This window comes from Heptranchias perlo, chromosome 5, assembly GCF_035084215.1.
Source record: "Heptranchias perlo isolate sHepPer1 chromosome 5, sHepPer1.hap1, whole genome shotgun sequence".
In the NCBI taxonomy this organism is placed as follows: Eukaryota; Metazoa; Chordata; class Chondrichthyes; order Hexanchiformes; family Hexanchidae; genus Heptranchias; species Heptranchias perlo.
Window position 1 is genome coordinate 41,891,480 of NC_090329.1, and position 144,179 is coordinate 42,035,658.

At 42.9% G+C, this 144,179-nt stretch overlaps 1 protein-coding gene and 1 long non-coding RNA gene across 3 annotated transcripts; both read left to right on the forward strand.

The window, feature by feature from the left end:
• The first annotated feature begins 1,359 nt into the window (after nucleotides 1–1,359).
• On the forward strand, nucleotides 1,360–15,050 carry trib2 (tribbles pseudokinase 2). Of its 2 annotated transcripts, none has more exons than XM_067984287.1 (3): nucleotides 1,360–1,388; nucleotides 3,280–3,572; nucleotides 10,983–15,050. In XM_067984287.1, exons 2-3 carry the CDS (start codon nucleotides 3,418–3,420, stop codon nucleotides 11,455–11,457), a joined length of 630 nt encoding a protein of 209 aa, XP_067840388.1. In that variant the 5' UTR covers nucleotides 1,360–1,388; nucleotides 3,280–3,417; the 3' UTR covers nucleotides 11,458–15,050. The 2 variants fall into 2 exon arrangements, with proteins under 2 accessions (XP_067840388.1, XP_067840387.1); XM_067984286.1 differs by lacking the exon at nucleotides 1,360–1,388 and adding an exon at nucleotides 1,395–2,831.
• A 26,636-nt stretch (nucleotides 15,051–41,686) lies between these two features.
• On the forward strand, nucleotides 41,687–96,205 carry LOC137321362 (uncharacterized). Its single transcript, XR_010962792.1, has 3 exons — nucleotides 41,687–41,766; nucleotides 43,169–43,201; nucleotides 95,924–96,205. It is a non-coding gene; the product is annotated as an uncharacterized lncRNA (long non-coding RNA).
• Nucleotides 96,206–144,179: the final 47,974 nt, after the last annotated feature.

Here is a 144,179-nt window from a genome sequence, read left to right on the forward strand (position 1 = left end):
GCAATGGAACTGAGAACACCGATAGATGAAGAAGGACTAAGCATTGATGATCAAAAGCAAGAATTGGTAGCTGTTGCAAAATGTTAATTTTGCAAGTCATAAAGACATTGGGGGTAATTTTAACCTAACCCACCCAACCCAATTTTACTTTCCATTGACTTTAATGGAAAATAAAAACAGGCAGGGTGTAAAACAGGTGATTGATCCAATTTCCTGCCAAAATTACCCCCACCATGTGGGAGAATTGAAAGAAACACGTGGAAGATATCAACATGCAGTAATTCAGTCCTTGCACTGCAAGAGGACCAGAGGTTCTGAGTAGCGAGAACATGTAATGCGAAGTAAGTTAATGAACGTGGAGTGGAACCTTCTGCCAGGGTGGGCAAGGTTAAATGATGAGTGGACAATGTCATTGATATGAAGAAAAACCGAGGAGAGGACATAACCCAGAAAAACCCAAGTCAATAGAAAAAAAAGTCAAGGTGAACCATCAACTACAATAGATTAGAGGAAGCCAGATAGCCATGTCCAGGGGAGGCCATATGACAACACCTTTTTATTTTAGTACGTGCATGGTGCTAGATCCATTAAATATGATGATTTATCCTGGAAAACCATCTGAAGTTCAAATCTTAATTATTACACATTTTGTGGTTGCAATACATGAATAAACCTATGACACAAACATTTCCATCTATAAATTGTGGGGGCAAGAGATTTAAATATAAATATATACCTGTTGCTCCTAAACATACCGGGAATATGTTACATCTTTATTAGGGAGGGAAGGAAGGAGAGAAACACAACAGAAAGAATGCTGTTGCCTGTGGCTTGCTTCCTGCTGACTACATTCCTTGCTGTATTGCGCAACGCTCCCCTCAGCATTCACCTCCTCTATGAATAACTATGAATAAAGAGACGCAGCTGCTCGGGATCAGGTTGCGAGCCCACTCACCACCTCGCCGAACCATCCGCGCCCGCTGCCACTTCATTGAATACCAAAGTAACAAAAAAAGAGTGCGACGAATAAATCTTACGTTAGCCCCACAATGCAAAAAGGAAAAACGCAGCGACTCAACGCTTTTGGCACGGATACTCCTTCGGAGATCATTCGGAGTCCTACGGCTAAAATGTGCCAACATCTTCATAACATGGTGAGGTTAGAGCCGCACACATGATACGGAGGGATATCACCTACTTAACCAAGTGAGAAAGAGATCAGCCTAATACGATCACCAGAAGTGACGCACGGATTGATTGACACCGCTGTTATCCAATGAATCGTTCCTTTCTGGGTTATTGACAGATCGGTGGAACTAGGAGGCGGGCCATTTACTTATCAGGTTAGTGTGAGGCGCAGTGGACCGCAGTCAGCGATTGCATTGAATGTAAGTAAGTGTGAGTGCTGCTGACATTATTCAGATTGCAGCCACGTAAGTAATACACAGCGATTGAAAATGATGTCTTATGTCGGCTGTTGCTGAAAGGGATCGGCCTGGTCCTATCGGCCATCCCTTAATTCAGAGCAACTAAGCTGCAAATATTTATTTTTTTTTTGTTTCCTTTTTTTTCCGGATTTTTTTTTTGCCAAAAAAAAAATTGTGCATCCAAGATCGTCATCTCAACAATTGTGCAGTTGCAAAACCATCGGGAGTTTCTCAGTCATCGCTGTGTTTGGAGGAAATAGACTGTGCACGGTGGGAACACGATACGATTGATCTCTTTTGTCCTTGACTGTTACCTTTTTAAAAAAAAAATTTTTTTTATACATATATTGCTGCTCGCCTATATCGGAAAATACTCGCCAGCCAAAGACTTTCTCATGAGAGAGTGCGTGTGTGCAAAACAAATCCCCTTAAAGTTTTACTTGGTGGACGTTGCAAAGCAGATGACGAGAGGGTGAATGCCGTACTCTTGTTTTATGATAGTTTGAGGCTATTTGTTTCAGCTGCAAAAAAAGAGAAAGACGGCGAGAGAGGGGATTGGACGCCACCTAGAGTCGGAGGGCGACGAGTTGAGTAATTTTTCCCCTCTCCCTCCCCTCTCCTCTCCCTCCCCTCTTCCCCCCCCCCCCCCTCTCCCCATCCGTCGCCACCTGGCTGGCTTGTGTGCAAGCGCCTCGGCCAGTGGGGTTGTTTTTTTCCCCCTGCGGTGAATGCCCTCACGTAACCACAAGAACAAAAGCATTGTGAGCTGGCGTTCCACGTTCCGCTTCGAGAATATCAGGGTTTGATTCCATTTGATTGTTTGCTTTAACATTGCATTGTATGACACGTCCGAACATTCTATGCAAACAAAAAACTGTAGCAATAAACATACAACCTGCATTATTACTCCAAATGGTGCTTATTTTAAAATAAAGAAAACTCCTTTTACTCCTGCTGAGGACAAAACAAAACAACACCTGGATCTACAAGTCTAGACCAAAGTACGAAAAGAGAGGGGGAAATCATCTCCTACAGTAGTTTCTGGAGTAGAATCCTTCCTAAACTCTTGCTAATACAACGTGAACGCTTGTCAGTTAAGCTATTTTTAAGAGGACTACTATTTACAGCCCCATGAACATACAGAGATCCAGTCCAATCAGCATAGTAAGATATGGACGATCGAGGCATAAGACTCATCATGAATATGAAGAATTATCTTGTGTCAGAACTAGTGACTCCAGTCAGAGTTTCAGCCCGAACCTAGGCTCTCCCAGCCCACCTGAAACCCCTAACTCGTCTCATTGCATTTCTCAAATCGGACAATATCTATTGTTGGAGCCTTTAGAGGGTGACCACGTTCTTGGGGCTGTGCATTTGCATAGCGGCGAGGAGCTCGTATGTAAGGTAAAAAACCAATTAACGATATCTTGATCAGTGAAACGCCATTTGGTTCAAAATCAATTACATGTGCGCACAGAGTATAACGCATAATACACACGATGCAAATGTGTGAACGTACAGCCTCCTTGTTAACGTGAAGCTAGAGCCCAAAATCTTGAGCTGTTGAATCCTTGAAACTTAGTAAATTTCTGGAATTAAAGCAAATCGCGTGCTCTGTTTCATTCGATAATCGTGAGTTGCGTTTTTGGAAGGGGATATTTACTGAGACTTTAAGCTGCACAATAAGGATACGTAATTTATGGACCATTGTGTTTGATCTAGCTTTTAGTTATAGCAATTTGTTTTAATGTAGAACTACCTAATATGTTGGTTTACTTTACCCCATTTTTGCATTGCTTCCTGTTGGAGTGATAGGAAAGGATGCCAAATCTCATTTATTTTGTTTCCACAGGTATTCGATGTTGGTCGATATCAAGAAACATTAGCAGCCTATTTTTGTTTGTCCGCACACGAAAGCATCAACCAGATAACTGAAATTCTTCTAGGGGAGCAAAGATCATATGTTTTCTTTGAAAAGAGCCATGGGGATATGCATTCATTTGTTCGCACTTGCAAGAGGCTCAAAGAGGATGAAGCAGCAAGATTGTTCTACCAGATAACGTCTGCTGTAGCACACTGCCATGACAATGGCGTGGTACTGCGAGATCTCAAGTTAAGAAAATTTGTATTTAAAGACGAGGAACGGTAAGATTGGCGACCTATAATCATTTTAATCCATCAAATCTAACGCAAAGATTTTAATATAAACAGCGGCTCATCATTGCAGTAACCCCAACGAGTAGCAGTATAAAACAACGTTCTGCACTTTGTTTAAACTGTTACACTTCTCCAATGGTCTGTTTTGTCAATGACGTTTATATCAGTTGGTAAATATTTAAAGTTACTCATTATTACGTTGCTGGTTTTGTTTAGACGAAGATTTTGGAGACTGATTTAAGTCTCTATAATACAATCAAATAAATTACAAGCGTCACTTTTTTTAAAACTCGATTTTGTCCCCACGAGTTAGCATCAGAATTGCACGCTTAAGCTTTCTAGAGACCTAGTACTGTTATTCGATTAAACGTTGATCTTAAATGTATGTTGTTTACTGTATTAGTCACTGTTACTGTTTAGAACTGACTTTTTTTCAATTGAAAGGTACGTGGCGGCATTGGACTCTTCCCTCCTTTTGTTAGAGATCAGCACGCTGGCGCACTTTGCATAGCAACCTGAAATAATGCTGTAGTTTCAGCTCCCACTGTGCACTGGAGTTAGGCAAAGTATCAAACGGGGGCCATCACAACCACAGACATTGACACGGATGGGCACCTTGTTGCAAGATACTGTATATTCCTCCCACGCAACCTAGATCATAAACTCTTAGGTTACAGTAACGGAAGGAGTCGGCTTTGTAACTAACACATTTGGTGCAAAACTTAAGAGTTGACTGCGTTTATAAATGTTGCTGCTTTTTGTATTTGCAGTGTCACCCACGTGCCACTGCATTGTGCGACTGAATTTGATTCCGCATTTAACATGCACATTAACAATAAATACTTTGCCCGAGTGTATATAAATATCTACTCGCTTAGAAATAAGGTGGCTTAATTTAATACCTGTTCCTTATTGTCCATCTATATCCTTATCGGTTAATGCAACCAGGGCGATTTTAAATAGTCTGTAGCAATACCGTAATGTCATATTGTCTAATATTTAAATAGTGCAATGTCCACCCCTGCTCAAATTGCATAGTGAGAAACTTTATGATGCGTCTCCCCTTTATAACGTGTTATATGTAGATGCACTTGTGCACACGGGGACGATGTTTATTTCATTTAGGGAGATTTGGCAAGTGGTTCCTAGATTCCTAAAGAATATAGCTCCAAATGAATAAAAGTACAACCACGTCGGGTGCTGGTAGCTGGAATGCAGATATATATATATATATATATGGGAAGCGCAGTGCACCTTTAACTGATGGAAGAGGAGGGGGTTGAGGGTGCACTGTAAGTTTAAGAACGAGTGGAATGTTTGTCCAAAGTGTGCCGAGTCCCCGTGCAATGCGCACGCACCATTTCACCACGTGGGCACCAGTACATGTGTGTGGTGTGGACGGTGAGGCTTCTCTATAGCTCGCAGAAGAGTGGAAAGTAATTGGATTATAATTCCGCCCAGCAACCAACCCATGCACACCCGTGTAGAGACTCGTTAGTTTCAAGTGCAGAGTGTAAAATGCAATTGTATTTCTGACAGCGACATTTTTTTTTCCCAGTTGGCAAATTTTAAATTGACTTTTTTTTTTAAAACTCGCGATGGGGAGAATCGCGCCGAATTTTGACTTCTGTCTGTCTCATGCATTTTTTTAAAAAAAACAACTGTAGTTCATGAAAACAGCAGAAGCTGCCGCCTCTGTGTACGGTCCCTGACTGCAGCTCCCGCCCTGTTGTCCCACAGTAAAGTCGGCTGTCTAGAGCGACCTACCGAGGCGTGCAGCGGGGCTGTATCACTGTGAACCGATATGTGCAGGTTGGATCATTGCATTGAGGTCCTGAGATGGTGGTGTTAGTGAAGCGAGGCTACCCTGGTGGCAGGTTCCCCAAGTCTCTATGGCGACAGAAGCGCATTTCCGGCGTATTGCTCTGCGGTCTCATTCACACATCAATGGGAAGGCATTCGCAGACGTAGTTTCCTTTTTGCTACCTAGACAGCTGTTTTATTTTGCAATATTCTGAAGAGGTTTATTTTGCATGGTTTTTTTTGTAATTTAAAGTCACCATTAATTTTTTTTTGCGTCTACCTTCTCCATATGCTTCATTTAAAGCCCACCTCAGTAGCGACGGCAGGAGTAGTCAGACTATGTATGTGGAGGGGGGAGTTGTCTTTTTTTTTTGGTTAATATAACTGCTGTAATTAATAAGGGTTTAAAACTTCAGTTGAAAGCATGTCAGGCAACTTTTAAAGTCATTATGCTGTAAAACCAGGAACAGTAGAGGAAAAATTAGCTTTTAAAAATACAGTCTTGCTGGAACAAATCGCCAGCTGCTGTTTTTTTTTACTCGTGCCTTTCTTATTGGTAGTTACACCTTTTTGTCTTCAGTCTTGACCATTTGGTGGTCAGTTGAAATGTCTAGTTTAAAAACTTGTCACCCGAATGTCTAATATGCAATAAAATACACAGAATTTTCTTAAAAACCTACTGCAACTCCTGTTAAATAACTGGGCAGTCGAGAATGTATTGTCCACTGTAAGTAGCGGACACGTGGCTGGCTAATGTTACATTTTTTTACTGCCAGCAAATGACAGGATATGGTTCTTGCTTGGTCTTCAAAGGGTATTACAAATCTTGCCTTTTCTCATAGCTAAAATGTTTATACCCTGATTCTTCTCTCTTTTCCCTCCTTTCCCCCCCCCCCCCAACATTACCACCCTGAAGTAGAGATATGTTGGAATATAGTTCTAGTTTCAGCAGCCCACTCAAGTGATCCTTTGTGTGTGAGTTTATACATTGAATGTTAATACGTTATTCAGCTAAACAGATCTTGCAGCAGGAAGTCACTCAGTGGTGATGAAGACAAGAGAAATCTGGCTGATTATACCTAAGGACATAATGTCAACTTCAACACTCCCAAGTGCGATTAGCTAGCTCATCATAGATGAGTGATTGAACTTAGGAACATCCTGGCTCAGTATTGCGTATGTGGTTTACTACTCGTTGATCCTGCAAGGGGTTTGGTGAAAGGGGCTTACTGTATCCTGGTTAAGTTTTTGCTAGTCAAAAGGGATGTGCCTGTGTATGCAAGTAGCTTGCCTTGAGCTAGCGATTTGTTATTGTAGTGTCTGCAACATATGCATTTGACAGCACAAGTGACTTAACTAATCATTTGCTTGCATAACAGTAGTGATTTTTATTTCAAGTACTGCATTGTGTTAAGTCTCTTGAGACTTAACATAAATAGCTTATAGCATCTACTGGTAGAAATGGAATATACACAAGAACAAATTTGCTGCTTGTACAGACAATGCTTTTGGATGTGCAGAATTATTGTCAGACTCCCAAGAAATTCAAAGAGTGTAATACTTTTGAGATACAGGTAGCTCTTTTTCTGTACTATATTTTAAAAAAAAGTTATAACAGCAGCTCTGGGCAAAACTGTGTCCCCAGTGGTGAAAATATGTATTTGGTTACTTTGGCTTTCACAGTAGTTAAATGGCAAGAGCTTTTATTTGTGGTAAGTGTTTCTTGCTCCGGTCAGAGCACTGTCCTCACTTATTTAGACAATTCAGATTGGCAGGATAGTAGTATCTTGCTGGGAACTGTGGGCTGATGGGAGCTATGCTATTAATTCAAAGGCCTGTCCCATTGCATCAGTTTTTGTTACTTTTAAATGAGTGTCATTGGGGTAAGCTTTGCATAAGCTGACTGATTAAAAGTTTTCATAATTCTTTTCAGGAAGACAAGCCATGGCAACCTAAATGGCTAAAATGAGTATGGGCAGCTCCTAACCTGAGCAATAAGAAACAGTTGGGAAATATTCCCAATGGAAAGAAGACTGAAGCATTCCTTTCCAGGGCTTAGTGGACTATTCACCAAACTTGAGGAATGCCAGTGTGTAGATTGACATGCTATGAACCATCAATTTATTTGAAACATAGATAACTAATTTAAAAGTTTATCTTTTCTAGATTGGATGAGCAAAGTTTAGAATGAGTACAGCCACAATGTAATTTACTTCTGAATATTTTACTTTCACAGAATGTAATATGAGTTGAGAATGGAGTGTTCTTCAAGCTCTGAGAGTTGATTTGTGACCCATTTGAAATTTGCCAGTCTCTGGGAATGTAATGCATATATGGAGATTTGAGAGCACTGACTGCATTGATTCAAGGGGACCGGTTTTCCTGCATCTGGGGCTACTTTGATTATTTGATTTATCCTACATTGTGTCCCCTTGAAGCAACAAATATAGATGTTGCTGGATTTTCTGCCAGCTTAGGGTGGGTGGTTGCCTAAGATGCTTCCCTAGTGGCGCAGGTGCCCACCACTGATGGGGTGATCTCCCACTGTCTCTGCATAGTTCAGTGGGGTTTGGGGGTGGGGGGGCCAGTAGCAGAGGCCACCAAGCAGGCATAATGCTTGTGTAATTGCTCGCCTACAAGTTTGTTGGTGTTTGTAGTGGGTTTGGTGCAAGGGGAAGTTGTGTTCTAGAACTTAAATGTTGACCTTGGACTTAATAATAATGAAATTACAAGGATGAATGTTACAGGTTTTGAAACCATTTTCCAAATTTCTGTATCTAATCCTTCTGACCCCAGCATCAGCTCTACTTGAAAACAGTGATGGTTTCTGATGTGTCTATAAACTTCAGAGCATTTTTTGGGCTTTGTTGATTATACACATTTTCTTTTAAATTTTTTATGCCAGTAAATCCATTAGCTGGGGGGAAATAATGTTATCTAGGTCACAGAATTTTCCATTGCTGCCTTTAATGCTACTGTTTATTGACTAACTGATTTATACTGAGATTTCTCTGCTGATTCTCAGCCGATCCCCTTCGAGGGACAACATTGAAGATTAAGTTCTCTGTCTGCTGATTAAACTCTTGTGAGAATAGCCTTGTTTCACTGACAGCTGAGGCTGCATTTTGCACATTCAGGTGCCCCTGAATGAATTTTCCACCTCTTCGCTGCCATATAACTGGTTTTCTTCCCTATTTTCTCCCCTTCACCTTTGAACGTAGTGACTCGTGTTTAATTATGGTTCCATGGTTTCTGACTGCCTTTGGTTCCTTGCCCAAGTAGCTATTCTTTATATGTGAGTGTTGGTGGGCTATTCCATCATGAGGAGTATCATAGCCAACTCCAATTCTGACCACACAGATGCACTTTTCCCAACAGTGGCCACTGGATAATGATCAGAAGCTATGGCTGGTTTTCTCTTTCTTTATCTAGCTCAAGGCGCTGAGGTCAACTGTAGTTTCCCCAGCAGAGTTAATCTAACTTGTTGTAGACCAGAGACTGAACTTATGACTGCATGTGAACAACCTTCTTGTATGGACATGCAACAGTATTCCATATGTACAACATGATCTCTGAATGACTGGAGCTGTGATGACTAAATGCAAAAATGTATAATTTTATAAGCTGGCAAAATGTAATGGTTGAAAATTTTTAACCTGAGGCAGAATTCATTGAGCCTGACTCTCACTATTCCACTGCTGTGCAAATGCTGAATGTGCATTTAACCAGGGAGCTGTACAATCTGAGCTTTAATGCTTCCAAATAAAGTGTTGCAACAAGGAGGATACTGTTCAGTTATCAAAATAAATTGGCACATTCCTGTCCAAATTGTGCAATCGCTATTTTATATTTAGTTGCGTAGTGCTGTTGAGTTGTTTGATTGAAGAATGCTTTGTTTATTTGTAGCACTCTTTGTTCTTGCAGAGAACTGTCATTGATGTGGGAGTTTACCCCATTCAGAGCAGATTGCTGCTATAATTTGCTCCTAAACAGCATCTATTTTGTTTATATGCTCAGATTCAACAAGCAATTGCATTGTTAGAAAAGTTGTTGCCTGTATGAATGCTTTATTGTATTGATATGTTTACTCTTTAACCCTCTCTTTCAGTATTGTATGACTTATCAGCATTTGCAAACCTTGTTTCTAATGTAATCTTTTGCTTTAGATTTATATCCATGTAAAATATTTTTTTTGTTAATAGCATCCATTATTGGGCGCATCTTTTGACATGTGGGGTGACAACACAATATGTAGGCACAGTAATATAACCCTAGGAGTTGATGTAGCAAAGAGCTAATTCTGTGATGACAACAGTGTCTTTTGCACTTCATATATAATCTCATTTATGCATAATACCACTATGGGAATCGCTATGGAAACAAAGTAAGATGGGGAATCCTAAATGCAGGAAAGGTTATTTTGAATATTAAAAGTTGTTCTTATTTAGTGGTCTTCAACAAATTTGTGTTGGTTCAGGGTACACCATAGCAAAGGTCATGGAAATTGGGTTTGAAGATGAAATGGCAACACCTAATTTAAATAGGCAGGATTCTGTTCTAAATTTGTATGTAATGGGTGGATTGTCATTTAAAAAGAAATGATTGAAGACATACTGGGAGTCTCGCACAATTAAGTGGGTGGATTACAGGAGATGCAAGATTGGAAACTGAACCATCACTATTATTCCATGAGTGAGGAGGAAGCGTATTATTTGTGACTTAGTTATCTGGTTTTACTTATAGGGCAAAATTAACACCAGTCTCGTACATTTTGACTTTATAGGCTTGTATGGACTTGGGAGCTCCTGTAGTGTTCTCCTCTTCAGAGATGGTTGCCCATGATATTGAAAATATTTTTAATATAGGATTTATAGTGAAACATGTTTCAATATAGTTTGTGTTGTCTCTATGATTGCCACTTTTAAAACGTTCATTCAGAATCTGTTTGTATTTTCCTCTGAAATTTGGAGCTGGCTGTGCCGCTAACACTGTTCACTGTCTCTGAAGTACTTAGCTAAGATATTAGACAGTTGACCTGCTGCTGTGTTTGCCAGTATAACACTGCACCTCCCTGTGGCAGTTTGCAAGTAGCGAAAGACGTTTTGATCCACATCCTTCTGTCCCATTTCTGACCACGTTTATGGAGGTGTGTAACATAGTGGCATGATGTGCTTTAAAAGTGGTAGGAAGGGATTATAGTTCTAGTTACTATGGTCTGTGACCAGCAACAGAAGTTCCCTGCTCATGGCAGAGTAGTGTTAGTTTTTGATGGCATTTTTCACTGAAGGAAATCTTACTAAAACCTTTATATTAACATGTTATTTAATTTCCAGTTACATTTAACAGAGCAAGAGAATTAAAATGGGCAGACAGTAGTCATAGGCTGCTAATGTGAAATTAAGTCCGACATAGCAAGGGTCTATGTTTCCACCCATTCGTAGATAGTGAGCAAAAAAATCTAACCTGTTGATTAAAGTCTATCTCTAATTTGCACAACATGGTGTATATTGGACGGTTTATTCAAAATTCTAGCAACGTACTTTGCTTAGCAAAGTGTTATGTTACCATTGTGATCTGCTTTTCTTTCTGTCATAGGACACAAGTAAAGTTGGAAAGTTTGGAGGATGCTTATATCTTGAATGGTGAAGATGATGCTCTTTCAGACAAGCACGGATGTCCAGCATATGTGAGCCCCGAGATCCTTAACACCAATGGCAGCTACTCTGGTAAGGCAGCTGATGTTTGGAGTCTAGGTGTGATGCTGTACACGATGCTTGTTGGACGGTATCCCTTCCATGATGTGGAGCCAAGTTCACTCTTCAGCAAGATTCGGCGTGGCCAGTTTAGCATTCCAGAAACACTTTCCCCACGGGCGAAATGCCTTATCCGTAGCATCTTGCGTCGTGAGCCTTTGGAGAGGCTGACATCCCGGGAAATCTTGGACCATCCCTGGTTTGCCTCTGATTTCACAGCTTCTAGTTCCGGATATGGTGCTAATGAAAAAGAAGCAGTCGATCAGCTGGTGCCTGATGTGAATATGGATGCTGAGTTGGACCCGTTTTTCAACTGAGTTTACCCATAGGTTGGGTGTCACGAGAAGATATAACAGCTGGTACCCACCACATGAAGGAGTCCTTCCTGAACTGATTAACGGTACCTTGAATCGACCTAGCTTGGTAGCAAAAGTGGTGCAGATGTACTGTGACTTAAAATGACTAGCAGAGTGGGACTTCTAAGGGTTAACATGTAGCACAATTAATTAGGGGGTTCTGCTATCAAGATAGATTGATTTGGACGAAAAGGCAGTGTAAAATGTTGCAGCTTCTCATCTCATGGAGCCACGGAGAGCGCTGAATACTGCACATGTGCATAACTGTGCAGTTCGTCACTCCATTTTATAATGGTTGCAAATCACAATAAATAGAAACTTAATTAGCCTCGACACACAATGTAACACATTGGCATCGCACTGTTAGATTATTTTCCTTCTCATTCAGGGAATGTACAATCCTCCTGTAAGAGTCTCCTTAATTGTTTCTAATGTTTTAACATTTTACTCAATGTGATTCATAAAAAAATTTAGGTGCACATGAACCGACGTAAAATGCGGGTGCTAAAAGGAAAAGTTCTGCTTGTGTTTATATGTAGCTATTTTTCATTATCTTATGTAATTTTTTTCTGAGTGAACTAAATATTCTTGTCAGAAAATGGGTATTTTAATGCTCCGTTCCCTAAGAGGGAATAACTGTTATCTGTTGAGTGTACAATACTTCGATGCAGGCTGGCAGGAACTATTGAAATGAAATGTCATGTATGTAACTTCACTGGTAGTGAAGTCCTTATTGGCAAACATTCAGGGTTTGAAATACTTCTACTGGAACCGCTGTACTAGTGCAAATAAAATAGTGTCCTACCCTACAATGCAATTCTTGCAGGTTTGGTAGTGAGTGTATTTATTTTAGACTTTTTTAATGTAATGTACCGTGTTTTCTCCTACAACAGTATTAACATTTAGTTTGATGTTTTGTGATAATCCCCCCCCCCCCCCACCCCCAATCCTCATTATTCATTGTTCGTTCTGTCCTTTCTTCCATTACTGCTAGGTAATAACCACCTTGGACCGTGCAGAGGTATGGTCGTGAAATTAAGCAATCCTGTCCCAGACAAAAATTTTATCTTTCCCTCTGAGACCATTCAAATTTTGAGATGTTTTTTAAAAAAAAGTGAGTGCATACTTACTAAAACAGTAACATACATGTGCTGTCACAAAACAATACTATAGATTATGCAATCATGTATGCACCATACCTTGTTTTTGGGAGCTTAAGAGTAGACTTTTGAATGCATTTGGATACTTTGGCTCTGCCCTTTCAGTTGGTGAACAAGTAAGCTTTGTAATATCAGTGACCGTGTTTATTTAACCAACAGAAAGTGTTTGTCAGCTTTGCCCTGCTGCAAACATGGGGGTAGAGTTTCCGCTGGTTTACGGGAGTAATATCAGCGCAATCCGGGCAGAATCGGTCGAACCAGCGCAAAAGATCGGGGAATTTTAAACATAAGCGAGTTATGTTCAAAACCACTTGTGCTCCTGCTTTCCGCGATCTTCTATGCTGGTTTAAGATTCAATCCGCCCTGATCAGGCCCCGCCTACAAAACTGGCCACTTCCCCAGGTCGACATTGGGAGATTGTGCTGGTTAGGGAAAGCTCTTTAGATTGTGCTAATTTTCTTGGACACACAGGAACTAGTAGGGAAAAAAAAGTTTAAAAACGTGTCTCAAAAGATATTTAAATTACTAAGAAACCAACTAGTGTACACCAGTGAAAGTTGTAAATGGTTCATTATAGTTTTTTGAAGTCATTTTCAGTGATTTTAAATCTGGTTACTTGCAGGTAGAGGACTGGATTCTCATTAAAAATGCTTATTTTTTGTGATTAAACCCATTTTCAGCTGTACTAATAAAACTGCACAAGGTCACCACTCTTAATACATCAATGAATACTTTTTAATGGAAAGGAGAAAAAAAATGAATAAGTTCTATTACGATGCTCGATTGTGCTGGATCATGGAAGATTTTATGTTTGTGATTACGCAAATGATTGTTATCAGAAACTTGGACTGTAACCTAACCAGTACAATTTCGGGCACAATTTCCCGATTGCGCCCAAAGTGGAAACTCTATCCCAGGACATCTTACTTACGACAAAGACTTAAAAATTCTTGTGCAAGTGTTAAGCACTCATAATTGAGTACACACAATACAGGTGAGTTTAAGCTATCACACGAGTGAATGTGAGTAACTGTGGTTAGTCGTCTAATGTTCTGTTCCATGGCTTGGTGCTATACAGCTTAATGAATTCTGAAACTTAATCCTAGATTGGATATGCAGTCTACTCCTGACAATTCAGTTGTTCTTTGTGCAAAAAAATTTTTGAATTGAAATTAAGTAACTTTGAATTAACAGGACTGGATTGTAGTAGTTACTTAAATATTCATTAAGTAAGTAATAAAATTGTTCCTGTTCATAACACCTTTTTTAAAAAAAAAAAGAAATTCAATAAGGTTGTGCTTCCATGAAGCACCCTACCTGATGTCTGATGAAAAATATTTATGGTACCTGGGACTGACCGATCATGGATATCTGCCTTTGTTAGGAACCCACTTGTCAAGTAACCCTATCATGTTGAGTCCAGCGTGATACAGTTGTATGCATAAACACTAGTTGTTCATTTACAGAATTGCCTTTTTTAATTATGTGGTTGTGAAGGCATCACGTGCCTAGATGAAATTGTGTAAAGATGTACATACAGTTCCGCTAAAGAGTTGGACTATGATACTTTGACAGTTTGGTATTTTACTCATAGCCTTATTACCTATGGTCAAAATATTGTGAAAATAAAGTATAAATATGACATTTTTACAAAGCATTATATTCAATACAAGCACATTTATGGGCCTATATTGGTAAAACTATTGAGCACAGACAAAATCTGTGCGTACAGTATGTATTTCAAACCCTGAATAGGATGTAGATGTGTTTTTAATTTTAGCTTGTCAGATTGCTTTCCTTCTGCTTTCAAATTGCTATATATAGTATTAGGAATCTCTTGCCTTGCACACTTTTTTTTCCCCCTGTGTTGTCTCCAGTACCTCGGTTGTTTGATTACTGCCTGTACCAGTTCTGTGAAATGGTCATGTTCTTGGATAGGTATACGTGGACTCTGTAGTACGTATCTGTTAACTTGAATTTGTGCTTTTATAGTATGTTGCATGTACGTACAGCTACTTGACCTATTTGGCTTATGGATACTATTGCCTGCATTTCAGGAGAGCTTGTATATGCCAATTAAAAACACAGAAGAGGATGGTTAATTAAAGTTCTCAATGGGGGTGGGGGGGGGGAAGCTGCAGCTGACCTGCCAAGTGTTAATTTAAAATTTCAAAAAAAAAATCACAAGAAAAATGAGAGTGAATTCATATTCACTCTGTGGATGGTGCTATGTTGAGAAGGACTTTGTCTTTGTTTCAAACTAAAGTGGAAGGGAAACAGAGGAGACTGCATGGTGGGTTTTACTGCCTCTGGTGTTTTGATTGTATTGTATTTGGTTTGATGTTTTGTCCTAATCTTCTCCTTCAGTAAATAAATTGTGAATTGCACATTTAACTGAGTGCTGCTATTTCTTCTAGATCTATGTATACATTTTGTTTTTCTCTTTTGTTGTGGCCAAAATGTGCAAATCCTTCAAGGGATGGGTATGGTTCTACTTCTACTCTTGGGAGGGTGGGAGAGAGAGATTCAATAGGATATATATGGAGATTGGGTGGTAAGTATGTCTGTTTACACCTATGGTTTTCTCTTGTGATTAAATGACATATCTGGGCAGAGGCAATGTTCATATTACAATGGCTACCAAATTTGGTACATTATCTGTAGAGACTTCTGAATAAGTTTGGTTTAAGTTTTTAATCTGTTAATTTGTACCATTCATTGAACTTCTAAAATGTTCAAGGAGGCCAGGGTTTTGAATTGCATCACCCCTATACTAACTTGTCATTGTCCTCATTTTTTTTCTTTCCCTTTTGCCATTCTGCCATGCACATGTACACATGCAGAGCTATAGTGTGATCAGTTGTTTGTATTTGTTGGTCCTACTGAAGGTACTCTCAGGTTAGATGTATCTGACTGCAGTGGGTTGTAATACTGCCTCTTCATCTCTGGGACCTATATTTAAATGCACCGCAGATTGAAGGACTAACCACCGTCTTTCAGCACTCTTCGGCTATATATTATCCTATTATCCTCCTTGCATAGTAACTTTGAAATTGCTGATGTTTTGAGATCTAAAACTTAAACTCCAGATCAAGCCAACATCAGCTGTTTGCTGCCAGGAGATGAGTTACTTTCAGCTGATTAACAATGTTGGGATTGATTATCCGTAATCTTGCTCCACTGTTGTAATTTCGGTGGAGCAGGAATCACGTCCTATCGGTGAGCTGGGAGTCTGACCCTGCTGGAATTTCCAGAGTCAGGCCATTTGCATAAAATAGTCGGGTGCCAATACCAGTGTCGACACATCTTGCGTGCTTGTTGGAGAGGCTGCAAAATGCAATGCTTGCATGCCATATGAGGACACATCTGGTAGGACCAGCTTATACGAACTCTTAAGTTAGAATTCAGCCACCTTCATAGGTTGCCAAAATGAAGTTGGCTTTCTTTTCATCTAGTGTGTTCCAGCCCATGGCCCTGACCAGGAAAACCTTGAACTCCATTTATGTCATTCCAGTGAACTGGACACCAGAATCTTCCTGAGGCCCAGTTCGTTTGGAGCAGAGGAGGCGGGAGTAGTAGGAATTCCAGCTGATGTCATCCCACCAGCCTTGCCTCCTTTTTGAATGCCAGGCTTCCAGGATGGCAGATATAACTTCTGCCCTGCTCCTAGGGGAAACTCCAGCTGCCAGCTCTTCAGGGCAGGGTTAGGGTCCCTCTATATTTTCTGTCTGCACCACCATCGCCCACTGGACAAACAGGATACTCTACTGGCCCTGAGGAGGTTTGGGGTCTGTTGTCTAGTTCATTTAGGAAAATTCTGCCCTCACTCAAAGTTGGAAAGAAGAAATTTGAAGACTCGACCACACAACTTATTATTTTAAGTAAAGAAATACAGCGCCTCCCCTGCTCTTAACATAATAGCAATATTTAATGGATTATTTGAGTTTTTGTAACTTGTTTTGTTTAATATATAGTTTGGCTGAAATATCAATCTTTATAGCTTTCCATAGTGTTTTTCTATGCAAGACCTAATTTTAAAGTTGCATGGTCTTTTTTTAATGCATTTCTTAGTAAGCTTCAATCATGTGCCGGATGTGGACGGGTCTTTGTCCTTTTCCGGTGTCACAAGTTTTGGGTTTTTATGCTAGATATTTTGGGTTCGGCATCATCACTTGTGCCCATTAGGAGAGCTTGTGCATGACCCTGGAATCAAAGCTGTACTCCCTATACCAGCCACTGAAATATGCTGTCTGTTGCCAGGTGAATTTGCCTCTTTGTGAAAGATGGACGGAAATTGCACTTTACAGATGACATGCAGTCTCGTAGCAATGGTTGGTTGATTTGCATAAAATACATGAATAGTATACAGTTTACACAGTGAGAACATGTATTTCTCCACAATCTTTGATTATGAAAAACAGTAAAGACACAATTTGCTTACTAACCTATTCAAGCTTAGTTCTTTCTTTGAAGCTAAATAGTTCAGATTTATAAAAGTACAAACAGCTTTTCTTGCTGCTGGATGCCAAATTCATGGTCCACTCTGTGAATTGCCCCCCCCCCCCCCCGCCCCCCCCACCCAAGTTTGTGAAATGGGGGATCAGCCCACTAAACTGACAATCAAAGTTATTACCCTGAGGTGAGAACCTACTAACTCTTTGTGGGGCAGTAGGCTTCTCAGAACCTGCGAGACCTTTCACTGTGTGAGTAAAATGGAATAACGTGTTGGGCATCAATTGTTGCAACGAGTCATTCTCTCACTAGTATGAGATGTTTGAGATTGTAGATAATGGCCCCACTCGAGTATAACACTTTAAATCATTGTCATAGCCAGACTAGTTCCAGGCTGGCTTTTGGTCAGAGAAATGTGTGCAGGCTTGGGAGTTGACCCCATATATGCTGACTCAAGCATTATCGAAATATTTATAAGGTTTTTCTTTTAAATTCAACTCGTGCAACCCAGGCAAAAATCTAATTTGCCACACAGTTCCAACATTCAAATTGCCCTTTGCTGAATGTTGTGCTGTCTCAATTTTACAATGGTGTTCCATCTAGAAGTGGTTCATTGTTCAGTTTCTGGCAATCTCAACAGAATTTCTCAGCTGAATTGTAGTCCAACACCTATGCACTTTTTTAATGTGATGAACAAAGTGTAGTATTGTCTGTTATGAAAAATCAAAATTACACCAAGCAATAATGAGTAGGACACTTTTCAGTACTTGGTGAATTGTGCTCAGTTATTTGTTATGGGAACATATAAAACTGAAGTTTGATGCAGGTATTAAGAATATAAAAATCATATTTTTATATATATGATTCCATATATATGGTCCCTCTGGAACCTTAACTCTCCCATTATAACATCAAACTGCATCTTGAACAACCTCACTACTGCCCTGTCTGGTAAGTTCCAAACATTTATCAGAGTTAATGCATTCTTCCTATTGTCATTCTAAATTTATGTTTTGCTAATTTCCATTTGGGTGTTCTGTTCTAACTTTTAGCCTAAGTAGTAATCTGGGTTTAGTTTATTGATACCATTTTAATAATTTTATATTTTGCCTTTCTGGATTGTAAAGCACTTTTTTTTATTCGTTCATGGGATGTGGGCGTCGGTGGCGAGGCCGGCTTTATTGCCCACCCCTAATTGACCTTGAGAAGGTGGTGGTGAACCGCTGTAGTCCGTGTGGTGAAGATTCTCCCACAGTGCTGTTAGGAAGGGAGTTCCAGGATTTTGACCCAGCGATGATGAAGGAACGGTGATATATTTCCAAGTCGGGATGGTGTGTGACCTTGGAGGGGAACGTGCAGGTGGTGTTGTTCCCATGTGCCTGCTGCCCTTGTCCTTCTGGGTGGTAGAGGTCGCGGGTTTGGGAGGTGCTGTCGAAGAAGCCTTGGCGAGTTGCTGCAGTGCATCCTGTGGATGGTGCATACTGCAGCCACTGTGCGCCGGTGGTGAAGGGAGTGAATGTTTAGGGTGGATGGGGTGCCAATCAAGCGGGCTGCCTTATCTTGGATGGTGTCGAGCTTCTTGAGTGTTGGAGCTGCACTCATCCAAGCAAGCGGAGAGTTTTCCATCACACTCCTGACTTGTGCCTTGTAGATGGTGGAAAGGCTTTGGGGAGTCGGGAGGTGAGTCACTCGCCGCAGAATACCCAGCCTCTGACCTGCTCTTGTAGCCACAGTATTTATATGGCTGCTCCAGTTAAGATTCTGGTCAATGGTGACCCCCAGGATGTTGGTGGGGGATTCAGCGATGGTAATGCCGTTGAATGTCAAGGGGAGGTGATTAGACTCTCTCTTGTTGGAGATGGTCATTGCCTGGCACTTGTCTGGCGCGGATGTTACTTGCCACTTATGAGCCCAAGCCTGGATGTTGTCCAGGTCTTGCTGCATGTGGGCTCGGACTGCTTTGTTATTTGAGGGATTGCAAATGGAACTGAACACTGCAATCATCAGCGAACATCCCCATTTCTGACCTTATGATGGAGTGAAGGCCATTGATGAAGCAGCTGAAGATGGTTGGGCCTAGGACACTGCCCTGAGGAACTCCTGCAGCAATGTCCTGGGCCTGAGATGATTGGCCTCCAACAACCACTACCATCTTCCTTTGTGCTAGGTATGACTCCAGCCACTGGAGAGTTTTCCCCCTGATTCCCATTGACTTCAATTTTACTAGGGCTCCTTGGTGCCACACTAGGTCAAATGCTGCCTTGATGTCAAGGGCAGTCACTCTCACCTCACCTCTGGAATTCAGCTCTTTTGTCCATGTTTGGACCAAGGCTGTAATGAGGTCTGGAGCCGAGTGGTCCTGGCGGAACCCAAACTGAGCATCGGTGAGCAGGTTATTGGTGAGTAAGTGCCGCTTGATAGCACTGTCGACGACACCTTCCATCACTGTGCTGATGATTGAGAGTAGACTGATGGGGCGGTAATTGGCCGGATTGTATTTGTCCTGCTTTTTGTGGACAGGACATACCTGGGCAATTTTCTACATTGTCCGGTAGATGCCAGTGTTGTAGCTGTACTGGAACAGCTTGGCTAGAGGCGCAGCTAGTTCTGGAGCACAAGCCTTCAGCACTACAGCTGGGATGTGGTTGGGGCTCATAGTCTTTGCTGTATCCAGTGCACGCAGCCGTTTCTTGATATCACGTGGAGTGCATCAAATTGGCTGAAGACTGGCTTCTGTGAAGGTGGGGATATCGGGAGGAGGCCGAGATGGATCATCCACTCGGCACTTCTGGCGGAAGATGGTTGCAAACGCACCAGACTTGTCTTTTGCACTCACGTGCTGGACTCCGCCATCATTGAGGATGGGGATGTTTGCAGAGCCTCCTCCTCCCGTTAGTTGTTTAATTGTCCACCACCATTCACAATTGGATGTGGCAGGACTGCAGCGCTTTGATCTGATCCATTGCTTGTGGAATCGCTTAGCTCTGTCTATCGCATGTTGCTTCCGCTGTTTAGCATGCATGTAGTCCTGAGTTGTTGCTTCACCAGGTTGGCACCTCATTTTTAGGTACGCCTGGTGCTGCTCCTGGCATGCTCTTCTACACTCCTCATTGAACCAGGGTTGATCCCCTGGCTTGTTGGTAATGTCTCATCCACTGTATACTCGTTACTTTTTCCTATTTCCTTATTCAAATGCAAGTATACCCTTTTTAGTTTTGCTCAAAATTGAAAACATTCTAAGTGTGGTCTGGCCAGTTAATTGTTGAGCCTTAGCATAACTTTTGTAAATTGTTATATTCTATTTTCTGTTTCTTTCTGAGCCACCCTGTGCTAATTCAGTTCTATTTGCTGTATGCGTAGGATCCTTATTTTTTGATGTGCTGTACTTTGCTTTTGCCAAAGTTAATTTTTAAATCTTTTTCAAAAGTCAAAATATACCAGAGTGCCACTATCTACTTAATCTGTAAAGTCCACAAAAAAGTGTGGATATGTCATGCAGGATCTTTCCACTGAAGGAACAGCCAGTATAAACTTAAGATATTGCTACATATGTGGTCTTGCAGCCTTCAATGTTAGGTTCCATTATTTAGCCTAGCATTAATAACAGATAAATGGATCTATAAATTGCCTGGGCCAAATTTGTCATCCCTTTTTAAAAATAGGTGCTATGTATTCCTACTTCCAGCCCTGTAGAACTTTAACAGTGCCTAATGATTCCTCTGATCGGGTCCCCCATATTTCATCCATGACCCCCTTCAGTACCGTAAGAGAGAGAGAGATATGGCTTTTTTAATTCCTCTAATTTAACAAGCTAAATCTACCATATTGACTTCAAAATCTTTTAGGTTACAGAGTGTACAACATAAATCAGATAGCAAGTTAATATTATCATCTGCTGAATATTCCTGGAAAATAAACAACATTTAAACTATCTTTAATTTCACTGCACTTTTATCTGTTGAGTTCTATCCTTTTTAATGACTATTCTATCCTTTTAGTGACAATTGAGATCTATCTAGTATTGTTCTTACATCATTAGCAATACTCATCTCCAGGGGTTCTCTTCATCTTTAATGTTCCTTTTAACCTTGGGATTATATCTAAGATCATCTGAAAATGAGGAACGTCGGAGCAGGAGCAGGAGTAGGCCAGTCAGCCACTCAAGCCTGTTCTGCCATTCAATCAAATCAAGGCTGAGCTGTATCTTAACTCCATCTACCTGCTTTGGTTCCGTAACCCTTAAGATTTTTGTTAGGCAAGGGTATTATCAATCTCTGTTTTGAAACTTTTAATTGACCTAGCCTCAATAGCTTTTTGAGGGAGAGAGTTCCAGATTTCCACCACCTTTTGTGTGAAGTGCCTCTTGACATCACCCTGAATGGCCTTGGCTCTAATTCCAAGGTTATGCCTCCCTGTTCTGGACTCCACATGAAGGTCATTTGTTTGGACTAAGAATAGCAACAGTTGTTCCAAGTGAAAGAATTCAACTACTGGCACTGCAGTGTTCAGTGGTCCCAACTTGTGGAACTGCAGGCTTCAGTGGAAGGGGTCCATTTACTATTGAGCATTGCATTATTTCTGAGACAACGCCTACCTGTGTCAATCCAGATTGGTACTCTGGGTCTGCTGCAATAGAAAACTGGACGCTGCAAAAATTGTCAAATTTTGGACCCAATTGGACAACTTGTAGGGACTAATCTTTGCAGCATATGTATCATAACTAGTCATTTGGCTCTTTTGGAATGTAATATTGCACCAATAATATGTCAAAACTGATGGGTATCACTGCCAACTTGTCAAAACGAGCTTTTTGTTAGTCATTTGCATAGAATATTTTGATTTCACTGCAAACTGGTCAAACTGCTTTAACGTCATAAATGTAAAGATTTTGTAATTCTTTTACTTTTCCAAGTTGAGTAAGTTTTAACCTGGCTACAGCTTGCTTTTAGCAAAAGTGTGCGTCTTTCCAGACCAACACTGTCACAATGTGCTTATTATATTGAGGAAGTAGATGAAAAGCATAATTTGTTTTTAATGTAGGACAGTGCTATGTTTACATGGCTTGCTTTGGCTATTAATGTTTGGCAATATATGTTTGTTCTATGTACATTGTAAGTAAACAAATGCTGCCAGTGCTCTTATATCTTGTCCAATCTCGTCCTGCTTTTCTATTTTTGTATTTCATGTTTTTTGTTATACAAACAAGAACAGTTTCCACATTTCATGGTTTCACTTTTCCAGACTTATTAAAATTGTACATATTGTTTACTTTGTGTTTTTGACTTTTTCTCCTCCTTGACTTTTTCATTCACTTCCTGGGCAATTTTTTTGGTTTTTTTCCTTTTTTAAAATTCATTCATATGGACATCACTGACATTTATTGCCCATCTCTGGTTGCCCTTGAAAAGGTGATGGAGGTTAAGAACATAAGAAATAGGAGCAGGCCATACGGCCCCTTGAACCTGTTCTGCTATTCAATAAGATCACTGCTGATCTACCTCAACTCCACCTTCCTGCCCTATCCCCATATCCCTTGATTCCCTTCGTGTCTAAAAATCTATGGATCTTGGCGTTGAATATACTCAACGACTGAGCATGCACAGTCCTCTGGGGTAGAGAATTCCAAAGAACCACAACCCTCTGAGTGAAGAAATTTTTCCTCATCTCTGTCCTAAATGGCCGACCCCTTATCTTGAGACTATGAAACACTGCAGTTCCGATGGTGGAAGTACTACTACAATGTTAAGTAGGGAATTCCAGGATTTTGACCCAGCAACGCTGAAGGAACAGCAATATTTTTGTATATGCTTCTCTTGCTCTTTTTAATCATCTCATCTACTTGCCTGCTCCTTTGTCTTTGTCTACCTCCATAAATATCTGCTCAATTTTGCTGTTACAGTGCGAGTCAGGAAACATCATTAGTAGGTCGGCCTATCTCAACCTGCTCTGTGATGTGAAAGTGATGCATTCCTGTTGTAGGAAACTGCTATTCCATATTAGAGATTGGTTGGGATATCTTGAATTATAGTAGAAGAGAAAGCAGTACTGATTGACTGACTACTTCTGAAGGGATATTGTGCTCAAATGGCATGGGGTTGAGGGGGTGAGAAGTGAAGCAGGAAATGACAGAAAAGGAAGAGTGCGATAAGTAAAGCAGCTCAGAGTTGGCAAAGAAAGAACAATTGGAAAGATAAATAATGTCATGGTAAGATTTTATGCAGTTGCGTGTGGTCGGTCAAACACTGCTGTTGTGCGACTGGAGCATTGGACCATATCACGCACAATATATAATATGTCCTGTGGCATGCGTGACTATTGTGTGTCTGTAATCGAAGCGCAGCAATGATTCACCGGTCACCATGATGCAACACATCTACTAAAGCAATACATCCTATGATTGGCAAGGTAAAATATATACCTTTTTGAGACTAAAAGATCCAGGCCTCACAGAGGTAAGGGGTCGTTTTCAGACTTTGCACGCACAGCAGGCAACCTCGCCTGCCAGGGGCACATATTGGAAATTCTAGCACAATGCCACCCATTTTAAAATAATGATCTGAATTTCATGCACAGCACATGCCAGAATTTCAGATATGCATTCTCGGTGGGCAAGGGGCGAAAGTCAGAAAATTATTGCTGTAATACTAGTTGCCTACTGCTTTATTGAACTTGCAAGTAACTTTGTTCTTCTCTTGCAAAACTTTTTATTCCCAGTTATGTATATTTTCTTCTTTCTCCCATGGTGGATTTTCCTAGTATTTTTGTAAGATGCTAATGCTTTATTTGTTTGTTCTTCCCTCTTGCCTGTCCAAAACTTTCCTTTTTTTTTCTTGGGTATGTACTTGATTATGAAGGATATTTTTTACCAACTGCTTCCCACAATGGATTTATAGTTCATGATGAAACTGTAGTTGGCATAACATTACCCAGTGAAACCTTTCCAGTTGTTGAAGTCTCCACTGACCAGTACCCGAACAGATTGTAATTTGCCATGACCCGGATCTAGTTAGCTGACTGCAGCCATAATATTTGAGGTCTACATCAGACTTTCATAAATCTCTCCCTTTGGCTTAGGGACAGATATTTGCACCATCAGTGGTATTAAAAAATGCAATCCCATTCAACATTGTTCAGGATTTTATTTATTAAAATGCAGGAAAAAATGAAATATTCTCCATTTTCGGGCAGGGTATTAGTTATTCAGTAGTTTTCTGTCTAATTGTATTGTAGTTCCTCAGGAACAAAGTGGAAACTCCTAACTCTGCTGTGCTCTCATAGGATTTGTCAATAGTCGTTATAACTCCCCAGCCCTTTTCAACCTGGTTATCATGTGATTTGGGTTATTGGTGTACCTGTTGCAGTTTTCACCTGCCTCCGTGAAATTACAACTAATTTGTCCACAGCAACCAGATAAAATTTCCAACTTGGGGCTCCAGACAGAGGAGCAGGCTTACGTTGGCCAACTTCTTGCAGCCATTTCTAACATTAAAGGACCAATTTGATGGCTTTTTTTTTTAGCGAGTTTTTTTTCAGAATTGTGTATATTTTATGTGCTTGTTAATTTTTTTTTTTTAGCTGATTATACACTGATCTAAGTTTCAAAAGAAACTTGCATTTATATAGAACCTTTTCATATCCTCAGGACATCCCAAAGTGCTTCACAGCCAATGAATTACTTTTGAAGTATAGTCACTGTTGTACTGTAGACAAACATGGTAGGTGATTTGCATACAGCAAAGTTCCACAAACAGCAATGCAATAAGTGACCAGATAGTCTGTTTCAGTGATGTTTATTGAGTGATAAATATTAGCCAGGATACTGGGAGAACTTCCTTGCTCTCTAAATAGTGCAATGGGATTTTTACATCCACCTTGAACTGGCAGATGAGGCCTTGTTTTAACATCTTTTCTGAAAGACAGTACCTCTGACAGTACAGTACAGGATTTTTTATTTCAAAATATACTTTATAAAAAAAGTTTAAAGATACACCCACTTCAATGTAAATACACAATTACAATTCAAACAATACAGATCATACATACTCTGATCCCATCATATCTAATGCATTCTTTACAATACAAAGGCGGGATAGCCTTATACGGTGGCCTTTCCACATAGACCCTTTGCGTAGACCATGCCTCCCTTCAGTGCGTCCTGCAGCATGTACTCCTGGACCTTGGTGTGCCAGTTGGCAACACTCGGTTGTGGACAGCTCCTTCAGCTGGAAGATTAGCAGGTTTCAGGCAGACCAAAGGGCCTCCACCGAGTTGATGGTCTTCCAGCAGCAGTTGATATCTGTCCGGGGGAACAACCTGTAGCCCACAGCGTCCTGTGTTACTGAGCTGTTGGGGATGAACCAGGACAGGTACCAACGCATCTCTCTCCACACCATCTGCGCCTGGGGCAGTCCATCAGGAGGTGGGTGACGGTCTCGTTCCTGCTGCAACCTTGAGGGAATCTCGCGGTGGCGCTGAGATTCTGTGCGTGGAGGAAAGACGGCACTGGGAGGGCCCTTTTCGCTACCATCCAAGCTACATCCTGGTGTCTGTTGGTCAAGCCTCTGGAGTAGGACTTGAACCTATGACCTTCTGACTCCGAGTCGAAGAGTAGCTGCCACTGAGCCAAGGCTGACCCCCTGAAGGATTATGATGGTGGAAAACAACTTGAAATTATTTGGGGTTTTTTTTGCTTAGTTTTGTGGGTCATGAATGGTAGTTTTAGAAAAAAATTGGGGTACTTGATTTTGTTTTTTTGGTTATTTTTTCCTAAAAGGTACCTTTTTTTTTTGCTATATCAAGTTATTTGATAACATCTCATTTGAACCAGTCATGATTTTTGTACTACTTTTGAGGTCTGATACCCTGGTGTGACCTTCTGAAATCTGCTTCAGGTTCTCTGCCTCCTTACTCTCAGTAGATCAGAATGTTTCTCATGCATTCCTATCCTGTACTTCTGAATTGCATCCTGCTTTTTGTTGAAGGGTAGGCTGTGCAGTTAAATGGAACCAACATATACCATGTCACAGGTGGACACCTTGTTTAGTATGCAGATGAGGTAGTTCTCAAGACTCATTTGTCTGCCATTCAAAAAAATTGAATCTTGAATTTAATTTGTCTCAAGAAATTGTCATTTTAAAAATGTAGGCAATGATGGGGAGATGAAAGAGAGCAGTCTTGGTGACAGTTAGCATGTGGGGGAGGAAGCTGAACTCTGGGTCGAGCAATATGATGAGGTTCCGCATATCTGGGTTAAGCATAAGCTGACAGCCAGGGAGGGAGACGAAGTTGAGGTCAGATGGCCTCGGTTTTGCTGATATTTAGCTGGGGGACATTTTGGTTCTTCCAGTTCTTACAGACAGGTAATTGGTGACAATAGCAGCAGCTATACGATCATTTCAGTAGGTGATAAAGTAGAGATGGGTGCCATCAACATACGTGAGAAAATTGACCCATGATTCCAGATAACGTTGCCAAGAGGCAGTATGTAAATAATTAGGTGGAGGGAGGCTAAGGATGGAACCTTGGGGGACAGCAGAGGTGACCATACAGATCTCTCTGCTTCTACAATTCATCAACTGTATGTCATCTAGAATGCAATTACCTATTCCTTGCCTGCACAAAGCCCACATGTCCTCACCAAGTTACACTGGCTTCCTGTGTCCCAGAGAATCAAATTAAGATTCTTGTCCTCATCATCAAATCCCTCAATAACCTCGTCCCTCTGGTTTTCCAACACTAGCCTACTTCAAAAATGCCTGCTCCACAATTGGCAGCTGCTCCTTTCAACCAGACTGCCTTGCCCTGCCCTCTGGAACTACCTCCTTGCAATTCTACCTTATCACCTTCCTTTTCACCTTCAAAAATCTACTTCCGACCCTCTTTGTGCTTTTGTCCCTCCTTAACCATTTCCTTTCTCCTCCTCCCCCATCCCTCGCTTGGTGTCTGCTCAAAGTCCACGAAGTAAAATGTCTTGAAACATATTTGTACTTAATGAGCACTATACACATATAAGTTGTTCTATCAATTGCTGAATGTAAAGTTAATTTGATTTACTTCAATTTTATTAGGGCTCCTTGGTGCCACACTCAGTCAAATGCTGCCTTGATGCCAAGGGCAGTCACTCTCACCTCACCTCACCTCTGGGATTTAGCTCTTTTTTTTGTCCATGTTTGGGCCAAGGCTGTACTGAGGTCTGGAGCTGAGTGGTCCTGGCAGAACCCAAACTGAGTAAGTGCTGCTTGATAGTACTGTTGACAATGCCTTCCATCGCTTTGCTGATAATTGAGAGTAGACTGATGGGGTGGTAATTGGCCGGATTGGATTTGTCCTGCTTTTTGGGGACAGGACATATGTGGACCAGACAAGAGCCAGGCAATGACCATCTGCAACAAGAGAGAGTCTAACCACCTCCCCTTGACATTCAACGGCATTACCATCGCCGAATCCCCCACCATCAACATCCTGGGGGTCACCATTGACCAGAAACTTAACTGGACCAGCCACATAAATACTGTGGCTACAAGAGCAGGTCAGAGGCTGGGTATTCTGTGGCAAGTGACTCACCTCCTGACTCCTCAAAGCCTTTCCACCATCTACAAGGCACAAGTCAGGAGTGTGATGGAATACTCTCCATTTGCCTGGATGAGTGCAGCTCCAACAACACAAGAAGCTCGACACCATTCAGGACAAAGCAGCTCATTTGATTGGCACCCTAAACATTCACTTCCTTCACCACCGGCAACCTATGGCTGCCGTATGTTCCATCTACAGGATGCACTGCAGCAACTCGCCAAGGCTTCTTCGACAGCACCTCCCAATCCCGTGACTTCTACCACCTGGACATTCCCCTCCAAGTCACACACCATCCCGACTTGGAAATATTATGCCTTTCCTTCATCGTAGCTGGGTCAAAATCCTGGAACTCCCTACCTGACAGCACTGTGGGAGAACCTTCACCCCATGGACTGCAGCGGCTCACCACCACCTTCTCAAGGGCAATTAGGGATGGGCAATAAATGCTGGCCTTGCCAGTGATGCCTACATCCTATGAACAAATTTTAAAAAAAAAGAAAGACATGGTAGTCTAGACAGTTTCATTTGGAAACATGCTAAATAAACACATTGCTGAACAAAGATTAGCAAACTGGATGTTGGAGTCTATCTCCGTGTTATTTCCTGGCAGGGTGTGCCCACGAGCAAGTGTTAGTTTGCTGTACTAAAGCAATAGTCACTTAGACTTGCATTTGAAATACTTCTCTCAAAAGTTACCTCAAGTAGTCTTTATACCTTCACTTAACATTATTGCGTTGACCCAGTAGCTGTGGGCGATGGGTGCTTCAGTTGTGATTTGCTCTAAGAGAGCCAGAAGATGTGGGTCACCTGAGTTGCTCGTTTCTGTGCTACACATATACTCCTACGTATGGAGGTTGAATGAGTGAGAAACTCGTCCAGCACCACCACCACGTAAATTTCAGTTTCAAAGTACGAAACCCCTTGGGGTACCTCCTTGTTGTTTTCTTTCTGACCTAGCGTAGTTTAGAAGTTTTTATTTCCATACTGAACATGCTTAAATGATCCAGTTATAGAGCACATCATTGATGCATTTAAGGGGAAGCTAGATAAGTACAAGAGGGAGAAGGGAATAGGAGATTTTGCTGATAAGGTTAGATGAAGTAGGGTGTGAGAAGGCTTGTAAGAGCTGAATGGCATAGAACCATAGAAAAGATACAGCACAGAAGGGGGCTATTCAGCCCATCGTGTCTGTGCCGGCTCGAAGAACAACCAGGTGCCCATTCTAATCCCACCTTCCAGCACCTGGTCCGTAGCCCTGCAGCTTACAGCACTAGGTGCAGGTCCAGGTACTTTTTAAAAGAGTTGAGGGTCCTTGCCTCTACCACCAATTCAGGCAGCGAATTCCATACACCCACTACCCTCTGGGTAAAAACGTTTTTCCTCATGTCCCCTCTAATCCTTCCGCCAATCAGCTTAAATCTATGTCCTCTAGTTCTTGAACTCTCCGCTAGGGGAAACGGGTACTTCCTGTCTACTCTATCTGGGCCGGTCATAATTTTGTACACCTCAATCAAGTCACTCCTCTGCTCCAAGGAAAACAACCCCAGCCTATCCAACCTCTCCCCATAGCTGCAATTTTCAAGCTCTGGCAACATTCTTGTAAATCTCCTCTGCACTCTCTCCAGAGCAAATACGTCCTTCCTGTAATGTGGTGACGAGAACTGCACACAATACTCCAGCTGTGGCCTTACCAGCGTTTTATACAGTTCCATCATTACATCCCTGCTTTTGTATTCTATTCCTCAGCTAATAACGGAGAGCATTCCGTATGCCTTCTTCACAACCTTATCTATCTGTACTGCCACCTTCAGGGACCTGTGCACATACACTCCAAGGTCTCTCACTTCCTCTACCCCTCTCAATATATTCCCATTTACTGCGTATTCCCTTTTACTGTTTGCTCTCCCTAAGTGCATTACCTCACACTTCTCCGGGTTGAACTCCATTTGCCACTTTTCCGCCCACTCCACCAACCCATTGAAATCTTCTTGGAGTCTACAGCTATCCTCTTCACTATCAACTACACAACCAATTTTTGTGTCATCTGAAAATTTGCCAATCATGCCCCCTACATTCAAGTCCAAATCATTAACATATACCACAACCAGCAAGGGACCCAACACTGAGCCCTGTGGCACACCACTGGAAATGGATTTCCATTTGCAAAGACATCCATCAACTTTTACCCTTTGTTTCCTGTTACTGAGCCAATTTTGGATCCAATTCGCCACATTTCCCTGTATCCCATGGGCTTTTACCTTTCTGACCAGTCTGCCATGTGGGACCTTGTCAAATGCCTTACTATAATCCATGTAGACAACATCCACTGCACTACCCTCATCAATCCTCCTTGTCACTTCTTCAAAGAATTCAATCAGATTTGTAAGGCATGACCTTCCCTGAACAAATCTATGCTGACTATCCCTGATTAAACCATGCCTTTCCAAGTGACAGTTTATCCTATCTCTCAGTATTGATTCTAATAGTTTGTCCACCACCGAGGTAAGACTGACCGACCTATAATTGTTCGGCCTTTCCCTCGTACCCTTTTTAAACAATGGTACTATGTTTCCAGTCTACCAGTCCTCCAGTACTTCCCCTGTATCTAGTGAGGATTGGAAAATGATCCTCAGAGCATCCGCTATTTCCTCCCTGGCTTCCTTCAATAGCCGAGGAAACAATCCATCTGGCCCTGGTGACTTATCAACTTTCAAGGATTCCAGTCCCTCTAGTACTTCCTCTCTCGTTATGTTTACCTTATCCAATATTTCACACCTCTCTTTAACTGCTACATCCAGATCATCCCTTTCCTTTGTGAATATGGAGACAAAGTATTCATTTAAAACCCTACCCACATCATCTGCTTCTACACACAAGTTACCCTTATCATCCCTGATAGGTCCCACCTTTTCCTTAGCTATCCTCTTGTTCTAAATGTACAGATAGAACATCTTTGGGTTTTCTTTAATCCTACTAGCTAATATTTTTTCATGCCCTCTCTTTGCTTTCCTTATTTCCTTTTTTACATCATCCCTGTACTTTCTATACTCCTAGGCTTTCTGCAGTATTTAGTTTTCTGTGACGGTCATAAGCTTTCTTTATCTGCTTTATCTTGACCCGTATACTTATAGACAACCAGGCGGCTCTAAATTTGGCAATGCCACTCGTTTTCTTTGAGGGGACGTGTCTGCATTGTACCTGTAGAATTTCACTTTTTAGTGCCTCCCAATGGCTTGCCACTGATTTCTCCTCAAGTAGTTGTGTCCAGTCCACTTCTGCCAAATCACCTCTTAGTTCTGTAAAATTTGCCTTCCCCCCCCCCCCCCCAATTTAAAACGTTTACTCCTGATTTAACTCTGTCCTTTTCCATAATAATGCTAAAATTAACTGAATTGTGGTCACTCTCCCCAATATGGTCACACATTGTCACTTCACCCACTTGCCTATCTTCATTTCCCAGGACTAAATCTAGAATTGTATTCCGTCTTGTTGGGCTTGTCTCGTACTGGCCAAAAAAGTTCTCCTGGACACCGATCAAGAATTTTGCGCCCTCTGTGCCCCTCACACTGTTTGAATCCCAGTTGATGTTAGGGTAGTTGAAGTCCTCTTATTATTGCCCTCTTATTTTTGCACTCAGAAATTTGCCTACATATTTATTCTTCTATCTCCCTTTTGCTATTCGGGGGTCTATAGTACACTCCTAGTAGTGTGACTGCCCCTTTTTTATTTCTTAGCTCAACCCATATGGTCTCGATTGATGATCTATTTAGCGTATCATCCCTTCTCACAACTGTAATTGATTCTTTAACCAATAATGCCACCCCCCTTCCTTTTTTATCACCCACTCTATCCTGCCTGAAAACTCTATATCCAGGGATATTGAACTGCCAATTATCCCCCTCTTTAAGCCAGGTTTCCATTATAGCAATGATATCATGCTGCCATGTGTCTATCTGTGCCTTTAGCTCATCTGCTTTGTTTGTAATACTCTTTGCATTGAAGTATATACCCTTTAACCCCGTCAAATTCCTGTGCTGAACACTATTTATCCTTTGCTTCTTTTGCCTTTCTGAGTCGCTAACTACGTCACTAACTGCTTTTCTACTTCCCGTTTCCTGGTCTGAATTTGTCCTATCTGTACCTGCCCTTTGGTTCCCATCCCCCTGCCATACTAGTTTAAATCCTCCCCAACAGAACTAGCAAATGGCCCGCGAGGATATTGGTCCTGGTTCTGCTTGGATGCAACCCGTCCAGCTTGTACAAGTCCCGCCTTTCCCAGAATCGGTCCCAATGCCTCAGGAATTTAAACCCCTCCCTCCTACACCACCTCTGAACCCATGCATTCATCTGGTCTATTCTCCTATTTCTGCTCTCGCTAGCACGTGGCACTGGGAGTAATCCTGAGATTACTACCTTAGAGGTCCTGCTTTTTAATTTATTTCCTAACTCCCTATATTCTGCTTGCAGGACCACATCCCTTTTTTTACCGATGTACCGATATGGACCACGACCTCTGGCTGTTCAGCCTCCCCCTCCAGAATGTCCTGCAACCAATCCGTGACATCCTTGACCCCAGCACCAGGGAGGCAACATACCATCCTGGAGTCACGTCTGCGGCCGCAGAAACGCCTATCTGTTCCCCTTACGATGGAATCCCCTATCACTATTGCTCTCCCATTCTTTTTCCTCCCCTCCTGTGCAGCTGAGTCACTCGTGGTGTCTTGGTCTTGGCTCTTGCTGCATTCCCCTGATAAGCCATCCCCCCCAACAATATACAAAGCAGTATATCTGTTTGAGATGGAGATGGCCCCAGGGGACTCCTGCTCTACCTGCCTAGTCCTTTTACTCTGCCTGGCAGTCACCCATTTCCTTTCTGGCTGCGTAATCTTTACCTGCGGTGTGACCACCTCACTGAATGTGCTATCCATGATAATCTCAGCATTGCGGATGCTCCACAGTGAATCCACCCACAGCTCCAGCTCCGAAATGTGGTTAGCCAGTAGCTGCAGCTGGACACACTTCCTGCACACACGGTTGCCAGGGACACCGATAGTGTCCATGACTTCCCACCTAGTGCAGGAGGAGCATATCACGGGTGCGAGCTCTGCTGCCATAACTTGCCTTAGATTAAGCTCGTTAGTTACTCCCTTTAAGGAGTTTACTCCTTTAAATTACTCTTAATTTAGAGAATGTTAACTCCACTAGGGACCTTGATTCACTAAAAAAAACACTACTTGCTATCAGACCTGCAGACCTTGCCTTTCTTTTTACTTTAGTTACTGCACTGTAGAATAGTGGAAATACTCACCTGAACCTACTTACCAATCAGCTGCTTCCCCTGCGCCACCTCACTTTTTCACTGGTGATGTCATCTCTGGAACTCCATCGCTGGTCTCAGCCAGGGTCTCGGTGTAGGCCTCTCCACCGCTGGTCTCAGTCAGGGTCTCGGTGTAGGCCTCTCCACCGCTGGTCTCAGTCAGGGTCTCGGTGTAGGCCTCTCCACCGCTGGTCTCAGTCAGGGTCTCGGTGTAGGCCTCTCCACCGCTGGTCTCAGCGAGTGTCTCGGTGTAGGCCCCTCCACCGCTGGTCTCAGTCAGGGTCTCGGTGTAGGCCTCTCCACCGCTGGTCTCAGTCAGGGTCTCGGTGTAGGCCTCTCCACCGCTGGTCTCAGTCAGGGTCTCGGTGTAGGCCTCTCCACCGCTGGTCTCAGCGAGTGTCTCGGTGTAGGCCTCTCCATCGCTGGTCTCAGCCAGGGTCTCGGTGTAGGCCTCTCCATCGCTGGTCTCAGCCAGGGTCTCGGTGTAGGCCTCTCCATCGCTGGTCTCAGCCAGGGTCTCGGTGTAGGCCTCTCCACCGCTGGTCTCAGTCAGGGTCTCGGTGTAGGCCTCTCCACCGCTGGTCTCAGCGAGTGTCTCGGTGTAGGCCTCTCCATCGCTGGTCTCAGTCAGGGTCTCGGTGTAGGCCTCTCCATCGCTGGTCTCAGCCAGGGTCTCGGTGTAGGCCTCTCCACCGCTGGTCTCAGTCAGGGTCTCGGTGTAGGCCTCTCCACCGCTGGTCTCAGCCAGGGTCTCGGTGTAGGCCTCTCCACCGCTGTTCTCAGCCAGGGTCTCGGTGTAGGCCTCTCTACCGCTGGTCTCAGTCAGGGTCTCGGTGTAGGCCCCTCCACCGCTGGTCTCAGCCAGAGTCTCGGTGTAGGCCTCTCCACCGCTGTTCTCAGCCAGGGTCTCGGTGTAGGCCTCTCCACCGCTGTTCTCAGCCAGGGTCTCGGTGTAGGCCTCTCCACCGCTGTTCTCAGCCAGGGTCTCGGTGTAGGCCTCTCCACCGCTGGTCTCAGTCAGGGTCTCGGTGTAGGCCCCTCCACCGCTGGTCTCAGTCAGGGTCTCGGTGTAGGCCTCTCCATCGCTGGTCTCAGCCAGGGTCTCGGTGTAGGCCTCTCCACCGCTGGTCTCAGTCAGGGTCTCGGTGTAGGCCTCTCCACCGCTGGTCTCAGCGAGTGTCTCGGTGTAGGCCTCTCCATCGCTGGTCTCAGTCAGGGTCTCGGTGTAGGCCTCTCCATCGCTGGTCTCAGCCAGGGTCTCGGTGTAGGCCTCTCCACCGCTGGTCTCAGTCAGGGTCTCGGTGTAGGCCTCTCCACCGCTGGTCTCAGCCAGGGTCTCGGTGTAGGCCTCTCCACCGCTGTTCTCAGCCAGGGTCTCGGTGTAGGCCTCTCCACCGCTGGTCTCAGCCAGGGTCTCGGTGTAGGCCTCTCCACCGCTGTTCTCAGCCAGGGTCTCGGTGTAGGCCTCTCCACCGCTGTTCTCAGCCAGGGTCTCGGTGTAGGCCTCTCCACCGCTGGTCTCAGTCAGGGTCTCGGTGTAGGCCCCTCCACCGCTGGTCTCAGTCAGGGTCTCGGTGTAGGCCCCTCCACCGCTGGTCTCAGTCAGGGTCTCGGTGTAGGCCCCTCCATCGCTGGTCTCAGTCAGGGTCTCGGTGTAGGCCTCTCCACCGCTGGTCTCAGCCAGGGTCTCGGTGTAGGCCTCTCCACCGCTGTTCTCAGCCAGGGTCACGGTGTAGGCCTCTCCACCGCTGTTCTCAGCCAGGGTCACGGTGTAGGCCTCTCCACCGCTGTTCTCAGCCAGGGTCACGGTGTAGGCCTCTCCACCGCAGTTCTCAGCCAGGGTCTCGGTGTAGGCCTCTCCACCGCTGGTCTCAGCCAGGGTCTCGGTGTAGGCCTCTCCACCGCTGGTCTCAGCCAGGGTCTCGGTGTAGGCCTCTCCACCGCTGGTCTCAGCGAGTGTCTCGGTGTAGGCCTCTCCTCTGCCTCGCCGCTTTTAAACTCCCCGCCACTCTGGTGCTCTTCCCAGGTCTGCTCCCCGCCGGTTCTGGAGGCCTCACTGCTGCCCCGCCGCTTTTAAACTTCCTGCCGCTCTGGTGCTCCTCCCAGGTCCACTCCCCGCCTGTTTCTGTGCTGAAAATTCTATGTAATTCTAGTTACTTGGGTTCTCAATGTTGCCTTCTCTAGTCAAAGAATATCCAGGAAGCATTATAAAGTAGAAGGGAAGGGAAGAAAAGCAGTTCATGGTGCGAAGTTTTAAAATTGATATTGCCCTTAGATGAGCTGTCTCCGTGGAATGCTGAAAGTTCCCAATTGGCAACCATTGAACCAAAGTCCAAAAATTACCAGGAAATCAAGAGTGCAGCATTCTGATCTATGCACCTGATTTTCCAATCTGCACTCCTATTGAGAGAGACTTGGTATGATATGATTGCACTTTACAATAGGGATGAATCCTATGTAGGCCTGTCTTCCCCTTCCCCATCACAAAAACTGGTTAAGTATTACTGAGCCAGAGAGGGATTTGAGTGTAATTCTAATGGAATGTTAGCCTTTACATCTAGAAAGCTAGAATATAACGGGGAAGCAGTTTCCTACAGCTATACAAAGCCCTGTTTGTCCACATCTGGAGTACTGTGTACAGTTCTGGGCACTGCACCTTCGAGAGGATATATGGGCTTGGAAGGAGTGCAATGCAGATTCACCAGAATGTTACCAGGGCTCTAAGGATTAAACTATGAGGTGAGATTACATAAACTAGGCTTGTATTCCTTGGAATATAGAAGGTCAAGGGATTGAGGTTTTTAGGATTTTGAAAGGAAATGATAGGGTAGCTAGAGAGAAACTTCTTCTGCTGGTGGGGGAGTCCAGGACAAGGGGACATAATCTTAAAATCAGAACCAGGTCATTCAGGAGAGACGTTAGATAACACTTCTTCGCGATAAAGGTGGTAGAAGTGTGGAATTCTTTCCCACAAAAAGCAGTAGATGCTAACTCAATTAATCATTTTAAATCTGAGATCGATAGATTTTTGCCAGCCGAGGGTATTAAGGGATATGGAGTCAAGGCAGGTAAATGGAGTCGGGGTATAGATCAACCATCATCTCATTGAATGGTGGAACAGGCTGGAGGGGCTGAATGGCCTACTCCTGTTCCTATAACTGTTTAGCTTGGATCAAATGTGATTTAAAACGAAAAGTGAGGGGTGGGGGGGTGCGCGGGGAAGTAGGTGGCATAGTAGGTTAGACACACTGGCTTGTCATGCCTGGGACCTGAGTCCTCTGGCTGGAAGGGCCCTATGGGGAATGAGTTTTGGCAGTGTCAGTCCAGTTCTCAGTTGTCATAGGCCTGCAGCATAAAATTCCCCTAATTTGGCACATAGCAACAATCTCACTCAGAGGCGACATGATGGCTGGTGCGAGTAATTGAAAATAATAGTCTTCAGAGATTGGAATTGAGATGTGTTGAAGCAGAATAGAGCCTTTACCCCTGTATCAGGCTTGGGTATACCTGAACCAGCAGTTCTCAATGCTGATGCTAGGTTCCTGAAATAGAGTTTTATTTCTCAGCATAAAAATTTAAAAATGTTTTTTTTTAAGAGAAAGTCTAAGAATCAAAACCAAGCTGCCAAAATAATTGTAGTTTCTGTGTGCATAGTGGCAACAAAGGGTAATACAAAGTGGAGCAACGGCCAGTGCACTGCAACGTGAGCTGTCAAAGTACTGAGTAAATTTAGGCTTGAAAAAAAGCCTCTTAATGTTATAAAATTGCCAAGATTGCAGTATTTTTTTTAGATGATTGGAAGTTTTCACTGCTGAATGTGGAACCGTAAATAAATTTCCGTCCCACAGTTCCCCATTTCCATACAAGGGGTGGAACGGTGCCCACATTTTTTTTCCCATTTGATTCTGTTCCAGTTTGGATTGGGGAAGTCAACCTGGAACTCTGGCTCATCTAGACTTTGCAGCTGTCTGGCTTGCTCACCTCTCAGCCAATTAAGGAAATTGCAAAAATAAAAGGTTACTCGTAGTTTAAAAACATTCTGCTGCCAAAAACTTATTGTGAATTATATTCTGGGTGTAGTACGATAGTGATAATGATCACTTTACATAATATCTGACCTCTGACGCAATTGCCTTGGCTTTGCCTCATTGTTTATCTGCACCCTCGTGCAGTTTGTTACTTACTATGCCTGAGTTAAAGGATCAGCCAAAATAAAGATGTGTACCAGTAATGTTCACTTATAACAATTATTTGTGCTTGAAATGCTTCTACAGGGTATGGCCGTTTTGGATCCTGATAACTTTATTAGGGTTTTGCTGTATGGACATTGTTCTTGCACAACAAATGCAACACTTAATTAAAATTCAGAAAAACAAGGCCTGATTTTGTGAGGATGACAAAAATGGGGTTGTGATGGCCTAGGCACACCTGTACAGGGAGCTCAGGAGCAAGAACGTGCTGAATTTTCCTCCCTCCTAATTGGATTAGACAACTGGCACTTGCCGAGAGAGCTTGGCTGGAAAATGCAAAATCAGGTGTGAAGTAGCTCTTAATAGTATGCTAAAAAAGGGAAATGTCTGGTGGCAGAAAAATAGACTAATTGTTCCCAGTGGAGGCATGGGCAACACTGCTCTCTTTGATGCTGTAGAGTTGAAGGTCCTACCGTAGGAGGTGTACCAAGGGAGAGTGGCGCTATTTGGGGCTGAAAGCCACTCTCCAGTAAAAGCACGTCTACCAGCTGCAATGAAGTGGACCGCTGATCAAACGACTGCAGTCGCCCAAATATCTGACTACAAATGAAGACATTTGTTGGTAGCAGGAGCAAGGTGAAGGTAAGTGTGCTTGTTGTTTTTGTGCACATTTTTTATGCAGGCCATCAGCCATGGCACAAACCTAAGTTGGAAACTGCTGCACCCTCTGGGTTCTGCCAACATTGTGCATAGCTATTGTCCTTTTGCAGACATTGTGTGGCATTCTTGAAGGTGGAAGTGACAACTGCGGAACAGCCAACTGATGTTGGGGTGTTCAGGGTGGTGTGCTCCTCTGCTGTTGGGGGGTTTCTCAAACAGCCATCCACCATGTTGTTTGTTCAAATAATGTAGGCACCTTGAAATGCTGCATAGTGAAGGCATCGTCTCTGCTTCCTGGATAACAAGAACTGTGTAATAAATTGGATAGCCAGGTGGTGAAGGATAGAATACTGGAGCGTGATCTTCATTTGCTTCCAAACCTTTAGTCACAGAGATCCACATTACCCACTGAGCATCCCCTAGATAAGGTCTCATATATAAATGGACACAAGAGAGTCCCCATTTGATATGCACCACCTGAAAACAATTAACACACTGCTGTGCAATATAATGTTTCTGTGGTAAGATACCATCTGAACAATAATTGAGTCCAAACCCTTTCTATTAATGAAGGCTATGGGTTTGATATGAAGAGCCCTAATATGCAGATGGGAATCATGTGCGATGCTTTGCACATGAAGGAATCTTGTCGCCAACTGAAAGCTGTCCAGCATGCTCCTTTTCCACTGGAAAAGTGATGAAAGTATTGTGCTTTGTATGGGTATGGTAGTGTAGTGGTTATGTTACTAGACTAGTAATCCCGAGCCTTGGTCTAATAATTCAGAGAACGTGAGTTCAAATCCCACCATGGTAGTTTGAGAACTTAAATTCACATTTTTTTTAAAAAGCTGGTATTAGTAAAAGCTGTCGGATTGTTGTAAGAACCCAATTGGTTCACTACTGTCCTTTAGGGAGGGAAACCTGCCATCCTTACCTGGTCTGGCCTATATGTGACTGCAGTCCCACACCAACAGCGAGCCACTCAGTTGTATTAAAACCATTACACAGCAACAGTTCAAGAAGAGGTCCCACCGACACCTTCTCAGGGCAACTAGGGATGGGCAATAAATGCCAGCCTTGTCAGCAATGCTTGATGCAGCAAATGTTTCTTGGGTTGGCTGGAAGGATCAGTAGTATGAAAGCTTCATGCTGTCAGGGTGTTGGTCCTGGCTCAATGGTAGCACTCTTGCCCCACCCCAGAGACTTGAGCACATAATCTAGGCTGACATTTCAGTGAGGGATTGCTGCACTGTCGGAGGTGCCATCTTTTAGATGAGACATTAAACTAAGGCCCTGTCTGCCCCCTCGGATGGATGTGAAAGAAGAGTGGATGAGTTCTTTTGGTGCCCTGACCTACATTTATCACTCGACCAACATCACTAAAATGTTATTTGGTCATTTATCTCATTGCTGTTTGTGGAACTTTGCTGTACACATTGGTTGCTGTGTTTCTCTGTATTACAACAATGACTATATTTTAAAAGTATTTCATTGACTGTGAAGCTCTTTGGGACTTCCTGAGCTCATAGAATAAATGCGAATTCTTTCTTCCTTTAACCTTCACTTAAATGGGATTAGCTGTCTCTGATCAATATGTTGTCTATAGGTCTTTATGTAGTAGATGGCACAACTTTGATGCAGACTGTTTTGGGAAGCGGAGCAGAGGGCACAGGTTTCCTTTGACATGCCCCCTCTGAGCAGCAGAAGATGAGGAAAGGTGGAGGCAATCTGAGCCAGCTTAGTTTTCAAGAATTAGGGTCAGTTGGAAGTCAGAGTCCAGGTTCAATGGAGTGATCTGGAGTCAAACTAAGTGCAGAGATCCAGATGCATATTGGCCTTTATTTCTAGGGGGATGGAGTGTAATAGCAGAGAAGTCATGCTACAACTGCACAGGGTGCTGGTGAGACCACACCTGGAGTACTGTGTACAGTTCTGGTGCCCTTATTTAAGGAAGGACATTTTGCATTGGAGGCAGTTCAGAGAAGGTTCATTAGGTTGATTCTGGGTATGGAAGGGTTGTCTTATGAGGAAAGATTGAACAGGTTGGGTCTATACTCATTGAAGTTTAGAAGAATGAAAGGAGATCTTATTGAAACATACAAGATTCTGAGGGGACTCGATAGGGTAGATGCTGAGAGGATGTTATCCCTCATGGGGGAATCTAAAACTAGGGGGCATAGTCTCAGAACAAGGAGTTGCCTGTTTAAGACGGAAATGAGGAGGAATTTCTTCTCCCAGAGGGTTGTGAATCTTTGGAATTCTTTACCCCAAAAAGCTGTGGAGGCTGAGTCATTGAATACATTCACGGCTGAGTTAGACAAATTTTTGATCAGCAAGGGAGTCGAAGGATATGGGGAAAAGGCGGGAAAGTGGAATTGAGGTAAAAATCAGATCAGTCATGATCTCATTGAATGGCAGAGCAGGCTCGAGGGGCTGAATGGTGTACTCCTGCTCCTATCTCTTATGGTCTTATGGTCTTATGCAGGCTGGAGGGCCAGGAGTCAAGTTTGGTCCAGAAAATCATTAAGCACCAAGATTGGCGAGAAAGTTTGGAGGACATCTGAGGTCGTGAAGAAGACTAGAAAAGCATTATGTTGGCAAAGTGGTGTGGAGAAAGATATATTCTGCAAGGAGGTTGGAGAGGCTGTGGACAACCAGGATGCTAGATGCAATGAGAGGAGGCTGATGTGGGGATAATTGGCAGGAGATAGGACATAACTGGGCAATTTTCTATGTTATCAGGTAGAATCCACCGTCATAGTTGCACTGGAACAGCATGGCTAGGGGTGGGTGGGGGAGGCAGTTATTTCTGGTGTGCAGGTCCTCAGCAGTACAGTTGTGATGTCATAATTTTTGCTGTTTCCAGTGCACTCAGCTGCCTCGTGAAGTGAACCGAGTTGACTCAACACTGGCATCTATGATGGTGAGGACCTCGGGAAGAGGCTGAGTAGGATCATTCTTCCATGCTTCCTCATATTATTATGAAACAGGAGCCTTTGAATAAGGCCCAACCCAAGTTTTCACACATTGGCCCAAAATGGTCTACTATCTCCATTATCGTGACGTGTTCAGACACATCCTAGACCCTTCTAAATTAACAACTTTCTGCTGTGGCATAGCATTGAGCAGCTTATTTTAAATTATAAAAGATAAAATTGCCTAGGTTGTTTCTGCTTCTTGGATAGACCTTCCCTCCCTAAATGATTTGTTGAGAACCCTGTTTAAAAAAAAAAGTAGGCACTTTGAATGAAAAAATGTTTGTGATCTCTTTCCTAATATTTTTTCATTAAAAGTGTCTACCCCTACAAAGGACAGCGCACAATAATTATCCCAAACAAAACCCAATCATAATGACAAAATAATACACCATTGGGTTCAGTCTCAATTGTGACATTAAGAACAGTTATATGCAACAAAATTGCCATTAGAAACTTGCTCTTACAGATTAGTGTTTCCCTCAATACTGATTTATACAAAAACATCAGACTCCAAGGAATATCCACTGTTGCTATAATTGATGCATAAGGGGTGATGCCTATCCATCTTTATAGTGTGTCTATAGTTAATATAAAAATATAACAATCAATAACTAATTGATATAGCGGGAGATAATTTCTACAGTTGTAAAATGTCATTTTTAACCGCTTAATCTTAACTCTGCTATTAATCTAACTTAAGTTAAATGGTACCTTTATATGAGAAATGTAGTCATTTAATTAGTACTGTGTTCAACAAGTAGGCGTATGCAACAAAACAGTTATTAGCAATCAGAACTATTGTGCCTCCTCAAAATATAGCACTTCCTGGTTCAGGGTGTGGGGGAAGAATAATTCTCTCCCACTCTCTTTAAAATTAGATCTACAGGTTTGAAATTTCTCATTTGCAACTTTGAGATCCGAGGGAGGAGAGAATATTTTGAGTAAGCAAATTACCACTTCCTCTGGAAGATTTAAATTTTTGTAGCACGATGTGTAACCAAATTTCCTTTGCAGGAAGCTTAACTCCATTGTAAAACTGGAAAGGCTTTACCTGAATCGATACTGAATCTTTTTACTTCTGAAATTAAATTTTGGTATAATAATAAAGTTTTCTGAATGCTGTTAAGCAGTATTTGGGGAATAAATAACGGTTGTAATCAAATCAAGGGTTTTAAATGATACGGTAAGCTATGAGAAGGCAGCTGTTTTTGCTTTTACTTTGTTGCACTTAGCCAAATTTCAAGTTACTGAGCGCTTCTATTATTTATATACACTTCCTACATTTCAACAGTGACTACACTTCAAAAAAGTACTCAATTGGCTGTAAATTGCTTTGGGATGTCCTGAGGTCATGAAAGGCATTACATAAATGCAAGTCTTTCTTTCTTTCTGTCCTTCCAATCTTCATGTCTTCATGCATCATTCAGGCAACTCCAAAGTTACACTGCAGCCCTGCGTCTACTCACAGGCAATTGCTTTATAGATCTATATTTAAAAATGCAGAGTGCCCACAATGTTCTGAAGGTATTGTGCCTGTCAGTGATGCTGTGAGGGTCATGTTATGTGCCTCATTAATTAGAGCAGGTCCCAATTAATGTTATGTGACAGTCCTATTGTGCTGAACCTTTCACCACTGGCTAGCTACGCCGACTAATCATTGATGTATATTAGTTGTTGGGTATTCCCAATCTTTAATACCCATGTGAAAGAAACCTTCATTGAAATTAGTTTAAAAATATTGACTGGAACAAAATGAACCCCTTAGTATAAAAAAAAATGGCAGTAATTTAAAAAAAAACCCTCTGTGAGTCACCAGAGGCAACCTGGTGCCAGCAGTGCAGAGCTTATCTCTCCAATCGCTGAGTGCATCGTGATCTCCTTTAAAGTGGGAAAAATCCTAGGAATGATGACCAAATATGATGATCGTCGGGGGGTGGGGGGGAGAGGGGAAGATCGTCGGGGGGGAGAGGGGAAGATCGTCGGGGGGGGGGGGGAGAGGGGAAGATCGTCGGGGGGGGGGGAGAGGGGAAGATCGTCGGGGGGGGAGAGGGGAAGATCGTCGGGGGGGAGAGGGGAAGATCGTCGGGGGGGAGAGGGGAAGATCGTCGGGGGGGGGAGAGGGGGGAAGATCGGGAGGGGGAGGGGGGAAGGGAGAAGATCTGAGGGTGGAGAGGGGTGTGAAGAGAGGGACATCGGAGGGGTGAAGAGGGGGAGATCGGGGGGGGGGGGGTGGAGAGGGAGTTATCGGACATCAGAGCAGGGCGGAAAGATAGGTTCATCTAGTGTTTTAACATTGTGCAATGGTTTTTTTATGTAATTAATTTTGTTTCTTTGTTTCACCAGGCATGAATCAGAAGTCGTGGGAAAGCCGCCCAGGTAAGTTTAAAAATCGTTCTAAGTATGTAATCTGTCACAAGTAAAGTGCCTTAAGCACCTCAATGATGTACATTTGGCTCTTTAATTATCATCCCGCCGGCTTTAATTGGGAGTGTCCTTGGGGAACTCGGACATCGGCGGGTTGGAGTCGGTCTCCGAACCTGGACGGGATTTCTGCGATTTTCGGAGCCTCCCCGCCCCCAACGGACCTGCATTTTCCTGTGAAAATCGCGCCCTGGGTTTTGAAGAAATTAGGAACCTAAGTTCTGAAATTCTACCATGAAATATAAAATTATCAAAGTGTAATGTATTCCTCAGAAATTAATTTCTCCTATTTTAATAAAGGCACTAATCTATTTCTTTTAAATGGGTCAATGCGTCCATTAATATAGAGATGGCAATTACAGACAGATGCATTGAACAGTATATGTTGGTGTCCCACGGTGTAATTTGGTTTTGTTAGCTCTAGACTCGACTATTCCATTGCTCTCCCCGCCAGCCTCCCATCTTCCACCCTCCATAAACTTGAGCTCATCCAAAACTCTGTCGCTCATATCTTAAATCTCAACAATACCAGTTCACCTATCACCCCTGTGCTCGCTGACCTACATTGACTCTCGGTCCAGCATTGCCTCGAATTTAAAATTCTCAACCGTGTATCCAAATCCCTCCATGGCCTCACCCCTTCCAACCTCTGGAACCTCTAACCCGCCGAGATCTCTGTGCTCTTCCAATTCTGGACTTTGCGCATCCCCGATTTCCATCGCCCTTTCATAGGCGACCGTGCCTTGGATGCCTAGGCCCTAAGTTCTGGAATTCCCTCCTTAAACCTCTCTGCCTCTCAACCTCTCTCTCCTTTGAGATGCTCCTTAAAACCTACCTCTTTGATCAAGGTTTTGGTCACCTGTCCTAATATCTCGATGTCGTTTGGTGTCAAATTTTGTTTGATATTGCTTCTGTGAAGCGCCTTGGGATGTTTTACTACATTGAAGGCGCTATATAAATGCAAATTGTTGTTGTTTATAGTGGCTAAACCACACAGTAATTTTCATATTAATTGTGGAAAATGTTGATTTTAAAACACTATGTATTGCTCCCAGTAAAGCCTGGTCTGGTTAAACTGGCCAAGTTCAGGTATGTATATGCAAATGGTGTGAGCAGCATTCCAATTTATAATTAAGAATTATGGTTGTGACATTGGGGGAGCAAAGTTTAGCATTTATTCAAAACACATTTTAATATCCTAATGTGTAAATTTCAATTTATATGTCTGGAAAATCCATGGGCATTCAATATATCGCACATTTTGTAAGGAATTAACCGCATCACCACGATTGGTAAATAATGCAGGTAAGCCAATATAAATTAAATTTATGCCATTTAGATAACAGCCCTGGTAGTCCAAGTGTACTTATTCATGTAACAAGCTGAGATTTAAAACAATGGCTGTTTATTCATGCCATCGTTCCAGTAAGTTAATAAAACCAGCATACCTGCCTTATCAGTTTCATGTGCTTGTGCAATTTGAGTTTGGGAGTCCTTTCATTGTTTGGTCTGAAACCTGTACTTTGTACAGATTATTACTTAAGAGACCTAAGTTTTTGGATAATATTGTTTTAACAATATGCATACAGCTCACTCCACTTAAGGAGAGCTGACGTTTCACAATTTGTTTCTGGTGTAAACATTTAATTGTAGTTCAGTGCTGCAGTGCCATGGAACTTTGCCTGTGTATTATGTAAGAATGGTGTAAATTTGATCTAGATAGCAAAGTCCATCACTATATTTTTTCATGATGTGGAGATGCCGGTGATGGACTGGGGTTGACAATTGTAAACAATTTTACAACACCAAGTTATAGTCCAACAATTTTATTTTAAAATCCACAAGCTTTCGGAGGCTTCCTCCTTCCTCAGGTGAATGTGGAAATGAAATCCTCGAACCTATCGCATTTATAAATCACAGAACAATGCCTGGTGATTACAGATAGTCTTTTCAACTGCCCGTTGCCAAGGCAACCAAAGTGTTCAGACAGACAGGTGTTACCGAATATACAAACGGCCAGAACTAAAAAAACAGATGATTTTTTCGTCGTCCAGTACTTCCCCGGAGCGGAGAAACTACGCCATGTTCTCCACAGCCTTCAACATGTCATCAATGACGCCGAACACCTCGCTATGGCCATCCCCACACCTCCACTACTCGCCTTTAAACAGCCACCCAACCTCAAACAGACCATCGTTCGCAGCAAATTACCCAGCTTTCAGGAGAACAGCGTCCACGACACCACACAACCCTGCCACGGTAACCTCTGCAAGACATGCCAGATCATCGACACAGATACCACCATCACACGAGAGGACACCACCCACCAGGTGCATGGTTCATACTCCTGTGACTCGGCCAATGTTGTCTACCTCATACGTTGCAGGAAAGGATGCCCCAGAGCATGGTACATTGGCGAGACCATGCAAACGCTGCGACAACGGATGAACGGACACCGCGCAACAATCGCCAGACAGGAGGGTTCCCTCCCAGTCGGGGAACACTTTAGCAGTCAAGGACATTCAGCCACCGACCTTCGGGTAAGCGTACTCCAAGGCGGCCTTCGAGACACTCGACAACGCAAAATCGTCGAGCAGAAATTGATAGCCAAGTTCCGCACCCATGAGGACGGCCTCAACCGGGATCTTGGGTTCATGTCACACTACACGTTACCCCACCAGCGAACAAATGTTATCTGTTTTTAATATAACTGGTCAATTGCTGTCTTTTCCTTCCGGATGTTTCTATGTTTCTGCCTCTCTCGCTCTTTTTTTAATTGGCATCTCCACATCATCTGTTTTTTTAGTTCTGTTTGTATATTCGGTGGCCCTGTAGGTAACACCTGTCTGTCTGAACACTTTGGTTGCCTTGGCAACGGGCAGTTGAAAAGACTATCTGTAATCACCAGACATTGTTCTGTGATTTATAAATGCGATAGGTTCGAGGATTTCATTTCCACATTCACCTGAGGAAGGAGGAAGCCTCCGAAAGCTTGTGGATTTTAAAATAAAATTGTTGGACTATAACTTTATATTGTTTCATGCAGCCTAGTGGTGAAGTGGTCGGACATGTATGGTTGCAATGATTTTGTGTGTCTGTGTGTGCTACATTATTGAACCTGTGACTACTGCTGGTTCAGATGAATATAGGACCCTTAGCCTGTTAGTATATATTACCGTACCAGCCAACAAGTACACCCTGCAGTTGTATCATCAGCATATATGTTACATTCTCACTTCAGAACAAAACCACAACCATTGGGTTGAGAATCCTAATCCGAGTTTTTGGATTCCCAACAGTTGGAGAAGCAGTCACTATCGTAGAAGCCATGTGTGTATCCAAACAGGGGTTGAATATGGGCTGACTGGTCTTGGTAATGCAATCACACCAACAATCCATGTGTCAGGAAGATGTTGATGATCTGAGGAATAAATATGGACTGAAAAGTGATCAAATGTGCTGACAGCATCAAAGTTGGTGGAAAATAAGTTTAAAATAAAAGGCACACAATGATTATTTCAACTTGAAATAGAGAGGAATCACTACTGAAAATAACCAGAGGTGCATGCTCATTCAATTAACAACCAGCATGTAGATTTTAAATAACTTTATAATTTATTATCCTAGTAAAGTTTTAAAGTAAATCTGTTTAAAATCAAATTGTCATCAGATCACTAATGATCAAACTAAAATCTTAGTAATCTGCTTGTGAACTTAATGAAAAGTAATGGTGGTGATTTTCGTCTCACTGCTGTCCCGTTTTTCAGCATCAATGGGATGGTAGCAAGATGCAATTTGGGGGGAAAAAAAATAACTTACCACCCAATTTTCCGTTGCTATTTTTGATTTTAGGCTGCCAGTACTCCTGCCGCCAGGAGGTGGGAGGCTCGTGCATATTTAAAGTGGGGTCCAATTATCTGTTTCGGACCCCAAAGCAATTTTGGGCTTCACTGGGCCAAGCTCATGGCGCCCAAGCCCCGCCCAATGGAACTGAATGTGGATTGGCCATACTAATGGTTCTTATAGTATTTTTTGTTGGGCCATGAGGGAGCATTCATGGTACTGCTGAGAAGTCTTAACAGTTTTTTTAAGGCCTTCCATTTTCTTTTGCGTCTGTTCTCAGGTCCTGTGGTTATCATACACGGTGTTCCCTCTGGTTGGCACTACCCAGAAGGCATGCTGCATGACCGTCATCTGAAGAGGATTGTTAATTTTAAATCTGAGATTGATAGGTTTTTGTTAACCAAAGGTATTAAGGGAAATGGGGATAAGACGGGTATATGGAGTTAGGTCACAGATCAGCTGTGATCTAATTGAATGGCGGAACAGGTTTGAGGGGCTAAATGGCCTACTCCTGTTCCTATGTTCACTGAAGTGATCAACTTCCTCATGCTCACCATCTGCAGCAACTCCTCTACTTTGCCATCTATCAAATGGGGGTACAGGTCCCGTGCCACTCCAACACTTGCCCAGAGACATCATTTCTTGGATTCATATTGATGTTGCCATCCACTTACTTTTTCTATCTGGATTCTTTTGCTGTCCAAAAATGTCTTGCCATCTACATTCAGCCACTTATCTTTAAGGCTACTTCTCTTTAAGTGGCTGCTGCGGTCCTTTTGATAGCTGCAGCAATGCATGAAATTCCAACTTTGCAACAGGATTGGAAAATCTATCCCAATAGTATGTAGCACTGTGTGGTTAAAAAGAAAAAATCTCTGGCAAAAATCACGTTAGGTAGCAGGACCGTATGATTAGTCTCACTTGGGACCCCCAACACCCTACCGCTGGCTCTCTCTGTGGTGTTTTTAAATTGATTTTATTACAGCAATACAGAAAGTAATGTTTAGAATTCTTGGAGTAATTTTTGAGAAATGATGTGGAGTCTGCAAGCAATGACTGTTACATCATCAAGCCAATAGGGGCATTTCTTGCAAACTCGTGGGAGATACTAATTAACACAATCAACTTAATGTTTGGTTTTGGTGGCAAATGAAATGCGCTCTCAATAGTAGATGAAACTTGTGGATATCTCAGATCTTCAGTATTGAAGATGAGAGCAATTATTAAATTATTTACTTGGAACACAAATGATGAAGGACATCATTAACTGAACGTGTGAGGTTTCACTGCATGTTGTCAGCATGCAAATTAGAGCAAATTTTATAAAGTTACAATGACAATATGTATTTATCGTAAGTGAGATGCCAATTACTCTGTCAATTACTAGATTCCAGATTAGCCTCAGAGGAGGAGGAGGTAATATTGTCATCACCTCAGTTGGGCTATCTGGACAATGATTTTCCCTGGTGATGTCAAACAATTTTCTTGGTGACCTTTTATAGTCAGAAAGTATGGTTTTGATTTGTCATTTTCTAATTTACGCCTTGCAGAATGTTTAATGTCTCATGATAATCAGTGACATTTCTGGGTAACTTAGAGTAAAGATTCTTCTTAACAAAGTGATGTGGAATGCGTGGAGGCATTTTCTTGCCAGTAAAGATTTTTTTTTTCTATGTTCAGTAACCATTTGTAAAGTTCCAAAAGTGTCTCTTTTATCAGTCATTTTGTATGCATCCAACCTTCTACATTAGTAATTTCATCTGTACAAGTCAAATTGCTAATTTGCATGGAGTGAAGATATTGCACCATATTAGCTAACATCTTGTTGGACGGATTAAATTCCCGACAACACTAATAAAGCCTTTAGATCTCAAAGTAGGTAACTGAATAGAGTTGCATTGCAAAATTGCCCTTTGAAGGTGAAGTGAGAAAACACAATAAGATGAGGCTGGATACAAATTGTAAAGCAGTTTTATTTCACAATGGGTGAACATACAGAGCAACAGTTATGATCAGGCCCGCTTGGCTCAATTAATACAATTTGTTGTCATGTAATAAGACAAAATAAGGCACACTCTATGCTTCCCCACATCAGTGGGTCACCTTATTTAAAATAAGTCCTAACTCCTCTACTGCATATCTGAGCCTGGCCAAAGCCTGTTTTTGCAGCTTTCTATTTGAAGATTTAAATGACTTTGCAGCCTTTACTGGACCTGATTGCTAACTGACTTTCTGAATTTTTAATCACAATGGGGTTGATTTTGACTTTTGGGTGGCAGACTGGCAGAGAACATTGGATGGCTGCCTGCTCTGGTGGTGAAGAGGCTGCTGTGATTTTGAGGCTTCAATCTCATTTGAATTTGGCAGGTGAGCGGTGGTCGCCAAAAAGGTGTCCTGATGCAGCTCGGCATTCTTCGGCCTCAGGAATATCAGCCGGCTGGGAAACCGGCAGAGGCCCACAGGTAGGTGCTAAGAGGGGAGGGGGAGATGCAATGCCAAGGCGTGGCAAGACCGAGCTGGTAGCATCCCGCAATATTTTTGCCGAGCCAGGTGGAGCATCCTGCTTCTTCCGGTTCCACAAAAAAAATGTTTCTTTTAATTATTCTGGCCATTTCCTGATTGGAACGCTGCTACACATGGGCGGAGCACTCATGTCAAAAGCTCCGCCCATGTGTCACATAAAATTGCAATTGGGGTCCTAATGACATAGATGTGATTACACTCGAGAGAGTACAAAGGAGAATTACGAGGATGTTGCCAAAGCTGGAGAATTTTAGCTATGAGAAAAGATTGAATAGGCTGGGATTGTTTTCTTTGGAACAAATGAGGCTGAGGGGAGATTTAATTGAGTTATATGAAATTATGATGGGACCAGATAGAGTAGATAGGGAGGACCTATTTCCCGTGGCAGAGGGGTCAGTGACTAGGGGGCATAAATTTAAAGTAATTGATAGAAGGATTAGAGAGGAGCTGAGGAGAATTTTTTTCAGCCAAAGGGTGTTGGGGGTCTGGAACTCACTGACTGAAAGGGTGGTAGAGGCAGAAACCCTCAACTTGTTTAAAAAGTACTTGGATGTGCACTTGAAGTGCCGTAACCTACAGGGCTACGGACCAAGTGCTGGAAAGCGGGATTAAGCTGGATAGCTCTTTTTCGGCCAGCACGGACACAATGGGCCGAATGGACTCCTTCTGTGCCGTAAGTTTCTATGATTCTGTGATTTCCGTGAGAATTGGCCTACCACAGGCGCTTTGGCAGTAGGTTTCAGTGAAAGTTACAATGGGTCGGTCGTGGAGTTAACAGCGTGGTAAAGCTACCGACCCCATTGTACACAGCCAGAAAGGACCAGAGACTTCCCAACTGAGTGGGGTTGAGGTGTTTATCGAATGCTGAGACAGGTTAACAAATTACTTATTATTTACAGTTTGCAGGGAAACAGTATCAATGCTAAGTTCATTAACCACTTATCCATCTTGGGGGGGATAGGAAAATCGGGTGGGATATATAACATGTTTTGCACCCCTGCTGAAGTTGAATTTTGCCAACCCTCCCCCCCTCCCCCCACCCCCCCACCCCACCGTTTTTCCTTTCATCTTGTTTGAATTTACTTTCTTTAAAAATTCAACGTTTAAAAGTAACTCTTTTTCTTTCCAAATCCTTTCTGTGGAAAAATAGCTAAAACATCCCAAAATATGACATATTACTTTCCCTCAGGGGAGATATCTTCATGTCTGAATCCTGCAGCTCACTTGCGAAGAGCACGCTTTTCATTGAATGCTTCACCATGACTGTCGATTTCCCCCAGGAACCCACAAACTGCTTGAGTGATGTTTCTCCATTCGGGTACATTATGCCCCACCTTCAGTACCTCATCGTGTGACATCCTTGTGACCCTATGTGAATTCCTCTTCTCAACTATCTATCACCCCAAGGTAACCTATTTGGGTTGGTGAGTGCAAGTGATGGGATCATGACAGAATGGATCAATTTTGACTGGCAGTGCCAGATGTTGCAAGTTCTAGCAGTGGTTCCATCTCTGTCTTTCTCTCTCTCTGCAACATCTTTCTTGTTTCCAGCTTCTGTAGAGATAAGAAGAATGAGAACTGCAATGAGTTTCTTGCAGTCCAATTTTTCCTTCCTGTTAGACTCATGCAAGGGTCTCCTCCGAGTATGACCCTCAAAAAAGAGAAACCATTTCTCATCTTTGACCCTTAGCACTTAGTCAGCACAAACCATCTGCGAGTGCAGCCATGTTTCCATCTCTTACAGCAGTAGCTGAGTGAGTTCCCAGGTGTGGCTTTGCCTTCTCCTCCTGCTTGGCAACATAGTGAATAGTGAGCAGGATAGTAGCAGACTTCAGGAGGACGTAGACAGACTGGTGAAATGAACAGACACATGGCAGATGCAATTTTATGCTGATAAGTTTGAAGTGATGCACTTTGGGAGGAACAACATGGAGAGGCAGTATAATCTAAATGGTACTAGAGCAGAGGGAGCTGGGGGTTCATATTCACAAATCTTTGAAGGTAGCAGGGCAAGTTAATAAGGTGGTTAAGAAAGCTGATGGGATACTTGGCTTTGTAAATAGTGGCATTGAATACAAAAACAAAGAAGTCATGCTAAACCTTTACAAATCACCGGCTAGGCCACAGCTTGAGTATTGTGTACAATTCTGGGCATGACACTTTAGAAAGGATGTCAAGGCCTTGGAGAGGGTACAGAGGAGGTTTCCAGGATGAAACTAGGCATAAGGAACTTCAATTATGTGGAGAGATTGGAAAAGCTGGGATTATTCTTCTAAGAGCAGAGAAGGCTAAGGGGAGTCCTAATAGAGTTTTGATAGAGTAAGTAGGGAGAAACTCTTTCCTCTAGCTACTAGGTCAGTAACCAAAGGTCATAGATTTAAAATAATTGGCAAAAGATCTAGAGGGGAAATTAGGAGACATTTTTTCAGAGTTGTTAAAATCTGGAATGCACTACCTGAAAAGAATCCAATTCCATAGGAGCTTTCAAAAGGCAATTGGACATGTACTTAAAGAGGGCTAATTTTCAGAGTTATGAGGAAAAAGCTGTGTGGGACTAAATTGGACAGCTCTTTCCAAGAGCCGGCACAGGCACAATGGGCCGAATGGCCTCTTTCTGTGCTGTAAGATTGTATGGGCTATAAATTGGTCCACATAGCGCCCGTTTTGTAGGCGCTACGCGGCCTTCTAAGAATCCAAAATGGCATCCGGAATGCGCGCGCATGCTTCAAGTGTGACGTGGGCCGGATACCATCTTGATAAAGGTGTTTGCGCACGCATAGATAACAAATACCAGCAGCATGTAAAGAAAGGAGAATATGCGTTAGAGCAGTGTGCAATGCTGATTTAAAGGGACAGATGCGATTTTGGAACTCAACGGTCCAGCCAACATAAAGCTGAACACGTCGTAAACCGCATGGAGGACCCTCCACCAGTGGTATTTAAAGGGACCATGCAGGATTATTGCTTCTGGCTGCTGATGCATTTGTGCCTGTTTTTGGGGGTCTCCTATACTTGAATACTGGGACTAGGGGACATAGCCTAAAAATTAGAGCCAGGACTTGCAGGAGTGAAGTTAGGAAACGCTTCTACATGCAAAGGGTGGTAGAAGTTTGGAACACTCTTCGAACGGCAGTTGATGCTAGCTCAGTTGTTAATTTTAAATCTGAGATTGATAGATTTTTGTTAACCAGGGTATTAAGAGATATGGAGCTTAGGGGGGGTTTTGGGGAGTTCGGTCACAGATCAACTATGATCTCATTGAATGGTGGAATGGGCTCGAGGGTCTAAATGGCCGACTCCTGTTCCTATCTTCCATTTTTTTTATTCGTTCATGGGATGTGGCCGTCACTGGCGAGGCCAGCATTTATTGCCCATCCCTAATTGCGCTTAAGAAGGTGGTGGTGGTGAGCCGCCTTCTTGAACCATTGCAATCCGTGTGATGAAGGTTCTCCCACAGTGCTGTTAGGTAGGGAGTTCCAGGATTTTGACCCAGCGACGATGAAGGAACAGCGATATATTTCCAAGTCACTTGGAGGGGAATGTGCAGGTGGTGTTGTTCCCATGTGCCTGCTGCCCTTGTCCTTCTAGGTGGTAGAGGTCGCGGGTTTGGGAGGTGTTGTCGAAGAAGCCTGGACAAGTTGTTGCACTGTATCCTATGGATGGAACACACTGCAGCCACAGTGCGCCGGTGGTGAAGGGAGTGAATGTTTAGGGTGGTGGATGGGGTGCCAATCAAGCGGGCTGCTTTGTCCTGGATGGTGTCGAGCTTCTTGAGTGTTGTTGGAGCTGCATTCATCCAGGCAAGTGGAGAGTATTCCATCACACTCCTGACTTGTGCCTTGTAGATGGTGGAAAGGCTTTGGGGAGTCAGGAGGTGAGTCACTCACCACAGAATACCCAGCCTCTGACCTGCTCTTGTAGCCATAGTATTTATGTGGCTGGTCCAGTTAAGTTTCTGGTCAATGGTGATCCCCAGGATGTTGATGGTGGGGGATTTGGCGATGGTAATGCTGTTGAATGTCAAGGGGAGGTGGTTCGACTCTCTCTTTTGGAGATGGTCATTGCCTGGTACTTGTCTGGCGCGAATGTCACTTGCCACTTATGAGCCCAAGCCTGGATGTTGTCTAGGTCTTGCTGCATGCGGGAACAGATTGCTTCATTATCTGAGGGTTTGCGAATGGAACTGAACATTGTGCAATCATCAGCAAACATCCCCATTTCTGACCTTATGATGGAGGAAAGTTCATTGATGAAGCGGCTGAAGATGGTTGGGCCTAGGACACTGCCAAGAGGAACTCCTGCAGCAATGTCCTGGGGGTCACCATTGATTGGCCTCCAACAACCACTACCATCTTCCTTTGTGCTAGGTATGACTCCAGCCAATGGAGAGTTTTCCCCGATTACCATTGACTTCAATTTTACTATGGCTCCTTGGTGCCACACTAGGTCAAATGTTGCCTTGATGTCAAGGGCAGTCACTCTCACCTCACCTCTGGAATTCAGCTCTTTTGTCCATGTTTGGACCAAGGCTGTAATGAGGCCTGGAGCCGAATGGTCCTGGCGGAACCCAAACTGAGCATCGGTGAGCAGGTTATTGGTGAGTAAGTGCCGCTTGATAGCACTGTCGACGACACCTTCCATCACTTTGCTGATGATTGAGAGTAGACTGATGGGGCGGTAATTGGCTGGAATGGATTTGTCCTACTTTTAGTGGACAGAACATACCTGGGCAATTTTCCACATTGTCAGGTGGATGCCAGTGTTGTAGCTGTACTGGAACAGCTTGGCTAGAGGCGCAGCTAGTTCTGGAGCACAAGTCTTCAGCACTACAGCTGGGATGTTGTCGGGGCCCATAGCCTTTGCTGTATTCAGTGCACTGTTTCTTGATATCACGTGGAATGAATCGAATTTGCTGAAGACTGGCTTCTGTGATGGTGGGGATATCGGGAGGAGGCCGAGATGGATCATCCACTCGGCACTTCTGGCTGAAGATGGTTGCAAACGCTTCAGCCTTGTCTTTTGCATTCACGTGCTGGACTCTGCCGTCATTGTGGATGGGGATGTTTACAGAGCCTCCTCCTCCCGTTAGTTGTTTAATTGTCCACCACCATTCACGACTGGATGTGGCAGGACCGCAGAGCTTTGATCTGATCCGTTGGTTGTGGAATCGCTTAGCTCTGTCTATAGCATGTTGCTTCCGCTGTTTAGCATGCATGTAGTCCTGTGTTGTAGCTTCACCAGGATGGCACTTCATTTTTAGGTATGCCTGGTGCTGTTCCTGGCATGCTCTTCTACACTCCTCAATGAACCAGGGTTGATCCCCTTGCTTATTGGTAATGGTAGAGTGAGGAATATGCCGGGCCATGAGGTTACAGATTGTGCTGGAATACAATTCTGCTGCTGCTGATGGCCCACAATGCCTCATGGATGCCCCGTTTTGAGCTGCTAGATCTGTTCTGAATCTATCCCATTTAGCACGGTGGTCGTGCCACACAACACGTTGGATGGTGTCCTCAGTGCGAAGACTGGACTTTGTCTCCATGAGGACTGTGCGGTGGTCACTCCTACCAATACTGTCAATGCTTCCTATGTTCCTATAATAAAGTTTCAATACTCTACAGGGAGAGGGCTGGCTATCTGACAGGCAACAGCAAGGGCACTGGCAGAGTGACAGGGGTGGGACAGGAATGCTGTCACCCTGAGAGAGGACAGCAGGTTCATGTTCCATGGAGCCACTGCCACTTGCTGCCTTCTGTTATGCGCCACCTTCTCCTGCAGGAAAGTGGGACGTGTGTCGGTGAATGTCCTGCAGGATGTCTGGGTGATGTGCCTGTCATGGTTGAATAGCTGCCAGTATGTTTGATCTGTGTCGTCCCCTACTGCCTCCCACTGCCTCTTAAGCATATGTCTGGAGGGCCCCCTGTGGATATAGGATGCCACTGTTTCTGTCCACCTCTTGCATCAAGGCCTCTAATGGATCAGCAGAGAACCTTGGTGCAAGCTCTCTCTCAGGCCTGATACAAACTCAGATTGGCAGATTGGTGAAGTCAGGCGTGAAGGTTCGAGGATGTAGGATTTAGTAGTGCACAACCTTTATTCAATGTTTTAACATAACTCAACAGTTTGTAAACATAGGGACGGGACCTGAATCTGTGTTTTGCATGTGCGATGTCTGATCTCCGTTCAGACTCTGTGCGGACCTGTATCTTATATTTTGAAAATAAGAGGTGCAGGCTGCCTTTATGTGGTGCGAGGCACTCACGCGATATTGGGGCTCCACTGCTGGTGAGCAGCCACTCAACAGTGCAGCTAGGCCTGGCTGCTCGCAGATATCAGGTAAATGACCAGGCAGCACGAATCTCACTGATTCTATGATTATATTTACATCAGTCTATGAGAAGTTTCAGCCTGTCTTCCTCCTAATTCCTTTTTGATCCATGGTTTGAAACTGGTGCATACTGGCACCACTGGCATGACATGCACCTTTATCCTGCCCAGCAATATTTAAATTTGCTGACTCTGGGATTTCAGACAAGGTCAACGTTGGCACATACAGCGACAGATTGTGAGATTCCCAATTTTAGGGCTCTATTGTATTAAGTCAAATGCACAAAAATCTAATTGCAAAAGCAAAGAAAAACTTGTAACCACAGCTGTGGAACAATAACGTCCTTTTAAGAAAACCTACTTCAGCAATTGCGCCCATTTTTTATAGGTGAGGTGCATGCTGGGTTCGGAGTCTTGTTGAAAGTCATAAAATTTATGCCTGAGGTCTGAATTAAGATGCATTTACCTGCAGCACAGTCTCTTTCTGGCTTCAAAATCATGTGTAGCACAATGTAGTACACAGCAATTCAGATGCGTGACATTAAGTGACCAATTTATTAACCAATGCCCGACACAAGCGAGGCTCTGTGCCGCTGTTGGAGCCTATTAAATAAAATGAATTGTATACTGCATTCAAGCATTGAAATTCACCTTTGCGTGCAGTACTTTTTTCCCCTCCCTTTCACGGGCCCTCCGGTCTCCCTTTCACGGGCCCTCCGGTCTCCCTTTCACGGGCCCTCCGGTCTCCCTTTCACGGGCCCTCCGGTCTCCCTTTCACGGGCCCTCCGGTCTCCCTTTCACGGGCCCTCCGGTCTCTCTCCAGCTTTCCTTCTTCCTGTGGGAAGCTTCTGATCTCTAGAACTTGAAGACATGAGGAATTAATTCTGGTTTGTTTGACCATGTGGTCAAACTATGTGGTTCTGAGTTGTGCCGCTACATTAAATTATCATCTTTATGTTGAGCAGCTCATATGTTAACATCCAGTATGGAGGCCTGCCACTAAGGCCTGGAGAAGTTGCAATTTGTCATTGAGAGTGTAGTACAGTGATTTTATTGCTGACCTTTTAAATACTTATACTGAAAAGGAAATGCTACAATGAGGGATCAATGTGTTTGCCTGTATAGTACTAACATTTATTTCAGGTCATATACTCAAGATGTGGATGTACTAAAACCAGGCTACTAAATTATTTGTGAGCTAAATGTGAGGCTGCAATAGCACTGATGGTGTGTGCATGTCACATGTGAATTTGTGACATTTGAAATATGGAACTCTGTCAAGCCGTGTGATATTGATTGTCTTTACCTTTATGAAGCTTTCAGGAGAAAGTACGACCTCTGCTAAACGCTGCATAAATAATGTTCCGTTCTCTGCTGCCAGCTGAGCAGGTTTGCTTCTAGAATTTTCAATGTATATAATTCAAGAGTTTTCTTTCCATAATAACGGGAGATATTTCAAAAAGTTACTCACAAAACAGAATTATTTAAGTATTTACATTATTTTGCTTAAAATTCAAACCAATTTAAAAATGCTTCCTGTTACCTTTGAAAAGATTACAAGTGCTGTGAAGCCCATTTGGGGCTTTTAGAATATTGTTTGTCTGTGTTGGATTTACAACTCATGATCTAAATCACTGTGGCAAATGTGCTAAATGGACTAGCAATGAGATTCTGTTTATTTAAATAAAACTTGCTCATTTCATCCACTTTATAAATTATCACGTAGGATAACATTCACAATGATAAATTTATGTTTAATCACAAAGGACAAAGATCATTACTGGAAGCTATGCCTTTGTTGAATTAATAAACTGTATTTTTTTTTAGAGCATTTGGGAGTGATTTTACTTTGATTCCTTTTGAGAAACATCTACCATTTGATTGGTGTTTCCTTATATTAGCATGATAGAGATTGGTAACTGCATTGTTGACACTTTGTATGCCTCTTACAAACTTCCTTTTTTCTCTGGATACCTGTTTCACTTTTTGTCCCGTCTCTCACTCTCTCTCTTTTACCTCACCTGTCATGGGCGACTCATGGCTCCAAACTTCTGATACCTGGAGAAATGATCATGTCTCTCTCTCTCTCTCTCTCTCAGGGAGCAGGAGTTTGGTACATGTGATCCTATTTTCTTTGCATGAGGGTCTGGCAGGGGCTGAGTCTGGTGCTTTGGACCACTTGTAGTTTTTGGGAGTATTCTATTGATATATTGGGCTCAATTTTAACATTGCAAAATGGGTGGGTTGGGGATGGGGGAGGGCATTGAAAATTTGCCACCATTTCAGACCCGCCTCCAACCCGCCCATTTCCGGGGCGCGAAGAGGGGCGGGCGACCAACCAATCTGCTCCCAGGAGGCGGGTCGGGCATTAAAACCTTTCAAGGAGGCTTTGGGCCTCCATTTTTCTGGACTTCCTGATTTCAACCCCGGGAGGCCGGGATTCCCGGGCCTTCTGTTTTACGCCTCATGAAAGGAGGCAAGAAGGCCTGAGACGAACAGGTAGGTGCCTAGAAAGGCACACCTTGTTGGCCCGGAGGAGCAGGAGTGCTTCCCCCAGGCCCAACAAGCCTACCTGCACCGACCCTCCAACGATCGCGGACACCCGACCCCCAATTGCGGACCCCCCGATCGCGGACCTTCAATCCGCGAACCCGATCCTCCCACCCCCGATCCAAGATCCTCCCCCTCAACGATCACGGACCCCCGCGATGACCCCCGATCCCTACCCCCCATGACTCATGACCCCATGCCAACCTATGCCCACCCATGCTCCCGTGCCCACCCATGTCCCCCTGTGCCCCCCCACCCCCTATCCATACAAACAAAGACTTACCTGCAGACTTACCTGAAGACGTCCTCTCCCTGGCTGGTCTCCCGTCTTTCTGAGACCAGCCTGTCACTTGGGCCGGTCAGTCGGACAGGAAACCGACAAAAAAAATAAAAGATGTCCTTGCGTCAAAATCGTAAGGACGTCCGGGAAACCTGTACTATTGGCTTTCCCATCCTCAATTTGGCCCCCACGCCCCCCACCTTTCCCGGCTCGGTTTTAAAATCGAGCCCATTATTTTCCCCGTTCAGGTACAAAAGACAACTAGCCAAGAGAGTGACTAATGAGGTTTCTGAGCACTTTCTGACGTGTTGTTGTCGAAGTCAGACCTCTCTTGGATGAGCTGGTCTGTGACTAACTGGGGAGAGTGTATCAAGGGTCAGCAATGCTGATGAGGACCAGCAATGTGTATCCTGAAGTGCATAGGGAATTTGTTGAAGCGATTAGAAAGTTATGGTAAGTTTTTATTGGAGAATGTGATTCATTTCTTCTGAATTGTTTTTTTTTGTGTATTGATAAATTTTAGAAGACCAGTGTGAGCTGAATGAGGAACAGTCTTAGTTGCTGTATCTGAGAATTATTTTTAGCTGGAATGTTATTGGGTAGAATTTTTTTTGTTAGAATGTGTTTGAACATCAACATATTTGACAGTAACAACATGCCTTCTAATATAATAAAACAACTCAAAAAAAACTTTACAAGAGGTCAAATAAGACACTGAACAGTGATGGGAGAAGATTTAGGGGAGGTGACTAAAGGCAGAGTCAAACGTTTAAGGAGGCTTTTGAAGGAGGAGAAGAGAGGTTGTAAGGTGAAGAGGTTTAGGGAGAGTTTCCAGAGTATGGGGCCAAGACAACTGAAGGCTCTGCAACGAGTAGAGAGAAGGGGCGATGTAAAGGAGTCCAAAGAAGGAAGAGCAGAGGGCAGGCATTGTTGATAGAGGAAACTGCAGAACTAGGGAGCGATAAGGCCGTGGAGGGACTTATAGTTGAGGACAAGGACTTTGGATTTGATGCTTTAGGGAACAGAGTACCATTGGAGGTTGGTAAGGACAGGAGTGATAGGGGAGTGGAACTTATGGGACGGGATGCAGGTAGTGGTTGTGTGGATGAGTTATACTTCTTACAGGTCAGAACTTGGGATGTTGGTAAAGAGACCTTTAGCGTAATTGAACTTGGTAATGACCAAATATGGATGAAGCTTTCAGAGACAGTTGGGATGATGTAGGCACTGTTGCAGAGATAGATATAGGTAGTACTGGTGATTGCTATTGCTGATAGATATGGGATTTGAAGCTCAGCTTGGGATGTAATAGGACGTTGAGGTTGAGCGTTGTCTTATTCAGCCTGGCTGAGCAGCTGGGGAGGGGAGTGGAATTGAGGGCTAGTGTGGGGAGTTTTTTGTGATATCTAAGCAGGGTGGTTTTAGTCTTGTTGATAAGTTGGAGAAAATTCTTGCTTATCTATGACTGATAGCATTGGTCGTGGATTTGAGAGTGGTGACAGAGAAATGGAGCTGGGTGCCATCAACATATATATGGAAAACTGACCCCATGCCTACGGATGATCCCAAGGGTGGAATCTTGGGTAGACCTGATGTGACTTTAAGCAGAATATGTTCTGGCTGTATTGGAACAGATAGATGTGAACTTTCTGAAACAGGCGAGAACTTCATTACAATATAGAAATGAATTATAATTGTCTGCTAATGAGCAGACAAACAGTTTTGTGTGATTCTCATTAGGAACGCACTCTGCATTTGTTTTGCCAAAAGGCAAATGTTGCAGGGAGGGTCGTTCAGCACGGTCAGGAAGCCAGTATTTAAAGGGGCAGGCAGCAAATAAAATCTGCTATTTAAGTGAAGATTTTTGTTTTTGGCTTTCGGGCTGGTCTGTTTTTTTAAATGCAATTTTTGTATGTTTTAGGCCAAGAGTTTTTGCTTGGGTATTTATAGATGCTGCACTTATAATTTACAATAAAGGTTTTCTAAAGATAATCCATTATTTCTGTATTATTTGAAGGGAGGAAAAAGAGGAGGAAAGGAAGTATGTAGGGCAAGTGTGACTATATCTGAGACTGACTGCCCGCATCAGCTGTTACCCAAAGACTTGTATCTCTAAGCACAGACACAAATATCTTGTCATACCTGAAGAAAACTATCTTCATAGGCTATGCTTCACTTGAGAGTTATGCTGTTTCTTGGACACTGACCTCCAGACAACTTCCACCAAAGGGATAGTACTGCTGGTGGCTGTCAAGGTCACCACAGCTCTGAACTTTTATGTCTCAGGCTAGTTCCAAGCTGCCATAGGGGACATCAGTCAATCTGATGTTACAGATATATCAAGCAAGTGATTGATGTTATTACTTTCCCCATGGATAACTTGTAGCACAATGAGAAGCCCCCCCCACCCGCCAAAACGGACTGGCATCACCATCACCAAGGGCCCCACCATCAACATCCTGAGAATGTTACCATAAACCAGAATCTTAGCTGGAGCAGCCATATTAACACTGTAGCTACAAGAGCAGGGTAGAGGCTGCGTACTCAATGGCAAGTGGCTCATTTCCCGACCCCTCGAAGCAAGGGAACAGAGTTGGGGGATGAAGACAATGGGTTTTCAGTTTTCCCAATTGGATGAAATTGTGGCTCATCCAGGACTGGATGTCGGACAAGCAGTCTGACAAAATAGGCAGTGGAGGGGTTGAGAGAGGTGGTGGTGAGGTAGAGCTGGGTGTCATCAGCGTACATTTGGAACTTGATGTCATGTCTTAAGATGACATTGCTAAGGAGCATCACGTAGATGAGAAATAGGAGGGGCCCAAGGACAGATCTTTGGAGGGAGGTAACGGTGCAGGGGTGGGAAGGAAAGCCATTGTAGGAGATTCTCTGGCTACAACTGGATAGGTAAGAATGGAATCAGACGAGGGCAGTCCCACTCAGCTGGAGAGGTGTTGGGGGAGGATGGTGTGGTCAACCATGTCAAAGGCTGCAGACAGGTCAAGAAGGATGAGGAGGCAAGGTTTACCATGGTTGCAGTTACAGAGGATATCATTTGCAACTTTGATTAGGGCCGTTTCAGTACTGTGGCAGGGGCGGAAACCTGATTGGAGAGGTTCAAACATGGTTACGGAGTTACGGAAAAGATAGGCGGAGATTTGGGAGGTGACATCATGTTTAAAGACTTTATGGAGAGGAAAGGGAGGTTGGAGATGGGGTACCAATTTGCAACGACGGAGGGGTCAAGGGTGGAGGGGGGGGGTGATGATGACAGATCCAGATGTTAGAAATTGGCAGAGCACCCAGACAGCCAGCCCTGTGGCCAGTCAACATCCGTTCTTTTGTGAGTGCATTCCAATGCAACAATCCCTTCTGCTAGCCCACCAAGCCAAGGTTCCCCTTTGCCGTAGTCCTGAACTCGCATCTTTCTCCAGTTTTTTTTCCTTTCTCCCCTCATGCACTCTCCGAGTCATTACATAGAAACATAGAAAATATGTTCTTATGTTATGTTCTTATTTGAAAGGGAGGGGAACAGTACCTGAGGAGAGGGAACCATTTACAATATCAGCGAACATGTTCCAGGAAGGGAACTTGGGTGGTCAGCAGTTTAGTGGGAATAGGGTTGAAAGAGTAAGTAATACTGCAGTTATGCAGGGCCTTGGTGAGACCACACCTGGTGCATTGTGTGCAGTTTTGGTCTCCTTACCTAAGAAAGGATATACTTGCCATAGAGGGAGTGCAGTGAAGGTTCACCAGACTGATTCCTTGGATGGCAGGACTGTCTTATGAGGAGAGATTGGCTCGACTCAGCCTGTATTCACTCGAGTTTAGGAGAATGAGAGGGGATCTCATTGAAACGTATGAAATTCTGACACGGCTAGACAGACTGGATGCAGGGAGGATGTTTCCCCTGGCTGGGGGATCCAGAACGAGGGGTCACAGTCTCAGGATACGGGGTAGGACATTTAGGACTGAGATGAGGAGAAACTTCTTCACTTAGAGGGTGGTGAACCTATGGAATTCACTACCACAGAAGGCTGTGGAGGCCAAGTCACTGAATATATTTAAGAAGGAGCTAGATAGATTTCTAGACACAAAAGGCATCAAGGGGTATGGGGAGAGAGCGGGAATATGTATTGAGATAGAGGATCAGCCATAATCATGTTGAATGGTGGATCAGGCTCGAAGGGCCAAATGGCCTACTCCTGCTCCTATTTTCTATGTTTCCATGTAATGACTCGGAGAGTGCACGAGGGGAGATAGGAAAAAACTGGAGAAAGATGCGAGTTCAGGACTACGGCAAAGGGGAACCTTGGCTTGGTGGGCTAGCAAAAGGGATTGTTGCATTGGAATGCACTCACAAAAGAACGGATGTTGACTGGCCACAGGGCTGGATGTCTGGGTGCTCTGCCAATTTCTAACATCTGGATGTCTGTGTATGTTTTTAAGAAAAAGCTGCACAAAACCATTAGAAGCACAATAGTATTTCTGAGGGTCTTCCAAATTTAAAGGAGCTGTCCAGATTTGGGGAGAAGGCCCTCAGTATTTTTGGCCCATAGGCTGTGGAATGAGTAGGGGATGGACAGTTTAGAGGTGTGCTGCCATTGCCTAGCAAATATCCCCTCTCATAGAATCATACGCTGCACAACAGCAGCATAGCACAAAAATTATTGGCCTCTCACCCCTTTTAGAAGGCATTCCATCTTGCAACCCTTGTAAAACATCTTTCGTTTCTCTTTCTCCATGGTCTTCCCACGATGAGACAACATCATCTGATGGCAGTGTGGAACGTTTTACAGCAGGTCATGTCACACGCCACCTGGCGTGAGCACCGTCACTGGAGCACCCCAAGACAGGGGGCATTTAGATCAAGAGTTTTGACAAGGAACTGCAGGTGAAGCACTCATCGCAAGTGAGAGGAATAAGTGGAGTTGGCAACTAAGGAATGGCAAGCATCTTTACAGCGTCATCCTCTGCTGTAAGGGGTAGGAATTGGTAGCCTACAGTTCAGCCTTCAGAGGGAGTTGATTGACGAGCAAAAGGACAACATAATTTTTTTTGAGGCTGTGATGGACACCCTATAGGGTTTTATCAAAGAACGTTCAGCTGTACACCTCCAACTTCTCAACAGCAATGAATGAGGGATTATCTGCAGTCACATTATGGAATGCATGGTACCTTCACAGTCATCTGCAGAGGAGAGAGGAACCGAGCCCAGACACAGCTTCTATCAGAGACACTGTAACTAGGGTTATGGAGACCTAGGGCACCAACTTACAGCAGTCTGCCACTGTCAGATTTGACAGGCTAAGGAATTTTCTAGAGACAACCAGGACAGAGTGCTTTACATTCCTCAGTGGTGCCTTACAATTTGTTCTCAGACAGATGGCACCTGGGGCATGACAGGAGAAGGAACAGATGAGATGGCTTCATTTCATGGTCCTGTATCCAATGGGACAATGCCAGCTGCATCCCTTGAGGGCCATAATGTACAGCAGTAACCTAACCCACACTTTCTCCACCTACTGAGAAAGTACTTAGATGTCCTTCTATGGTTCTATAGTTGTAGATCAGATAGTCAAGCATTCACCTTGTAGGTCATCAAGGGAAAGTCCAGTGGCAGGCATAGAGGTGTGAAATTGTAATTCTCACCAGGAAAATTTTGAGTACTTTATATCTCGTTACTGCGGATAGTTTTTATTGGGAAGGACCACGTTAAAGTAACAACTAATAGTAAGTAGGGGTAAGATGGCAGTTAAGGTGCAGTATTTAGAAATGTACAGTATGTTATGGGACATTTTTCCATTTTAGTAATTCTGGGAAATTGTGCTACCCTAGCCTGTGATTTTCTGTCCATTAATTTTAAGTCATGGGCTGTAGATCCCAATGCCAAAGCAGAAAATCTCCCACATTGTTTCTGGGAACAATGATTGATGTTTCATTCATCTGCAATACTTTTGGAAGGGCTGTATCTGGAAATTACAGGAAGCAATTATCACTGAGTGTTGTTGCACCAATCTGCCTGGCTGCAGTTCCCACTTTCTCCATTTCCTCCTCCTCCTCCATTGCTACACTATGGACCTTCTCTTTGTCCTGCTGCATGGGTACCCCTCTTTGTACTGCAAAGATGTGCAGCCTGCAGCAACACTTGATAATTTTGGACACCTTCGCTGCGCTAGATAGAGCACCTTGCCTGAGTGGTGCAAACAGTGGAATCTTTGCTTTTACATCCCAAAGCTGGGCTCTACTGGTTGAGGCATGTGCCACATTGTATTTAAATTCTGCAACTGTTTTGGAAATTTCTCAGTTGGATCATCTTTCATTGCTGCAGAAACTAGCACTCATCTTCCAGCACCTGTCCATTCATTCTATGTGAGCCTTCAAATAATGCATGGAGTGCCACAAAATGGAGACATCATGGGTGCTGCCTGGATAACAGGCAAAGCAAATTAAAGCAGTGAAAAATTTGAATACTAAAACAATGGGTTTACAAATGAAAAGGTAAAATAGATACAAGGACGGCAATAACTACTTTTTACATAAAGTTGAATTTCATTTTGTTTTATACAAAAGAAAGTTTCCATTTTCAGCTTTTTTTTTGAAAGTTCAGTTGTGCTGGGAATAGGAGCAATTACAAAATATTTCTTTGAATAGACTAGATGAGCTTGCCTTGCTCTAAAGGTTCACTACATATGTGAGTATCTTTGTTTTCAGTGGGTGAATTCCAGCCTTCCAGCAGAAGCAGACTGCTTCCACTTAATGTAGTGTGGTGGGACTGAAACATTTCCCCAGGTATACTGAATGAACATTTCTCTTACTTCAGTGAAAAGTACCAGATGTCAGGTTCATTTGTTTTTTTTAAATTTAGAGAGCTGCATTCAGTCAAGCCAAAAACACATCAGGAAATAATAATATTCTGGTTTCAACTTTAATAGAAATTAAACTTTACGAAAGCCCGTGTATATTTTGTAGTCAGTATGATTGCAACAAAGAGGACAAGTAGAAAACTAAGCACAAAGGTACTATTTAAAGGGACAGTGTAAAGATTCTGTTGCACCAATTGTTTTAGGACTAATTGCTGATATTTATGATGTTTCACTTTCTTCCTCCCCCCCCCCCCCCCCCCCCAAATAAGTCTGGCACTGGCCTACAGCAAGGCCCATCTCTAAGGGGTCCATTCACTCTGTTTTGTCCTTCATTTTTCTCTGTTTAATGTAACCAAAAATTTCTTGATTGCCATTTTTTGTTGCTTGAGTCTCTTTATTTTTTCTCTCACTTTGTTTATCATTTAGAAAAAAACAAATTGTTCCTAACGTTCATGTCTTTCTCTCTGTTTAATCTTTTTATCACATTTTATTTTTCATTTCTAATTTTTCTATGTTTTTTAAAACCTGTATAGGGGCTTGGACCAGTGGATTTGCCCAAGCCAGGGGTGGAGCTGCTCATTGAGAATTTAAAAAATTTATTATTGGAATTTTTTTTCTGCCATTGCCTTACAGAGAAAGAAAAAGTTGCATTTATGTAGCACCTTTCCCAACCTCAGGACGTCCTAAAGTGCTTTACAGCCAATTAATTGCTTTCTGAAGTGTAGTCAAGTGTTGTAATGTAGGGAAACATGGCAGCCAATTTGCGCACAGCAAGGTCCCACAAACACCAATGAGATAATGACCAGATAATCTGTTTTCATGATGTTGGTTGAGGGATAAATATTGGCCAGGAAACCAGGAGAACTCCCCTGTTCTTCTTCAAATTGTGCCATGGGATTTTTTACATCCACCTGAGAGGCAGCACCTTCGACAGTGCAGCACTCCCTCAGTACTGCACTGAAGTGTATATATTACTGTTTTCGCTTGCTTTCTTCTTCCTTCTCTCACAATTTTATTGTAACCGTACTTTAAATTATATCTCCTAATCTTTACTTTTTACTGTTTTAATGTTTCTTCTTTGTTACCAAATTATCCCATTATCTCTCAGCCACTGTCTTTGTCACTATGCATTACAGTGCTCAAAGTCCTTAATAAGTCTCTCTTGCTGCCTGTCCCTACTTCTCCATCTCTCTCTGTCTTTCCCTCTCTCCCTTTTTAACTCTCATTTATTATTCTTGGCTTCCATTGTTATTAACTTTTGTCTGATAACGCTCCTGTGAAGCGCCTTGGGGTGTTTTATTATGTTAAAGGCCCCAAATAAATGCAAGTTGTTGATGTTGTTACTGTCTAGACAAGTCTTTCTCACTGACTTTTTCTAAATGTTTCTGTGTACTTCTATCCTCAGTGCTGCATAATCTCTCACTGTCTGTCTCTCGTTGCCACATACATGCCAACAATTTCACACTGACAGCATTATGGGGCCCAGTCAGCAAACCAATGATTGCTGGCAAAAAATCAACATAGACTGGGTCCCTCTCCCCTCAATTCCTGCCATTAATAGACCACCCAGACTAGACACCGCTCCCATCAACACTACTGATGGAAGGGATTCTGACTGCTGCTTACTGCAGATGGGAATTCTTGAGAACAGGAATTTCCACCTACAGTATAAAATGCCTGGAACTGCATTAATTAGTGGTAAGAGCATGTTGAGGGATTAGGGTCCGGTCCAATCCATTAGATATAGAGGGGGAAAAAAATTGGATAAGAACATAAGAACATAAGAAATAGGAGCAGGAGTAGGCCATCTGACCCCTCGAGCCTGGTCATGGCTGTTCTTCTACCTCAGTGCCATTTTCCTGCACTATCCCCAAATCCCTTGATGCCTTTAATTTCCAGAAATGTATCGATCTCTGTTTTGAATGTACTCAATGACTGAGCCTTCACAGCCCTCTGGGGTAGAGAATTCCAAAGAATCACCACCCTCTGAGTGAAGAAATTTCTCCTCATCTCAGTCCTAAATGGCCTACCCCTTATTCTGAGACTGTGACCCCCTGGTTCTAGACTCACCAGCCAGGGGAAACATCCTCCCTGCATCTACCCTGTCGAGCCCTGTAAGAATTTTGTATGTTTCAATGAGATCGTCTCTCATTCTTTTAAACCCTGGAGAATATAGGCCTAGTCTACTCAATCTGTCCTCATACGATAATCCCGCCATCCCAGGAATCAGTCTGGTGAACCTTCGTTGCACTCCCTCTATGGCAAGTATATCCTTTCTTAGGTAAGGAGACCAAAATTGTACACAATACTCCAGGTGTGGTCTCACCAAGGCCCTACATAATTGCAGTAAGACATCTTTACTCCTGTACTCAAATCCTCTTGTAATAAAGGCCAACATACCATTTGCCTTCCTAATTGCTTGCTTCACCTGCTCTTAGCTTTCAGTGACTCATGTTCAAGGATACCCAGATCCATTTGAACATCAACATTTCCCAATCTGTCACCATTTTAAAAATACTCTGCATTTCTGTTTTTCCTACCAAAGTGATAACTTCACATTTTTCCACATTATACTCCATCTGCCATGTTCTTGCCCACTCACTTAGCCTGTCTATATCCCCATGAAGCCTCTTTGCATCCTCCTCACAACTCACATTCCCACCTAGTTTTGTGTCATCAGCAAACTTGGAAATATTACATTTGGTTCCCTCATCCAATTCATTGACATATATTGTGAATAGCTGGGACCCAAACACCGATCCCTGCGGTACCCCACTAGTCACAGTCTAGCAACCTGAAAAAGACCCATTTCTTCCTACTCTCTATTTTCTGTCTGTTAACCAATTTTCAATCCATGCCAGTATATTACCGCCAATTCCATGTGCTCTAACTTTGTTCACCAACCTCCTGTGTGGGATCTTATCGAAAGCCTTCTGAAAATCCAAATACACCACATCCCCTGGTTCCCCCTTATCTATTCTACTAGTTACATCCTGAAAGAACTCCAATAGGTTTGTCAAGCATGATTTCCCTTTCATAAATCCATGTTGACTCTGCCAAATTTTATTATTATTTTCTAAGTGTCCTGTTATCACATCCTTTATAATAAATTCTAGCATTTTCCCTACTACTGATGTCAGGCTAACAGGTCTGTGGTCCCCTGTTTTCTCTCTCCCTCCTTTCTTATATAGTGGGGTTACGTTTGCTACCCTCCAATCTGCAGGAACTGTTCTAGAATCTATAACATTTTGGAAGATGACAATCAATGCATCCACTATCTCTATAGCCGCCTCTTTCAAAACCCTGGGATGTAGATCATCAGGTCCTTGCGATTTATTGACTTTCAATCCCATTAATTTCTCCAGTACTATTTTTTTTACTAATACTAATTTCTTTCAGTTCCTCATTTTCGCCAGACCCTTGGTTCTCTAGTATTTCTGGGAGGTTTTTTGTGTCTTATAAGAACATAAGAACATAAGAAATAGGAGCAGGAGTAGGCCAATCGGCCCCTCGAGCCTGCTCCGCCATTCAATAAGATCATGGCTGATCTGATCCTAATCTCAAATCTAAATTCATGTCCAATTTCCTGCCCGCTCCCCGTAACCCCTAATTCCCTTTACTTCTAGGAAACTGTCGATTTCTGTTTTAAATTTATTTAATGATGTAGCTTCCACAGCTTCCTGGGGCAGCAAATTCCACAGACCTACTACCCTCTGAGTGAAGAAGTTTCTCCTCATCTCAGTTTTGAAAGAGCAGCCCCTTATTCTAAGATTATGCCCCCTAGTTCTAGTTTCACCCATCCTTGGGAACATCCTTACCGCATCCACCCGATCAAGCCCCTTCACAATCTTATATGTTTCAATAAGATCGCCTCTCATTCTTCTGAATTCCAATGAGTAGAGTCCCAATCTACTCAACCTCTCCTCATATGTCCACCCTCTCATCCCCGGGATTAACCGAGTGAACCTTCTTTGTACTGCCTCGAGAGCAAGTATGTCTTTTCTTAAGTATGGAGACCAAAACTGTATGCAGTATTCCAGGTGCGGTCTCACCAATACCCTATATAACTGCAGCAATACCTCCCTGTTTTTATATTCTATTCCCCGAGCAATAAAAGCCAACATTCCGTTGGCCTTCTTGATCACCTGCTGCACCTGCATACTAACTTTTTGATTTTCTTGCACTAGGACCCCCAGATCCCCTTGTACTGCAGTACTTTCCAGTTTCTCACCTTTAAGATAATAAGTTGCTCTCTGATTTTTCCTGCCAAAGTGCATAACCTCACATTTTCCAATATTGTATTGCATCTGCCAAATCTCCGCCCACTCACCCAGCCTGTCTATATCCCCTGTAGGTTTTTTATGTCCTCCTCACTCTCCACTTTCCCTCCCATCTTTGTATCATCTGCAAACTTTGATACGTTACACTCGGTCCCCTCCTCTAAATCATTAATATAGATTGTAAAGCGTTGGGGACCCAGCACTGACCCCTGCGGAACACCACTGGCTACTGGTTGCCAGTCTGAGAATAAACCATTTATCCCAACTCTCTGCTTCCTGTTAGATAACCAATCCTCCACCCATGCCAGAATATTACCCCAATCCAGTGATTCTTTATCTTGAGCAATAATCTTTTATGTGGCACCTTGTCGAATGCCTTCTGGAAGTCTAAATACACTACGTCCACTGGTTCCCCTTTATACACCCTGTACGTTATGTCCTCAAAGAACTCCAGCAAATTTGTCAGACATGACTTCCCCTTCGTAAAGCCATGCTGACTTTGTCCTATTAAATTATGTTTATCCAAATGTTCCGCTACTGTCTCCTTAATAATAGATTCCAAAATTTTACCCACCACAGTTGTTAGGCTAACTGGTCTATAATTTCCAGCCTTCTGCCTACTACCCTTTTTAAATAAGGGTGTTACATTAGCAGTTTTCCAATCTGCCGGGACCTTTGCCGAGTCCAGAGAATTTTGGAAAATTATTACCAATTCTTCTTCTGTAAAGACAGACACAAAGTATTTGTTTAATTTCTCTGCCATTTCCTTATTCCCCATAATAAATTGTCCCGTCTCTGTCTGTAAGGGACCCACATTTGCCTTCGTCAGTCTTTTCCTTTTTACATACCCATAGAAGCTTTTACAGTCCGTTTTTATATTTCTTGCTAGTTTACTCTCATATTCTATTTTCCCTTTCTTTATCAATTTCTTGGTCCTCCTTTGCTGAATTCTAAAATGCTCCTAATCCTCAGGCTTATTGCTTTTTCTGGCAACTTTATATGCCTCTTTCTTTGATTTAATACTATTTTTAATTTCTCTTGTTAGCCACGTTTGGACCACTTTTCCTGGATAGGGCCTATTATTGAGTGGGGATAGCACGATTTGCTATTACCTCGTGCCCAGTGGCCCCTGCGGAGGCAGGACGAGACTTTCGTCAGGCCTGAAGACTTACCTTCAAGCAGCGTTCCAAATCAGCTTTGACACGAGGATTCGATGCAATTCACACTTTCCACCATCAGGGGGAGACCCAATCTCTTAAAGGCAGACTGTCTCTTAAAAATCTCTTAAAGGTAGCTGGTACCTGTTATTTGCTGAAAATAACAGCCTGCTGTCCGCATGGAGTCTGAATGGAGATCAGACATCGCACATGCAAAACACAGATGCAGCTCCCGTTTACAAACTGATGAGTTAGGTTAAAACATTGAATAAAGGTTGCACGCTACTAAATCCCACATCCTCCAATCTGCATGCCAGACCTCACCAATCTGCCGATCTAAGTTATTAGTGCAAGAGGCGGACAGAAAGAGGGCCATCCTATATCTGCAGTGGGAGGGGGGGGTGAAATGTGTGGGGGGGTAATAGGCCCTCCAGACATATACCCAAAAGGCAGTGGAAGGCAGCAGGGAATGAAGTCAATGCCAGGCACACAGCATCATGAACATGTATGCAGTGCAGGAAGAAGTTCAATGCTTTGACACGAGCGGGCAAGGTGAGTGAGGTCAACTGTCAAGTGGCGTCTCCTACCAACTGCACCACACACTACACCTCCATCACCCACCTACCAACAAACTCTTTCCATCAGTACGCAACTCTTCCAATCAGATGCTTCCTCTCACCCTTACACATTACCACTGTTTCAAGCCGCCCACCCACAACTCACAGGCCACACACACTGGCAGCTATTCAACCATGACAGGCACATCAGCCAGACACACATCCCGCTTTCTTGCAGGAGGAGGTGGCGCATATCAGGAGGCAGCAAGTGGCGGTGGCATTTAGCCCCTCGAGCCTGTTCCACCCTTCAATGAGATCACGGTGGACCCGTGACCTAACTCCATATACCTGCCTTAGCCCCATATCCCTTAATACCCTTGGTTCAAAGAAATATATCAATCTCAGATTTAGAATTCACAAGTGAGCTAGCATCAATTGCCGTTTGCAGAAGAGCGTTCCAAACTTCTCCCACTCTTTGCGTGTAGAAGCATTTCCTAACTTCACTCCTGCACGTCCTGGCTCTAAATGTTAGGCTTTGTCCCCGCGTCCTACTATTCAAGTATAGAAGACCTTCAAAAACAATCACAAATGCCTCGGCAGCCAGAAGCAATATTCCAGCCACTAAACTGTAAATCATGTCTGGTCCCTTTAAATAGCACTGGTGGGTGTCTTCCAGGTACTCTAAGACACATTCAGATGGTTGGGGTTAAGACTGTGTGTTGAGTTGAGCGTTAAGTCCCAAAATGTTGTCTATCACTTTAAATCAGCATTGCACACTGATTGTTTCCATTTTCTCCTTACTTTACATGCTTCCGGTGTTCGATATTTGCGCATTGCTAACTCATATACCAAGATGGCGTCCAGCATATGTCACGCTGGAAACGTGCGTGCGCAGCCAAGACGCCATCTTGGATGTTGGAGAGGCCGTGTAGCGCTGAAACAACGGGAGCTATACGGCCCATTTTAGCTCCCAGAGAATTAAGTGAGAGGGAAAGAGGGGGAAATGGATAGCAATGAAAGGGAGAAGAAAGGGACAAGAAGATGGGAGTGTTGAAAGTCCAAACAGCACTTTGTTTTTGTCTTTGGTTAAAAATCTGTCAGTAGTGAAGTATGAAAGTGCTTGCAATTAATTAAAATGCATTACTTGAGGTGTAAAAATTAAAACATTTTAGGGGATCATGCCTCCAACCCCCATAGAAATACACTGTTAATTTTGTGCCTTCAACCTTTTTTTTATCCTTCAGGCTTTCATGTACTTATATTTATTTCCACCAATGAAAGTGAAGGAATGTTGTCTCTACTTACAGTTTAAATTACGAAGCCCATGCAACTATCTGCTTTCACATGTCATAGGCTTATAATCAGGGCAGTTCATGAACTTTCCGCTGTTTGGTGGCTGTATCAGCTTTTCTGAAGTTGCTTGTCAGCTTTTGCTAGTTTTCGAGGTTAGCAAGTATATTGACTTCATCCCTCTTGCTGTCCTCATGGCTCTAAATGTTATTGCACACAACAGCCCCCAGTGCCATGCAAGTTACCACCAACAAAATTCCAGCCAATGTCAACCTCATGCACAAATCAAGCAACTGTAGGGGTGAAGTTCAACTTCAGTGGGGCGCTAAACGAGTGGTGGCGAATCGGCCGCTCCCTATACAACCTGCTCGATTTTCCTTTCAATCGGGCGGGTGTATGATGGGTGGTTGACCCGCTACAACTTATTTTGCCCCCCCTGCCAAAGTTGAATTTCAACCCTTGTATGTTTAATCTTAAAGAGCCAGTGTTGTCTCATTGGTACTTGGCTTTTGATAGGTTCAGTTCTTGCAACAGTAACAACTCCATTGTGTACTGTTGTCCTCCATGACGGATCTATCCTACAGCAGACACTGTATTTTCTGTAATGCTACTTTTTACAATGATAGGCTACCTTTGTTTACATTGGAACTAAGATGCCACTGGAATGAGTTGCTAACATCAATGTGCTCTGTGTATGAGATGGTGTCTCGCAAAACTCATTACCGTGACAAAATCAGCTGAATTCATGTGATTTAAAATCATGATCTAAAATGGCACATTTCTGAATGAAATTATGCTGCCATGGGGAACCCATTACTACACCAACAACAACATTATTGCAATAAATGCAATATTTTTTGAAAATGAACAATTGGGATGATTAACTTCATTGAGAATTCTGTATTTTATTGCAATATCATTGATGTGGGTTTTCATATTCTCTGAAAATTCTTTTAAGCAGTCTAACTTATTTAAAATATTGCTTTCGCTTTTGTTGTGAGGGCTGTTTCACCTGCTTTCCTTTCATTCCTTCTGTCCCTGGGTCATGCACCTGCTTTGACCAAGACAGCAGTTAGGCAGCCTGCTCCTAGGCCTCGCTGGAAAGAACGTATGAACAAAACAATTTTGGGGAGTGGAAGAAAAGTTATCGGGTTCTTTTCCAATGATCTCAATTCTACTTGCCCATCTTCTCATCATTTCCCTCAATCCTGTCCTCCAGAAATGCATCTCTCTGCCCCTTGAATCCCTTTATATTGTTTACTTCAGTGGCCTTCCTTGGGAACTTATTCCACAAATCTCTATTATCCTTTTGTGTAAAAGTGTTCCATCTGACTCATCTTTCTTGTAACTTTTTAATTTTTAACTTGTGTCCCTGGTATGTGAACCTTTCACAATGCTGAAAAATTTGTCTGGATCAACATTGCCAATTCCTTTCACAATCTTGAACAATTCAGTTACATCACTTTGAGGTGATATAAATTTACTGTCGAGAGAGCAAATTACATTGTTGTTCTAAAATTCGAAGACAATTTAAAAAAAAAATCCACAATGAGGCTGTGATGGTCTAACATTGGATCGCTTTAGTTTTGTTCTCTTCACCTTGTTGCTAGGGAGAGGAAAAGTGGTGGAGGTTCATTACGTTGGGATTCTGCTGCCTTGGCACCGGCCTAATGTTAGAATGTTAATTTTCCTCAGACTATGTCCAAAGATCATCCACTTCCAGTGGTGCCCCAGAGGAGGTCACTGCTGAGACCCTCTGATCCGTGGGGATCCCAGCGTATGGGCCAGCACTGAATTCCTCTGGGGCACCATTGGAAGTGGATGACCTTTGGACGTAGTCTGAGGAAAATTAACATTCTAACATTAGGCCGGTGCCAAGGCAGCATAAAGGGAGCAGGAACCCAACATAATGAATCTCCACCACTTTTCCTCTCTGTAGCACTTGGAAAATGAGTTCTTTCCAGGCAGTATAGAGAGGAATATCATGGGTAATGAGTCTTGACAAATCTTTAATGCATTTTTGGTTAAAGATAAGGTTTATCAATTTATGACTGGCCTCTTAATTGGAGCTGATGTTTCTGGCCCATTTCTGAAACTGTAGTGTTGAATGATATTGACAAACAATGGCTAGCTCCCAGCACCATCTGTTGTTAGTTTGACCAAGTGAGACAACCCCTTGGCTACTAAGATGTATTCGGACATACAAGCTTTTGAATATAAAATACCTTCTAGACTGTATAAATGGTATCAGTAACATAAAAAATAGTTATTAAAATGGATGTTATCCCAATTAGCTATTGTGACACTTTGGGGGTCATTTTGATTTGGGTGTTAGTGTAAAGCAGGTGACCACGATTCAGTCGCCTGCTATACATCTCTCCCGATTTTCATTTGCATTGAAGTCAATGTTTCTTCCTCCTGATTGGTGAAATCTGAATCAATTGTTTTGTATTTTTGGCTAGTGCTAGTTTTCCAATTTGATTCTTCTAAAATCAGAAACAAAGTGGGTTCTAAAAGTTTACGCTACTAAGGGGCACTGCCTTGCCTGCTGTCTGCTGCTGATCTGTGTATTCAATTTTTAAAAATATCTTGAAAACTTATCGGAGGAGTTCGTTGAAAATAACATATTTGGTGGAGGTTGTGTATGCCAGGACATGAGATTGGGTTGTGAGTTGGTGAGATAGATACACTATGGAAAAGTGATAATATCAGTATAATACCTAACATTCATACTATAAAATGAAAATGTATAAAGTATCAATATATTAAAAAAAATAGTGATAGGAAGTTGTATCAATTGTATTTATATTCTGGAAACCTCGTTAAGTTTCATATATTTTGAATTAGTCTTTCTAATGAGTCTATGGCCTAGGATTTGAGCCTAACAGTGCTTATTTTCGGGAGCTAAACGGTCCCCTAAGCCTCCGATATGGCAGCCAGATAAGGGCCAAAAAATTCGGTGTGAAGTGCCCATGCCTGAAACACATGTTAATCCCGTTGCATATGCAAATAAGGGGTCTATCACCTATTTGAGGCTCACGCTGTAAGATTGGTTTGCCCTGAGGCAGCCGATGAGGAAAACCAGGTCTAGGCCGCAACCAACAAGGTAAGGTTTTAAAATATACTTAGCTAAATGTGGAGCTGGGAGGAGCAGAAGTACTCCTCCTGACCTGGTCGCCCCCCTTCCTTATCGCCCCCCCCCCCCCACCCCACCTGGTCGCCCCCTTTCCCGGTCTTGTTTAATCATTTACCTGAGGGCTGCCGCTGGTGTCACACCAGCCCAATCTTCCATTCTACTCCACCGACGAGCTGCCTCTCAGTGTCCACCCACGCCTCGCCAACTCGATGGTATTGAGGCCTGAGGCCCAACATTGGGGTACACCTCAAGTTTTACCATTCAGGCACAGGGAGAGTTCTCTGCACCCCCCACCCCCCACCCCCCACCCCCCCGCAATTTCTAGACCTATATCTCCACTAAATGGAACTGTGGTTAAACAACACTATTTATCATTTGATGCTTGGCTCACTGGGCCTACATTGGACCAGCGCCAATGGTCATTTTCCTACAGTTTTCATTTTAGTTTTAAAAAGTCAGAAAGTTTGGTGTTAGCCGTGGTGTTCCATAGCTCTGGAATTCCGTGTGATTCCGAGACTCAGACTTTCTAGTTTTCATAGATTTTTGGCCCGTTGACTCTTTTATTAAAAAAAAAAGTTACTCATATAACTGGGTGGGTATGAAAGAGAAATTAAAATGTTCAAAGTTCATTAATAGGGAAATCCCTTCTGGGTTTCCCCTTGAACCAGTGAAAGTATTTAAATATGATAAGAATCCCAACTGTAGAACTGCAAGCTGAGGTATTGATGGAATTTATTAGTCTGATAATTACAACTTTAACTGCATGTACTTTAAATATGTCCTGAGCATAGGGGGGCTGTGAATTACTTCTAAAATTACTGTTCGGTGATATAATGTGTGGATATCTAGAAATAATACGTTAACTTGCCTAAAGTTTACACAATTTGCCTTACACAGTAACCAGATTTTTAGGAATAATTTCCCATGAGAAGATTTTTCTCCCTTTTTGGGATGTCTTGAATATATTTTTTGACATCCTGTATTACCCTCCCAATTTTCTCACCTTCTGTCCTCCTCTCCTGAAGCTGTGAGGCGATTAATACTTCAGCCAAAATGGTCATTTTTCATTTATGAGTTTTGACAGTGGTTGTCTATTCAACCATTTGTATACAGGCTATTCAAGCATGAGGGAGAGGCATCACAGCCAAGCCTGTCCTCACCCAACTTCCACACATGAACACTTTCCAACAGGGATCACTGGATAGTGATTCAGAGCAAGAGTCCTGGCTGATATTTTCATCTCCTTACTCCAGGCCCACTGAGAACAATTGAAACACCCCAATCAGCTAACTCAGAGTAGACCAGGGATCTATTTTGCCCACCCCCTGGTCCATATGTCTCAGTATTTCACTGATTTACTTACTCAGCCATCAGAGAAGCTGATATATCCTTGACCAATTTTCTGCTAGGAAACAATTCTTGTGATCTTATCTGGCTTGACTTAGTGACAGTTTGACCGTTACTGGTTAGAATTTCCAAGAATCAGCACTATTAATAGAACACTGTGAAAGTTACTTCATTGTAAACAATTTTACAACACCAAGTTATAGTCCAGCAATTTTATTTTAAATTCACAAGCTTTCGGAGACTTCCTCCTTCCTCAGGTAAATGTTTCAGGAGCTCCTTGAAGCCTACGCATTTATACAAGCGTAGGCTTCAAGGAGCTCCTGAAACATTTACCTGAGGAAGGAGGAAGTCTCCGAAAGCTTGTGAATTTAAAATAAAATTGCTGGACTATAACTTGGTGTTGTAAAATTGTTTACAATTGTCAACCCCAGTCCATCACCGGCATCTCCACATCAAAGTTACTTCAGGCAGAGATGCTTTCACATGACTTCAAAAAAAGAGTAATAAGCAAAACCTAAGACAGTTTTTGAAAGCCCCTAGGGAAACGGCCGAGACCCGGTTGTGAGAGTTTCATCTTTGCCGTGTAAGGGACAGAACTTCTATCCTCCCCTTACAAGGCAAAAGTTGACTAAGTTCAGAGTCAAGGGCTTGGGACTCCCAATGCCAGGAATTCTCGCTCCTGAGCATGGAAGGGGACATTACCCAGAAGGCCGATATAACCATAGCGTGGAAGGGGTTTCCAGCAGGAATGTGGCAGGTGATGTGCCCAAAGTAATTCTTTTTTTATTCGTTCACGGGATGTGGGCATCGCTGACGAGGCCGACATTTATTGCCCATCCCTAATTGCCCTTGAGAAGGTGGTGGTGAGCCGCCTTCTTGAACCGCTGCAGTCTGTGAGGTGTTGGTTCTCCCACAGTGCCGTTAGGAACGGAGTTCCAGGATTTTGACCAAGCGACGATGAAGGAACGGCGATATATTTCCAAGTCGGGATGGTGTGTGACTTGCAGGGGAACGTGCAGGTGGTGTTGTTCCCATGTGCCTGCTGCCCTTGTCCTTCTGGGTGGTAGAGGTCGCTGGTTTGGGAGGTGCTGTCGAAGAAGCCTGGACAAGTTGTTGCAGTGCATCCTGTAGATGGTACACACTGCAGCTACTGTGCGCCGGTGGTGAAGGGAGTAAATGTTTAGGGTGGTGGATGGGGTGCCAATCAAGTGGGCTGCTTTGTCCTGGATGGTGTCGAGCTTCTTGAGTGTTGTTGGAGCTGCACTCATCCAGGCAAGTGGAGAGTATTCCATCACACTCCTGACTTGTGCCTTGTAGATGGTGGAAAGGCTTTGGGGAGTCAGGAGGTGAGTCACTCACTGCAGAATACCCAGCCTCTGATCTGCTCTTGTAGCCAAAGTATTTATATGGCTGGTCCAGTTAAGTTTCTGGTCAATGGTGACCCCCAGGATGTTGATGGTGGGGGATTCGGCGATGGTAATGCCGTTGAATGTCAAGGGGAGGTGGTTAGACACTCTCTTGTTGGAGATGGTCATTGCCCGGCATTTGTCTGGCGCGAATGTTACTTGCCACTTATGAGCCCAAACCTGGATGTTGTCCAGGTCTTGCTGCATGCGGGCTCAGACTGCTTCATTATCTGAGGGGTTGCGAATGAAACTGAACACTGTGCAATCATCAGCGAACATCCCCATTTCTGACCTTATGATGGAGGGAAGGTCATTGATGAAGCAGCTGAAGATGGTGGGGCCTTGGACACTGCCTTGAGGAACTCCTGCAGCAACGTCCTGGGGCTGAGATGATTGGCCTCCAACAACCACTACCATCTTCCTTTGTGCTAGGTATGACTCCAGCCACTGGAGAGTTTTCCCCCTGATTCCCATTGACTTCAATTTTACTAGGGCTCCTTGGTGCCACACTTGGTCAAACGCTGCCTTGATGTCAAGGGCATTTACTCTCACCTCACCTCTGGAATTCAGCTCTTTTGTCCATGTTTGGACCAAGGCTGTAATGAGGTCTGGAGCCGAGTGGTCCTGGCGGAACCCAAACTGAGCATCGGTGAGCAGGTTATTGGTGAGTAAGTGCCGCTTGATAGCACTGTCGATGACACCTTCCATCACTTTGCTAATGATTGAGAGTAGACTGATGGGTCAGTAATTGGCCGGATTGGATTTGTCCTGCTTTTTGTGGACAGGACATACCTGGGCAATTTTCCACATTGTCGGGTAGATGCCAGTGTTGTAGCTGTACTGGAACAGCTTGGCTAGAGGCGCTGCTAGTTCTGGAGCACAAGTCTTCAGCACTATAGCCAGGATGTTGTTGGGGCCCATAGCCTTTGCTGTATCCAGTGCACTCAGCCATTTCTTGATATCACGTGGAGTGAATCGAATTGGCTGAAGACTGGCTTCTGTGATGGTGGGGATATCGGGAGTTGGCCGAGATGGATCATCCACTCGGCACTTCTGGCTGAAGATGGTTGCAAACGCTTCAGCCTTCTCCTTTGCACTCACGTGCTGGACTCCGCCATCGTTGAGGATGGGGATGTTTACAGAGCCTCCTCGTCCCGTCAGTTGTTTAATTGTCCACCACCATTCACGACTGGATGTGGCAGGACTGCAGAGCTTTGATCTGATCCGTTGGTTGTGGAATCGCTTAGTTCTGTCTATAGCATGTTGCTTCCGCTGTTTAGCATGTGTGTAGTCCTGAGTTGTAGCTTCACCAGGTTGGCACCTCATTTTTAGTTACGCCTGGTGCTGCTCCTGGCCTGCTCATCTACACTCCTCGTTGAACTAGGGTTGATCCCCTGGCTTGTTGGTAATGCTAGAGTGAGGAATATGCCGGGCCATGAGGTTACAGATTGTGCTGGAATACAATTCTGCTGCTGCTGATGGCCCACAGCGCCTCATGGATGCCCAGTTTTGAGCTGCTCGATCTGTTCTGAATCTATCCCATTTAGCACGGTGGTAGTGTCACACAACACGTTGGATGGTGTCCTCAGTGCGAAGACGGGACTTCATCTCCACGAGGACTGTGCAGTGGTCACTCCTACCAATAATGTCATGGACAGATGCATTTGCGACAGGTAGATTGGTGAGGACGAGGTCAAGTAAGTTTTTCCCTCGTGTTGGTTCGCTCACCACTTGCCGCAGGCCCAGTCTGGCAGCTATGTCCTTTAGGACTTGGCCAACTCGGTCAGTAGTGGTGCTACCGAGCCACTGTTGGTGATGGACATTGAAGTCCCCCACCAGAGTACATTCTGTGCCCTTGCTACCCTCAGTGCTTCCTCCAAGTGGTGTTCAACATGGAGGAGGACTGATTCATAAGCTGAGGGAGGGCGGTAGGTAGTAATCAGCAGGAGGTTTCCTTGCCCATGTTTGACCTGATGCCATGAGATTTCATGGGGTCCAGAGTCAATGTTGAGTACTCCCAGGGCCACTCCCTCCTGACTGTATATCACTGTACCGCCACCTCTGGTGGGTCTGTCCTGCCGGTGGGTCAGGACATACCCAGCGATAGTGATAGAAGATTCTGGGACATTGGCTGATAGGTATGATTCTGTGAGTATGGCTATGTCAGGCTGTTGCTTGACTAGTCTGTGGGACAGCTCTCCCAATTTTGGCACAAGTCCCCAGATGTTAGTGAGGAGGACTTTGCAGGGTCGACTGGGCTTGGTTTGCCATTGTCGTGTCCGGTGCCTAGTGGTCCGATGCCGGGTGGTCCGTCTGGTTTTATTCTTATTGTGACTTTTTTTAGTGAGATTTTACAACTGAGTGGCTTGCCAGGCCATTTCAGAGGGCAATTAAGAATCAACCACATTGCTGTGGGTCTGGAGTCACATGTAGGCCAGACTGGGTAAGCACAGCAGGTTTCCTTCCTTAAAGGACATCTGACCCATGAAATGAGGAGTCTTCCTAGCGATGTGGTGTGAAGTCATTAAGATCCTAAGGTCAGGATCGCAGCCATCAGTGCCCACCAGAGCTGACCCCGCAAACTCGCAAATTATGATATACAATGCATTTATCACAATCCTAACAATAAAACTCAGTTTCAAGAATTAGAAGCACAATTCTAACTGCAATCAACTTAATGACAGAATCGAAATTGAAATTATCATTTTGACAATGGAAGTAATGGCGTAATTTATGTGTCAACTGTACTTTTCAGTCAGTAACAAGTTAGAAAAAACTTCAGAGTTTCAAAATATATGTTCTTTAGTGATCAGCCAATTTCAACTAACTTCATGCAGCTGTTTATCATTACAAACATTTGGAGGTCAGAAGGAATCGTTTTTGCTTATTTCATCTTTCAGTTAAACCAATGCCCTGTCTGCTTGTTCAGGTGGATGTAAAAGATCCTATGGCACTATTCCTAGGCAAGCAGGGAGCTTTCATGAAGAGGAGCTTTCAACTTCGGGCAACTTGAAGTCAATGGAAACGAAAATTGTGTGATGTGTAAAACAAGCGGCTGATCCAATATGGCCCATTTTACGCCTCCATCAAAATGAAAGTTCCACCCCTAATGTCCTAGCCAAGATTCTTCCCTCAACGAACACTACCACAATGGATTATCTCGTCATTTATCTCTTTTACTGTTTGTGGGACTTTGCTGTTTGCAAATTTGTAGCAATATTTGCCTTCGTAACAGTGACTGCACTTCAAAAGTTACCCGTTATTTGTAAAGTGCTGTAGGACATCCTGAAGACATAACTATTTAACTGGGGCTACAAAGTTCTAACAATATCGAAACATGTCCCTCCTCAAAAGCATATGAACTATAAAATAAGAACACTTCAACAATGACGACCATCTCTAATATCATTTATAAAGTCAAACAGTTGCAGTATTGACCGTTCATAAAAATCACTGATGGATAAAATTGTTAGGTGGTTTTTGCACTACTTTAGCACTCAAGGGCTGATTTTCCTGTACTCCCTTTGCCTGGACAAAAGACAGAGGAAGATTGACCCCCCTCCCCCCACCTTTTGTTCGGGTAGTGGGGTTATTTCTCAAAGTGTTGGGATTCTTTTCCACCGGAGGTTGTGATTACTAAACTGGCTCACTGCTTTGTTGATTACCTACCACACACTTCTGTTGTCCTCTGCTGTTGTGGCTGTTGTTTGGTGTGGTTTGGCTGGGAAGTTCCAATTGTGGTTTGGAGAGTGTAACCGGACTCTCGGGTCCCTCCACAAATGATGGTTCTGTTTTCCTCGGGTGTCTCCAGTTTCTCCTAAATTGTGCAAACTGATGGGATTCCCTCAAGTTAAATGGTGATTATCTAATATAGTGTCATTTGGTATGTCATGGCAAACTAACCTTTTATCTTGGCTATGAGTTCTTTCCCTTTTTAATTATACAGTCTGTCTTTTTCAGTGAAATCAGAGTAATAAGATGTATGACATAATCTCTTTCATCCACTTCAAACAGATCACGCCCTATTTTCTGTCAGGGCCTTTGTGGCATTGGTTATTAATAAACAGTTCCTTTTGCTGTTTAGCTTGATATGCATGTCTCTGATCTTGTTTATTAGAGGCTAGGAAGTCATTTCTCTAGCTCTCCTAAGACAATCTTGAACTCTGCTGTGGCTGTAGTGTATTCTGTATTTCGTCTCATCTCACATGGAGTGGTATAATTACTCAATCTCCTAAGAATATCAGTCCACCTTGTATCCTGAGTTCATCTTTAATGTTGAAATACACAGATGGCACGTTCTGTCTTGTCAGGCTATCCTTTGCGTATTGTCATTCTCAACAATTCAGTTCTTCATCTACTCCAGTAGCTTGCTTAATCTTGGTTATTCCACCCTCAGATGGGATAAATACAGTGGCATTTTGATGGTTTTGATCTCTTTTTTGTATTTCCAAGTATGCATCAATTGACATGACTTCCTTGTTGTCAACCTTTCTGGTCTTACGGGTATGGTAACCCAGTGGTTCCGGTACTGGACGAGTCAGCCCAGAGTCCTGAAATAAAATCCCCCCCATGGCAAATTGTGAATTCAAAAAATCTGGTCATTTGTATGCTAGCACTAGAAAAAAAAAACCATAAAAGCTGCTGTTTTGTTGTTAAAAACCCAACTGATTCACTAATGTCATTCAGAAAAGGGAACCAGTCAACTCTACTCAGTCTGACTAACATGTGACTCCAATCCCATATTGGGAGTTGATTCTTAATGCCCCCTGGAAATATCACATGTGACCCTTGGGAGGTCCAGACCACAAACTAGGCCTGGACTCCCAGGTGGGCCCCACAACTGTCACTTTATTGGTTGCTATGCCTCACTGATCTGGACTTACAGGTGCCACTGCACCGCTAGGCAGATTGGCAGGTTGGGGGCGAGGAAGCTGTGGGCTTGGGAGTCCCCTTCCCCAGCCGCAGTCTTTATGATGGCCTTGTTTGGCTTGGGTGGAAGCTCCGCCCTTACAAGGTCACAAAAAAACTCTTGGGACTCTACATATCCAGGTCCTGAAGTGTGGGAAGGTCCGGGGATTTTTGGTTCCTTTGAAAAGTAAGCCACAGGTGGACCTCATAGCACGAGGTATGCTCACCGTCTTCTTTCTGACGAGTAGCACTGAAAATGACATTCCTATTGATATCAAAGTATTTTAGTGCTGGTGTTTGAAAGATAATCTTGTCAACTTTACCCAGACACTTCTTTTGGTAACAATCCTAAGTAAAGTTAACTTTTTCCTTAGGTTGCAAAGAGAAGCAGTTACATCAGATAACTTTAGAACAAACTGTTTCAGATGGTTTGTCATTCCAAGAATTCTCTGCATATCTTTTTTGTCAGTAGGAGAAGGTATCGTTAACAGTGATTCAACTTTAACAGGATCTGCTTTTAATCCATTTTATGAGAGCCTATGACCCACATATTTCAGTTCCCCTTCCTTGAACTGCATATTATCTTTGTTCCGTTAGATACATTGTTGTTAACGTTGCTTCAGCGGGGCTTCCAATTTCCAGTTATGGTCCTGTTCATCTGTACCACTGACATTTGCAATCTGCCACAACAGTGACTCCTTCCAGATTTTCCAGTGCCTCATGAAGTCTTCTGTGAAATTTCTTAGCTGAAAGATTCCAAAAGGCATACATAACTATAGCTATCTTCCAAATGGTGTTGAAAAGGTAGTCTGCACACTTGAGTATTCATCTACTGCAGTATGCCAGAATCCATTCCTTGAATCCATAACCATGAGCATTTCGCTTTCACTAGTTCAGACGGAACATCATCTGTGGTTCAAAGTGGTTAGTGATTACGTTTGAGGGCTTTTGTTAAGTGCCTTTGGATCAAAGCACAGGAACACTTTATCATTCCCCTTCACCACCATTGAAGAGAGCCAGTCATTTAGGATACCACATCAGTGAAATAACTTTTCAATCAACAGATTCATTAATGTGCTTCTTGAAAAGTCCCTTTTCACTTAGAGGTAGTTTCTTGGCTGGGAATTGTGTAGGTTTGACCTTGGAATCACTTTGTAGGTACAGACTACTTTCTAACATTGCCTTTCATTTGAAGATGCCCTGGTACAACTTTTTAGTGAGTTTTAATGAATCCTCCATCATCATAATGTCTCATGATTCACCATTGCAAAATTACATATGTTGAAAAACTCTAGCACCTCGATCCAACATCCACTTGGTGCTATTTGATCTCATTGCTACACTGCTTGTTGTTCTTGGGGGGTTTTGTAACAGTGACTACAATAGCTTCACTTCTGCTTTGTTTATCTTAGTAGCCTGAATTTCTCTGCCATTTAGATCAATAAACAGTCTCAGGTATACATTCTGAAGTAGAGCATTGACAGTAGCACAGCAGCTGAAATCTGACCAGCTTGTTGTTTCTAAGTATATTGACTTACAATTTGTTGGTCTATTGGTTTTCTATAGATCCATCAAAATTAAGTGAGAGAATCTGACCTTCGTCTGAGTCATGAGTAGCTTTACCTGCAGTATGCAGCTACTGTTTGCCTTTGTTATGTTTGGAACTTGGGAACTAAGCTGAGAAATGGTGGAATTCTCTGCATTTGTAACTCTAAGCAAGACTCCTTCTTTTAGACATGTCATTGTCCACAGCATTTACTGTTAATTTCAGGAGCTTTTCAAAATTTCCTGGGCTTCACAGCTGGAGTCACTTTCTTCTCTTTCCTTATAAAATTTTGCACTTCTTTCTGAATCCTTATTTTTTTCAGTTGCTTTGCTATCAATTCACTAGCTTTACATGTATCAGTGCAAGTTTTCCATGATATTTCTGGCTCTTGTAAAAGTCTCTTTCCAGTATCATTGTTCTGTATCCCAATAACAATTCTGAATATATTCTATTTAAGCTTTTTTCCAAAGCCCCATAGTTACATTTTCCAGGTAAGGTGCAGAGACTTCCTGTGTACTATTGTTTCAATGGAATGCTGGTTCCGATTATTGAATATATAATGTTCACATTTTTCATTAATTTTGCTAAAAACAACTTTTATATAAGTCTTGTCTTCATCTGTCTCAAAACGAAGACCATGAAGTATTTTCAGTCCTTCTCTACCCATACTGGTAATTAGTGTAGTGATTCTCACATCTTTTGACTGTTTAATGAGACATGTTGCAATCTTTTTTATCATTCCAAATTCGTTTAAAGCCTTTCCCATCACTGACTTGATTACCTGCCATCTCTAATTTTGCTGAGAATTGTACATTTTGAATAATAGCTTCACAGAACTCTGGAGTGGCTACATTTCCAGTACTTCACATTTGAAATAGCTTTTCAGCTGATTGAATCTCACAGAGTGGGATAGATGAGAGTAAAACAAAAGGAGATGTGTATTTGATCATTTTGGAGTACCTAGCTGAAAAGCAAATGGAGCTGTAGGAAGCTACCTTTCCTGAATTCAAATATTCTTATTTTCTTGTGTATCTCTTTTAAAAATGTTCTGATAGTATCAGAGTTACTTCCAATTCTGGCACCATGTAGTATTTGTTGGTAATTTCAGTCAGTAACAGAGCATAAAATCATGTGAGGGGAAATTTTCCTTTGTGTTGATCTTAGGGAATGCTCAGTTTCCAGCCACAGCAAAGAGCAAATGAGGACAGATGCCCACTACATCAGGCCTCCACCACCCCTACATGGCCCCAGGATTGGTGCAAGTTCCCAAAATCGTTGCAACAATGCTAGGGAGGCAGAAAAGGGTGTTCTTGCTCCACCCAACTTATTTTCCTATGACCATACCATTAGGTGTCCAAACAGTGGGGTGCTACAAAAAAGCCAATGGTAGAACATGCACCAGATCCCTCCACACACTAGAGGATCTGTGGGGTGCTAAGAGCACCCTGAAGAAACAGGAAGACGGAAAGTAATTTAAGTATTATCACCCTCCCGAGGAGGATCTTTGGGCCTCGGGGCCATCTGACTGCAGCTTTCCGATGCTGACACCCAGAAGCATGAGGCCTGCAGCTCTGTTTCATTCACCAAACCCAGCATGACCAGGAGTGGGCTTGTGCCAGGACTGTGCATGGCCTGGGCTATGAAATTTGAGTGTACTGATTCTGCATCAGGTACAGCACACCTCAGGTATGCTAAATCTGGTGGGTGCCAAGCAGAGGCCCTTGAACAGTGCGATGGAACAAAAAAGCGGAGAGGAGCGCTAGTGAGAACTGGGAGGAAGGGAGAAGAGTGCCAACGTGAACTCAGCAAAGGGAGAAATGTGCCAGCATGAACAGAGAGGGGGAGATGTGGCAGAAGAGTTCCTGCATCAACTGGGGAAAGGGGAGAAGAGTGACAGTGTGGATTGGAAGGGAAGGAGAGAAGAGGGTCAGTGTAAAATGGAGGGTAAGGGCTAAACTGAGATAATAGGACAGTGCTTGTCTGCCAGAATGTATCATTCTTAATTTAAACAAATCAACATTTTCTGGGGGAGTCTGCACCCAAGCTACTTCCCTAGAAATACCTGCAGTAATAGACAGGGACGGGGGCGGGAACAGGGACAGGGGCTTCATTATTTTGAAGGAGTGTGCACCGTTTTAAATTTGCTGCTGTCATATTTTGGGATTTCTGACTGTGCTTCCATGGGGATCTTTAGTGTAATATATGTTAAAAATGCTATGATTAGCTTTCAAGGGGTTAATGATATGGATTAGAATTCTGCTGGGGCATCTGGACCAGCATGTTGGTAACAACAGAAAATCCATTATTGTATTACAAGCTCACTAGTTTTGTGCCCTAGGGGATAAAAGTTATGTACAATGCCTTGATAACATGGTAATAGTCATTTACTTTCAGTATTAGTGCTGTAACTTGGATGACATCAATACAAACTGTTTGATCAATGGAGAGATTAACTGGTGTATAGAATCAGTTTAGTCTCTTTGGCACTAAAATTTCTGATTGCTAATTTTAATGAAAAGTAGATGTGAGTGAAAAGGGATGGGGTAGTCAACTTCTTTGCTTAAATTAGCAAAGACAGGAACTAAGCTCCCTGATTGAAGTATGTCTTTAGTTTCCATCTCCTCTGTGGTTCGTTTGCAGTCTTCCCTTTTTATTAATTCACTGGTAGTTCTGTTCTGGTGTTCTCCTTTTAGTTTCTGCATTTATGTATCAGTCTTCTCTTTCTTTTTTCGTTTACAGAGGAAATCTTGTCCCAATTTCATTTTTTTTGTACTAACTTTTAATGCATAGTGCACCAACTTGAATACCTTAACTTGTCAAGGTCTTGCTGCGATTATATAGGGCTCTGGTGAGACCACACCTGGAGTACTGTGTACAGTATTGGCCTCCTTACCTAAGGAGGGGGTGCAATGAAGTTTCACTAGATTGATTCCTGAGATGAGAGGGTTGTCCTATGAGGAGAGATTGAGTAGAATGGGCCTATATTCTCTGGAGTTTAGAAGAATGAGAAGGCTTGACAGGGTTGATGCTGGGAGGCTGTTTCCCCTGGCTGGAGAGTCTAGAACTAGGGGTTATAGTCTCAAGATAAGGGGTCGGCCATTTAGGACCAAGGTGAGGAAAAATTGAACGGCAGAGCAGACTCGAGAGGCTGTATGGCCTTCTCCTGCTCCTATTTCTTATGTTCTTATGTCACAACTAAATCTTTGCTCCAGGCAATCTGACCAATTGATCTCTCTTCTTTAAGCTTGGTATTCCAATAAAAACTAAACACTATGCTTAAACTGAAACTGTCTGGCTAACCTTTGTTTCTTCAAGATTCTCTACTTATATCGGTTAGCAGGTTACTCATTATTGTTGATGAAACCTGACTCAAGGTCTTAAATGCCCAATATTGCTGAATATGAGACTGGATAGAACTTGCCCCTGGGCTCATCAACATCCAGCCGGTGATGTGAACCAAGATTAGGCCACGTCGCATGTTTTGGAGGCCCTCCGGTAAGTGAAGAATGGGGGGGGAGGGGATGGGAGAGGAATTTGGGCTTCAGGAGGAAAGATCAGGCCTCGGATGGGGGAAGGGGTATAGATCATGGGCCTTTGGGGGGTGGAGAGATTGTGGGCCTCGGAGCAGATTGGTAGCAGCAGCAATTGGCGGGAGCTTAGCATCTGCCAGCAGTTGTCCATGTTCTTTCAATGTGGGGTCAGGAGGAGCACTCCCGCTCCTCCTGGCTCCACATTCAACTAAGTACTGGGGGCTTCCTGCCGGTTAGTGCCACATTGTGCTATGCTCCAGGCAATCTAACCAATTGATCGCTCTTCTTTAAGCTTGGTATTCCAATGAAAACTAAACACTATGCTTAAAGTGTAACTGTCCGGCTAACCTTTGTTAACCATTGGGGCATTTGAAAATCGGAAACAGGCCCTGCAAGACACACAGGACCCTAACTCTGGTGTGGCAGAATGGCTCACAAAAAGGACCGGACCTGGATACACTGGATTCCAACTACATTTCGGAACTCTCGCTTGGCCTTGTAAGGCTGTGCCTCTGCCCACCCTTTAAAAGGCCAACCATGTCAGAAGGGGTGAGGCTGGTGGCTTGGTCTCCTTATGCTAGAAGTTCCTGCTTCTCTTGCTCGTAAGGAACCTGCAATATCAGGCCAGTATGCTGAGTCAGATGAAGTATACCAGCTGGCAGAAGGGAGTTTTAGTTTTAGTTTCAGCCTCCTTAGAGAGAGGGCCAAAGGAGGCAGTTTGTTAGCAGTTGCCAGAGTTTCCGACAGCACGGAGCAGGTGGGCAACTGAGATGCACCTGTAGTGGCACGGGCACTCACCAGGCCCATCTAAATGAGCTACCATCCAAATTTCATTGGATGCAGACCTTTCAAAAATTCAGCTAGACCCAAAACCTTATGGTCAAGAGGCAGCCTTAACTGAAATCTCTGAAAGACAACCGCCTGCTGGCAAAATCATGCAATTATTGGCCGTGTTTGCACCCTAACTTTTCAAGAACAGCAAACTACTAAATTAAGGGTAGTTATGTGCTTTTTCATGTTCACTAAAGATAAAACAACAGAGGCAGTTTTACTTAAGCCCATGCAGTTTTGAGTCATTATAGCATGGATGTATTTGGGGAGCAGAAACTTGGTCTGCAACACAACTTATTTAAAAAGGAAATCTGAAAGGAATATAACCCAGCTACAGATGCCAAGCAATGTTGCAATATTATCTGAGAGGATTATGATGGTGACGTAACAGATGCAGAGAAATACAAAGTTTCCTATGGTTGCTGAAAACTGTCATAGCCTGTGCTGTGAGATCTCAAAAACAAATCTTGTCATAATTAAAAACAGCTTCGCACCAACAAAAATAGTTTTTTAAGAGATCTTTTCAATGGCTTTCAGCCCTTCACGTTATTTTCAATAATAAGAACCCATTCACTCAACAGCTGTTGACTTGCAATTATATAGCACCTTTAATGTAAAGAAATGTCCCAAGCTCCTTCACCAATAGGTGAAAGGAAATGAACACCAAGTCAGGAAGGGAGTGATTGGGAGGAGTGGCCATAGTCAAAAATGGGTTTTGTGGGAGTTATTAAAAGTGGAGTGGTTTAGGGTGGAAGTTCTCAAAAGTAGGATGAAGGTGGCTGAAGGTTCGGTCACCAATGGTGGGGTGAAGGAAGGGGGATGCACAGAAGGCCAGAAGGAGAGGAACAGAGTTTTCAGGTGGTGTTATGGGGCTGGAGAAGGTTGCAGAGGTAGGTTGGAGAGAACCAATTTAAAGATGAGGATGAAGATTTTAAAGTTAATGTGTTGGGGGAATGGGAGCCAATGCATGGCAGTGAGGACAAGGGCAATGGGTGTGTGGGACAAGATACTTGTGACAGAGTTTGGAATTGGAGTTTATAGAGGGTGGTTGATGGGAGACCACTATAGAAAACATTAGAGTACTTGAGTCTGGAGGTGACAAAGGCATGTGTAAGATTTTCAGTGAACCAGGGACTAAGGGAGGGGCAGTGATGGGAAATGTTGTGGAGGTGAAAGTAAGAGGTCTTGGTGATGGTGGAATATTGTGTTTAAAGCTTAGCTCAGGATTTTATAGAAACAAAGCTTTGAACAGGCTGGCTCATCCTAAGACAGTGGCCAGGATGGAGTTGGAGTCCTGAGGCAAGAAAGCAGAGTCTGTGGTGAGGGCTGAAGATGATGGATCTTCCTGATGTTGAGTTGGAGAAAGTTATGATTTATCTATGACTTAATGGTAGTCAAGGACTCTGACAGCACAGAGTCCATTGAGGAGTTAAGAGGGGTAATAGAAAGGTAGAGCTGAGTGTCATCAGCATCAATGTGAAAGCTGACCCTGTGCCTCCAGAAGATGTTACTGTGGGGCAATGTGTAAATAATGAAGAAGAGGGACTAAGGATAAATCCTTGGGGAAATCAAGTGAGCAGGATCTGGGTCCTGGGGATCAGATGAGCTTGGAGAGGGCATTGGGAGAGATAAGACCATAAGAGATAGGAGCGGAGTAGGCCATTCGGCCACTCGAGCCTGCTCCGCCATTTAATGAGATCATGGCTGATCTGATTTTTACCTCAACTCCACTTTCCCGCCCTTTCCCCATATCCTTTGACTCCCTTGCTGATCAAAAATTTGTCTAACTCAGCCTTGAATGATGGGGGGAGAAACTGCAGAAAAACGGGGATTCAGGGCTAGAGTGGGTGGGAAGATAATTAAAGAAAAGGCACCTTGACTATAGCAGTAAGAAACTATTGTAAGAAAGATGCCTTGACATTAGAACAATGATTTTTAATGTATCACTATTCTAATCTCCTGGCCTGGCACCACTGACCCACAACTCCAACATTTGGTTTAACAGTTGAAATTAGAAACCTGTTGCAATTGCATATTTTGGGTCTTTCTCTTGTTCCTTCGATATAAAGATCATTTGCATTTGGAAGTTTTTAAAATAATAATTTAGCTCTTAATTGCTAATGATACATTTTTTAACAACAGTGTAAATATCGTCACTGATGAACATGCAGTACACTCACTTTGATAAACACCAAACTTTGTTTAAAGTCAGTTTTTTAAATAAATCCAACTAAATGAAGAAGTTCATGGTAGAGATAATGGAACCTTACTTGGGTTTCTAGTGACACCAAAACAATATTCTCACACACATTAGGAGTGACTTACCCGGAGTACAGGCACACGCTGCAACAAACAGATTACTCCAGAGCTTTATTCTTCTAGGTGTGGAGCAAGAGCAGTGTAGTCATGATATTAAATCACTACACTAGTATTTCCTTCTGACTGGAGGTGTGTGTTGTAAGTCAGGGTTTCAACCCAGGACTATGGTCAAACGCTGTTAATACTGATAGCCTATGAAACCAAAACACAATGGGGGGAATTTTCACTTTCACTGCTTGGGTGGTAACCAGGTCGAGTGGATCACTATCCCATTGAAATCAATGGAAATGAAAACTGGGCTGGTTCTACAACAGGCAGGCGATCTGTTTCACCCTGCCAGGTTACTGCCCAGGCAGTAAAGTTGAAAATTACACTCCAATTAATTTTATGTTATCGTACAATTGCTTAATGTGTTCATATTAAATTCCTTTCTCTGCTTTTTCACCGGTACATTAGCCCATTTTAAATGAATAAGTCAATACTTCTGTTTTTTAAAAAAAAGAGAAGGAATTTGATAAAGCGTATTAAGCATTTGTATAATAACACCAATCATAGTCATTTTCAGGCTCATATCATTCATGTCTGTCAAACTGTATATTTGTGTCTGTATCAGATATTATATAGTTACTGGACTTGTGTGTATTCACATTAAAACTGTAGTATCAGTTCATACCGACAGCCCACACGATTGCCCAAGTGATGGATTATTTAACATTCCAATAACCTGCAACTCCATACAATATTTTCAAGAGCATTGCTTTTGAAAACCTTGCAAAGTTTAATCTTCATAGGGAAGTTTCAATATGAAGATCACGCTGTTTAAACTCTTCAAACAGCATTATTATAAAGCATGGCAGACGTTGGATGTTGTTGAGTGGTGACTTGTTTATATTGCAAATTTCAAATTTCTGCGTTGCAAGCCAGTCAGTTAAATACCAGCCAGTTAAATACGCCTTGCACAAATTAAATATTAATTAAATAAGCATATCCCCTGCTGAACATATTCATAGCACTACATCTGTATAGGTACAAATTAATTAGTTTGTGGAGTGAAATTGGTCATCAGTCAAGATATCTTAAATTCGGACTAATGATTTGCTCTGTTGTGTTTACATACCATGCTGTTTCCGCAACTTTACTACATCAGTATTAATGAGACTCTACTTTAATTGGTAACAAGTACTAAAGTTCTAGAAACAAAAATATATGCAATGGAATAATAGAGCCTAACCCAAGCAGAAGTGTGTTGCTTGGAAGCTATTGATGATGGATTGGTCTACAGACCACATAAATTAGGCATAAAACAGTAAGGCCCAGAATAGAACAGTAAATGTCATCAAACTAACCACAAGTACTTATTCAGAAATGGACAAGAGATTGAAATGATTTCACATTACGAATACGTCCACAGAAAGGTTAGTTTCTTGACCAGAAGTCTGCAGACAAAAGTTTAAGAAACAGACTATTTATAAGATGGAGCAACATCAACATGATTTAGAGAGGAATGCATGATCCTCACAATCCCAGAAGACAGTATCAAAAGTAAATGCACACAGGTTTGTGTCAAGTCTTATGCCAATATGACAGTAAGACTGGTTTTGAAGAATAAAAGTTAATTATGTTGCATGCCGACTTTCAAAGAAAAACAGAAATTGATGCTATTTCTGTTCTGTAGTTTGCATGAGACACAACCAGACATTACAGACATGTGATAAGAATTAGTTACAAAAGGAGTGGAGTGGGATGTGAATTTGTCATTACTTAAACTGTAGTTATACCCAATATGCCAACAGTTGTATTATTTAGGGTGGGGGAAAGCTAAAGTACAGAAAAGTACAAGTTTTGCAGTGGTGAATTTAGAAATGTTTGAAGGGGGGAGAAAAGTTCTGGTAGTGCAAGATCTATTTTCCAGGGGGAGCTGGAGGCATGCTCTTCCAGGAAATTTTGATTTTGACACTTCTTTGGTGCATGTTCCTGTAACTTTGAAGTGCTCTGCAATTCTTTTCCTTTCCTGCTTTATCTGTTCTGCAACACCCAAAACAAGCTGGAAAATCAACTTGAAATAATGTATATTTTTAAATGCAAACCCCACACAGAGATTGGTTGAGTATGTTTGCTCTTACTCGCATATCTCTCTCCATCTGCAGCAGGTGGTAGTGATGCCAGGTGAGGAGATCAGGTTCCTCATGAGAGAAGTTAATGCTGCTGAAGTCCTGTCCACCTCCCAGGTAAATCGTACTCCAGGAATATGCACAGCTCTCTCCTTGGCACGGCTGGAATTCCTAGTTGTAGCAGACCCCAGGATGCAGTGTAAGTGCATCCTGAGTATTGCTGAGATGGGCCAGTGGTACAGTTTGTGGAGTAGACTGAAAAATATTCACGTCTAATTGAATCAAAGAAAGTCAGTGATAATTTTTCCTTAAGGTGTTGTGTTTGTGTTTATATAGTTTGAGGCTTGTGCTGTGCAGCGAGCCCCGTTGCTATGGAGATAACAGTGAGGGGGGATAATAGTTGGTTATTCACACTGAAAGACTACACCTCTGGCTTCTTCATCAGCAGCGACAGTTTAGTGAGAATCTACGGCATGAACACTTTGCGAGGGCTTGACTCTCATTTACTTTCACTGAGCGACATATTTGGTGCAATATTATTATTAATTAGGGTGCAGTGATGTGTCACCCTTCTGTTTCTGCTTCTCTGAGAATGAGGGTCTATTTTGACTTTTGGACTGTGCTGGTCAGTCGGCCATACCTGTGACGAAGAGACAGCTGCGTTTTTGAGGCATTGGCCTCATTAACATTGACTCTGGGAGCTGCGGAGTGCCTAACAGACATCTCGATGCAGCAGGCCGGATTGACGCCTACAATGTTGGTCCGCCCCGGCCACCAGCAAGGTAAATGAGAGGGGAGGGGCTGTGATCGCGGAAGTGGGTGTCCCTGGGCGGCAGCAACCCACATTATTTTAATGGGGCCAGGAGAAATGCTTCTGCTGCTCTGGGCCCCAGAAAAATATTTCCAAACTTACCTTAGCTGGGCCTCTTTGGCTCCATCACTCATGGAACTGGTTGAAATGTGCATGGCACAGCTCTGACCAGTTCCAACCTAAAATGTCAAATAAGGTCCTAGGACCCTGATTTGCATATTAAGAGGGGCCTAGCACCTGAGGCAGGTGGGCGCCCAGAGGTAGGCCTCTTTCAGAATGTCGCCTGCCTCTTCATCGGCTTTTACGGGGCAGTAAGGCTACCGACCCTACTGTAAGGCCGTTACTGCCCCTTTAATGCCAGATGATAGAAGTGAAAATTGAGCCCCGAGTGCTTAAAGTTTTGGCGTTTAACAGCATAAGCTGTTACTGTTACTCCAGACAAAGAAGACTAGGTGCAGGATGTGTTTGGCCAGGTGCAGAGCCCTGATGAAGTGGGCTTTCTTTTTAGGGCTCCAACTGAGTACACTCCACCAAACCAGCAGCATGGCAGCCCACAAAAGGCATACCCAGCGGATAATGGCAGGGAGATTTTAAACTTTCAGAACAAGCAAACTTATTGGTCCTGGCTCAAGCAGTATGAAACTAAACCAAAAACACCGATCACGAGTATATGGCAACTAATGAAATGTTACTGCAACATGTAGGGGGAATTATTTATCTCCAGGGACTTTCTGAAATCTGCTTTTGTTTAAATCAGATGATTATTATCTATAAGTCCAATTGGTATGTGAGCAATTCTTCAATTCTTTGAGGGTGATGTTAACTAGTTCTCCTTTAAGATGCTTCAACACCATCAACAGCTGCATGTGTTTTTCACGTATATATTCTCATTTCTTGATGTTCTATTCATGGATGAAAAAGGGTTTTGCATCAAATTTACTATAAATATTTCAGTCCATTTGATCATTTTTTTCTAATGAGTAAAGAAAAATGCTCTCGTATTTGCTTCTTATCAAAAATGGAAAATTCTAATGTCTTTTTTATAATAAATGTTGTCCACAGAACACTGTTGCAGTCTGCAAGGGATTGTATTTATGAAACTGCTCAACCTACATATCTGTGTGGCTTTAAATTGAGTTAAATGGAGTGGAAAAGGCACACACATTCTCATCGTCCCACCATGGATACATCAGCTCAGAATTGATAGCAGCTGCTGTTGGGGACCAGGAATCTGCACAAGGTCTTCACTCTGCAATTACTGACTCACATTTGCCACATTTATATACAGCACTTGGTGATATATTCTGGCAGCAAGGACAGAGAATGTTTCATTCCAATTTCTATTTTCCCAGACAATTCCCTTTCTTATCCAGAGAGAGAAAGAAGAAATAAATAAATAAAGAAATTGCATTTTATAATACCTATTAATACCTCAAGATGTTCCAAAGTGCTTAACAGTCAATAAAATATTTTTGAAGTGTAGTCAATGTTGTAATGTACTAGCAAGCCACTCAGTTGTAAAATCTTGCTTAAAAAAAAGTCACAATAAGAATAAAACCGGCCGGACCACCCGGCATCAGACCACTAGGCACCGGACACGACAAAGGCAAACCAAGCCCAGTCGACCCTGCAAAGTCCTCCTCACTAACATCTGGGGACTTGTGCCAAAATTGGGAGAGCTGTCCCACAGACTAGTCAAGCAACAGCCTGACATAGCCATACTCTCAGAACCATACCTTTCAGCCAACGTCCCAGACTCTTCCATCACCATCCCTGGGTATGTCCTGTCCCAGGGGCAGGACAGACCAACCAGAGTTGGTGGCACAGTGTTATACAGTCAGGAGGGAGTGGCCCTGGGAGTCCTCAGCATTGACTCTGGACCCCATGAAATCTCATGGCATCAGGTCAAACATGGGCAAGGAAACCTCCTGCTGATTACCATCTACTGCCCTCCCTCAGCTGATGAATCAGTCCTCCTCCATGTTGAGCACCACTTGGAGGAAGCACAGAGGGTAGCAAGGGCACAAAATGTACTCTGGGTGGGGGACTTCAATGTCCATCACCAAGAGTGGCTCTGTAGCACCACTACTGACTGAGCTGGCCAAGTGGTGAAGGACATAGCTGCCAGATTGGGCCAACGGCAGGTGGTGAGTGAACCAACACGAGGGAAAAACTTGCTTGACCTCGTCCTCACCAATCTACCTGTCGCAAATGCATCTGTCCATGACAGTATTGGTAGGAGTGACCACCGCACAGTCCTCGTGGAGACAAAGTCCCGTCTTCGCACTGAGGACACCATCCAACGTGTTGTGTGGCACTACCACCGTGCTAAATGGGATAGATTCAGAACAGATCTAGCAGCTCAAAATTGGGCATCCATGAGGTGCTATGGGCCATCAGCAGCAGCAGAATTGTATTCCAGCACAATCTGTAACCTCATGGCCCGGCATATTCCTCACTCTACCATTACCAACAAGCCAGGGGATTAACCCTAGTTCAATGAGGAATGTAGAAGAGCATGCCAGGAGCAGCACCAGGCGTACCTAAAAATGAGGTGCCAACCTGGTGAAGCTACAACTCAGGACTACATGCATGCTGAACAGTGGAAGTAACATCCTATAGACAGAGCTAAGCGATTCCATAACCAACGGATCAGATCAAAGCTCTGCAGTCCTGCCACATCTAGTCGTGAATTTGTGGTGGACAATTAAACAACTAACGGGAGGAGGAGGCTCTGCAAACAGCCCCATCTTCAATGATGGCGGAGTCCAGCACTTGAGTACAAAGGACAAGGCTGAAGCGTTTGCAACCATCTTCAGCCAGAAGTGCCGAGTGGATGATCCATCTCGGCCTCCTGCCGATATCCCCACCTTCACAGAAGCCAGTCTTCAGCCAATTTGATTCACTCCACGTGATATCAAGAAACGGCTGAATGCACTGAATACAGCAAAGACTATGGGCCCCGACAACATCCCAGCTGTGGTGCTGAAGACTTGTGCTCCAGAGCTAGCTGCCCCTCTAGCCAAGCTGTTCCAGAACAGCTACAACACTGGCATCCACCCGACAATGTGGAAAATTGCCCAGGTATGTCCTATCCACAAAAAGCAGGACAAATCCAATCCGGCCAATTACCACCCCATCAGTCTACTCTCAATCATCAGCAAAGTGATGGAAGATGTCGTCGACAGTGCTATCAAGCGGCACTTACTCACCAATAACCTGCTCACCGATGCTCAGTTTGTGTTCCGCCAGGACCACTCGACTCCAGACCTCATTACAGCCTTGGTCCAAACATGGACAAAAAATCTGAATGCCAGAGGTGAGGTGAGAGTGACTGCCCTTGACATCAAGGCAGCATTTGACCGATTGTGGCAACAAGGAGCCCTAGTAAAATTGAAGTCAATGGGAATCAGGGGGAAAACTCTCCAGTGGCTGGAGTCATACCTAGCACAAAGGAAGATGGTAGTGGTTGTTGGAGGCCAAGCATCTCAGCCCCAGGGCATTGCTGCAGGAGTTCCTCAGGGCAGTGCCCTAGGCCCAACCATCTTCAGCTGCTTCATCAATGACCTTCCCTCCATCATAAGGTCAGAAATGCGGATGTTCACTGATGATTGCATAGTGTTCAGTTCCATTCGCAACCCCTCAAATAATGAAGCAGTCCGAACCCGCATGCAGCAAGACCTGGATAACATCCAGGCTTGGGCTCAGAAGTGGCAAGTAACATTTGCACCAGATAAGTGCCAGGCAATGACCATCTCCAACAAGAGAGAGTCTAACCACCTCCCCTTGACATTCAACGGCATTACCATCGCCGAATCCCCACCATCAACATCCTGGAGGTCACCATTGACCAGAAACTTAACTGAAGCAGCCATATAAATAAATGTGGCTACAAGAGCAGGTCAGAGGCTGGGTATTCTGTGGCGAGTGACTCACCTCCTGACTCCCCAAAGTCTTTCCACCATCTACAAGGCACAAGTCAGGAGTGTGATGGAATACTTTTCACTTGCCTGGATGAATGCAGCTCCAACAACACTCAAGAAGCTCGACACCATCCAGGAAAAAGCAGCCCGCTTGATTGGCACCCCATCCACCACCCTAAACATTCACTCCCTTCACCACTGGCGCACAGTGGCTGCAGTGTGTACCATCCACAGGATGCACTGCAGCAACTCGCCAAGGCTTCTTCGACAGCACCTCCCAAATCCACTACCTCTACCACCTAGAATGACAAGAGCAGCAGGCACTTGGGAACAACACCACCTGCACGTTCCCCTCCAAGTCACACATCATCCCGACTTGGAAATATATCGCCGTTCCTTCATCGTCGCTGGGTCAAATCCTGGAACTCCCTTCCTAACAGCACTGTGGGAGAACTTTCACCAAACGGACTGCAGCGGTTCAAGAAGGCGGCTCACCACCACCTTCTCAAGGGCAATTAGGAATGGGCAATAAATGCCGGCCTCGCCAGCGATGCCCACATCCCATGAACGAATAAAAAAATTGCAGCAGCCAGTTTGCGCTCTGTAAGGTACCACAAACAGCAATGAGATATGTAAAATGTTGCACATGTGCAGAAGGCCTAAGCTGTGATGCATTGCTGCCTACCCATTGTAGAACCAGCCCAATGTTCATCCCATTGATTTCTATAATGGGTGGGCGGACCCACTCCGCCAGATCATCGCCCAGCCGGTGAAGGTGAAAATGACCCCCCTCAAGTTCATGGCTCATGACTGAAAAACTCACACTTGGGATTTAACCAATGTTGATAATTCTGCCAATGGTGAGGTAAATTTTAATACTCAACTTATCTCAAATTATTGCAGCATTTACAATTGAGCTGTCAGTTTCAAATATATCCATTGTATCATAACAATTCACAGTTACAGAGGAAATAGTGCTTCTTTTTCAATGCTTTGTACTCTGAACATCCCCCTACAAAATGCCTAAATTACTTTCACAACTGCCTGAATGCTGACTGTTAACTCGACAAGTATTTCCTGTTGACCTTTACAGGAAGTTGTTATTCCTCTACAGATACAGACATATGCAAGTTAGTTCTAAAACCTCTCAAAGTCCCTTGTCTTTCAGGGCTATGAATGAAGACAAAGATAGCAGATTTTTAAAGAGAAAGGAAAAGTATAAAGTACTGAATGAAATAGAGAAAGTGAATTTGAAACAATACTTCCAGATCTGCCAGGCATCAGGACAAGAAGCCACAGGTTCGGTGTTATGAAGGAAAAATTTTGGACAAAAGCCAGGGAGTATTTTTGAGTAACTGCAAGGATGATTTGCTAGGAAGATGGATTAAGGACAGGTCACTGGATTTATTTAAGAAACAATTAGATATTGTAATGAGAAGATGGTAAGGTTGTTATTCTGGATGACATCAAATGGGCTGAAAGGCCTTCTTCATCCAATCAGTATTATGACCTTGTGATGCAGTTAGCATGCTAATTACTAGCAAAGTTTATAGCATCAGATTTGTCTTGTCTTAGCTACCAGTGCTGCCCACCGCCTTGTGAATGCAATCTTCTTGTTAAGCAGAGCATAGTAGCATTGTTGAAGTGGGCATCATGTAGAGGATTTATTTCCCCCTGAAAATTTAGATTTTTGACACTTCATTTGGTGCATTTTCCAACATTTGAAGTCAACTTTTTATATATATGTAAACATTTTCTGATGTGCTCATTACTTTATGTGAGAGAATATACCCCACTTATCTCAACTGAAAACTATAACGGTGAATCATGTGCATTTTGGTAATTTATTCGGAACAAAGTAAGATGCTTTATTTTAAACAGGTTAACACCTCGGCTAAATAGCATAAAGGAATGTTTTATAATGCATTAAGCATTTGTTCTCCAATATTGCCAATAACAATTTCTAGCAAGGTTTTGATCCCAGACTGAATCACTAATAATAATATAAAATAGTATAAAAAAAACTCTGCATTACAATAACTACCATAGGAACATGGACTGTTGTTCCATTGTCATTTCTCTTTATCCTTCATTGCATCGTAATTTTGGTCCCTTCATTAATATGTAACTCTTCAAAATTAAAAGTGAATCAAAAATCTCACTGAGTAATGCTGTGTTGCTTCATCTGAAAAAAAATAAGTGAGAGCCTTGCTTTGCATTCCAAGGAGGGCTGATGCAGTCAAGGATGAAATGTATCCAAACCATTGATCAGATGCCAGGTTTGAGCAATAAGTGGGACTAAACCAGTTTATCATCCATAATATATTCATAGCGATCCATTTAGTAGTGCAATGGTATTTCTTGTCACTCCACATTAATAATAATTATGTTTAGGAGGCCAAATAATATGTATGAATGAGGATTATTCATAGTATGTAATGATAGTGGGGAATGTATATAAATGTGAATTATACATATATATAATATACATATATATTATTATATATAATAATGGGAATTATGTATAAATGAAGATTAAACATTCATATGTGATCCCACTATCATTTTATATATATATATATATATATATATATACACATAACAGGGGTAAGTTAAAAAGCCCATACTCCCAGCAGGAAATCTCGTCAGGGATACATCGTGCATGACCTTCTAATTACTTAAATGAATGGTCAGAAAATTGTGTGCAGCTGTGCCCATGTTTCTGATATAAACTTCTGCTAGGAGTGTGAAAAATTACTGACATAATATCCTTCAAATCAGTATTGTTCAATAGAAATTGCTGACTAACCACAGGCGTGGCTGAGGTGACACTGTTTTAACCACACGCACTAATATTAGTAGAAAACACCTTACACGCAATACAGGTAAACGTACTTCATGTGTATATTTACTTAATAAACATCTATCATCATTCAGTGTGAAACTTTGCAGTCTTTCTCTTTCACCAAAGTTTAGTATTCTGTTATTAATTTATCAGACACAGCACATCTTAGTGTAGCTTCTAGGTAGTCCAGTAGTTGTAAGAGGCACTTTGACTTCATCAGAGTGATTGCTTTGAATGAGAATATTGACTCACACAACGAGAGACACCAGACCAGTCCCTGCTCGCCATCTAGAACGCGATTGGACGTCGCTTGCCCTTTGCCATGATATGTCCTGTTGGAGCTGCTCATTAATGGTTAGGCTTGCTTTCTTCTGCTGGCCTGGAGTGGTTATTCTGATTGGTCGAGTTGACCATGATGATAGTTCCTCTCTCCATACAATATTGCTGGTGTTGCCATGGTGCTAAAGTCTGGCATTTTCACCTGTGTTGCACATTATTTCAGCCGATAATCAACAAACAGTAACCAAGGAAGTAAAGCGTACACAATGATCAAAAAACACTCGCACACACTGCTATTTGTCTTACCATTTTACCAATAAATGCAAACAAAATGGTTAAAGTACTCCATGCGAATATGAGCCTTGCGATTATATCCCACGTCAGATGTCTATTACTCATTTTTTATTTATTAGTCAAAAGCGCAATTAGCCACATTTCGATGCCTGATTAGCCACATGTGGCTAGTGGCTAACGTATTAGACAACAATGCTTTAAAATAATGTCTGGTTGGTTTCTCATTCTTCACTCACCACGACAGATTAACCCAAACCTGATAGAAAGCCAATACTTTATTGGCATAATCAAAATAACAAACACATTATCTGCGCACACAGTTTATCACTGCTGACAAAGGTAGTAAAGCTGGTTTACAGGCCCTCTCCCACTCGCCTAGCAACCCAACATTTCTGAACTGTACTGTCTCACTATGACTAAACTCGCATCTCTGCGGTTACAAAAAGTAGCACCAAAATTTCCCCTTACCTCCAACGTAACTGACAAGTATATATCAACTAGTTACATTGGTCAATACCACAAGGTTATAAATACCATTCTTAAATGCAAAGATTTACGCTGGTGTTCTGCTGGAGTAGAGCTCCAGCAGAAAGTCTGTTCAGGTTCAAGAGGAGCTGAAGAAGCATCCATTCGCGGCCATATGCAAATGACAGAGTTAGGACTGGATGACGTCCCCTGTCTTAAATTCCAAGACTTCCACCTTCCCACTCTCCCTTGACAATGTGCACCATTGTTTAATAGGCGCAGTTTGCCAGGAACCTTTCACCAAGGCTGACTTAGGTCAATAAAGGGACCTAAGTGAGATTGCTTGTGGAGACCTTTGGCCATATCTTGGGGCTCACTGAAGGTATTGCAAAAATGTTTTTCTCCCTTATACTCCAGAAGCCTCCACCTATGTTTTGCATTACCCTTGGAAAGTATTTTATTTCAAGAGAATTACTGAGCTAGGATCTGAGGGCTGCAAAATGGGCTTCCCACTGGGAATTCTGCCTTATATGACCTACATGCTGGAAGAAGAGGACCAGCAGGAGGCTCTAAAGAAAGCCAAATTAATCAGGCAGCACCAGAGGAGAGCTAGGCCATCTCAGCACTACCCAACTAGTTGGATTTATGGACAAGCTTGCACTTTTCGAGACCTTTCCCAGGAGCTCTGTATCAGGAGGCTGTATTTCAGACCTGAAGCTTTGGAGGTGCTCTGTTCGCTGCTGCAGCGAAATTTGTAACCAAGATCCACAGCACGGACAGCTCTGGCTGTGGTGCAAAAAGGGACCACAGCTCTCAACCTTTATGCACAAGCTCATCCCAGGAAGCCGCAGAGGACTTTTGTCAGATCTGCCCTTTTTTAATACTTCTTCCACACGCTCACCAGGGGTCTGAAATGTAGACGACGGTTGCAAAATATTATGAGCCTCTAGGGAAGGACATGGCCCTTCCCTCAAGGCCACCTAGTTGTGGGATGGATACGGGACAGGTTAGCTCCTTGTCATAGGTTCTTGGCAGCTTGGTCCTACAAAGATGAAAGGTTCTGCAGAGAGCTGATGGAGTGCTCCTCTGTGCTGATGCTTTAGGGAACGCAGCCTCTGAGGTATGTACACCTACTTCTCCACTGATACTGGGAACAAGATTCTGGTTCCAGCGATCAGTGGGAGAGAGAGCCTCACTGAATCAGAAAGATTCTTCAATCCCTGAGAGGGAATCAATTGAATATCCTTTGATGCCTCCAAGATGTTGCCTGGTATACTTTGGAATCCAGTTAGCATTGACCTCTTCAGGCGATCCCCCAAGGACGGCAATACTTCACTCATTGCCTTTGTAATGAATTGACTGAGTTGCCACTTTCTCCAAGCTGCCCTGCAATGAGTTGAACCGCTCTCAGATGTTGGCGCACAGCGTAACAGTGGACTCTATCGCTTTGCACAGCCATTTGCATCACATTTGGGAAAGAGGCCGTGCAGAACCTCCATGTAGGTCCTAGGCTCTGCTAGCATCCTTCTCTTCATGGCATCATCATTTGCTCTGCAGCCAGTGGCTGATGTCTTATGTTTCCACTTGGCTACATTAGGTTCCACATCCATCATCTGGCTTCCTTGTGCTCTATATCTCACCATGTTAGTTTCTCATCTACAGTATCTGTGCCCCCGCAAATGGGTGTCCATGTATACAAATTACTAGAATCTAGCGTACAGGTACGAAATGTATTCAAAATTCCAATGGGATGTTGACCTTTATCTCAAGGGGGTTGGAATTCAAAAGTGGGAATACTTCAGTTTTACAGAGCCTTGGTCAGACCCCACCTGGAGTACTGCCTTTAGTTCTGGACACCAAACCTCAGGAAAGATATATTGGCCTTGGAAGGGCTACTGTACAGACTCACCAGAAATATACCAGGGCTTAAAGGGTGAAATTATGAGAACTTGCTTTGTATTACCTTGTGTTTAGAAGATGGAGTGATGATTTAATCGAGATGTTTAAAATGATTAAGGAATTCGATAGGGTAGAAACAGAGAAACTATTTCCTCTGGCGGGGGAATCCAGAACAAGGGAACATATTCTTAAAATTAGAGCTAGGCCATTCAGGACTAAAATCAGGAAGCACTTTTTCACACAAAAGGTAGTGGAAATCTGGAACTCTCTCCCCCAAAAAGCCTGTGAATGCTGGGTCAATTGAAATTTTCAAGACTGAGATCAATAGAGTTTTGTTAGGTAAGGGTATCAAGGGAAATGGAACAAAAGTGGATAAATGGAGTTAAGGTACAGATCAGCCATGATCTGATTGAAAAAATGTTGAAAACATCTTTTGAGCTGAAGTTACAGCAGACAAGCAGGAGAACCCCCACAGACGTTCACTCCATTAATTCTCTGAAAGAGCAAATACAGGTATGTAAAGCTATAAAAAGGCCAATAGCATTTTGGGTTTTATACATAGGGCATAAAGTACAAGAGCAAAGAGGCAATGATAAATTTGTATAAGACGATGGTTAGGCCACAGTTAGAGTGGTGTTACAGTGGAATTTTGCACACCTTATTATAAAAAGAACATTAAAACTATAGAGTATGTACAGTGCATAAATGGCAGGGATGAGAAACTACAGTTATAAGGTGATACTGGGACACCATTCCCTGCAAGAGGGAAGGGTAAGAGGACATTTAATAGGGTTTTTAAAAAAATGAAGGGCTTTCATAGGGTGAATAAGGAAACATAGAAACATAGAAAATAGGAGTAGGAGTAGGCCAGTCAGCCCTTTGAGCCTGCTTCGCCATTCAATATGATCACGGCTGATCCTCTATCTCAATACCATATTCCCGCTCTCTCCCCATAACCCTTAATGCCTTCTGAGTCTAGAAATCTATCTAGCTCCTTCTTAAATATATTCAGTGACTTGGCCTCCACAGCTTTCTGTGGTAGAGAATTCCACAGGTTCACCACCCTCTGAGTGAAGAAATTTCTCCTCATCTCATTCCTAAATGTCCTACCCCATATCCTGAGACTGTGACCCCTTGGTCTGGAACCCCCAGCCAGGGGAACCATCTTCCCTGCATCCAGTCTGTCCAGCCCTGTCAGAATTTTATATGTTTCAATGAGATCCCCTCTCATTCTTCTAAACTCTAGTGAATGCAGGCCTAGTCGACCCAATCTCTCATCATACAACAGTCCTCCCAGAAATCAGTCTGGTGAACCTTCGTTGCACTCCATCTATGGCAAGTATATCCTTTCTTAGGTAAGGAGACCAAATCTGCACACAATACTCCAGGTGTGGTCTCACCAAGGCCCTGTATAACTGCAGTAATGATGTGGAGATGCCGGTGATGGACTGGGGTTGACAAATGTAAGGAATCTTACACCAGGTTATAGTCCAACTGTTTTATTTGAAAATCACAAGCTTTCGGAAGCTTTCTCCTTCGGACTCGCTCACCTGATGAAGGAGAAAGCCTCCGAAAGCTTGTGATTGTCAAATAAAACAGTTGGACTATAACCTGGTGTTGTAAGATTCCTTACACTTATAACTGCAGTAAGACATCCTTGCTCCTGTACTCAAATCCTCTTGCAATGAAGGCCAACATATCATTTGCCTTCCTAAATACTTGCTGCACCTGCATGTTTGCTTTCAGTGACTAGTGTACAAGGACACCCAGGTACCCTTGTACATCAACATTTCCCAATCTATCACCATTTAAATAATACTCTGCCTTTCTGTTTTTCCTTCCGAAGTGGATAACTTCACATTTATCCACGTTATACTGCACCTGCCATGTATTTGCCCAATCATTCAACTTGTCTAAATCGCCTTGAAGCCTCTTTGCATCCTCCTCACAACTCACAATCCCACCTAGTTTTGTGTCATCAGCAAGCTTGGAAATATTACATTTGGTTCCCTCATCCAAATCATTGATATATATTGTGAATAGCTGGGGCCCAAGCACTGATCCCTGCAATACCCCACTAGTCACAGTCTGCCACCTGGAAAGATTATTTCATCTGGTTGGGATTCAGTGATGAGCAATCATTAATTTAAAATTATCACTAAGAGAGTGAGGAGAGAGGTTAGAAGAAATGTTTTTACACAGAGGGTTGTTGGAGCTTGGAATGCTTTGTTACAGAGAATAGTTGAGGCAGAGTCCATTGCATCTTTTAAGGGAAAATTGGCTAAACACTTGAAGCAGAGGAAGATACAAGGCTACGGGGAGCGAGCAAGGCAGTCAGAATAGTTTAAAATTGCCCCAGCAAAGAACCCGCAAATACCCGATAGGTGAAATGGGCTCCTTTTGCGTAGTAAAATCCTATGATTCTATAGTCTAGTAACAACCAGATGCATATTGATACAACAATTGGGCTGGGCATAGTTGATAGGGTAGATTGGGTCTCAATCTGCCATCTACACTGGAACAAAACCAGTAACTGTCACCACACTGTACCACAATGTTGCGATTTAGAGCTCTCTCATGTTTTTCAAAAGCTTTTTCTGAGAGCTCTAGGATCAACATCGAATACTCCTGTACCTTCGCTGCTCTGATTTAGGGTGCTATTCTGTAAATCCAGCGCTGAATTCTCACAAAGCTCAACAGTCACTACATTAATTAACTACATTTTAGTATACAAATTACGTTAAAATGGTACATACGTTGACACAATGACATTATTGTTCTATCTTCTATTGTTTGTTATGAACATATTGCTCCAGTAGCGAATAGTGAACAGAGCTACTCTCGTACTGTAGCTGTTACGTGTACATACTAGTAGGGGGCGATAATGTGAAGATGACTGCACTGATAAAAAAATATTCAATTTAAAATATAAGCTGGTACATCCTTTTTTGAGGATGTAACTGGTAGAATAGATAAGGAAGAACCAGTGGATGTGGTGTATTTGGATTTTCAGTCAGCTTTTGATAAAGTCCCACATAAGAGGTTAGTGTGCAAAATTAAAGCACATGGGATTGGGGGTAATATACTGGCATGGATTGAAAATTGGTTAACAGACAGGAAACAGAGAGTAGGAATAAATGGGTCTTTTTTGGGGTGGCAGGCAGTGACTAGTGGGGTACCGCAGGGATCAGTGCTTGGGCCCCAGCTATTCACAATATATACCAATGATTTGGATGAGGGAACCAAATGTAATATTTCCAAGTTTGCTGACGACACAAAACTAGGTGGGATTGTGAGTTGTGAGGAGGATGCAAAGAGGCTTCAAGGCGATTTAGACAAGTTGAGTGAGTGGGCAAATACATGGCAGATGCAGTACAACGTGGATAAATGTGAAGTTGTCCACTTCGGAAGGAAAAACAGAAAGGCAGAGTATTATTTAAATGGTGACAGATTGGGAAATGTTCATGTACAAAGAGACCTAGGCGTCCTTGTACAACAGTCACTGAAAGCAAACACGCAGGTGCAGCACGCAGTTAGGAAGGCAAATGGTATGTTGGCCTTCATTGCAAAAGGATTTGAGTACAGGAGCAAGGATGTCTTACTGAAGTTATGATGTGGGGATGCCGGTGATGGACTGGGGTGGACAAATGCAACGAATCTTACAACACCAGGTTATAGTCCAACAGTTTTATTTGAAAATCACAAGCTTTCGGAGCTTACCTTGGTGAGCCTTGGTGAGACCACACCTGGAGTATTATGTGCAGTTTTGGTCTCCTTACCTAAGAAAGGATATAATTGCCATAGTGGGAGTGCAGCGAAGGTTCACCAGACTGATCCCTGGGATGGCAGGACTGTCGTTTGAGGAGAGAATGGGTTGACTAGGCCTGCATTCACTAGAGTTTAGAAGAATGAGAGGGGATCTCATTGAAAAGTATAAAATTCTGACAGGGCTAGACAGACTGGATGCAGGGAGGATGTTTCCCCTGGCTGGGGGGTCTAGAACGAGGGGTCACAGTCTCAGGATACGGGGTAGGACATTTAGGACTGAGATGAGGAGAATTTCTTCACTCAGAGGGTGGTGAACCTGTGGAATTCTCTACCACAGAAGGCTATGGAGGCCAAGTCACTGAATATATTTAAGAAGGAGCTAGATAGATTTCTAGACACAAAAGGAATCAAGGGGTATGGGGAGAGAGTGGGAATATGGTATTGAGATAGAGGATCAGCCATAATCATATTGTATGGCGGAGCAGGCTCGAAGGGCCGAATGGCCTACTCCTGCTCCTATTTTCTATGTTTCTATGTACCAGCAATATTTTAATATTTCTTGAAGTAAAAGACATTTATTTTATTCACGTGTGTCTCCAGTGCTGTCTTTTCATCCTCCATGCCAGTTTTTCATTTCCATTTCATACGTTGGTTTTGGAGTTTTCAGCACGCTGTCTGTTTACTCTGTAATGGTTTGTTACATGTACTCTTTTATTCAGTGGGTGGTAATGTTATTAACATATTCATGTCGAGGGTGTTTTGATTTGTGCCAGTTCCAATAGACAAATTATTTGCTTCGCATAAATTTTGCGCCTGCATCCATTTCCAAAGTGTCCATTATGAATAATGCGGTAATATATAATGCGATGTAAAGAGGGTTTGTTATACATATTTTAGTAAGTGCCAATACATCAGCGTTAGTGCATGACACCTCTGTGTACATCAGAATCATATGCACCCTCATTTTAACTGACATATCCTTAAAGAAGTTCTTTAATGTACTTCAGCTGTATTGGTGTTAGCCTGCCTATCTAGATTAAGGCCTGAGCTGAATGTGACTTACGCTGCAAGTAGAGTACACCACATAGTCATTTGGAATTTGCATTGTGACTTTACTTAATTGGATCTGCGCATGTAATGAGTTAAATTGTAGATTTTAATCCACAGGCATAAAAGATTTACCACCATGTTGAACCCAGGTCAGCATTTGTAAACTGAAGTTAATACCCCTGGAGTGAGTCTAGACTACCAGTAAGACAGCATAAAGAAAACCGGGAAATCATCTTGTTGGTAGTTAAGATGTAATCATCTCAGAAACATCTTTGGTCATATTTATATCTGTACCACTTCCTGTGTGCCCAGATGGCATTGTCTTCTGCTACTTTTATGTTAGCCATGGAAGCCACAAATCACATCATTTCTTTGCAAAGGTTCATGACGAGTTCATACATACAAAAAGAACAACATTTAATCAAAGGTATTGAGGCTGATGCATCCAAGTGTTGGCTTATTTTTGAACATCCATAGCATCTTGAACAAGCAAAAAAGTCTAGGCTTAGAAATTGGAATGCACTGCGCCCATTTTACAGGCATAAAATGGGAACCTATGGGTGCAGTATGTCAGGTGCCGTGCATAAGCTAATACTGCGCTTGATGTGTGTTGCCCACCATATTGGTAAAGGATCCTCCAGAGGCATTCAAGGCAAGAGCCTGAAACAGGCGTTAGGCCCTTTCCATATGCAAATTGGGGACCTCACGCTTGTTTGAGGCCTTCTTTTGCACAATTGGATTACGCCTGACGGCAGCATGCACGATACATGCTGCCGTCAGTTTTTTCAGGCATTTGGCAGCCAAACCAGCAGAAGGGACTGCTGGAGGCTGCCACTGGAAAGATAAGTTTTAATTTCAGAACGACCTCGGCTGGCGACCAGGACCGTCGAGCTGCTTCTCGGGCCGCCACATGCAACTCTTTGGTAATAAGCAAATGAGGCCGGCAGACCAATTTGTAGTAGCCCTACCTCTGGCCTCCTTGGGCACGTGCAATGTGCGCTACACCAGGATCATTTCAGGCGGGATCAAATTTCTAGCCCCTAATTTCTATGTTGTGCATAATGTCTTATAGCAAGACACATTGAAGGTAATTTTGACTTTGTGCAAGAGTGTAAAATGGTGATTACGGATCGGCAAACGCTGGCTGAATTTTCCCTTATTTAGCCCAGAGATCAGTCAACTCAACACAGACCAGTGATCAAACCTGGGGCCTTTCTTCGGGTTCTGACAAAAGGTCTTTGACCTGAAACGATAACTCTGTTTCTTTCTCCACAGATGTTGCCTCACTTGCTGAGCTTCTCCAGCATTTTCTGTTTTTATTTCAGATTTCCAGCATCTGCAGTATTTTGCTTTTGATTGGAACCTTTTTAGTTTGTTTGGCTCAGTTACTCACTGCCTATACCCCTTGAACCATCAAAGAAGCCCAATTCAATATTGGGGTAAATTTTTGTCTTTAGCGCACCAGGAGCACATATTACACAAATTTGTGAGCCACTCTAATTCACGGACCTATGAATTTGTTCCCATTATTTTTGATTGACAAAAAAAACCCGAGTTTATGAGATGTGCATGCATCCAAATTCCCAACGTGGGTTCCCAGTTCATATTCAACAGATGACCACTGTGAGATCAGCAGAGCACTACCACAAATAATCACCTTCTATCTCAGACTGGTCTACTTTGTCTATCTGTGATCTGTGTATGTTTGCAATTAAGCAATTTTTATGGTGCGGTCATGACCATCAATATATCAATTAATGTTAGGCAGGAAAATAAAGGCAGTACAATCACATTAAATTGGTACAGACACAATGGGCCAAATGGCCTCCTTCTGTGCTGTAAATTTTTCTATGTTTCTATGTTTAAAGGATCAGATAGGTCCTATAGAGAAAGAAACATTAAAATACAAACAAAAAAATACTGCAAATACAGAGCAGGTATGCCAACAACTGAGAAAGATGCATTAATGTTTCAGTGTCGAACTTCACCAGAATTTACATGTTCAGGAAGAAAGCCCTGTTTAGAACTGACCAAACCAAAGATAGGACAAGAGAATAGAAATCAAGAGCATAGATACACTAACTACTTGTACAATGAGGCAGTCCCATGTTCACCATTTGGCTTTTGTTTGTTTTGAATTCTGTTTTGATATATTCCCTTAGCTGGCCTGAACGCATGACCCAAAAAAAGATAAGCAAAAGCCCCCAAGCCTTGTACTGCTGATTGAAGTGTTGTATTGGTAGTGATAGCCCAGCACATCACTAGGATAATCAAAAGGTCTCCCTAAATACAAAATGTCATAATAAGAGGGAGATGAGAAAAGAATCAATTCAAACAACCAAGCAAAATGTCTGTTTCCACTTACACACTAGAGGCAATTTTTAGTCCTTGTGTTCCAAGCAGGGAGCCTCGCCCGCTCAAAGCGCATATTGGAGGTTCTGGCACGCACCCTACTGCCATTTATAGTCACAAATCATAGGCATTCCACACCAGAATTTCCAATATGTGATCTCAGCGGGTGAGGCTGCCTGCCGAGAGTGCAAAGTCTGAAAATGACCTCTAAGTTTTTTCCGTAATATTGTGAGCGTCTGTGTGCCCACATTGACCTTTGTATCAAGCAGTGACAAACACCACCATTTCCAGCAAAGTCATTGTACATCAGGTTTTGATGAAGGTCTCACTTAAAATGCTAACCTGTCTTACCTTTCAGATCCTGATTGGCCAGCTGGCTATTTTGACATAAGCACGGATTGACTTCCAGGATAGGACAATTAGGCATGTTGGGGTAGATTTTCAACTTGCCGCGTGGGCATAAAACTGGCATTGTGATTTCAATGGAAAAAAAAAACGGGTAGGTTTTATAACGGGCAGGAGATCTGCTATGCCAGGTTACCGCCCAGGCAACAAAGTTAAAAATTACCCATGTTATGTTTCTTTTCTTTCCGGTGAGAAACTCTGTAACTTGATTATGTCGCTGACAGTATCTAGCAGAGGGTTAATACTACGACCCTTCATTCTCAGTATTGAAACCCCACTCGAAGAGAGCTCTTTTTGGAACTGTGGCTGGAATACTGTAGCTTCGATTCTCTGACCCAAGCTTCCTGTGAATGCAGCTCCTAGCTGGGAGTATGGAAGCATGGAATTAATTCTCTCTTGCTAACTGCGCTGTGGTGTTCGTGCATTTAAATCCACAGGTATAGGAATAAAAAATATTTAAATGCCTATGAAGCTAGTTTTATGATTCATTTAATTTTTTTAAGCGCTACATATAGAAACTGTTTTACATTATCTTAATTCAAAATATGTTTTCCAAGTCAGATTTTAAATCATAAAGTCTTAGATGTCACATGAAGCGTTAGGTAAGTGACAGTATGGAAATGACCATTGAAAATTGCTGCATTAGTCAATAGACTTGAACAGAGAGTTTAATAACAGTGCAATTATTCTGAAAGCACGAGATAAGCATGAGATTCTTATAGCCACAAAGGCTTTAGTAATAGGCTTTCTAATTTCCTGTGGCTTAACCTCCATTATTAATTTACCAAAAGGAAGTCTGAAAATCTTATAGTTACTGGATAGTATAACATAGTTAAAAGCAATAAATATTGCATATTTTTATTACTGTATCCAAAAGAATATTGTGTTCTTTAATCTTTCATTCAGGGGCTTTTCACTTTAAAGGATCTCTTCTCAAAGCAAAACACTTTTCACCAAATGACTTGGCCACTGTCATGGCCTAGTTAATGCAGCAACTTGCAAATCATAACTGAAGATAGGTTATAGTGGAGTTTCTAATTATCATATACATCTAGATACTTACATTTAATTTCACCGAGGGCATTTACACACCAATGAAGGGCCTTTGACCTATGTTTTCCCCCCGTATTGGTGGATGTTGCAACTCTGCTACAGGTCAATGACCTGCTTTCAGCTTTCTGCCAGTGCGCACTTTGACCTATTGTCAAGACAAGCAATGATGACCTCATGATGACACCGCATGTGATTTACCCTCCTTGTGCAGAAGGAGCAACCTTCACTTGGTGTCTCCGTCTCTAGTTTGGCTCAGTTTAGGAAATGAATGGAGTAAGGGATTGATCCTGTATCTCTGGGGCACTAAGCAAGAGTGCTCCAGTATTCAGTGCCATTCATCGAAAATATTTTAATAACTTCCAAGTTGCTTTGGGAGCCTGGATTCCAAGATCAGTGGGCTCCATATTGCAGCATATTTACAGATAATGGGGAAAAGATTTCAGAGAATAGCCACAGTGAAGAGAAACTAGAAGCAAGCTGGGAGGGGGAGTGTTGGTGCAGTGAATAAAGACTCAAGGCATAAATAGTTGAGAACAGTTCAGATGTATTGTCCAAATTGCACTCATTGTCCAGTCTGTACGAAGTACTTGACACGTTCCAGCAGGTCCTCCTTACTTCTGTTGTTCCTGTAATATCACTGAATTCCTTGATCAGACTGTACTAGGGTCAGATAGAGTAACGGACTTAAGAGAAACCAGGAGCATCTGGGGAGTGTTACCTCCTAACAGTCTAACGTAAAGGGTTATGATAAAGAGAGGCACAGGCTCAACAGTGGAACATTTCTAGTCAACAGAGAAAAAAAATAATTAGCTGAGAGACGACAAGTATAGACTCTAGACCACGGCCTCCCAGTCCTTCCTGTCCTCTATCACGGAAATCTTGGAAGACAGTAAGCGGGAGAGCATGGATTGGCCACTGACCTTGGATGAGCTGACAAAGGCCATCCGGTCCTTCGAGAAGAGTAGAGCTCCCAAAAGCGATGGCTCACCGGTCGAGTTGTACTCGGCCTCTGTGGGACTGGATAGACCCACTGGAAGTGTACGGGGGTATGCTTCTGGCAGGAAGCATGTCAGAGTCCATGAGGAAAGGCATCATCACCCTCACCTACAAGCAGAAGGGGGAGAGGGAAGAAATCAGAAATTAGCGACCCATATCCTTACTAAATGTCGACTGCAAGATTCTGTCTAAGACCATCGCCAACAGGCTCAAATCCACTCTGGAGAGGGTGATCCACCCGGACCAGACCTGTACTGTACCCAACAGCAAGATCTCTGATAGCCTTGCGCTGCTCAGGGATACAATCATCTACGTGCAGGACAGGGGGGTGAACACTTGCCTCATCAGCCTGGACCAGGAGAAGGCCTTTGACAGAATATCCTACACGTACATGATGGATGCGCTCTCCAAAATGGGGTTTGGGAGGGAATCCGCGATTGGATCCGACTGCTCTACGCGGACATCCGTAGTGCAGTCCTAATCAATGGGTGGGAGTCAGAGAGCTTTCCAATCAGATTTGGAGTCAGGCAGGGCTGTCCTCTTTCCGCAGTCTTGTTCGTATGTTGTATCGAGCCATTTGCCGCGTCCATCTGGAAGGATCCGCTTCATCCTGGTTCACAATGTCTTCACCTTCACCAGTTCTTTACCCAAACACACGGAACAGCCATGGGGACCAAATTCGCACCTCAATACGCCAACATTTTCATGCACAAGTTCGAGCACGACTTCTTCACTGCACAGGACCTCCAACCAACGCTATACACCAGATACATCGACGACATTTTCTTCCTATGGACCCATGGCGAAGAATCACTGACAAGACTACACGATAACATCAACAAGTTCCATCCCACCATCAAACTCACCATGGACTACTCCTCAGAATCGGTTTCTTTCTTGGACACACAAATCTCCACCAAAGACGGGCACCTCAGCACCTCACTCTACCGCAAGCCCACGGACAACCACACGATGCTCCACTTTTCCAGCTTCCACCCTAACCACGTCAAAGAGGCCATCCCCTATGGACAGGCCCTGCAAATACACAGGATCTGCTCAGACGAGGAGGAACGCAATGGACACCTACAGACGCTGAAAGACGCCCTCGTAAGAGCGGGATATGACGCTCGACTTGTCGATCAGCAGTTCCGACGGGCCACAGCGAAGAATCGCATAGATCTCCTCAGAAGACAAACACGGGACGCAACCAACAGAGTACCCTTCGTCGTCCAGTACTTCCCCGGAGCGGAGAAACTACGCCATGTTCTCCGCAGCCTTCAACAGGTCATCGATGACGACGAACACCTCGCTAAGGCCATCCCCACGCCTCCACTACTCGCCTTCAAACAGCCACCCAACCTCAAACAGACCATCGTTCGCAGCAAATTACCCAGCTTTCAGGAGAACAGTGTCCACGACACCACACAACCCTGCCACGGCAACCTCTGCAAGACATGCCAGATCATCGACACAGATACCACCATCACACGAGAGGACACCACCCACCAGGTACGTGGTTCATACTCCTGTGACTCGACCAACGTTGTCTACCTCATACGTTGCAGGAAAGGATGCCCCGGATCATGGTACATTGGCGAGACCATGCAGACACTGCGACAACAGATGAACGGACACTGCGCAACAATCGCCAGACAGGAGGGTTCCCTCCCAGTCGGGGAACACTTTAGCAGTCACAGACATTCAGCCACCGATCTTCGGGTAAGCGTTCTCCAAGGCTGCCTTCGAGACACACGACAACGCAAAATCGTCGAGCAGAAATTGATAGCCAAGTTCCGCACCCATGAGGACGGCCTCAACCGGGATCTTGGGTTCATGTCACGCTACACGTTACCCCACCAGCAGGAAAAAAAAGTTATCTGTTTTTAATACAACTGGACATTCTCTCTCTCTCTCTCTCTGCCTTTCGGGTCTCTTTCTCTCTTTGTCTGTATAATTTGACCCATTGTGTATTCAGTATACTGGGACCTACTGTTTTCCATGGCTAACCTGTCTGAACACCAACGACACCTTTGATTGGTGTGATGGTGTCCCAGCCTAATATAAGATATGCGATTTGAGAACCTCTCATTCACTCACTCACCTGACGAAGGAGATAATCTCCGAAAGCTTGTGATTTTCAAATAAAATTGTTGGACGATAACCTGGTGTTGTAAGATTCCTTACATTTGTCCACCCCAGTCCATCACCGGCATCTCCACATCAGATTTTCCTGTAGCAGAGCATCTAACGGTGTCTGCCGTTAGTTAGATTTTCCCTTGCTCATTTAGGTTTTTAAATTTTGTGCATGACAAGTTGCTGAAAGTGCAAGATAGAAATGGCGCAGTGAGGGACACAGGGCATCTGGGACCTGAGTGAACAGGGCAAGCAACTGAGTATCTCCTTAACCAATCACAATGAAGGATTGTGAAATTACCAGTGCAAGGACTGAGAAGGAAGTGTAAATTAGAGTAGGTGAATTTAATGCCGAATCAGGTACAGGAAGATAAATAAAGAAAGATTGGATTAAGAGAGAGAGAAAAAAGAGACAGAAAGGAAAAGTAAAAAAAATTAAACTTAAAATTTTTCATTTTTTAAATCTCCAACAACAATTAAAATCTGAAAGAATGGGACTCCACACTTGCAATAATTAATTTTCAGTTCCTGACAGGTTGATTGGTAGTAATTAACACCTATCATGTCATTTAAAGGGTACTTAGACTTGAAATGACAAGACATAACTTTCTGTGGTGAGTTTAGTTCATATCTACTGTGCAAGTACAGCAACTTCACAATATTCAATGCATTTCAATGGTGAGGCAGACAGCGAGATGCCGTTTTCGCGAAGCTGGTGGTGGAGCCGCGCAACTTGGACAGCAGCTTTTGGATATTGGCGTTTAACTGCACATCTGCCCCTTGCCTAAAGGCGCTGTACCATTTGTGTATAAATAACGGCAAGCGCCATTAGCCTTACCGTTATTTTGATGGCAAAATCTGGGCCATTATGTCCTGGGACAAGAAACAAGCTAGAAACAGCATTTGGTAGCAATAGTTACTAGTACATTAATGGGAAATATAATCTAATAAATTGCACTATAATATTAAATCCACAACGGGAGATATCTGTACCCTTGCTAGTGTTTATCAGCTATGTCTTGTTACCCTGTTTAAGCTTTGGAACTGTTAGTTAGAGACAGCCTGGAAGTGGACATTTTCTGCAGAATCCTTTCCCATGTGATATCATCAAGTTCTACACCAGTGTTACTATAAATGGGGAAAGTAGGATTTTGGGCAGTACCTCTCATTCATTCCTGATGTCATTGGAACTGTTTATTTAAGAATATTTATTATTTATCGTTTTGAATTATGGGGCAATTCAGTAGATGATACTTCCCTTTTGAAAAGCTACACAACAATAATGAAGGCAGGACACCATGAAAGGTGCTCAGTTTTTTTTTCCATTCCTATTTCTAGCATCTCGGTACGAGTCAGTTTGAGTTAGTTAGTAGGCTCTCACCTCTGAGTCAGAAGATTGTGGGTTCACTCCCACTCTAACAGCTAATCACATAATCTAGGCTGACACTTCAGTGCAGTACTGAGGGAGGAATGCACTGTCACATACGTCATATTTTGGATAGAACATTAAACTGAGGCATTGTCTGCTGTTTCAGGTGGACATTAAAGATCCCATGGCACTATTTGAAGAACAGCACATAGATCTCCCGGTCAACATTCTTATCTTAACCAAAGCGATCAAAAAATGATTAATTGGTCATTCATCTCATTTAGTGTTTATGGGATCTTATTGTGTTCAAAATTGGCTACTGTGATTGCCTATATAAAAGTAATTAATTGGTGTGAAGTGTCTTTAGGATATGCCAAGGCACAATAGAAAAGCAATTTGTTTTCTTCTTCTTTCCAAAGGATGTATTAAGATATTTTCAACCAGGATAAAATATCCGCAGTAGAAAATTTTTTACTGAGAAATCTTTCATACAGTTCCTGCTGAGAGTTACATTCTTCTGCAAGAAATCATTTAAGTTGACTGTGCACTAAGACATTCTAAAATTCTTAAGCAATGACAATTTCTAGTATCAGACAACCTTGAAATCTAAAATTGGGACTTTGCTGCTGCCACATAGAGGAGCACCAGTACATTGTAAAGGAATGGTCAGAATGGGCTTGTGCCAGTTATTTACCAATGCTGAGTTCCTGATCTCGGCCTTGTCTTCAGAAGATAGGAGCCGGTGTTTCTTTGCAAGCAGTGCATGAAAAGTAAGGACAAGATAACCCCTGGGCATTGTCACTTCCTGGCAGCCTGCTCTAGAGTGTAGCGGTTAGGAGTAGATCACCTGTCTTTTTTCATTTAGGGAGAGATGTGGCATGACAAGTGTAGGAATGAAAAAGAGGAAAAATAGAAATATTACTTAATCCAAAAAGAGCCTAGAATCTACAGTGAAAGAGAGCACCTTAATGGTTTTCTGCTGGGTGATAAACAAATTATTTAGTAGTGATGATAATCACATTTTGGGGTATTATAGTCAGTATTGAGTTATTACAATCTAGCTTAACTCATTTAGTTTTAATGAAATATGTTAATTTTTAGCAACCACTAATCGATCAGATCAAAGCTCAAGACAGAGTTGTTGGTAATGATCAATAAATATGATACATTTTCAGTTGTTTGCTTGCTGTATACTCATGGGGATGGGTATTGCCCATTTTGTAGGTGCTACGCGGCTGCCTGAGGACCCAAAATGGCGTCCGGAATGCACGCGCACACTTCTTGCGCGACATGTGCCGGACGCCATCTTGGTAAAGGCGTTTGTGCACACGCAGATAACGAACGCTGGCAGCATGTAAAGTAGGGAGAATATGCGGTAGATCAGTGTGCAACACTGATTTAAAGGGACAGATGCGATTTTGGAACTCAACGCTCCAGCCAATGCATTATCTTGACCTCGCACAACTGAACAGGTCGTAAACAGCATGAAGGACACACCCCCACCAGCGCTATTTAAAGGGGTCGTGCAGGAGCTACAGGTTAGTTGCTGGATTATTGCTTCTGGCCGCTGATGCATTTGTACCTATTTTTGGAGGTCTCCTATACTTGAATACTAGGACTAGGGGACATAGCCTAAAAATTAGAGCCAGGACTTGCAGGAGTGAAGTTAGGAAACACTTCTACACGCAAAGGGTGGTAGAAGTTTGGAATGTTCTTCTACAAACGGCAGTTGATGCTAGCTCAATTGTTAATTTTAAATCTGAGATTAATAGATTTTTGTTAACCAAAGGTATTAAGGGATATGGGGCTAAGGCGAGTATATGGAGTTAGGTCACAGATCAACCATAATTTCATTGAATGGCGGAACAGGCTCGAGGGGCTAAATGGCTTACTGCTGTTCCCATCTTCCTATGTTCCTATAATAAAGTTTCAATACTCTACAGGGAATGGGCTGGCTAGCTGACAGGCAACAGGAAGGGCACTGGCAGAGTGACAGGGGTGGGACAGGAATGCTGTCATCCTGAGAGAGGACAGCAGGTTCATGTTCCATGGAGCCACTGCCACTTACTGCCTTCCATTATGCACCACTTTCTCCAGCAAGAAAGCGGCAAGTGTGCCGGTAAGTGTCCTGCAAGACGTTTGGGTGATGTGCCTGTCATGGTTGAATAGCTGCCAGTGTGTGTGACCTGTGAGTTGTGGGTGTGCGGTTTGCAACAGTGGTAATGTGTGAGGGTGAGAGGAAGCATCTGATTGGAAGAGTTGAGTGCTGATTGAAAAAGTTTGTTGGTATGTGGGTGATGGGAGGTGTAGTGTGTGGAGCAGTGGATGAGGCTAGTGGTGCAGTTGGTAGGAGACGCCACTTGACAGTTGACCTCACTCACCTTGACCACTCATGTCAAAGCATTGAACTTCTTCCTGTACTGCATCCATGTTGGTGGTGCTCTGCACCTCGCATTGACTTCATCCCCTACTGCCTCTTGAGAATATGTCTGGAGGGCTTTTTGCCCCCCTGTGGATATAGGATGTCCCTCCTTCTGTCCACCTCTTGCACCAAGGCCTCTAGTGCATCAGCAGAGAACCTTGGTGCATGCACTCTCGCAGGCCTGGTACCAACTCAGATCGGCAGATTGGTGAGGTCTGGTGTGCAGATTGGAGGATGTGGGATTTAGTAGTGCGTAACTTTTATTCAATGTTTTAACATTAAGTCAACAGTTTGTAATCATAGGGACGGGACCTGCATCTGTGTTTTATGTGTGCGATGTCTGATCTCCGTTCAGACTCCGTGTGGACCCGTATTTTACAAATAATAGGTGCAGGCTGCCTTGAAGAGGTGCGAGCGACTCGCAATATTGCGCCCCCCCCTGCTGGTGAGCAGCCACTCAACAGCACAGCCCAGGCCTGGCTGCTCGCAGATATCAGGTAAATCACCAGGCAGGACAAATGTTACGTGCTGCCTGCATCTCAATGACTGGGCGCAGGTTAATCCCGCACCACGACCCCCGCACCCAGTTTTGGGGGTTATCCAATACAATCCCCATGGAATTTCCAGAAAATATTAGCAGAGCTTCATAGTAATTTTAAATTGACGATGAGAGATAGCCGCAAAGCAAGTTGAATCCTTTGACTAGTTTTGTTTTTAGCTGTCATAACGTTGTGGAAATGCTGATCCTTTAAAGAGAAATAAAGAGAGCAGAATGTGTTAAAGTAAGACAGCTCATTGAGCCAGCTGCTCCACTCCAAACACTCAAGCTCCCCCTGCAGGTCCTTGCTGCTCATTGCAGGGTGCACTGAATAGAAATACAACGGCCCAGAAATTGCTGGAAAAATAACGGTGAGATCACAGCGCCCGCCGTTATTAGTGCGTAACCTACCTAGCAATTTGTGGCGAGGAAGCGATACACTGTGAATTGCGAATCGCCACGAATTGCTGATGATACGCGCCTCTCCGCTGTTGGCCTCGCAAAAACGGGAGCTCATCATCAACCTCCCCGTGAGAATCAAGCAATTGCAGGATTTGCACCATAAATATGAATTAAACTCACTGCAGCCATTTAGGGCTGGTTTTTCATGTCATAAGAGCCTTGTTAATGATGTGATTTATGGTCCTGACATACCACTCAACCTTGGAGGTCCAGAAAGGGAACAATGAAACTGTGGAGTCTCACTCCTGCAGGTAGTAAATTGTTCCTAGAGGTTTTTAAAATTTTTTAATTTAAATTTTTTTTCTTACTTTTCCTTTCTGTCTCTTTTTTCTCTCTTTTAATCCAATCTTTCCCTCTATTTCTCTTTCTGTATCTAAATTTGACTCTAATTCACCCTATTTCCTTCTCCATCATTCACTCTGTTTCTTTCTTTATTCTTACATTTTATTGGTTAAGGAGATAAACCTTTGGACCCGACATTCATGTGGTCCCTGATGCCCCGTTGACTGTTATCAGCTCACATTTCCAGCAATTTGCAGTGCAAAAATAATACGATCTGAAGCATGAGTTAAAAAATCCAACTTACGGTGCATGCCACGAGATGCCCCGGTCGACAAGGTGCCACATAAAAGATTATTGCTCAAGATAAAGAATCACTGGATTGGGGTAATATTCTGGCATGGGTGGAGGATTGGTTATCTAACAGGAAGCAGAGAGTTGAGATAAATGGTTCATTCTCGGACTGGCAACCAGTAGCCAGTGGTGTTCCGCAGGGGTCGGTGCTGGATCCCCAACTCTTTACAATCTATATTAACGATTTGGAGGAGGGGACCGAGTGTAACATATCAAAGTTTGCAGATGATACAAAGATGGGAGGGAAAGTGGAGAGTGAGGAGGACATAAAAAACCTACAGTGGGATATAGACAGGCTGGGTGAGTGGGCGGAGATTTGGCAGATGCAATACAATATTGGAAAATGTGAGGTTATGCACTTTGGCAGGAAAAATCAGAGAGCAACTTATTATCTTAAAGGCGAGAAACTGGAAAGTACTGCAGTACAAAGGGATCTGGGGGTCCTAGTGCAAGAAAATCAAAAAGATAGTATGCAGGTGCAGCAGGTGATCAAGAAGGCCAACGGAATGTTGGCTTTTATTGCTAGGGAGATAGAATATAAAAACAGGGAGGTATTGCTGCAGTTATATAAGGTATTGGTGAGACCGCACCTGGAATACTGCATACAGTTTTGGTGTTCATACTTAAGAAAAGACATACTTGCTCTCGAGGCAGTACAAAGAAGGTTCACTCAGTTAATCCCGGGGATGAGGGGGCGGACATATGAGGAGAGGTTGAGTAGATTGGGACCCTACTCATTGGAGTTCAGAAGAATGAGAGGCGAACTTATTGAAACATATAAGATTGTGAAGGGGCTTGATCGGGTGGATGTGGTAAGGATGTTCCCAAGGATGGGTGAAACTAGAACTAGGGGGCATAATCTTAGAATAAGGGGCTGCTCTTTCAAAACTGAGATGAGGAGAAACTTCTTCACTCAGAGGGTAGTAGGTCTGTGGAATTTGCTGCCCCAGGAAGCTGTGGAAGCTACATCATTAAATAAATTTAAAACAGAAATCGACAGTTTCCTAGAAGTAAAGGGAATTAGGGGTTATGGGGAGCGGGCAGGAAATTGGACATGAATTTAGATTTGAGGTTAGGATCAGATCAGCCATGATCTTACTGAATGGCGGAGCAGGCTCGAGGGGCCGATTGGCCGACTCCTGCTCCTGTTTCTTATGTTCTTATGTTCTTATGGTCCAGCAATTCCTGGGCCAATATTACAATCAATACACCATTAATACGATTTGTCTGGTGTGTCCTGATTAATATTCTTACCTAAACCAAAACTATCAACAAAAATGATTAACTGGTCATTCATCTCATTTGTTGTTTATGGGATGTAAAATTAGCTGCTGTAACAGTAACATTGCTATCAATATTACTTTCAATTAAAGGAAATCTGTCTTTTGTGCAGCCAACTAAAAACAGCCTCTGTTCCCAAAACATCGCTTTGCAACATAGACAACAAACCAACCGGTACCCTATATCATTCTGTCCCCACGCTCCACCGCAGAAAAGAACCATTCGTACTCCAGCCTCTCATTGACACCACATTTTACAATCTTGCCTGCCACGGTATACAAGCATATTCCTGTAATATTTTATATATTTAGTCTTCAAAATAATCCAAAATACATATTTAGAGATATTAATAAACTCACAAATGCTAGATATAGTACATGCAACTGACACAACCAGCTTGTGACATCAGATTGGTTAGGCAGCTAAGTTTGCTTCTCATATAAATATTGTAAACCACCAGCATGAGTCATGGATCATCTTTATACACCACAGAAATGTTATTACGATGTTTATTTTAAAACTTGGCAATGTAACAGTTAATGACTGTAGTACCCACAATGGAGCAGCAGACTGTTCAAAGCAGTAGTTCAGGTTGTCAATTTTAATTTTCCTTTTTTCAATCTTTAGAACTATTAAAGAAGGTGTTCTTTAGGTCTGCTATGTGTAAATTGAGTCTGCAGTGATTATTAACATAAAGGAGAAATCACACTCAAAATGGCTGCCAGGTGACTTGCCTTTATTTCCCAAATATGTCAATTAGGCAGGAAAGGGTGGGCGAATGACATAGATTAACATAGCAACTCAATTCAGAGTTCCTGTTTATCCTGGATTTGTTCCGAGGAAAACACTCCCATTTTTTGTCAACTCGGGAAAAAAATGAATTTGTTCAAAATAGTAAACAGTTCATTTAGGTTATGGATTATGACTTCATCTTTATGAACAGGGAAAACATGAATGAAGTTGGCTAATGTTGCTTTCTCACTATTTTGGGGATATTTCTTCTGGCAGCGATGGATGAGCTAGATGTTAAAACTGGCGATAACTAGGAGATAACCTCAAACTGCTAGGTTTTTTCTGTCCTCTGCTACTCCCTCTTTTCTGCCCCAAAAATGGCAGTGAAATTAGTAACAACATTTAAAAAAAAATCTGTTGTTATTTCTTCAGGCCTTATTGAACAATGTTCAAAGAAAGACTATTTTCCACTGGAAGAAATTAAAATGACAGGTAGAAATAACCTGATCGGCTGCACTGGAGTTGAGTCAATGGCGGAGCAGCTAAACCCCTTGGAAGATTAGCTGTTTAACACTGATGTTGTTGTGATTGTTACATTAACTGGTTCAGTGCTGCCACTGGTAGAACTAGGCTGCCAGCAAGTGCAGGAGGATGAGCACCATTTACCCTACCATTTACCATCGAGCTTTTAAATACTCTACTGCGTTGTGCTCACCAATATTTATCAGCTGAACAATACGTGACACAGGGATACTCGAAACGGATGATCAGTTTACTGTTTACAAACTTTGATGGACACTTCAATTGTGTATTTCATTTTCACACATGGGAAGTAGGAATTGTCAAGGTTTGGATGTTGAAATAAATCATTACAAGTACAAAGAAGGTCAGTACCTAAGAAGACTAAGAAGTTAATATAGAGATGATTTTCAATACAAACAACACAATCTGATGATGCACACATTTTATATACTTGAATTATAGATTATTCTTTGTTTCTGATTTTAAAACTCAAAAGCTGATTACACAGAGGGGCCATTCAGCCCCTCGAACCTGTTTCGCCACTCAATTAGATCATGGCTGATCTGTACTTTAACTCCATCTATCCGCCTTGGTTCCGTAACCCTTAATATCCTTATCTAATAAAAATCTATCAATCTCAGTTTTGAAATTTTCAATTGACCCCGAGCCTCAACAGCTTTTAAGGGAGAGTGTTCCAGATTTCCACTACCCTTTATGGAATGGAACATGCTTGGGCTCCAAACACCCATGGCCATTCTAGTGTACTCCAGTATAAATTGTAAAGGTATCGTACTGAAATTCTACTACAGCAGTACTTTTGTTTTGTTATTGTACCTTAGAAAAAACTAAAAGTTTTCAACACATGAAGAATTGTTCATCAATTCATATTATAGTATGTTACATTGAAATTAAACAGTAGAAGGATGTGTGATTTATAAAATCAACTTGATTATATGAAATTATGTCCGAGATACATCGAAGGAGGAGGAAAACAGTATTGGGATGATATGATATATAGGGTGGAACTGCTAGATGGATTAGGTCAGAATAGAAAACAAGTTGAAACCAAACTTGTCCAGTACACAGTAGGATTGACAAAAAACAAAAATCTGCAGATGCTGGAAACCTGAAACAAAAACAGGCAATGCTGGAAACACTCAACGGGTCAGTCAGCATCTGTAGAGAGAACAGATGAGTTAACAGACAAAAAAGAAGTCTTTTTGCTGCTTTGCAACTTTGGGGTTGATTTTAATCTATCCTGTCCAGTGGGAGGGGCCTTTAAAATGAAATCCCAGTTCCCACCAGAATGCCTCTGGTCACTATTTTACCCACTCACAGCAGTCAGGAGTGTGATGGAATACTCTCCACTTGCCTGGATGAGTACAGCTCGAACAACACTCAAGAAGCTCGACACCATCCAGGACAAAGCAGCCCGCTTGATTGGCACCCCACCCTAAACATTCACTCCCTTCACCACCAGTGCACTGTGACTGCAGTGTGTGCCATCCACAGAATGCACTGCAGCAACTCGCCAAGGTTTCTTCAACAGAACCTCCCAAACCTGCGACCTCTACCACCTAGATGGATAAGAGCAGCAGGCACATGGGAATACCACCACCTGTACGTTCCCCTCCAAGTCACACACCATCCCGACTTGGAAATATATCGCCGTTCCTTCATTGTCGCTGGGTCAAAATCCTGGAACTCCGTTCCTAACAGCACTGTGGGAGAACCTTCACCACACAGACTGCAGCGGTTCAAGAAGGCGGCTCACCACCACCTTCTCAAGGGCAATTAGGGATGGGCAATAAATGCCGGCCTCGCCAGCGACGCCCACATCCCATGAACGAATAAAAAAAAAGTTAGCTGTCTGAGGCGCCCATGGGAAGCAGGGGGCTGCTTCATGAGTTAATAAAAATTGGTGTCCTATTACGTCAATGAAACCCCGATTGCACTTTAACCCAGCCCTGAGTGGGGAAGGCACTGCGGCTTTCCTGCCAGGAGAAGGCAGGTCATTAGCTGTTACGAAAGACAAAGAGTTTGTGGGTCCCAGGAGGAGCAGGATTGTTCTTCCAGGCCCCAGAAGGAATATCTTGGCTTCTACTGCTCCGGGCTGCCCCCCACCCCCCCACTTCACTTCCATGAGACGCTTCTGAATCTCTCTTCCTCGTGACTTGCTTGCTGTTGAGCCTTACATTGGTGCCGTTTCCCTCCCTGCGAGCCAGCTACCGCTTTCAGCCCATTTCAGGGGGGTGGCTGAGGAGCAGGTTGCAAATAAGACACCGGAGTTACAATACCCTGGGTCTTAAACTTAGGCCTGCAAGTCTGCTTTGCATTCGTCACACCCTTGCCTGCCTGAAACCTGCTGGGGGTTAAAAATGGCCCAATAGGGTGGCATATGGTCCTTGGTTGACGATGTTCCCTAGAGCCTGTTCTGAGTTGCTCAACAAATGAACTCCACAGCTAGTTTGTGGTAAATTGAACAATTAGCAATAGATTAGTAACAGTAAGCCATTTAGGTAAATGAAAGCTGCAAGTATTCATTATTAAATGGAAATCTACTGAGAAAAACTAACATAAAAGATAATGTATCAGTTACTCTAAAAATACTATGGACAATAATCTCCTTTGTTGTGGAAAAGAGTTCATGGTTCATAATTCTGTTCTTTTGCAGAATTTAATGACCGCCAATCAAAATTGAGGCTGGGTGTGATCTTCCTGCAGGCAGTTTTATGAAATGACAGAAAATGTGCCAATCGAATGATGCTCCTTTCACATTTCTGGAACAGTTGAACTTAGTTACATGAAAAGCTTGGAAATCCAGCAAGAGTGCATAACACATGTGAGTAATGAGCTCCAAAATGGAAACAAAATCCAGCATGCAGTGAAAATTCCAGAATAGCTTATTTCTCATCATGGTTACTGATCTGTCCTTCTGCTCCACTAGTTCAACTAATCCAACCATCTGTAGCTTTGTGTGCTCTAATGAGGCATACAAGCTTTGCAAACACTCAATCATACTTTATACAGAAACTGGGTAGGTTCAACTACTCAAGCAGCTGACCATATTGATTCACCTGTAGACTGTGTCTAAGGTCTTTGCACATTGACAAAAAAATGTCCTTCAAGTTGAATACATTGTGCAAACCACCATATTTGATGCATATGCACAGACATTATTTGTACATGTCCAAACAGTGAATCCACAAGAGCAAGTGAGAGGACCTGACCTAAATTGTTTTATAGCAACAATAATAGGGGCGGTCTGGGCAGATCCTAAATCTTGAAGGATGAATCATGTTTGTAGAGAGGGAAGTTACTATAAGAATTTAAAACAGATTCAAGAGCTTGCCTGCAAACAATAATCAGTGGAAAATTATCATTTTATTGAATAATTAATAGAATGGGTATTGATAAAAATTAATATGGAGTCAAAAAGTATATACTTAATAGGAATTTGCTTAACTGCAGCCAGCTGAAGAAATAACAGCAAATTTGTTTTCCATTTATTAGGAATACAATACAACCCAGGTCTTGAATCTGTTTTAAATTCTGAAGTATTAAAACTTGTTTACCTACCAAAGATGCAATGGTCTCTTCAACACCCCACACCTCTTCAAACCATGCAAGAGTCTGCTGCAGGAAAATAAGTGCTTACTTCATTGAGCTATTGAAACCAATGTGTAGGCTGGAACATTGGCATGGTGACTTTCCATAATATTGTGCATCTGGGCATTTGGTTAAGTTGCCAGAGTAGTTTGGATCCCATCCAATCTTCGCACGGCACTGGTGTGCATCAAGCCACCTTTCTCTTTTTCTGTTTTTTGCTTTCCGGCTCAGGGATGTTGGCATTCCTGGCTCCTGTTAGTCCTCTGAAGGATCACTCTGTGGTGATCTGTAGCCAGCATCCAGTTCTTCTGTGGTTCAGGTGGAGTCTGATCAACAATACCATCTAACTAATTTAATGTTGCTTGACATGTTGAGCAATTTTGGTGTTTGAACAACTTTGGATTATGGACTGTGATGGTAAAGGATTGGTTAATTCTCCATTTTATTAACAAGATTGTGGAATTTTCCAGCAAACTCTGAAAATCTGTTCATAAACCAAGCACTCAGAAAATGGCTGTTGTCTCCATATGGTGTCAACAAATCAGAGACTCATCAAAAGATTTTGTGGCATAAAATAGCTGATTGTTCTTTTTTTTAAGAACGTGCCAAGTTAATTTTTACTTCTGTTTTTATTGAAAATATTAGATACACAGAAATAATTGACATAAATTAACTTGAATACCAAATAGATTCAAACTAATCGATAAAGAAACTAACTTAATGGACTCCATGTAAATATACCAATTGCATCCTCAATCTAATTCTATTATCTATGAAACAATGCACAGATGGTATATCCCACATTGCACCAGTTCAGCAGCTTGACTCTAAGAGGTGTGTTTAAAAAGATATAGTGAATAGAAACAAGTACAAATTATCACCCAGCACAGCAAGATTTGCTTTAGATTATTGCAGCTACATCATTGGAACAGTACCCAAGGCAAGCATTATTGCTTATTTGGAACATAACTGATGTAGTGGTATCGGGGCTAATTGGAGAGTATTCTGTTTTCCCTTTCTACTGATTTCACCTTGATTTATTGCCCAAGGAAACAACAGCAAGCTTCAGCTGAAGTTAGCAAAAAATGTTTCTATTGGAAATTTGGAATGAGGTTAAATATACAAATGTAGAGATGCTCAAGTGTAGCAGAGGTGTTTCACAATTGGCATGCTGATAACCCGAAGGTCTGTCATTATTTAAGGATAACTAAATGCCAGTATTATATATCAGTGTTCTTTGAATTATGCAGGTGGGTGTGCACTCAGCAGTTTACAATATTTTCTTTCTTAGTGCATGTTGGTTTGCCACAATATGTGACTCACTTAACACTGAGTGAACTATGTTTCCCAAACAGCTTTCAATCTACCTCCGCAAAAATAGCTAACCTAAAATATGCAGTCTTAAGTTTACCATCACAGTGTCATTCCAGATGCTTTTTGTGCAGTGGTAGTCAAGCAATTGCAGTCAAACAATACCAAAAGGTGTTTGGGTTCCATTTATTTTCCACTGAGAGCTGTTCTTTCCCCTCCCTCAGGATTTGACAATGACTCAGAAGGTTGCATGGTGTAAAAATTATTATGTTCCATAAATTATAAATTGTAAAAGAAAAGTCAATAATGTCCCAGATGGCAACTTATCAAAGTTGGTAAATGTTACAATATTCAGAGATGCACAAGTGCAGATAAATAGAATGGTACTATAATACCTATGGAACTGTTTTATATAGAGCCATAGAACCATAGAAAAGGTACAGCACAGAAGGGGGCCATTCAGCCCATTATGTCTGCGCCGGCTCGAAGAAGAATATGGGTGCCAATAGGTCAGACAGTACAATTGGGTGGGCATTGGACTCAATATTAGGGAGTCTGAGGTTCAAATTTATGATCATTCACCCAACCATTTGTGCTTCTGTAGTGGATAAAATAAATATTGTATCTTAGGGTGTGGAGAGAAATCATTAGGTGGAGAGGAGTGCTTGCCACACTGTTGCAGTATGTCTGACCATTCCGTCTTTCCATTATCTAATAGTTTCATGCCTTATGAAGACTGACCATCCTTTGTACTTGCGCATTACACATTCTTTAATGAAGGTTTTATGTATGTATCATGGGGGAGCAGGATTTGGCGCTTGATTTTCAATTATGAATCTGGCTGGTTCTAATGGACATTCTGTGAGGCATTTTTCCATTCGTTACCTTTCCTTCCCCTACTTCTCTCATTTGTTCTCTCCACCTCAGTTAAGCACAGGAGTCAGCCAAGTATGGTTAAAAACAATTCTTTTATTCACCACTGAAGTGATTTAATCAAGTCAGCCACATTACAATTATTGAATAAACAATAAGCATTTTCTCAGCAAACCAAAAAAAAATCAAAGATATTAAATAATCTGCCTTATAATCACTTCCATATTTCCTGCATGATTACAGGTACAAATTATAGTGCTCAGAACCAAATGAATATAAATTACAATATATTTCAGTGAGAAAGCAGGCCTTGCCTACATTTGTGACGTGAGCAGACATTAGGGTAGAGGATGGATTTTTATAGCGAGAACCAAAACCCCCAAAACTTAAGGAATAATTTACATCTTTCCTTCTTTACCAAAAATCTTTGCAATAATAGTTATTGGGCCTGAAAATCCTCGATCCCACTTGGCTGGTGTAAGTGCTGTGGGATGAGCACCATTGACCTCTGCTGATGATCCTGTCGGAGTATCCAGGCTCAGGGTGAAATCAGCCAACCACTCCGCATATGTCTGGCGAGTGCCTGTGCCAGTATGGGCACAACTAACGCACCTGCTACAGGAGGGCAGTGAGAAATGCAGCACCAAATGGCCATTTGGGGAGGCCCAAGCAGGCAAATGAAGGACTTCTGGAATCTTCTGGATCACGACTCAGCCCGGAGGCCTCAATGGGCCCCACTTTCATCAAGCTGTATAGGCCGCTAGACAGTAAGCATGCCAGGGCTGAGGAAATTCCCGATATGGGAAACCCCTCCCCAAAGCTCCACAAAGGGGGCACGTTTTGGAAATGCTGGCATTGACTATCCATGATTTTACACCCAAATTTACAAAATGCAGCCCCAGTGGGTGAGGTTCCCACTGGGAGTGTGGACTTGAAGAGTTTCACCTTTACATTTAGCATTTAAAAAAAATTAGCCTAATTTCCCAAGAACAAAGACCAGAAACTTCCTTTGGAATGAAGAAACCATAGACCTTGTGACAGATTCCGGGAGATTGGCGGAGCCAATGGTAAAAATGATATTAAGGTGTAACCCTTCATCAGAACCAGCCAAGGCTGATGAAGGATTACAACCTCTCTCTTTCAGATGCTGATCGTCCTGCTCCACATTTCCAGTTTTATAAAATGCCGCTCGATGAAACTATCCTGAAACCATTTCACATGATGGAAGCCCATCCTATGTCCTGTTTTTTCCCCTAATGTTCCACTCGGGAAGATACTGCACTATTTTTTTCCTTTGGCTCCTGATTTTATTAATAAGTGCATGCAGAAGGTAACTCCACTAGCACCAGTTAAATCAAAATCATCATTGTATTGAATAACTTGTACAATAATGTCATATTTGGCAGTGTACCTCTAAATGCGTACTGTCTTATAACAGAGCATTAAGCATTGCACAACAAAGTCCAAAGTATAACCCAGTAACAGATCATAGTGTAATAAGAATGAATCTCTGAACTTTGAAAACTTACTGTGGATCCACCGTATGTATTTAAAAAATAGATTGAATATATACACGCGCAAAAAAATAGATTGAATATATACACGCAGATTTCCACCGAAATTACAGCGGCAAAGCAGAGAAGCCCTAAGTAAATTCACCCCCATAATGATAAATTATTAGTACCACAGCAGGACCTAATAGTGTAACTGGACTTCTAGTGCCTGTACAGTTGTAATGGGCTGGATAGTGCTAGAATTGATGTTTGTAGTTAACGGCCGGCAATCCACTACCATGGTTTTAAATCTTAGTCAGAAACTGCAGTCAAGTGACAGCGATATTAGAACTATGCTGCCTTATCTCACCTGGGACCGTTTTGGTGATGCTATAACCAACCTCCCGTCCCAGCATTGGGGGTTGGAAATCAGTCAGGATTCCTGGAAATTGATTGTATGGATGTTGCTGCTGACAAGCTTGGTTGTGAAGCCCTCTATAAAGGAAGAAGTTGCATTTATACAGCGCCTTTCACAACCTCAGGACATCCCAAAGCACTTTACAGCCAATGAAATACTTTTGAGTGTAGTCATTGTTGTAATGTAGGAAACACAGCAGTCAATGTGTCCACAAACAGCAATGAGATGATGACCAGATAATCTGTTTTAGTGATATTGGTTGAGTGATAAATGTTGACCAGGACACCAAGGAGAACTCCCCTCCTCTTCTTTGAATAGTGCCATGAGATATTTTATGTCCACCTGAGAGAGCAGATGGGGCCTCGGTTTAACGCCTCACCTGAAAGATGGCACCTCCAACAGCACAGCACTCCCGCAGCACTGCATTGAAGTGCCAGCCTCGATTAGGTGCTCAAATCCCTGGAGTGAGACTTGAACCAACAACCTTCTAACTCATAGGCGAAAGTGCTACCAACTCAGGCAAGGCCAAGTCATGTTCAAATAACTTGTATTTGCTCAGTGTCCAAGCTCAATTACAAAGAACAGCTACTTGGCTGAGGCATTGAAGGGTAGTCAGTGCCCAGAGATCTGTACCTTAATTGCTTACAGAAGATGAGAGAAAAATTGGGAGCAAAGGTCCACTTACTGTTGTAATGACAATTTTCTGCTTGGTGGTAAATGAAAATCCCCATCTTTCCTTTTTCTTTAAACACACTAGAGAAGAATGATGTAAACATCTTAAATGAATCACTAATCTTCCATTTACATGACATTGCATTAGAAGCAGACTTCCTTAAGGAACTGCAGTAAACCTCACCATAACATGCTATTTGAGAGTTAGCTAACTAGCATCTTACAGCAATGTGTGCAATGTGGCAAGCATCCCATCAATTTTATGTAGAAGTGCTGTGTAGACACTGTCATCTCCAATTTACATTCCTGGTCTGACTTTTGTCTTGGCTCCCACTCCAGCTCTTACTTTCGCAAGCTTGCTAACTCCTTTGTTCAATAAATGAAGACTGTTATTAGCAAAAAAGACAAACTAAAAATCCATTCAAATGTATAGAGCAATTACTTGTTTAAGAGGCAGGCAAGTAGAAACAGATTTTTCCAGAAAAAAGAGGAAGCCACCCACCAAACAAGGCAGATTGGACAGCACCACCATTGGCCTTTGTCTATGTTTTGATTTTTCTTATGCTGCATTTATGCTGCAGCTGCTGGTATAAATACGTGGTTACATGCACGTGCAGAACTTGTCTCCCAGCAGCTAAAACTTAAGGCCCCGTAATCTCTCGGGTAACGCCCATTGGTGCCATCATCTACAGATGTGGAGACAACTTCCACATGTATGCTGATGACACCCAGTTCTACCCTCCTCACCCCTCCACTATCTCTGTGTTGCCAGACTGCGTGTCCGACATTCAGTCATGGATAAGCTGCAACTTCCTCTGGCTAAACATTGGGAAGACTGCTTTGGCTTCAGCCCCCACCGTAAACTTCATACCCTAGCCACTAACTCCAACCCCCTCCCCAGTTCTTCTGAATCCATCAAGCGGCCTGGACCCCTGTGAATAATGGTAAAACTTAAAAATAAAATTCTTGATTGGTCCCCTTATACACGAAGCTGAGGGGTGGACATGGCTAGGATCTGAGGAGGGCCTGGGCAACTCCTTTCCCCCCCACCTTCAATGACAAGCATAGGCCAGATTTTCTGGCTGCGTGGAGAAGGTGGACACTGGAGATGTGCCCACAGTGGTATTTTAACCTGCTTGCCTGCTTTACATAAATTAAATGTTCTCCCACTGACCTCGCAACTGCCAGAATTGCATCTCGCAGATTGCATCTCCACCAGAACAACGTTATCTGTAGTAATGAAAGTGACCACGCTTTTAAATTTGTTTGCCACTGGATCTTTCCAACCAGCCTCCGGTAGCCTCTCTCACATTAGTCAGGCAGCAGCTCACCATTGTGCAAAGAAGATCATTGGCACCCTATTTAGCTGGGCCTTATAGTTTATTATTTTCTTCATGAAACCTGTGAAATAAAGACAGCGAGCTGTCCAATTCTATGGACTGGCAGGATTTCCACAGATGCAGATTGACTCTCACCTTAGTGAAGCTTCTGTTCTCGAGGGACCTGCTTCTGGTTGCCATTCTCTTGTATTGTCAAGGGGTGCCAGGTTCAGATCTGAAACTTCCTCAGGTGCTGGCTTTGGAGGGGCCTTAAAGAAATAGGCACATTGTCACTATCATGAGAGACAATAACATCTGTTACCACTCCTTGCAGTCCACTGGTGCAGGGTACAGGCTCAGAGGAGCTATTGATCAATGGCATTACAGATTGAATAGTTCCAGTGAAGTTTTGACAGCCCTGTGAAAGTGTTGCCTTCAGACTGATCCTCAGTGGTAGCTGCCACACTGGAAGCCAACAATGTCCTTAAAACTTCCCCTTGGCCATGTTGCTACAGAAAACTCCTGGACTGTGATTCTCTCCAGGGTGTTCTTCATATCATGAGAAACTTCCTGCAATGTGTTGCAGATGCATGTAGTGGACTTCTCCCACTTCTCCAACATCGCAATCAGCAGCAGCCTCAGATAAGTGCCGGGAGGGAGGGATGATAGCAGAAGGAAGGCTCATTGCGGCAGGCAGCGACCATCAGGAATGTTGTGGAGCTGGGAGAAACACTTACCCCTTTAGTGGCAGCCACTTGCTAGGCCACATCCATGCCAGCAGAACCTGACAGGCAGCCCAATTTCCCAGAGAGGTCCTAAAATAAACATTATATCCCTCACATGCAAAAGGTCTAACACCCGTTTTAGACGGCTGCCTTGGAACACTGAAAAATGGCCTGACCCAATATCTGGTCTGATGTGTTTCAGATGTCCTTGGGGTGCAGGATATTAATCCCTTACATTGGCTCTTATTGCACCCACTTTATACCTGTAAATTGGGGGCAACTAAGTTCAGTTTCTAGGCCAATGAATCTTGGGGAGGGAATGGCTTCAAAATTTGTACACTGCCACATGAGGCCATTTTCTCATTATCAATTTTATAGAATTCTGCAGCATCTACTAAAAAGCGTGCCATAAATTGATATTAATGTACTATTTAATATTTATTCTCTGGCACAGAAGTGGAGTCTGTTGAACAGAGGTGGTATGTTCAGTACAGGCACAGAGAAATGAATTCAGCCTTTCACCAGTATATTATATGATGCCACAATTGGTACACAATGTCAGTTTTGTCACAGGATACATTTGATTAAAATTAATAGTACCTTAAAAAGAAGCTCCAAAAAAGTTTAATAGCTGTAGTCATGTTACCTGTTGCAACACAAACAGTCACTACAGTGGAGTTCAAGCTGATCTCAGATCTTGACCAAAAAATTACCACAAAAGATAGCAGTACCCCAATAAGGTACAAATATTTGAAAACGTAAATCATCAGATAGACTTCCATTCCAAAAAAAAGCCATCACAGCTGAAACTCTTACCCATGCTTTTAATACCTTTTGACTTGACTTCTTCAGTACCCTCCTTGTCAGCCTTTGGCTCCACTCTTTACAGACTCCATCTCAACCAAAACTCTGCTACCTTCATCCTGCCTTGCAGTAAGTCCCACTAATCCTCAGCCCGTCTTTAGTTACAAATCCCTCCATGGCCTTGCCCCAGTACAGCCTCCTCCAGGTCTGTATCCCCTGTTGGGCTGGATTTTGTTGGAACGGGGCGACTCACGGTGTGCCCCATTAGTTAGACTTGCCCCAGTATTCCTACTCCAGGCCTGTATCAGTTCTCTGCCTCAGGCCTCCTCTGCATTCCCCTCCATTCAGGAGGCATGTAAGGCTTTCACCATGGATGGGCAATGGCCTCATAAATATTCCAATATGAGGGTCCGATGATGTCAATCGCACCCCAATTAGATTTTAATCTGCAGCCGCCTGTTTGGTACTCGGTGCCAGCCTTGTCAGGGAAGCCTGGTGCCGAACGGGCACAGGCCCACAAGCTGGCCAACAACGTAACTTACTTAAAAAATTTTAAGCTTCCTTGTGGGCCAAGAGGATCAACAGACCTGTTCTGGGCCCCATAAGGAAAACTTGGGCCTCCCCTGCCCTGGATTTCTTCCCACTTTCTCGATCTGTCGGACCTCCCCACTGCCGACACATATACCTGACTGCCAGGGACCATTTCCCTGATTCCCCAGCGGCGGTCTTCAGCGGCCCAATTTCCCACTCCCGCCCGCGTGTCAATGACATGTCAGTCCAGGAATATTGACATGAGGCCTGGGGATTAAAATGACCCTTACCTCATGCTGGTGAGCCTGCTGCTTACCACGCAGGCCCCACAATCACCTCTCACCCCAAGTTAAAATCAGAGCTGTTCGGCTGATTTTGCTGGAACGGGGCATCTCACGGTGTGCCCCATTAGTTAGACTTTTCCTGCACCCTTCAGCTTGAAAATGTTTTGCGCCCTAACTTGCTGGAAGTGCAAACTGATAATGGCGTGGCGAGGGCAACAGGGCATCTGGGACCTTGGTGAACGGCGAGACCAACAGTCTATCTCCTTAACCAATGAGATTTAAGGATTGAGAAAGAAACAGGAATGACAGAGAAGGAGGGTGAATTAGAGTCAAATCAGGTAGAGAAAAAGAAATAGAGAGAGAGAAAGAAAGAGTGGATTAAGAGAGAGAATAAACAGACAAAAAGAAAAGTAAGAAAAATATTTTAAATTTGAATTTTTTAAAATCTCCAGCAACAATTCACTACCTGAAGGAATGAGACTTCACAGTTTAAATTGTTCCCGTTCTGGGCCAGAGAGGTTGATTGGCACTGTATTAACAATTATCATGTCGTTAATAGTGTATTTACGCTATTAATTACCAGACTTAACTTTCTGTGGCGAGTTTAATGGGCAATTAATATGCAAATCCAGCAAGTTCTTAAAAACACTGGACGGGCTAAGGGCGAGATGCTGTTTGTGCGAAGCAAATGACGGAGTGGCGTAAATCGACCAGCAAGTTCTGCAATTCGCAACTCATGGCGTATCTCTTAATCCCCTGAACGTCTTGGCCGATTTGTACATTTATAACAGTGTATGCTGTTAGCACAGCGTTGTTTTTTCAGCAAGATCTGGCTCATTATGTAAATGTTATGTAGACGATTGTGGGTTTCTTTAAATACTTTCCATTTTCTTAGATTTTTGGGCAGGCATCAAGAAATGTTTTAAAAGTAAAGGGTCTTTTATCAACAAAGGCGATATCTGCCAGGCTCTGAAATGAGAGCATTTCATGTCTGCGCATCTACTGCCTTCGTGAGAGTAATTTGGCACCAATAGGAATTTATTGGACAAAACCAGGAGATGGGACGTTGCCTCTAAATTCTTCCAGATCCTTTATGAATACAGCTCCACTAATGTAATTTTTAATAGTGAACTTTCTGCTATTGCTTACAGTCAATTAGGTAAGATAACAATGATTTATTGATCTAAATGAAATATTTTGACACAGTTGATGGGACACTGCAACTATAAATGAATTGGCTTGTTTCTTTTTATTGATGGTTTTATTCCTTTGAAGTACTTGTAATGTGAAATAACAAAACCACCAAAAATGGAAACAAACTTTGTGTTGCAGTCTTACACAATGAAACTATAAACTAGAGAGGTGATAGGGATCTTTCTTTCACATTTTCTGGCAGTGATGACAGTAATAAATATCTGTGGAAGACTTTAAAAAAAAACAGGCCAGACTCATATCTAAGTGCTGACTACTACCAACGGCCTAAATACCACTGTGAGAAATGTGTCCATTTTGCTGATATCGATCTACATGCATTTTTGCGATACCTAATTCTGTCAAATCTGTAAGTGTGCACGTGAGTGCCTTATTGTGCTTGCTGTAGGCAAGTAGGCCAAGACCAGTGGATTTGTCATGCTCAACGGTCCTTAGAAAGAACTAATCCATAAAAGCTGTTCACAGATCTTCATGTCATAATAGACTGCAACCTGTTTTGTTAATCTTTGATGTTATCTGGGTACAAAACATCTGGCAAAAACTACCTAACAGAAACGGAATTCTCTTGCACAAAAAAAAGTTCTAGATATACCTGGGTGAATCCTCTCAAATAAAATTTCAAATAAAAATAGTCTTTTAGACCAGTGTTTTTTTTTTACAAAGTTTTTGATGCAATCCCCAAATAGTATCTTGCTCACAGGTTATTCACAGCAATGCTTCATCCAGCACATTGCACCAGATACACGCTTGCATGTATTTTGCATAGATATCAGCAAAATGGACACGTTTCTCACAGTGGGATTTAGACCGCTGGTCGTAGTCAGCGCTTGGACATGAGTCTGGTCTGCTTATTACTGTAATGGGACATGGATCTGTGTCTGCAGCTCTCCACATGGATGGTTTTTGATTTCAAATCTGTCCTCCTGGGCATTTATTAAGTGGATGTCAGGCATTTCCCTATTAGAAAAGAAAGGAAATGAAGGGAACAAGTTCTATAGGTCCAGCTAATCTCAGCCATGGGCAAAAGGTGAGGACTAGATTGGGCTGGTCTGTAATAAACTTGAAAAGCTTGCAGACACTCACACATGAAGAATACAGGTTATCAGAGGGTGAACTAGTTCCCATGGAACTGTACCTCATTAAAGAGTCAACACCTTTAGGAAAGGAGGGGAGACAATTGGGAACAAAGAACATGAATAAACAATAGATCCTATAGTTTTAAATGAGCACTTTCACTTGCAGTACTGATGCTGGCATAGTGCTATCTCATGTACAGCAAGTGAACGAGCTCTATTAAAACTATAGGATCTACAGTTTATTTGCGTGTTTCTTTTGTCAGCAAATTTCTCTCCTCCTTCTCCATCTCTCCTAAAAATGTTGCAATCCTAATGTCATTATTACTTTTCTCTTAATGGGCAGTGGGAGGATGAGAAGGAACAATGCTGACTGTCATTTCTAGCAACATTCGCACTTAGGCTGTGCCTAGAGGGCCAAAGACACAGGGAGCAATTAGTCTGCCAAGGTGAATGGGAGAGGAGCCTTTTTTTGCTTCCCTTCCTCTCTTATTAAGTACCAGCCTTATGTCTTTACTGATGTCACCAACTGCTACAACTAGGAAGATAGGGATATTTAGACTGTGGACTCTACAGTCCAGATCAGTGCTACTCTATAGTTGACTGCCCGACTTTGACTTGGATTGACAGTTTCTTATCACAAAGCATTCCACCTAGAGTTCTAGCCAAGAGCTGTCAAAATCCACTCAAAGAAATTAATCAAGTTGAATGATGCTGGCATTGGGACTCAAGTCCTCAGGTTGGATGCTCCCTTACCAAATCCATCCAGCAGCTCCAGGTTCAATTCAAAATGTAGAGATTAAATGAAGTGGTGCTGACTAACAATTTTTAAAAATGCATGCAAGTTTTGCACGATAAAGTAGTTCTTCAATAGGACTCCATTTAGCCAACCATAAACATAGCTCTCGGTTTGATCTGAAACCTTTTATTGTTGGTGCTTTCAGAATTGTTTTGACACTGCAGGTTTCCACAACAGCCAATCTCAGAAACACTCTGGTTTCAAAGCTCTCTAATGATAGAGGTGGAGTGGGGATCAGACCAGACCATTTGACTTACATCCCAGCCAACAGATCATCATGTATATTGATGGAATAATGTACATAAAGAGTTTGAACAACAATAATTTTATGCTAACACTCCAGCTACTAGATAATGGGTATTGCAAAGCTTTCATTAACTAACGTAAGCAGGTTCAGCCAATCTGATTTAATTGTGAAACGCAGGGTTCACCTGCACAGAAGGCAGCCATCAGCCATCATACATCTTAATGAATTCCAGCTGTCACAGAAAACACCTGCAGTGAAGTGGTTCAAAGTCCTTCACATCAGCTCAGCTGTTGTTTTTCTGGATATTTATGGTGTTTAGCACTTCCCTTCCATTTCCTGTTTGATTATAATTGCCTCCACCATTATGATTTCTTGCTTTGGTTGGGAAGGAATGGATGAGCATGTTTACTGTAGGTGTTAGAACACGTTAGAAAATGTGATGCCAGAATAAGAGAGTAAGCTTGCAAAAAGGAACATTTTCTATTCAGTTTTATTTAGAACCAAGTTCCATCTAAAAACAGATTTCTCCATAGAAATTCACCTTTTACAAGGACAGACTCCCTGAACAGATGATAAAATAGCCTGTGTCTTCCGTGCCCTAGGGTACACATGTGCTGTTAGAGTGTCAGCCTGAACCTGCCGGATTCCACAGGGTTGGGTCGGGTCATGTAAGTATTTTGCATACACTTCCTGCACAGCTTGAGCCTTTCCTCCAGAACCCTTGAAGAGCAGCTACTCAAAATGAAAGGCCTGCAGCCACGACATAAAGGTAAGTGGTCACATAAAGGGGGGGAAAAATGTTGGAGCCTTTTTCAAGGCAAAACATGGAATAATGAATAGGTGAGGTCAGAAGTGAAGGCGCCAAATGGAGTCTGTAAGCAAATGATGGGCGGTATTATCCCTGTGTTTGACGGATCGCAGAGTATACATTGTGCTGCATGACGTGAACAAGAGGTGCTCCAGACCACCCTCCCTAGAAGGCGGCAGTGCGATCTGCCTAGCAGTATGTGCTGGCCAGACTGAACCCTGTCTACAGTCCCTGGAAACAGATACAGGAGAAGGTAAAGGGATCAGTAAAGGTAAGACTAATCAACCATAACGTGTGCCAGGTGAATGGCACACACTGCAAAGTGCAGCATCTCTACCTGGTCCATGTTTACTGCTCACCCAAGTCAAACTTTCACACAACTTACAGCTTTCATTGTAACGCATGCATACTCGCACCTGGCAGGGCTCATAGTCAAGGTGCAATTGAAAGAATTGCTACACTCACAGGGAAAATGAGGATAAGGTGTGAACAATTCCTGCACTATGTCTCCTCCAGCATTACCATGACTCCCCCTGCCCATGATGGGCAGCACGATTTCTTCCATTGGGGGACAGGGTGTGCAGGTGGACCCAGCCTCCTCCATTGTCCGCCTCCTGTCTCAAGTCGTGCGCCACCTTCTCCTGCAAGAAAAAAGGGAGCATGTTAGTGACAGTGCTGTGAGGTGTTTAGAGAATGTGCCCATCATAGTTGAATAGTTGGTATGCTGGGTATAATATGCGAGATATGGGGAAGTGAGGGTTCAAATAGTGGTGAATGTGTGAGTATGCAGAGAAGGAAGTGGAGTGAAGTGTGGTGCAGTGATTGTAGGAGAGTGAAGGGAAGCAGGGGAGGGGAGTATTGTGAGTAATGAGGCTGGAGGGGGTGGAGATGTGAGCAGAGTGTAAGAGAGCAATAATACATAAGAACATAAGAAATAAGAGCAGGAGTAGGTAATGTGGCCCCTCGAGGCTGTTCTGCCATTCAACTAGATCATAGCTGATCTTCGACCTCAACTCCATTTTCCTGTCCAATCCCCATATCCCTTGATTCCCCTAGAGTCCAAAAATCTATCTATCTCAGCCTTGAATATATTCAATAACTCAGCAGCCACAGCCCTCTGGGGTAGAGAATTCCAAAGATTCACAACCCTCAGTGAAGAAATGCTTCCTCATCTCAGTCTTAAATGGCCGACCCCTTATCCTGCGACTATGACCCCTAGTTCTAGATTCTCCAGCCATGGGAAACAACTTTTCAGCATCTACCCTGCCAAGCCTCCTCAATCTTATATTTCAATGAGATCGCCTCTCAGTCTTCTAAATTCAAGAGTATAGGCCCATTCTACTCAACTTCTCCTCATAGGACAACCCTCTAATCCCAGAAATTAATCTAGTGAACCTTCATTGCACCATGTCTAAGGCAAGTATATCCTTCCTTAGATAAGGAGACCAAAAATATACACAGTACTCCTGGTGAGGTCTCACCAAAGCCCCGTATAATTGTAATAAGACTTCCTTACTCTTGTACTCCAACCCCCTTGCAATAAAGGCCAACATGCCATTTGCTTTCCTAATTGCTTGCTAATTTCTTGTGTTTCTTGTACGAGGACACCCAAGTCTCTGAACACCCACATTTAATAGTTTCTCACCATTTTAAAAAATATTCTGTTTTTCTATTCTTCCTACCAAAGTGAATCACCTCACATTTCCCCACATTATACTCCATCTGCCACCTTCTTGCCCACTCACGTAACCTGTCTAACTCCCTTTGCAGATTCTTTGTGTCCACCTCATAGCTTACTTTCCCACCTAGCTTTGTATAGTCAGGAAACTTGGATACATTCCACTCGGTCCCTTCATCCAAGTCATTAATATAGATTGCAAATAGCTGAGGCCCAAGCACCGATCCTTGTGGCACCCCACTAGTTACAGCCTGCCAATCTGAAAATGACCCGTTTATCCCTACTCTCTGATTTCCGTCCTTTAACCAATCCTCTATCCATGCTAATATATTACCCCCAACACCATGAGCTCTAATCTTGTGTAACAACCTTTTATGTGGTACCTTATCAAATGCATTCTGAAAATCCAAATATACAACATCCAGAGGTTCCATTTTATCTACCCTATTAGTTACATCCTCAAAGAACTCTAATAAATTTGTCAAACACGATTTCCCTTTCATAAAACCATGTTGACTCTGCCTAATCATATTATGATGTTCTAAGTGCCCTGTTACCACTTCCGTAATAATGGATTCCGGCATTTTCCCGACGACTGATGTCAGGCTAACTGGCCTGAACTTCCCTGTTTTCTCTCTCCCTCCCTTCTTGAATAGCAGGGTAACATTTGCTACCTTCCAGTCCACTGGGACCATTCCAGAATCTAGAGAATTTTGGAAGATCACAACCAATGCATCCATTATCTTTGCAGCCACCTCTTTTAGAACCCTAGGATGTAGGCCATCAGGTCCAGGGGATTTGTTGGCTTTTAGTCCCATTAGATTGTCCAGTATTTTTTCTCTAGTGATATTAATTATTTTAAGTTCCTCAATCTCATTTACCCCTTGGTTCCCCACTATTTTTGGTATGCTTTTGCTGTCTTCTACTGTGAACACAGATACAAAATATTTTTTTAACACATCTGCCATTTCCTGATACCCCATTATAATTTCTCCTGTCTCAGCCTCTAAGGGACCAACGTTTACTTTTGCTACTCTTTTCCTTTTTACATACTTGTAGAAGCTCTTACAATCTGTTTTTATATTTCTTGCTAGTTTACTTTCATATTCTGTTTTCTCACTTTTTATAAATGTTTTGGTCATCCGTTGTTGGTTTCCAAAACGCTCCCAATCCCCAGACTTATTACTCTTCTTGGCAACATTATAGGCCTCCTTTCAATCTAATACTCTCCTTAACTTCTTTAGTTAGCCACGGGTGGATCACTCTTCCCGTGGAGTTTTTATTTCTCAATGGAATGTATTCTTGTTGAGAATATTGAAATATTTCTTTAAATGTTTGCTATTGCTTTTCAACTTAATTTAATTAATCTACCTTTGACAAAGCTTGCCCCTCATACCTATGTAATTGACTTTATTTAAGTTTAAGACTCTAGTTTCTGATTTAAGTACGTTACTTTCAAACTCAATGTGAAATTCTATCATATTATGATCACTCTTCCCCAGAGCTTTTTACTCTTGCTACTCTCTACTAATTAACCCTATCTCATTACAATATACAAGATCTAAAATAGCCTGTTCCCTGGTTGGTTCCATGACGTATTGCTCTAGGAAACCGTATCAAATACATTCCATGCACTTGTCTTCCAAACTACCTTTGCCAATTTGATCCGTCCGGTCTATATGCAGATTAAAGTCTCCCAGGATGACTGCATTTCCTTTGTTACAAGCTCCTATTATTTCATGATTGATACTCTGTCCAACGGTATAACTACTATTAGGGGGCCTATAAACTACTCCCACCAATGTTTTCTGCCCCTTGTTATTTCTAAATACCACCCATACTGATTCTACTTCCTGATCTTCCGAGTCAAGATCCTTTCTCACTACTGTCCTTATGTCATCCTTTATTATTAGGGCTACACCCCTCCTTTTCCACTCTGCCTGTCTTTTCTAAATGTCATGTACCCTGGAATATTTAGTTCCCAACTTTGGTCATTTTGCAACCACGGCCATGTAATGACTGTTAGATCAAACCCATTTAT

Excerpts from the sequence above, each read along its gene's own strand:
- trib2 (XM_067984286.1), top strand. The coding sequence starts at position 2,559 with ATGAACATACAGAGATCCAGTCCAATCAGCATAGTAAGATATGGACGA. Across the intron at positions 2,832-3,279 it reads GCGAGGAGCTCGTATGTAAG|GTATTCGATGTTGGTCGATA; the intron begins GTAAAAAACCAA and ends TTGTTTCCACAG. Across the intron at positions 3,573-10,982 it reads GTATTTAAAGACGAGGAACG|GACACAAGTAAAGTTGGAAA; the intron begins GTAAGATTGGCG and ends TTTCTGTCATAG.